Source organism: Trachypithecus francoisi, unplaced genomic scaffold, assembly GCF_009764315.1.
Source record: "Trachypithecus francoisi isolate TF-2019V2 unplaced genomic scaffold, Tfra_2.0 Lachesis_group1, whole genome shotgun sequence".
Lineage (NCBI taxonomy): Eukaryota > Metazoa > Chordata > Mammalia > Primates > Cercopithecidae > Trachypithecus > Trachypithecus francoisi.
Genome location: NW_022681454.1, coordinates 63,752,750 through 63,896,928, shown reverse-complemented (window position 1 = coordinate 63,896,928; position 144,179 = coordinate 63,752,750). Strand labels below are relative to the sequence as shown.

At 36.3% G+C, this 144,179-nt stretch overlaps 2 protein-coding genes and 1 pseudogene across 8 annotated transcripts; all 3 read right to left on the bottom strand.

The window, feature by feature from the left end:
* Positions 1 to 40,082: 40,082 nt before the first annotated feature.
* Positions 40,083 to 42,177, bottom strand: LOC117085535 (14-3-3 protein zeta/delta-like). The gene has a single exon (XM_033214530.1). It carries the CDS (start codon positions 42,073 to 42,075, stop codon positions 41,338 to 41,340), a length of 738 nt encoding a protein of 245 aa, XP_033070421.1. The 5' UTR covers positions 42,076 to 42,177; the 3' UTR covers positions 40,083 to 41,337.
* Positions 42,178 to 55,454: 13,277 nt separating this feature from the next.
* On the bottom strand, positions 55,455 to 117,794 carry LOC117085533 (UDP-glucuronosyltransferase 2A1). Of its 6 annotated transcripts, XM_033214529.1 has the most exons (9): positions 117,190 to 117,794; positions 113,241 to 113,310; positions 105,573 to 106,341; positions 96,807 to 97,436; positions 72,715 to 72,863; positions 68,992 to 69,123; positions 67,914 to 68,001; positions 67,236 to 67,455; positions 55,455 to 56,749 (listed from the first exon to the last, which is right to left on the bottom strand). In XM_033214529.1, the coding sequence occupies exons 3-9, from the start codon at positions 106,285 to 106,287 to the stop codon at positions 56,470 to 56,472; spliced, it is 2,214 nt and encodes a 737-aa protein (XP_033070420.1). In that variant the 5' UTR covers positions 106,288 to 106,341; positions 113,241 to 113,310; positions 117,190 to 117,794; the 3' UTR covers positions 55,455 to 56,469. The 6 variants fall into 6 exon arrangements, with proteins under 6 accessions (XP_033070420.1, XP_033070415.1, XP_033070416.1 ...); XM_033214526.1 differs by lacking the exon at positions 96,807 to 97,436 and having other exon boundaries at positions 56,470 to 56,749; XM_033214527.1 differs by lacking the exon at positions 96,807 to 97,436 and having other exon boundaries at positions 56,470 to 56,749; positions 105,573 to 106,338.
* On the bottom strand, positions 111,298 to 112,711 carry LOC117085534 (annotated as a pseudogene). Its single transcript, XR_004437990.1, has one exon. The product of XR_004437990.1 is annotated as an acetyl-CoA acetyltransferase, cytosolic-like (transcript).
* Positions 117,795 to 144,179: the final 26,385 nt, after the last annotated feature.

Genomic DNA, 144,179 nt, shown 5'->3' with positions numbered 1-144,179 from the left:
CTGCATTGGGGAACGGAGACTGATCAGAACTTTCAGGACCTACTGGACATTGGCTCTGAGCTGACATTGGTTCTAAGGAACACAAAATGTCACTCTGGCTCTCCAGTTAGATTAGGGACTTATGAAGGTCACGTAATTAATGGAGTTTTAGCTCAGGTCCAAATTACGGGGGCTCTAATAAGACCCTAGATTCATCCAATGGTCATTCCCCTAGTGTCAGAATACATAATTGGAATGGACATACTTAGCAGCTGGTAGAATCCCTACATTGGCTCCTTGATCAATAGGGTCAGGGCTCTTATGGTGGGAAAGACCAAATGGAAGCTGTCAGAACTGCCTTTGCCTAGAAAAAGAGTAAATGTAAAACAATATTGCGTCCCTGGTTGGATTGCAAAGATTAGTGCTGCCGTCAAGGATTTGCAAGATGCAGGGGTGGTGATTCCCACCACAGCCCCCTTCAACTCTCCTACTTGGCCTGTTCAGAAAACAGACAGATCTTGAAGAATTACAGTAAATTATTTTGAACTTCACCAAGTGGTGGCTCCAATTGCAGCTGCTGTACCAAATGTGGCTTCATTGCTTGAGCAATGTAACACATCTCCTAGTATCTGGTATTCATCCATTTATTTGGCAAATGCCTTTTTCTTCATTCCTGTGTGTGGGGCCCACCAGAAACAATTTACCTTCAGCTGGCAAAGCCAGCAATATGCCTTCACTGTACTGCCTCATGGGTATATCATCTCTGGCTTTGTGTCATAATCTTGTTCCCAGAGATCTTGATTGCTTTTCTCTTTCACAAGGAATCACATTGGTCCATTACATTGATGACATTATGCTGATTAGACTGATCCAGTGAGTGAGAAGTAGCAGCCACACTGGACTTATTGGTGAGACATTTGCATGCCAAGTTATAGGAAATAAATCTGACTAAAACTCAGGGAGTTTCTACTTCAACAAAATTTCTTAGGGTCTAGTTACATGAGCCCTGTCAAGATATTTTTTCTGAGGTTACAAGAAGTTGTTACATTTGGCCCCTCCTTCAATGAAGAAAGAGACACAACACCTAGTGAGACTATTTGGATTTTGGAAGAAACACGTTCCTCATTTGGGTGTGTTACTCCAGCCTATTTATTGTGTGACGTGAAAGGCTGTCAGTTTTGAGTGGTGTCAAGAACAGGCAAAGGCTGTTACAGGTCCAGGCTGCTGTTCAAGGTGGTATGCTACTTAGGCCATATGACTCAGCAGATCTAATCATGACTGATGTGTCAGTGGCAGATAGTGATGTTATTTGGAGCCTCTGGCAGGCCCCCATAGGGGAATCACATGGAGGCTTCTAGGATTTTGGAGTAAGGTCCTGCCATCTTCTGCAGATAACTACTCTCCTTTTTGAGAGACAACTCATGGCCTGTTACTAGGTCTTGTTAGAAACTGAATGTTCGTATGTAAGTCACCAAGTTACCATGCCATCTGAATTACCTATTATGACCTAAGTGCTTTCTCACCTATCTAGCCATAAAGATGGACATGCACAGCAGTGCTCTATCATCAAACGGAAGTGGTATATATGTGACTGGGCTCAAGCTACTTCTGACGGCACAAGTAAGTTACATAAGAACGTAGCTCAAGTTCCCATAGGCCCCACTCCTGTCATCCTGCTTTCTCTCTCCCAGCCTGCACCCATGGCCTCATGGAGTTCCCTGTGAGCAGTTGACAGATGAAGAGAAGACTATGACCTGGTTTATAGATGGTTCTGCATGGTATGGAGGTGTGATGATTAATACTGAGTGTGAATTTGATTGGATTGAAGGGTGCAAACTATTGTTCCTGGGTGTGTCTGTGAGAGTATTGTCAAAGGAGATTAACGTTTGAGTGAGTGGATTGGCAGAGGCAGACCCACCCTTACTCTGGACCCACCATCTAATCAGCTGCTAGCACAGTCAGGAAAAAAGCAGGCAGAGGAATGTGGAAAGACTAGACTGGCTTGAGTCTTCTGACCTCCATCTTTCTCCTATGCTTGGTGCTTTCTGACCATAAACTTCAGACTCCAAGTTGTTCAGCTTTTGGACTCTTGAACCTACATCAGTGGTTTGCCAGGTGCCCTTGGGCCTTTGGCCACAGACTGAAAGCTGCACTGTTGGCTTCCTCACTTTTGAAATTTGGTTACGCAGACTGGCTTCCTTGCTCCTCAGCTCACAGACAGCCTGTTGTGGCACTTCACCTTGTGATTATGTGAGTCAATACTCTCTAATAAACTCTTTTTCATATATGCATATATCCTGTTAGTCCTGTTCTTCTAGGGAATCCTGATTAATACAGCAGACACCAAAAGTGGACAGCTACCCCACTACAGCCCCTTTCTGGGACATCCATAAATAACATTGAGCAATGCACCTGGTTGTGCACTTTGCTTGGAAGGAGAAATGGCCAGATGTGTGATTATATACTGATTCATGGGCTATAGCCAATGATTTGGCTGCATGGTCAGAGAACTTAGAAGAAGCATGATTGAAAAATTTTTGACAATTAAGTCTGGAAAAGAACTATGCAGATTGACCTCTATGTGTGGTCAAACACTGCGACTGTATTTGTGTTTCATGTGAATACTCAAGAAAAGGTGACCTCAGTAGAATTTTAATAATCAAGTGGTCAGGATGACCTATTCTGTGAACACCATTCAGCCTCCTTCTCCATCCACTCCTGTCATTGCCCAATGAGCTCATGAACACAGTAGCTATTGTGGCAGGAATAGAGGTTATGCATTCAGCAACAAGAATTTCCACTCACCAAGGCTGACTTTGTACAGCTACGGCTGAATGTCCAAGCTGCCAACAGCAGAGAAAAACACTGAGCCCTTGATATGGCACCATTATTCAGGATAATCAGCCAGCTACTTGCTGACAGGTTGATTCCATTGGACTTTTTTTTTTCCTCAAGGAAAGGGCAGTTGTTTGTCCTCACTAAAATAGACACTGCAGATATGAATTTGCCAATCCTGCACTCAATGCTTTTGCCAAGACTGTCATTTGTGGACTCACAGAATACCTTGTCCACTGTCATCATATTCCACAGAGCATTGCTTCTGACCAAGGCACTCACTTCACAGAAAAAGAAGTGCAGCAGTGGGCTCATACTCATAGAATTCACTGGTCTTGCAATGTTCTCTGAGGTATTGCATCAGCCTGAGGCAGTTGGCTTCTTGAATGGTGGAATGACCTTTTGAAGTCACAATTACATCACCAGCAAGGTGACAATACTTTACAGGACTGGAGCAAAATTTTCCAGAAGCCTCTGTATACTCTGAATCACTGTCCAATATATTCTACAGTTTCTCCCATAGCCAAGGTTCATAGGTCCAGGAATCAAGCAGTGGAAGTGGAAGTAGCACCACTCACCATTACCTCTAAAATAAATTTTGCTTCCTGTTCTCACAACGTTAAGTTCTACTGCCTAGAGGCCTTTAATTATCAAGTGGTTAGGATGACCCATTCTGTGGACACCACTCAGCCTCCTTCTCCATCCACTCCTGTCACTCCTCTCAGGGAAGGAGCAATGCCAACCCAAGTAGGCACAACAATGACTTTATTAAACTGGAAGTTAAGATTGCTACCTGGCTATTTTGAACTCCTCCTTTCTTTCAGCCAACAGACTAAGAAGGGAGTTATCTTGTTGACTGGAGAGATTGGCCAGGATTACTAAAATGAAGTTAGACTACAACTCCATAATAGAAGTAAGAAAGAGTATTTCTGGAATACAGGAGATTCCTTAGGGCATCTCTTAGAATTACCATGCCCTGTGATTAAGATCAATGGGAAATTACAACAACTAAATCCAGGAAGGACGACACATGGCTCAGACCCTTCAAAAATAAAGGTTTGGGTTAGTCCAGCAACTAAATATGACCACCAGCTGAGGTGCTTGCTGAAGACAAAGAGAATACGGAATGGATAGTAGAAGGTAGTTATGAACACAAGCTACGACTGCATAAACAGTTGTAGAAACAACAACTGTAATTGTCATGAGTATTTTCTCCTCATTTGATTAAGAATATGTTTGTGCATGTACACACTTGTACGAAGAACATGTCTTCATTTTATTTCCTTTCTTTTTTCTTTATCATGTAACATGATTGATTTATTTCATATTAGCATTTAAGTGTTTTTAACTTTATGTAATAGCATTTAGGTTAAGGATTAATGTACTTCCAGTTGTGGAAATAATAGTTGTATTATGTTAAATGTAAATATAATCTTACTATTTTCTGTATTTAATGATTTATATGATTTCAGGAGATGTGTATTAGTGCCACGTTGACAAGGGATGGACTTGTGATAGTAAATGTTAGGTGTTAATTTGAATAGATCGAAGCATGCATAGACAGCTGATAAAGTACTGTTTCTGGGTGTGTCTGTGAGGGAATTGGCAGAAGAGATTGAAAGTTGAGTCAGCAGACTAGGAGAGGAAGACTCACCCCCAGTGTGGGTGAGCACCATCAAATCAGCTCCCAGGATGGCTAGACTATAGCAGAAGGAAGAAAGTGGAATGCGTTGGCTTGCTGTGTCTTCTGGCTGTTATCTTTCTCTCATGCTAGAGGCTTCCACCTGTTCCTCCTGCCCTTAGACATGAGACTTCAGGTTTTTTGGCCTTTGGACTCTTGAACTTAACACTAGTTGTTTGCCAGGTTATCTCGGAATTTCAGCCACAGGCTGAAAGCTGCATTGTCAGCCTTCCCTGTGTTTAAGGCTTTTGGTCTCAGACTGAGCCACTACTAGCTTCTCTCTTCCCCACCTTGCAGATGCCCTATCATGGGACTTTACCTTGTGATTGCACGAGCCAATTGTTTTTAATAAACACCCTTATATATACATATATCCTATTAGTTCTGTCCTTCTGGAGGACCCTGACTAATACCACCATTATCATGTATAGTACCAAAATAACTCATATGTCTATAAGTTGTCCCTGATACATTTGTATGGTAAAGCCTTCTCATTGATTCAATAATAATGAGGGAGTTTTTCTTATGCTCATATAGGAGAGGTGTCTGTATAGAGTACAAAGTAAAAAATTAGCTGGGTCTTTTTATTATCTCTACTTGGTTGTAGTAAAACAACTGTGATATTGGAATCTTTTTTGGATTTTTTTCTATGTAGTATATACATAAATTTGGTTTAATTAATTGTAGCATATTTATGTAATGGAATATTATAGTATAAAAATGAACAAACTACAGTGATATGCAAAAATGTAAATAAATTAGAAATCATTGAAGAAGTTAGACATAGGATATTTTTAAATTACTTTATTGCCTTATTTACACAGATGCAAAGACATACAGATTTCACTCATTAGCCAGAGATGGGAGAATCAGGAGTCACATATCTGCCATTTGAGTAACATGTCGACATTTATCAGCCAAATGCATACCTCCGAAGTAAATTACAAAGACTTCCACTTTCTAGTTTCTGTTGTAGTAGTATTTGTCATTCCATGGTTGGTGTAAATATTTCATTTACTTTTCCAACAACTAACTGGTAGGAACAACAGTTATAACCAGAAAAACACATAGAAGATAATGTAATTAGAAAGATAAAAAGTTAAGGTGCTAGAGCTTTTAAAACTTAGTGTTAATTTTTAACAAGAAATCTCAAGATTTTCACTGAAGGGGATATGATATTGCATTCATATTTTGAGGATAAGATGAGAGACAACATTATGTGAAAAGTATTTCTTTACTTTCATGAATATTTGGTTCCTATATCTGGAGCTGGAAATCTAAAATAATGCTACTGTTTGTAGAGCCCCTACACATTTACTATTTCCCACCACCATGTGAGAATAGCTGTATATAGAAAAAGAGGAGTGCAGTCCTTTTTGGAGAGGGTGAAATATGGAATGATTTATAAAACTTTGATATACTCAGTAAAACAAGAGAGGAGGTGACTGCAGGGCAAAGAAGAGAAGCAGAGTACACAAGAAGGCTGTGAATTTTTTAGTAGTGCTTTCAGGTGGAATGTAATGGCAGATAAGATGAATAATATATTTCTTAATATAAATAAGAGCATAGGTAGTACATAGCTTGAGTTTAAAACACTAACACCTGCATAGAACGTGAAGAAAACATGAAACACATAAGAATCTTCCTTATCTTTATAAGGAATCAAACTGCTTACTTCTAACCTAAATGCTACAATCTTACTTACAAGTATAATCATCCTTTTCTACTCCTCCTCTTCCATTAAATGAATTTCTGTGCTGAGTTTCACTTCTATTAAGGCCAGTCTTCTGGAGATACTCACCTTACATCATACCCATCCTGCCTTTTTTCTGTATCCATAACTTCCGTTCCATAATAATTCTTTCCCATTTAAAATCAGAAGTAGATAATTTATTTTTAATAGTACTGACTCTGGGCTCCATCAGTTTATGGTAAATTGTTCCCCAATCACTATCAACAAACATAGCATTGTAAAATTATATGATCTACTTGTTTCCGCTCACTTATTGGTAAAATTTGTCTAAAACTAATATGATTGTTAATGATGTTTAAGAATGTATTGAGTTAATACATTGCACTTAGACTAACATCAAGCATTTAACATAAAACAATACTACAACATAGTGGGTCTTGATCTTGCTGCCACATCTTCATGCTATGTCTTCAGGTTGGTATTGATTTTGATGGCTTATCTTTAAGTTTCATGGATCTTAGAACCATTCAAGTTTCATGTTATTTCCTCTTATTTTCCATTCACAACTTACTTTTATGGGAGGTATTTATGCATTTCATCTTCTTTCCTTACTTTCTATTGTGTAATTCATTTTGTGTTGCTGTCATTTCATTGAAGTTGCAAACACGCCAGAATAAGTAAAAAACGTCTTCAAGTCAGATTTCAAAGAATATTTCAGTCATTTTATTGACACAATGTAGAATTCAATACTATTTTACTCTATCTACTAAAATTCTTATTTTGATTTGTGACTCACTATAGCCTCACCATTTTCTCATATTTTTTACTTGTTCTCTCCTCTTTAGCAGGTATGACAGTCTGTTTCTATCTAGTAAATGTACATGTTTTTATTTATTCATGCGTTCAGTCAATATGTATCAAATTTGTTCTTTGTGCCCAGATGATCACTAGGTACAAAGAATGTGGAGACAAATGAGATCGGCCCCTACATTCTCTATCTTTATTTTATTGATTGATTTATATCTAAATAAAAAAGTGATAAGATGAACAGAGTAGTTAAATTTGGAAAGAAAATTATGGGAATTATACAAACAAATCTTGAATGATTATGTTTCTATGGTTTTAAAAGAAGTTGTTGCAAAAATTAGTTTATTTCAGTATTTTCAAGTTGTAGCCTATAATTTCGAGTTCAGCTCAGATGCTTCTCAGGTATAACCAGTGTATGGAATTTTTTTCTTGATTTTTTTCATGCTCAGGATCACATCAATGAATGCAAAAAAATCTATAAATTTGGTGAGTGTAGGTTATTTGCCCAGCTGTGTCATCTAATACAGCATATTATGAAAATATTGCAAAATGACATATACAGATTGATAGAAAATGTTTTTTATCATGTAAATACTGGGACTTCTCATGTTTGAGACTGATTTTATTTAGGCTACCTAGACTCTAGAAGACTAAAAGATCAACATTTAATTATTGGCTGGTTATCAGAGACTGGGAAAGCTCACAAGGTTTCAAATGGCTCAAATCTTGTCTGACTCTGAGGTTATTCTCACCCTTAATTGATACATAGATGTTTTTTATGAAAAATTAGAACACTAGTTATGTGTCTTATGCAACAGTATTCATGACTCTTCAAATTCAAATTAACACTGTTTGCAATATGTTCTAACATGTTTATTGTGGGCAAGTTTTGTGAGATCAAATTTGAAACTTGCTTGTTATAATGCTGATCAAAGATCCACATGGAATGAGTGTTTCTAAGTTGGAAAATACATAGATAGAAAAGGAAAGATTAGTTTAGGGCTTTGAATTTATAACTCATGAAAGAAGAGAAAACAACCTCTATGGAAGGAAGTTGTAAATAATATCCAATATCATGTAACCAAATTGAAATCATGACTATCAGGCCCCAAATCTAATTGCAGTGGTGAATTGATATGATTTTTCAACATACAAGCTCATAGATGTCTCTAATTTGCCTACTGTCATATCAGAAAACTGAGTAGAAATGAGTGAAACTCTGAGATTTAGAGAGCTATATTTCAGCAGACACAGACAACTTAGAAACTTGTACTCCTAAAACTCCTTGAACTTCTTTTATGGGCTCAATGATACCCTCCTTATCTATCTGAAGACACTAATTTTGTGTTGTGTAAGACTTTGTAAGCACTTAGCATGGAATAATGTTCTAGCAAGGGAATCCACAGTTTCCATAAGATCCAACTCTACCACTTCTCAATGCTTCACTTCAAGAAGAGAATTGCAAAGTCCACTCACATATACAGCAACATGAGGCACAATTTTGTCACTTTGATGGACTGAACAAGAGGCTCATTTTTCATCTTAAATAAAAACTATTAAAATAATATTTTATCAGGCCAACTTTTTATAAAGATGCATGTATCCACTACTTTGAGGTTAATGTGTTGGTCCAAATAGTTAATTATGTCATTATCAGGCATTTGGTTGAATAATTAAAGCCTAGATTTAACATAGCTCATAGTAAATAAAGTTGAAATTTGATAACATTATTGATATTCTATATGAAAATCACCTATAGGCTGAGGGAAATGGGAACGTTAGAGGAGATGTATTATGTGCAATATGTTCAGAATCCATTTCACCATCTCAGTGGCATTAAAAAATGCATCCATGCTAAACATATCAATATCCTTGAAAATCTCCATTGTGTTTTTCTTCTGTAGGGTAGAGATAAAGTGAAAGATGCTGCAATAAAATTGGGATCCACAATTTCAGTGGAAATAATAGACACCAATGATGGTAGAGGCTAGTTGGGTTATATTAACTACAAAATACTTGATTTGGAAAAGTACCAAATCCAGCTACAGGACCAAACTTGTAGAGTGTTTCAACTTACAGGTAACTGTGGCATTGCCTAATTGTTCACATTACTTTTCAGAATAAAATGTATGAACAGCCTACGATGATACTGCTTCATCTTTTTTGAATATATGAAGTAGATATCCTATGTGTACACACCCATATATCCTATATATCTTATACATGCATTGAACGTGTGTGTGTGTGTGATTAGATAGATATAGAGAGACAGATAGATGATAGATAGATGGATAGAGAAATAGAGAAATAGACTAGATAGATAGGTAGATAGACAGTTAGATAGACAGATAATAGATAAATGGATAGATAGATAGATAGATAGATAGATACATGAATACACAGATACATAGATAGATGATTATGTTGCCTACAGGCACCTTGTGACATTCATCTTATAACTCTGAAATTCCAAGTTTTCTTCCTTTGTCTGTCGTAGAGGCCAAAGTTAAATAAACCTTTAACAAAATATAGTAAGAGAATCTCGGCATTTTGGAGCAAAGCTGTCACCCATTTTCCTGAAATATCTTCTCCATTAGAAAAACAGTCTCTGATTGACTCTCGAGTTCTGGTGGATACTTACTATTCATATCTGTCCATAGGCACCAAGAACCTATGCTACCTGAGATGACTGTTCTGTTGTGAGAACAAAAAAAAATATAACTGAACATTAACAGCAGTATTCTACTGTTAATGGACATACAAATATAAGAAAAGGACTGAGAAATTTCAGAAAAACAATTAAATCACTTTAGCAAATGGATTAGTCTCTCATGGAACTGAACAATATTTTTAAATCAATCTCAGTAAGTCTGCCTAGAGATTCATGGGGTGATTTCCAATTTCATAGAACAAAATACAGGCTTACAGTCCCACTCAGGAGTGTCTCTTAAAAAATCTTTAAGCAAAATCCCTCTAATGGGCAGAATATCAAGCAGGACATCTAAATAACTGTATTTTTGGGGAGGGGGAGGAGCAGAGAATGGCCTGTGTTACAGCTCTGCAGAATCACAGGTAGTACCTAATGAACTGACTAGTTTTTAAGGATATGGAAACAATCTCAGTGAAAAGTTAACGGAAAGAATATTTTAGTAGACATATGTGGGCTAACCTCTTGTAATTGGCAGAAATCACTTAGAAGACATGCACTCTAGGAACTGCCTCAGCAATAAGGTGAATTGAATAAGTAGTCCTATGGAACTCAGTCTTTTCCTTCAGACCTCCAGAATTTGATCGTAAAGTTTATTTTTAAAAAGGAGCCATGCTGTCTAGGACAGAGACTATATATAAGTTTATGACATGGACTTTATCCCACCAAGGCTGATCTGGCTACTACAGCTGCTACATGCTCAAAATGTTAATAGCAGATGTCAACCTCACCCCTCCTCAGCATGGCATCATTCCCTAAGATTCTAGCCAGACACAGGTACATCATGTACATCACCTTTCATCACACAGCATGCATTCTTTATTTCATAGACATACGCTTAAAAAAAAAAAGAATTTTCCACATCTTCTCTTTGTTATTTCTGGTGGCATCAAAATCTGTGAACATGAAGGACCCATAATCAAATCATGATATTAATCTCAACATTGAGTATGAACAGGAAATATATTCACAGCAAAGGAAATGCAACAAGTTCTAATGTCTATGAAATGTGCTGATTTTCTAAAATTCCCCATTATCTAATGAAGATCCTGAAGTTCTTACCTGAGAGAAAAAACTGATTTTATGGTCTTAAAAATGAAGTATGTGCTTTAAATTAGAATCTGATAGTTGATATTTTCCGTATTTTAGTTTAAGTACATGGGTCTAGAATTCAAGGAATTTAAAAAGGGAATGGATTCTCTCAAAAGTATGCTCTATTATTTTTCATAGACTTTTTTTTATTAATGCAACCTTGTGGCAATTTGAAGGTTGTCAATCACAACAGAGGAATATGGGATCCAAATATGGGAATATGGAATTTATATTAGCTAGGGATTTGGCCACAGTTTACTTAGACTGGAAGCTGAGAGCGCTGCTTGATTATTTTGAGCTACTGTGTTTTTTATTTTGGCCAGAGAAGCCATTACTCTCCTGGCTGTGGTTATTGATCCAAAATACCAAAGATAAACTAGGATGCTAAAATTTGTTGAGTATAGTCTAAATTATATCTAATGTCTGCATTTTACAATAACATATCTTAATACCTTGGTATTCAATAATAAAAATCAGTGAAAAGTAATGGCAAATCATTAAGACAAAACATTGTCTTAATTACATTGATTTTAAAATGATGAAATTTTGGATAATTCTACCAGCTAAAGAACTTTGACCAGAGGAAGTGCTGCCAGAGAATAAGGGACACATGCAATATTTACAAACAAAATAAGTTAAACAACCAACTTCAGCCTCCTGGTTAACTCTAAGGATGATCTTATAAGAGCTGTGCAAAAGCACTCTCGCTGATGTGACCTGGCGTCTGCTTTGTCAGGGATGAGATTTTCCACATGTGACTCATTCTCTCTCTCTCTCTCTCTCTCTCTCTCCTCTCTCTCTCTCTCTCTCTCTGTGTGTGTGTGTGTGTGTGTGCGTGCGTGTGTCTGTGACTGTGTGTGTATCCATGTATATCCTGCAGTTACACTGACTAATCCAGTTTGCATTACCCAGGAACTTTTGCCAGCTTGTCTTCTAATGATATTCAGACAAAGAGAGATAACTGCAGAACATCAAAGAGAAGGAGGAGAGAAAGCAGCTCCTATCTTACCTGCTCTTTCTCTACCTTGGCCTCGCCTTGTTTTCAATGGCTGTATCTCTTTGCAATCCCATCTCTTACCATGTTATCTTGTTTCCACAGTTCCATTTCTTAAGGAACTCTAAAATGTCACTTCTTTTACTTTTCCTTTCCAACCTAGGGTTAATGGAGAGTTTCTTCTCCTGATAAGTCATAGTTCCTAGTTTATTTTCTTACCTCTGCCAACATTACTGGGAATAGTAACATCCTAAAGCTGAATTATTATGGGGATATACCTGTGAATAAAATAAAACCCCTAAGCTTTCAGGCAAAACAAAACAAACTCACCAGAAAAGAGACCCCAGGCAGATTCAGTGGTTTTGGCAAGGCAGGAAATTAGTCACACCTCATTGCTCCCCTTCCCTATAACTGTCACAGGACTTTATGTTCTAATAATTCAGCAGACACCAGTTCCTGAAAAAAAAAAAAAATGACTGAAAGATTTTTCCACCAACGTTGACGGACTGTCTGACGTCATGACTAGACTCCCCTCCTTTACTGTGGCTTCTCTAGGACAGCTGACCGGACTTACAAAGCATTCTTTCCTAAGCAATAAAGACTGACCACAGACTGGTTCTGACCAGCCCACGATGACTGTGCACAAGGCGCTTTTATGCCCTCTGATTGACTTTTTGATGTAAACAGACAAGTTTCAGTTCATGTTAAGGTTAAGTCTCCTTGCCAAAGTGGGCATGGGATGAACATACATATTTGTTCACCATACATGTGTTTGGTCTTCTTCATTAATATTCCTAGGATTATTATATATCCTACTGAATATGGATGCGTAACTGGTTGGGTCCTGTTAGGCATAAAGCCCAGCCTCTATTTTTTATCTCTGAATCATACACTTTTGGTATTAGCTGGAGACTGTTTCCTAGCCTGCAGATTGTAACCCTTGGTAACAAATAATTCTCTCCTTTTTCTTCTCCCACATATCTCATGGTGTTTTGTTAACATACTTCCCTGAAGTTCCTAAGTGCCTATCTAGCTCCTAAGCTGACAATTTCAATACAATCCAGTAAACTATTATTATCCATTCATATATTTTAAAAAGTCAATTGACTGGAACAATTGAGAGGGGAAAAGAGACAACCAAATCTGACTCTTTAGGATTAAATTTAAGCCAAGTGTTGAGAGTATTCCTATTTGGAAATGAACATATTATTCCCTTTGTCCAGAAATCATGATACAAGGGCTTTGAAAAGATAGTTTTATGTAGACTGCTGCCACTAAAAATACACGCTGCACAGAATTCCATTTGAGTTTCCCTTCTCCCCTTCTTCTCAAATGCCAGGCTTCAAAAACAAATGGAGTGTTACACCTATCTTTCAAGTTTGTACACTAAATAAAATAATTGTCTCAGATAGCCTAGAAACAAGCTTAAGGCGCTTATTCAAATTCAGAGCAAATACTGAGAAAGCATGAAAAAAAAAAAAAAAAGGAGCTGATAACCATGTACACAACATTATTTTTTTTTCTAAATGACAGATGAAGAAGATAATCAAGCATAACATACGTTATGGTCTGAATGTGCCCTCCAAAATTCATATATTGAAACTTATTTGCCAATGTCTTACTATTAAGAGATGGGCCTTTAAGAGGTGATGAGGTCATGAGGGCAGAACCTTCATGAATGAAATTAGGAGCCTTATAAAAGGGCTTGCAAGAAGGGGCTTCTTCTCTTCCGCTCTTTGCCATGTAAGAACACAGCATTGGCCCACTATTTATCTTCCATCTTTTCTGCCCTGTGAGAACACCAAGAAGGCACCCTCTATGGCCTTCAGCCGATGCTGAAACTCCTGGTGTCTTGATCTAGGACTTTCCAGCTTCCAGAAATGTGTGAAAATAAATTTCACTTCTTTATAGATTGATGAATCTCTGTCATTTTTTGTTTATAGCAGCAGAAACAGGTTGAGGCATTATGTGAATCCCCAAAAGAGAATATTTGAAATAAAATAAGAATGTGTGGGTAATAAATACTACATCAAAAATCCAACTATGAAACAAAATGATAAAAGTGATAGGTGAGATGTTAAATTAATTTTTGAGAAATAACACCTGAAAGAATTCATAAATAAATTAGAAACAGAAAGCAATGCTTATGACATTAAAGTGAATTTGCTAATTGAAATTATTTAAGGCAATCTCAATGAGCTAAGAATAGTAAAAAATAATTAAAACAATTAGAAAATAATACAAAATGAGGATGATCAAAATATTTTAAAGTAGTGACAATTGAAATCTGATGTCCCAAAAGTAGAGAAAAAATGGAACTGAAAGTTATCCTAATAATCAAACAAAAATTAATTTCTAAAATAAAAAAAAAGAATACTTTAAATCTTGGAATAGCTGTGTTATAAAGACACACTATTAGCTGGGAAAATGTATACAATTTATAAAAATATATTAAAATTAAGCTTCTGAGTTTAAAATATAATGATATTTTTCTAGTCAAAATGGAAACTTTTTAAAAAAGGTAGTAATTTGACAGACCTCAAAAGTTATTTAGTAACATTTAAAGCTAGAAGACTGAAAATTATTTACACAGTTCTGAAGAGGAGAAAGTGAGAGCTAAGTACGTGATACTAAGATTTAGATTTTGTTCATTCTCACATAAAGGCGATGAGTAAATATTACCAAACTTGATCTCAGAGAATTAATATCCATGAGTCTTTATCAAAAGCAAATTCTGTATGACATATTCAAACCAGAAAAATTCAAAACATTCTAGAATAATCTCTGATTCAATGGTGTACATTGAATTCCTTCAAATATAGCAAAAAGACCAAAGAAATGTGAAGCAAATAAATGTCAGAACTATTGACAAGTTATAATTATGATATAAATCATATAAATTGGGGATGAAATTACTTCCATAGCAGAAATTTAGCTAATAGCTGAAATTAAAATGCATGGTTAAAAATAATGACAAAACTATGCATACATATATCATACTATTTCTTAATCTTAGAGACATCTATCAGAGAAAAAATATATAAAGATATATATCTAAAATTCAGTAGAGATTAGAGTTCCATTTCAATAACTTTCAGCTAAATTAAATAAAATTGTGTTTAAAATTTTATTTAAAAATCCATAGATAGTACTAATCCATTAATGTGGATAACCCCCCCCAAAAGGTTGTCACACTGGCCCTTTGCTCTTGCTGGTGGTGGAGGGCAGCGGCCCCATATGATGAGGCAAAGAACTCACTTAGCTGTTAACACCTAAGCTGTCCACAGATGGCTGAGCTGAAAGAGCATTGTAACACATCTTCTGGAGCTTCAGGGGGTCACAGGCATCTCTACCTGGATGCTGCCATGGGGCCCGCATAGAGTGTGCTCATGCTGGCACCCAAAAGCAGCTGGCCAGGTCCCATACTCGCTTGCCTAGGTGCTCCTTCCCACAATGGGTTGAGCCAGGCAAGCTGAGTAAATGGAGTTTGTTCTGGTCAGTGTCCGAAGGTGGTTGTCCAGTTCCTGCACTTGCTCATTCCCGGTTCCTGCACTTGTTTGCTTGCACGCTCCCTCCTGCAAGCGGTATGAGGACAGGTTGAGTAAATGAGACACCCCTGTCATGAGTCCCACAAAGGGGTCAAGAAAATATCCTGCATCAGTAGGTTAGGCTTTATAAACAGTGGTACTTATCTGGAGGTTTATTAGTGACTGCTTTTAAGATATACAAAATTCACTCTTGTCATTGTGTTTACATTCATCTCCACAGCTGTGCCTTTGACCTTTAAGTGAATGATGCCATTAGGCTGGTGAGCAAATATGGGAACTCACATCATACAGACCTATGATAAATAGCTTTATAGATCCCATTACTTACACCATAAGTGATACGTGCTTTCTTTTTGAGATGACCTACTTTGTGGAATGGATGAGAATGAGATAAGGATTTCATTCAAGGTCAGGGTCAAGATGATGAACTACAAGCAGCTCATGTGTGTTGCTCTCAGGAAGGGGAAACAAAAGGTTTAGTGAACCCTAACCCTGCAAGTGAATCATTTGAGAAACCATGTTGGGATCCATCAAAGCAGCAGTGAAACACAGAGAGCAGAGAGGAGCAAAGTTGAGCACTGACCTGTCTAGGCTTAGAGCAGAGCAAGAAACAACTCTCCAACATGAGAAAGGAAGAGTGAGTGACAGCTCCGAGGGGGATTCTTGCTCTCCATAGGGACCTGTACAAGAATAGGAACGTGGAAATCTCTCTTTCCCCCTCCCCAGCACTCCTGCAGTGTGCTTCTTGTTTGAGGCAGTGAGCCACTGAAACATTTTTCCAGGTGAGCTTACAAGGAGATCTTATAAGCTTTGAGCCCAAGAGAAGACCAACAATGATGTCACAGGTAAAATAGAAGACACAGTTGTGGTGCCTGGGAGCAGTGAGATTAGTCCCTTTGCTGGAAGGGGCTTAGCACCATTTTCCAGCCCAGCTGTCCTGCTTTGGCCCAAACTTGTCTGGCTACTCCACCAACCCAACTACTAGTAGCCAAGTGAGCAATGGTTACTCAAGATTCCAACCCACTGGTCACATTTTAGTGTAAACTGAGCTGGAGTGCATAGTCTCCTCATGTCCCAGGAAACACCCAGATGACAGGGCATGTGACCTCACTAAACCACATCAATTATAGCCAGGTGAGCAATGCCTCTAGAACTTCTGACCCAGTATCCCTGCATCTGTGTGTACTCAGAGCATGCAGCATTCCATTGGTCCAGGAAATACCTAGGTGAAAGAGTATATGAGGTTGCTCACCTCCATCACTTGTAGTCAGGTGGGCAATACATGTTAGAGCTTCTGACCCACCGGTCCTGCTTCTGTGGGAATTCAAGCAGTAGGTACAGCCTCTTGTTGTCCCAGGAAACACCCATCCAGGAGGGCAGGTGTCCCCCAGAATTACTGCTGCTGATAGCCAGGTAAGCCAAACCTGCTAGAGCTTTCTGCCCAGTAGTTCTACTGCTGTCTGAATTTGCTGGGCAGCACACTCTGCTATTGCCTTGGAAACACCCAGACTATAAGGCAGACAACTACACCCACCCCTACCTCCAATAGTCAGATGGGCCATAACTGTTTAGAGTTTCCAATCAGTATCCCCCTTTCCATCCAAATTCTACTGACAGGTGTAACCCTGGGCTGTCCCAGAAAGCATAAAGACAACACTCCAGGGCTGACCTGTCAAGGATATGGCTTGTCTGCCAACAGTGGCCCCTGCCTGAGAAAGCCCCATGGACTGGAACAATCAACAATAGAAACAAGGATATGGAGATTGTAATTAGAGACAAAACACAAACAGTCCACTCTTCCAAACCCAGGAGTGGACTAGAATTGAAGCCAGTCAACTAAACCCATGTAATATCATAATCACTCACAGAAGAAAAAAGCAAAATATTTGATACAAAGGACAGCAACTTCAAATAATAAAGGAATATTAGTTCACACAAATGAGAAAGAATGAGTGCAACAAGTCTGGCAACTCACAAAGTGAGAGTGCCTTCTTCTTCCCAAATGACTGCACTAGTTCTCCAGCAAAGTTTATTAACCAGACTGAAATGGCTACAATGACAGAAATAGAATTTAAGATATGGATATATATAAAGATCATTGAGATTCAGGAGAATGTCAAAACCCAATTCAACAAAGCTAAGAATCACAATAAAACAATACAGGAGCTGAAAGATGAAATAGTCATTATAGAAAAGAATGAAACTGATCTGTTAGAGCTGAAAAACACACTACAACAGTTGCATCATGCAATCACAAATACTAAGGACAGAATAGGCTACACCGAGGAAAGGATCTTAGAACTTAATGATAGGCTTTTGAAATAACGCAGTCAGGCAAAAATAAATAAAAATAAGCAATATCTGAGAAATATAGAATTATGTAAAGAGACAAAATATGCGACTCATTGGCATCACTGATAGAGACAGGGAAAAAGCAAGCAACTTGGAAACTATATTTCAGGATATCATCCATAAAACTTTCCCAAACTAACTAGAGAGGCCAACATTCAAATTCAAGAAATGCAGAGAACACCTGCAAGTATGCAAAAAGACACCCATGCCCAAGACACATAATCATCAGATTCTCCAAGGTTGAAATGAAATTTTAAAAATATGAAAGGTGGCTAGAGAGAAGAGACTATTCACCTACAAAGGGAACCTCTTTAGGCTAACAGCAGACTTTTAAACAGAAAATCTACAAGCCAGAAGAGATTGGGGACATATACTCAGCATTCTTCAAGAAGGAAATTTCTAAGCAAGATTTCATATCCAGCCATATTGATGCATAATGAAGGAGAAATAAGAATCTTTTCAGATAAGTAAATTCTGAGAGAATTTACCACCAAACCTGACTTTAAAAAGATCCAGAAAGAAGTGGTGAATATGGAAAGGAAAGATGATTATCAAACACTACAAAAGCATATTTAAGTACTGAGATTATTGACACTATAAAGTAACCACACAAACTGGTCTGCATTATAATGAGCTAAAAATACAATAACAGGATCAAATCTGCACATATCAATACTAACCTTCAATATAAATAGGCTTAGGGTCCCTCAAAAGGCACAGAGTGACAAGCTGGATAAAGAAGCAAGACCCAGTATCATGCTATCTTCAAGAGATGCATGTCTCATGCTATGACATCCATAGGCTCAAAACAAAGGGATGGAGAAAAAGCTACCAAACAAATACAAAACAGAAAAAAGCAGAGCTTGCAATCCTAATTACAGATCAAATGGATTTTAAGAAAGGCAAAGAAGAGCATTATATAATGGTAAAGATTCAATTAAACAAGAGAACATACCTTAAATATGTATGCACCCAACAATAGAGCACGCAGATTTGTAAAGCAAGTTATTTTAAATCTATGAAGAGACTGAGATTCCTATACAATAATAGCAGGAGATCTCAATACCCCACTGACAATATTAGACAGATCATCAAGGCAGAAAATTGACAAAGATATTCATGACCGGAACTCAAAACTTGACCAAATAGACCTAACAGACATCTACAGAAGTCTTCACCCAAACCAACAGAGTACACATTCTTCTCACAGCCATGTAGCTCATACTTCAAACTTAACCACATAAATAGACAAAATACAATAATCAGCAAATTCAAACAAACAAACAAAAAATCATATCAACCATTCTCATAGACCAAGCACAATAGTAATAGAAATTAATAGCAAAAAAAAAACACTCAAAACCATACAATTACATGTAAAATAAAATAAAATAAAAAATTTACTACTGAATGACTTTGGCAGAAATAAAGAAATTCTTTGAAACTAAGGAGAACAAAGATACAAAATACCAGATTCTCCAGAATACAGTTAAACAGTTTTAGAGGGAAGTTGATAGCACTGTATGCCCACATGAAACATTTTAAAGTATTTCAAATTAACAAACTAGCATCACAACTAGAAGAACTAGGGAAGCAAGAGCAAATCAACCCCAAAGATATCAAAAGAAAAAAAAAATCAGTCACAGCTGAACTGAAGAAAATTGAGATACAAAAAAACAAACAAAAAAGTCAATGAATCCAGAAATTAGTTCTCTGTAAGAATTAAAAGAAAAATACACTTCTAGCTAGAGTAAAAAGAAATGAAAAAAGAGAGAATATCCAAATAATCACAATTGCAAATGACAAAGGGGATTTTTCCACCAACTACGTAGAAAAACAAAACAAAGCAAAAATCAGAGCCTAAAATGAAAACAATACTCCAGGCACACAAATTACAAAATCCAGAGGAAATAGATGAATTCATAGACACATTCAGCCTACCAAGACTGAACGTGGAAGAAATTAAATCCCTAAACAGACTAACAGCAAGTTCTGAAATTGAATAAGTAATAAAAAGTCTGCAGACCAAAAATAGCCCAGGACCAGGTAGAGTTACAGTCAAATTCTACCATATGTATAGAGAAAAGATGATTCCACAATTTCTTTAAACTGTTCCAAAAAAATGAGAAAGAGGTATTGCTTCCCAACTCATTATATGAAGACAGCATCATCCTGATACCAAAACCTGGCAGAGACACAAAAAAATGAAAACCTCATCCCAATATCCTTGATGAACATAAATGCAAAAATCCTTAATAAAATACCAGTAAACTAAATGCACAAGCATATCAAAAATCTAATCCACCATAATCAAGTAAGCTTTATTCATGGGGTACAAGGTTGATTCAACTTATGGAAATCAATAAATATGGTTCCTCTCATAAACAGAACTAAACACAAAAAAACACATGACTATTTCAATAGATGCAGAAAAGGTTTTCAATAAAATTCAACATCTCATCATGTTAAAAGCCCTCAATAAAAATAAGCATTGAAGGAACATACATCAAAATAATAAAAGCCGTCTATAACAAAACGACTGTCACCATAATATGGAATTGGCAAAAGTTGGAAGCATTCCCTTTGAAAACTGGCACAAGACAAGGATGCCCTCTCTCACCCCTCTTATTTAACATGGTACTGGAAGTCCCAGCTAGAGCTGTCAGACAAAGGATATAAATATAAGGCATCCAAATAGAAAGAAGAAAGTCAAACTCTCCATGTTTGCAGATGACATGATTCTATATCTAGAAAACCACAGTCTTTGCCTAAAAGTTTCTTGTTCTGAGAAACAACTTCACAAAGTCTCAGGATACAAAACCCAAGTTCAAAACCAGTATAATTTCTATATGCCAACATCCTTCAGGTTGAGAGCCAAATCAGGTACATAATTACATTCAAAATTGACACTAAAAGAATGAAATACTTGGGAATACAGCTCACCAGGTATGTGGAAGATCTTTGCAACGAGAACCACAGAGCACTCCGCAAGGAAATCACAGAAGACACAAACAAGTGGAAAAACATCTCACTCATGGATAAGAAGAATCAGTATCGTTAAAATGGCCATACTCCCCAAAGCAGTTTACCAGATTCAATATTATTTCTATCAAACTACCAATGGCATTCTTCACAGAATTAGAAAAAGAAAAACTGTTTTCAAATTCATATGGAACCAAAAAGAGCCCAAATAGCCAAGGCAATTCCAAGTATAAAGAACAAAGCTGGAGGCATCGCATTGCCTTAGTTTCAGCTGCACTACTGGACTATAGTAACCAAAAGAGCATGCTACTAGTACCAAAACAGGCGCATTAAACGAGTGGATCAGAATAGGGAGTCCACAAGTAATGTTTCACACTGACAACCATCTGATCTTTAACAAAACTGACAAAAACAAGCAATTGGGAAATTATTGTCTATTAAATAATTGATGTTGGAATAATTGGTTAGCTATATGCAGAAGAATGAAATGGGGACACTTCCTTTCACTATATACAAACATCAACTCAAGATGGAAGAAAGATAAATGTAAAACCTAAAACTATAAATAGGCTGGAAGATAACCTAGGCAATACCATTCTGGATATAGGAATCGGCTAAGATTTTGTGGCAAAGGTCCAGCTTAAATTTTCACTTTAAGCTGGTCCCAGCTATGTTTTGTGTACAATGCTTTAACTTACATCTGGAAAGGGCACTGTTAGTCAATCTACTTTTCCAATTAGTAGAGTGGCCACAAGGATTACAGTACTGATTTCTGTGAATTTGAGCAGGGGTTTTGAAAACGTATTAGTCTGTTTTCATGCTACTAATAAAGACATACCTGAGACAAGGTAATTTATAAAGGAAAGAGGTGTAATTGATGCACAGTTTCACATGGCTAGGGAGGCCTCACAATCATGCCTGAAGGCAAAGGAGGAGCAAATGCACGTCTTACCTGGTAGCAGGCAATATAAGGTGTGCAAGGGATCTCCCACTTATAAAACTATCAGATCTCATGAGACTTATTCACTGTCGTGAGAACAGCAGGGGAAGATCCACTCCCATGATCCAATTGCCTCACACCAGGTTTCTTCCATGACATGAGGGAATTATGGAAGCTACAATTTAAGATGAGATTTGGGTGGTGACACAGCCAAACCACATCAGGAAGTAAGATCGATGTTTCTTCTGTGAGATTTTTGACTATTGATCTTAGAGATAATAAAAACCCCATCTCCATCTAAATTTTGTGCAAAATCTTATCTTTCTTGTGAAGGTAAAATTCTCTCTATTACCAAGGTGCAGTGTCATACAGGAAAAGAAAATTTTCACATATACTTCTAACTGGAAGCAGTAAAGAAGTTTCAGACACATCGGTAGGTTGATTCTTTCTTTTGACAAGTAGAGCTGTCTAGTCTCCTGAAAAAATCAGTATGATTCTAATACTTATGGTTTAAATGCATTATCAGTGATCACAAGTAAAAACATGAAACAAAATTGGATCAGAAAATGAGTAGATGATAAAGAGTAATTCTTCTCATGGTGCATGAACTGTTACCTGACCAGCGTAATTTAACCAACCAGAAAAGTTGTTTGCAAATATACTAAAATATTCTTTGGATGGAAGCCCAAGAGAGTCCTGAGCTCTTTGCTTTTGAAATAAGCAATATGCCAATTTACAATCAAAAATTATTAATAAAATGATCTTCATTTCTCTTAGGCAAGCATTGAGTACTATTTTCTTCATGTTGATACATTCCATTATTAATAGAGCTAAGGAGAAATTTCTTAGAAAGAAAATACCGAGTAATATATTTGTTTTATGTTTTTGTTTTGTTTTCTTTAGGTGGAATTTCACTCTTGTTGCTCAGGCTGGAGTGCAATGGCACTATCTCAGGTCACTGCAACCTCCGCCTCCCAGATTCAAGCGACTTTCCAAGTAGCTGGGATTACAGGGACATGCCGTTATGCCCAGCTAATGTTTGTATTTTTAATGGACATGGGTTTCATCATGTTGGCCAGGCTGGTCTTGAACTCCTGACCTCAAGTTATCTGCCTGCCTTAGACTCCCAAAGTGCTGGGATTACAGACATGAGCCAAAAATACATTGTAATATATTTTAATAGACGATAACACAATTAAACTCCTGTGATACTTGCTTTTACATTAATGCAAAAGGGCTCCTCTGCCTTACTGATGTGCAGATTACCATGCGATTGTGACACTAGCTGCAGATCTTTAGTTTGAGGTTTAGCACAATAGTGAACATCAGTGGTGATCTGTCAGAACCCACTGTAAACTGGTGGTGGTGGCCACCATAAGGGGATCCTTTGCCTGTGCGAAGGAGACGAAAGACAGAAAAGGCTTTGTATTGTGCTTTGAGTGCCAGAGCAGAATCAAACATCAAGTCAATTTCTAACGTTCTTGACTCCAGTCTCTGGCTCCCAGACAGCATCTCTGAACATACCTGGCGCCTGGGCCAAACAGACAACCTAAAAGGAATGGGCTTTGACAAGGTCCTGTACTGACTTCAGATCTAGTCTAGCAATGTTACAGTGGTGGTGGCCACAGGGTTGCTGGCATTTCTACATTCACAGTTGCAGGTGGCTCAGCACAGAGGAAGAAATTCCATTTGTTTGGAAGAAAGTAGTGAAAAAGAGCGAGAGTCTCTGCCTGATAATCCAGAGAATGTTTGCAGATCTTATCCAAAATCACTAAGGCAATACTTCTATCTGCAAAAACCACAGCATTATTGCATTTGGGTCCAAAGTCTCTGAATACATGGAAAGCCATTCTAAGAAAGACAGGCAGAAACAAACTCAGACCGTGAAGACCACAATAAATACCTTAGTCTTCAATTTGCAGACATCAACGGACATCTAAAACCATCAACACCAACCTCATTAAATTAGTCACCAGGGACCAATCCTTGAGAAAGAGATACTTAGTCTTTCAAAAAAATATCAAAATAACTGTTTTAAGGAAGCTCAAAGAAATTCAAGATAACACAGAGAATGAATTCAGAATTCTATTACATACATTTAAAGAAGAGATTGAAATTATAAAAAAGGCCTGTAATCCCAGCACTTTGGGAGGCCAAGACGGGCGGATCACGAGGTCAGGAGATAGAGACCATCCTGGCTAACATGGTGAAACCCTATCCCTACTAAAAAATACAAAAAACTAGCCGGGCGACGTGGCGGGCGCCTGTAGTCCCAGCTACTCGGGAGGCTGAGGCAGGAGAATGGCGTGAACCCGGGAGGCAGAGCTTGCAGTGAGCCGAGATCCGGCCACTGCACTCCAGCCTGGGCGGCAGAGCGAGACTCCGTCTCAAAAAAATAAATAAATAAATAAATTATAATAAAGAATCCAGCAGACATTCTAGAGTGGAAAAATGCAATCAACATGCTGAAGATTGCATCAGAGTCTCTGAATAGCAGAATTGATAAAGCAAATGAAAGAATTACAGATGAACATGGTGGCTCATGTCTGTAACCCTAGCCCTTTAGGAAGCCAATGGAGGAGGATCATTTGAGTTCAGGAATTTTAAACAAGCCTAGGCAATATAGGGAGACCTCATCTCTACAAAAAGATAAAATGATTAGCCAAGAAAGGTGATGTGAATCTATAGTCTGAACTACTCAGGAGGCTGAAGTGGGAGCACCACTTGAGCCCAAGAGGTAAAGGTTGTCCTTAATTATTATCAAACTACTGAAAAACAGCCTGAGTGACAAAGTGAGACCAAGATAATAATGATAATGATAATAATAATAACTTTGTTATGCTTGAAGACAGGCTAATTGAAAATATGCAGAGGAGACAAAAGGAAAAAGGAGTAAAAAATCAATAAAGCAGTAATTCATATCTACAAGATTTAGAGAACAGCCTCAAAATGACAAATCAAAAAGTTATTTGCCTTAAAGAGGAGCTAGAGAAAGAGACAGAGGTAGAAGGTTTATTCAAAGGGATATCAGAAAACCTCCCAAACCTAGAGAAAAGTATCAACATTCAAGTTCAAGAAGGTTATAGAAAACCAAACAGATTTAACTCCCCCCAAAAAACTACTTCAAGGCATTTAATATCATCAAATTCCCAAAGATCAGGAGTGAAAAAAAAAATCCTAAAAGCAGCAAAAGGAAAGAAAATATAACATATAATAGAACTGCAATAAGTCTACTGGCATACTTTTCAATAAGCCTTACAAGCCAGGAGAAAGTGACATGATATTTTTAAGGGGTTGAAGAATAAAACTTCTACTTTAGAATGATATGTCTAGTAAAAACACCCTTTAATCAAGAAAGAGAAATAAAGACCTTCTCAAACAAACAAAAGCTTAAAGAGTTAATCAACAGCAGACATGTAGCATAAGAAATGCTAAAGAGAGTTCTAGCTGAAAGAAAAAGATGTTAATAAGCAAGAAAAAATAATCTGAAGTTTAAAACTCATTGGTAATAGTAAGCACACAGAAAACACAGGATTCTGTAACACTGAAATTATGGTGTGTAAACTTTTGATGTAAGAAGAAAGATAAATGATAAAACAATCAAAAAGGATAATGACAACTTTTCAAGACAGACAGTACAATAAGTCATACAGAGAAACAAGAAAAGCTAAAAAATCAGATCAAGTTAATGTGTAGAGTTTCTATTAGTTCCCTTTTGCATGTTTGTTTGTTTATGCAATCAGTGTTAAGTTGTCAATAGTTTAAAATAATGTGTGATAAGATAGTACTTGTTAGCCTCATGATAACCTCACATAGAAAAACATAACACTGAAACCAAAATAAATTAAAAAGCAATAAATTAAAGCATAGTACCAGAGAAAATCACCTTCACTAAAAGGAAGATAGAGAGTAAAGAAAGAAAAAGCTAAGACCACAGAACAATTATAAAACTTATAACAAATTGGAAGGAGTAGGTCTCTACTTATGAATAATAACACTGAATGTAGACTATTAAACTCTCTGATTACAAGACATAGAGTGAATGGATAAATGAGAAAACAATACCCATTGCTCTGTTGCGTGCAAGAAATATACTTCAGCTATGAAGACACTCATAGATTGAGAATAAAGAGATGAAAAATATACTTCATGCCAATGGAAACCAAAAAAAGAGTAGGAGTTACTATACTTATATCAGACAAAATAGGTATCAAGACAATAACTATAGGAAAGACAATGAAGTACACTATATATTAATAAAGTAGTCAATTCAGCAGACAACATAAAAATTTAAAATATATATACACTCAACACTGGGTCACTCAGATATACAAAGTAAATCTTATTAGAGATAAAGAAAGATATAGACCCTAATAAGATAAGAATGGAAGAATTTGATACCCCATTTTCAGCACTGGACATATTTCTCAGAAAAAAAATAAAATAAAATAACAAACAAACATGGGACCAAATCTGCACAATCAGCCAAATGAACCTGACAAATATTTACAGAACATTTCATCCGGTGGCCGAAGAACAGATCATTCTTGAGAAGACACCATATATTAGGTTACAAAACAAATTTTCAAAAATTTAGAAAAAAAAGTGAAATAATACTAAGCATTTTGTCTAAACACCCTGGAATAAAACTATAAAACAATAATGAGAAATTTTGGAAACCATATAAAAACATAGAAATTAAACAATAGGTTTTTGAATGACTATTGGATCAATGCAGTAATTTTTAAAAATTAAAAAATTTCTTGCAAAAAATATAATGAAATCACAAGATGCCAAACCTAAGGGATTCAGTGAAAGCAGTACTAAAAAGATACCTGTAAGTGCTGACAACAAAACAGAAAAACTTCAAATAAGTAACCTAACAATGCCTCTTTAAAAATAAGAAAAGCAAAAGCAAAATGAACAGAAAATTAGTGGAAGAAAAGAAAGGATAAAATTAGAGCAGAAATAGATTAATTTGAATTTAAAAAGTGCAAAATATCCATGAAACAAAAAGTTGGTTTTTTTGAGAAGATAAACAAGATAAATCTTTAGCTAGACTAAAAAGAAGAGAGAAGACATAGATAAATAGAATCAGATATGTAAAAGGAGACATAATTGATACTGCATAAATTCAAAGGATCATTGGTGGCTACTATGAACCACTATATGCTGAAAATTTACAAAAATCTAGGAGAAATGAACAAATTCCTAGACGCATGCAGTCTATCAAGATTGAACCATAAAAAGACCCAAAATCTGTCCATGCTTATGTCCCGAATGAGGATTTTTATGGATTTCGTTCCTACATTTAAGTCCTTAATTTATCTTGAGTTAATTTTTGTATAAGGTATAAGGAATGGGTCCAGTTTCGGTTTTCTGCATATGGCTAGCCAGTTTTCTGAACACCATTTATTAAATAGGGAATCCCTTCCCCATTGCTTGTTTGTGTCAGGTTTGTCAAAGATCAGTTGGATGTAGATATGTGGTGATATTTCTGAGGCCTCTGTTCTGTTCCATTTATCTATATATCTGTTTTGTTAGCAACACCGTGCTGTTTTGGTTACTGTAGCCTTGCAGTATAGTCTGAAGTCAGGTAGCATGATGCCTCCAGCTTTGTTCTTTTTGCTTAGGACTGTCTTTGCTATGTGGACTTTTTTTGGGTTCCATATGAAGTTTAAAGTAGTTTTCTCCAATTATGTGAAGAAAGTCAGTGGTAGCTTGATGGGGATAGCATTGAATCTATAAATTACTTTGGGCAATATGGCCAGTTTCATGACACCGATTCTTCCTACCCATGAACATGGAATGTTTTTCCATTTGTTTGTGTGCTCTCTCATTTCCTTGAGCAGTGATTTGTAGTTCTTCTTGAAGAGGTCCTTCACATTCCTTCCAGGGTATTTTATTCTCTTTGTAACTACTGTGAATGGGAGTTCACTCATGATTTGGCTCTCTGTTTGTCTACTATTAGTGTATAGGAATACTTGTAATTTTTGCACATTTATTTTGTATGCTGAGACATTGTTGAAGTTGCTTATCAGCTTAAGGAGATTTTGGGATGAGATAGTGATGTTTTCTAAATATACAATCATGTCTTCTGAAAACAGATATAATTTGACTTTTTTTCCTATTTAAATACCCTTTATTTCTTTATCTTGTCTGATTGCCCTGGTCAGAAAAATAGCAAGTAACAAAATCAAAGTCATACCCTAGGAGAGAAAATCCCAGGACCCAATCACTTCACTGTTGAATACTTCCAAACACTAAAAAGTTTTTTTTGTTTTTGTTTTTTTTAAAAAACGCAAAACTAATATCAATACCTTTCAAGCTCTGCCATAACAGAATAAGAGGAACACTTCCAAACTCATTCTCTGGGGCTAACAGAAAACCAGAAGAAGACCCATTGGAAAAAAAAAAAAAAAAAAAGATAGAGTACTACAGACTAATATCACTGATAAATATTGGGGTAAAAATCCTGAACAAAATAGTAATAAATCCAATTCAACAGCATATTATATAAAAATCATTCATTATGACCAATTGAGATTTATCTCAGTGATGCTAGGAAAATTAAGTATATGCAAATCAATCGATGCAATACATCTTGTCAATTGAAGGGCAAAATCCATATGAACATTTCAATGTATGCTGAAAATGCATTTGATAATGCTTAACATATCTTCCTGATGAAAGCTTCAACAAAATGAGTGTACAAGAAACATACCTCAACGTAATAGAATCCATCTATGACAGACCCACAGTTAGTATCATACTGAACAGGAAAAAACTAAGTCTTTCTTCTTAAATCTGGAACACAATAAGGATTCCCACTGTCACCACTGTCATTCAACATAGTCCTGGAAGTCTTAGGTAGAGCCAAAAGACCAGTGAAAAAAATAAAGGACATTAAAATTTGAGAGGAAGAAGTAAAATGATCCTTGTTTGCAGATGGTATGTCTTATATTTCAAAAAACCTGAAGGCTTCACCAAAGAAAAAAAATTAAAACTGATAAATAAATTCCATGAAGTTGCAGTTACAAAATGGACACACATAAATGAGTAGCGTTTCTATATACCAACAGTAAGCAATCTAGAAAAGAAATAAAAATATAATCCCATTTGCAAGATCAACAAATAAAATTAAATACCTAAAATTTATCTTAACCAATAAATTGAAAGATATCTACAATAAAAACCATAAAATATTGGTGCAAGAAATGGAAGAGGACACAAAATATAAAAAGATATTTCATTTTCATGAATTAGAAGAAGAAATTTTATTAAAATGCTTATATTTCCTATTCATTCTACAGATTTGACACAATGCCTATCAGAATACCAATTACATTCTTCACAGATATAGAAAAAAAAATCCCTAAGATGTATGTGAAGTCACAAAAGACCCAGAATAATCAAAGATATTTTGAGCAAAAAGAACAAAACTGGAAGAATCATATTATCTGACTTCAAATTATACTACAGCATTATTATATTATACAGCATGGTAATGACATCAAAAGACAAACATAAGTCAATGGAACATTATTGAGAACCCAGAAACAAACCCACACATGTAAACTCATTTTTGAGAAAGTTGCCAAGAACATGCATTACAAAAAAGACAGTCTCTTTAATAAATGGTTCTGGGGAAAACAGATATTTATCTACAGAATAATGGTATAATCCCTACTTCTTACCTTACACAAAAATCAAATTAAAATGGATTAAAGACTTAAATATAAGACCTCAATCTATAAAACTAATACAGGGACACATCGGGAAAACTCTCCGGGACATTGGTCTGGGCAAAAAATTTCTTGAGAAATTCCCTAGAAGCAGAGGCAACCAAAGCAAAAATGGAAAAATGGGATCAAAAGTAGAATTATGGAGCCAAAGAGTATCTTCACATTTAATGTGAAAACGTTATTCCAAGTTGCACTTCATCAAAAAAAATTTTCTTAGATTCATTTAAGTTGTAAATCTTCTCTGGAAAAAGAACTCATTGACGTAAAGTTTATTTCTCTAAGTATCAGTGACTTTTGCTGTCTTCTATGTGAATTGCCTGTTCATTTATGACCTATATTCATATTGGTCTGTTTGTTATTTTGATTGATAATTTTTACTAGTTTCACCGCACAATGAACCAATCTTTTGTTACATGTTTTGTGGGATAGATTTGGAAAAAAATAATTCTGACTTATGCGAAAAATGTTAAAGTATCTACCATGGTAGTATATTAGTTCTATACTACAAGGCTACAGTAACCAAAACAGCATGGTACTGGTACCAAAACAGATATATAGACCAATGGAACAGAACAGAGTCCTCTGAAATAATACCACACATCTACAACCATCTGATCTTTGACAAACCTAAGAGAAACAAGAAATGGGGAAAGGATTCCCTATTTAATAAATGGTGCTGGGAAAATTGGCTAGCCATAAGTAGAAAGCTGAAACTGGATCCTTTCCTTACTCCTTATACGAAAATTAATTCAAGATGGATTAGAGACTTAAATGTTAGACCTAATACCATAAAAACCCTAGAAGAAAACCTAGGTAGTACCATTCAGGACATAGGCATGGGCAAGGAGTTCATGTCTAAAACACCAAAAGCAACCGCAGCAAAAGCCAAAATTGACAAATGGGATCTAATTAAAGAGCTTCTGCACAGCAAAAGAAACTACCATCAGAGTGAACAGGCAACCTACAGAATGGGAGAAAATTTTTGCAATCTACTTATCTGACAAAGGGCTAATATCCAGAACCTACAAAAAACTCAAACAAATTTACAAGAAAAAAACAACCAACCCCATCAAAAAGTGGGCAAAGGATATGAACAGACATTTCTCAAAAGAAGACATTCATACAGCCAACAGACACATGAAAAAATGCTCATCATCACTGGCCATCAGAGAAATGCACATCAAAAGCATGTTAAGATACCATCTCATACCAGTTAGAATGGCAATCATTAAAAAGTCAGGAAACAACAGGTGCTGGAGAGGATGTGGAGAAATAGGAACATTTTTACACTGTTGGTGGGATTGTAAACTAGTTCAACCACTATGGAAAACAGTATGGCGATTCCTCAAGGATCTAGAACTAGATGTACCATATGACCCAGCCATCCCATTACTGGGTATATACCCAAAGGATTATAAATCATGCTGCTATAAAGACACATGCACACGTATGTTTATTGTGGCACTATTCACAATAGCAAAGACTTGGAATCAACTCAAATGTCCATCAGTGACAGACTGGATTAAGAAAATGTGGCACATATACACCATGGAATACTATGCAGCCATAAAAAAGGGTGAGTTTGTGTCCTTTGTAGGGACATGGATGCAGCTGGAAACCATCATTCTTAGCGAACTATCACAAGAACAGAAAACCAAACACCGCATGTTCTCACTCATAGGTGGGAACTGAACAGTGAGATCACTTGGACTCGGGAAGGGGAACATCACACACCGGGGCCTATTACGGGGAGGGTGGAGGGGAGAGGGATTGCATTGGGCGTTATACCTGATGTAAATGACGAGTTGATGGGTGCTGATGAGTTGATGGGTGCAGCATACCAACATGGCACAAGTATACATATGTAACAAACCTGCACGTTATGCACATGTACTCTAGAACTTAAAGTATAATAATAAGAAGAAATAAATTAATAAATATATCAATTATCTACGTGAGTTAAAAATTCTGTTGTAAACTCTTTCTATAATTGTCTTAGTGTCAAAGTTTTAATACGTTTTTATGTTTAGTTTATACCTCAACCTGGAGGATGTTTCTTGTGCAGTTTGAATGACCGTCTTCTTACTAATAAAGGCAACTGTTGTTGTTTAACTCAAAAGTTTTGATTATAAAGTGCTTTGCTAATTTGTAGCTTTCAGAAGGGCCTGGAATATCCCTGTGACTATCTCATAAGATTGTTGTAATTTTTGTATTTTTTGCATTATTACTGATTATGGTTAACCACAGTTTGCAGAGATTTAAAAAATTGTTATTATCCTATTTTTAATCATGCCAAATTATGTAGTGTTTTCATATTATGGTTATGAGAAGAGTGTAGCAACAGTCTTCTGAGGAAAGAGAGAAGGAATAAGACATGCTCATCTAAATTATGGCTACATAAAAATAATAATTATTAGTGTAAACTGTCTTTTACAAACATATGTTCAATGTCACAACATACCTGAAAAGTAGTTACGGAAAGCAAAACCTTCCCTAAATGGCTCAATTTTATAGCAAGAAGCAGATTGATGTTGCTATTTTTTTTCCCATTCCACATAAATTCTACTGGAAAATGCTTTAATGTATGTTTTTGGGGAGAAAAAGTTATCCTGACTCTGGATGCACATTAAAGTTAAGTAGCGCTATTTGTCTCCCAAACCCTGAAGGAGTATATGAGAGTATTAACATGGTTTGGCTCTGTGTCCCCATGTAAATCTCATTGAATTGTAATAATCCCCATGTGTTATGGGAGGGACCTGGTGGGAGATAATTGAATCATGGGGTCGGTTTTCCCCATATTGTTCCTGCGATAGTGGGTGAGTTCCATGAGATCTGATGGTTTCATAAGCGTCTAGCATTTCCCCGCTGGCATTCATTTCTCTCTTGCCTGTCGCCATGTACGATGTCATGTACAACATGTCTTTTGCCTTCCACCATGATTGTGAGGCCTCCCCAGCCACATGGAACTGTGAGTCTATCAAACCTCTTTTTCTTTATAAATTACCCAGTCTGGGGTATGTTTTTATCAGCAGTGTGAAAATTGACTAACACAATTTTATAAATTTCTTTGACCTTGGCTTCAGGCAAGGTCACAGATGAGATCTCAACAAATTCTAAAGTATTTATTTTAGACATATCTGACTACAGTGCAATAAAAAATTTTTAAAAAATAATTGATTTAAAAAGAATGCACCACTATTCAAATTACATGTACAAAAATACATACATTTCAGTGTTTCATACAGTGTAATATACTGAAATGATTATAAGTGATTCAATTTTTTCCCACTTCTTCTGCTCCAGAAATATATACTTCCAGAAGAAAAAATTACATTGATCAACATATGCAGACTAGCATAAAATGAAGACATTATGTCCACCAAGTGTTAACATTAGAGGGAATTCTATGATTAGATCCTTGTAAAAGCTATGAAAAAAAATGACTTTTGGGAGGAAACCAAATGAGACATAGTCCCTGGAAGTACAGAATACAATTTAGAGTGCAATGAATTCTGGCTTAAAAAACTAAAATAAAACAAATATAATGGAACTAGAGATCTTCCTAGACTAAAGCAGAGTCAATTAAAAAAATTGTGAAGACATGGTCTTACATGCAGAGTGTTCATAAATCAATACCTGTTGAAAATTTCCTAAAGCAAATCATATAAGAAAATAATCATATACAATAGAAAGATTTACATCCAAGATTTGCAGATAGAGAAAAATGTCAGAATGAGATGTTTGTGTTTTATTTTTATTTTTATTTTTGAGATAGGGTGTTGCTGTATTGCTCAGAGTGGTATGTTTTCAGTGATATGATTATAACTCATTGCAGCTTCAACCTTCCCAGCTCAAGCAATTGTCTCATCTCAGCCCCCTGAACAGGTCACAGATTCATGCCACCATATCCAGCTAATGTTTTCAATTTTTTGTGGAGACGAGCTCTCGTTATGTTGCTCCTGGGCTCGAGCAATCCTTCCACTTTGGCCTCTCAAAGTTTTGGAATTATAGGTGTGTGGCACTGAAACTGGACAGAATAAAAATTATAAATAAGCACGATTTGAATATGCAGAGAAAAAAGAGTCACTAACATAAGACAAAGACGGGATGGGATAAGAAGCATGAATTCTAAAAACCAAACAAACATAATGCAATACTACCTTACTCCTGCAAGAATGGCCATAATTAAAAAAAACAAAACAGTAGATGTTGGCATGGATGTGGTGATCAGGTAACACTTCCACACTGCTAGTAAGTATGTAAACTAGTACAAACACTATGGAAAACAGTGTGGAGATTCCCTAGAGAACTAAAAGTAGAACTACCATTTGATCCAGCAATCCCACTACTGAGTATCTATCCAGAGGAAAATAAGTCATTATATACAAAAGTTACTTGCACATTCATGTTTATAGCAGCATAATTTGCAATTGCAAAATCGTGGACCAATGCAAATATATATGATGGAATACTACTCAGCCATAATCAGGAATGAATTAACAGCATTCACAGCAACCTGGATGAGATTGGAAACTATTATTCTCAGTGAAGTAATTCAGGAATGGAAAATCACACATCATATATTCTCACTGATATGTGGGAATTAAGCTATCAGGATGCAAAGGTGTAAGAATGACACAATGGACTTTGGGGACTTGTGAGTAAGGGTGGGGGGGTGAGGGGTGAGGAATAAAAGACTACAAATAAGGTGCAGTGTCTACTGTTCAGGTTATGGGTGCACCAAAATCTCACAGATCACCACTAGAGAACTTACTCATGTAACCAAATACCACTTGTACCCCAATAACCTATGGAAAAATAAATAAAATAAATAAAATAGATATTTTTATTTTTGAAATTAGAAATTGGCTCCCTAAGTATATGAAATATTGCCCCCAAGAGAAATCATCTAATGCTCTAGACACTGCCAATAAACTGATGAAAACATATATATTTTTTTGTCAACAACTTACATTAGAGCTGTCCTCATCACTTGCTTTTCTTCTAAAGCTCTCATGTTTCTAGTTGTTTGCTTGATCTTAACAACTGATTCCATGCTTTTTTGAAATGTTTGTGATCTGATTCAATGTGTTTGTTTCCATTTTTATTTCATGCTATCCCAGCTCTTGCAACTTGCATGTCCTCATTATGATTGATCAATTCAACTACAAAGATCACCTTATCTGACCAAGGACTGTTCATTAATTTTTACTAGTTTATCTGACCTTGGCTAACCTTATATCCTTTGCCAGTCACTCTGAACCACAGTCATGATGACTCAGGATTGTAGATCTCTTTCAATTAGCAACTATTTGTTTTTTTGTAAAATATCTATACCACAGAAGAATCTATAGAAAAAAATGCAACATGAAAAATTGAGGACAGCATATGAACAAAATTCTGACTGGATTATAAACCAAGAAAGTGATTAATCAGATTAATAACTAGGGATTTACAGTAAAATCACTGATACATTTTTATATTTTGCACTGATAAAATTAATATTTATTTACGGACCAAGCACCAGATAACTGGAGACTCCAGGGCTGGTTTGTTGGGCATATGACAGGTGATAGGTGAATGGTACACAGGGGCCCAGAAGAGCAGATTGAAACTTACTAGGATCTCAATTCTTATTATACTTTTGGACATTAGGAAACAGACCACCAGTGGGACTGAAAATTCTGTGGGCCAACTCTAAGCTCATCCTTGTTGGAAACTCTATATGCCCCAACTTACAAAAACCTTATTTTCTAAAGAAAGCCATGTCTCTTACTCATCTGAATCTAAGATTCAATGGCCAGTGGTACAAGAACTTTGGGGATACTAACAAATGAGCAGTTTGAAATTTGTTTACCAGTTTTCAATGGATTGTTCACCAGGTGCAGATAAAGTTTTGTGATGTTGAATCAGGACCCTGTAAACATTCCTCATTTGCCAGCTGTCTGAGTGGTAAGCTTCATCAATAGAGAACACTGGAGTGACTGCAAGGGTATGGAGGCAGGAAGACACTTCCCTCCCAAGGCCCAACTCTTCACTGTTATTCAGTAATTTTTATGAAGATTATTGGGTTTTAATAATATGTATTTTAAAGAATATGCTTAAAAATATACTTAAAGAATATAAGAAGGACATTTTCAATTAGTGTATTTGTTTTATCTTTTAGGAAATGTAGCATTCTGCTCAGGAATCAATATAGAAAACTCCTACATATACAATTTGTCCTTGACATAGATAGACTCAGCTTTATATGTTATTTTCAAGACTAACTTCACAATTATTTGATTTTTGCCTTCAACCTCTGTGGTGCTTGCACATTCCTGTCTTTAAGTATCATATTCAAAATAAAAATAAAAGAGATTATCACAGAGATGAAGAATGTTACATAAATTCAGTCATTCTATGTGATTACTTAAAGTTTATGTGTTTACATATTGTTAATGGCTGAGACATTTAAAAGTTTGCTAAATCAATATCAAAAAGACAGATGCACAGTATTATTATAATTTTTTGAATTTAATATACTTTGGGATTTTGATGACTGTCTATCAAGTATACCTTTATATGTACATATTTTCCTAAGTATACATGTATATATCACTTTACATAAAAAGACTTTTCAAAATTAAACCAACCAAAGTGAAAGTATTCTTTGATCTCCTATGGATAGATATAAATTTATGTATCTGACTATGTGGTCTAAGAATTGCAAAGAAGATCTATTTTGACAAAGTTATTAATACATTTCGAGATTTTTTTTAAGAAAATATAAATAAACTAGTATTTAGCTTCCATAGTACATGTTGAGCTTCATTATTGACTTAGGCTAATATTTACATGTAAGGTTTACCCCTTTAAAAAAAACACATTAAAATAATTAAAGAGCATTAATACATTACGTTTTTCCTTCCTGGTATTTCACTATTATTTCTTTTTAATGGAATGACTATATGTTCAGTTTAATAAAATATTCAGGGCATATTTCTTTTCTAGACATTATCATACTTAGTTTTATCACCAATTATTGTTAAAAATATTATTTATAGATGAGCACTGTAAAATTATTTGCCATGTGTCATAAATTATTATTATACTTTTTTTTTTCATTCAACTGTTCAGATATATTCATCAGACAAAAGAACTGCTCTTAAGTTGGTTTCTTTCTTCTCTGTGATTTGCTTTTCAATTCTTGTTCTGAATTTAAAGGCTATAATGACCAAAATTTAAAGGCAAGATTTAAAGAGCTTTTGTCGTTTATCATGCTTTCTCCAGCATAGACTTTAAAAATTATTGTACAGAATATTTGGTTCTTTGTTCAATCTACAATTTTTTTTTTCTGTGTTATGAGAGGATAGTAAGTAAAATGACTATATACATTTCTGGTTTGTATATCCTCAGTATGCCAGGTATTAAAGTAATTGGAAGTATCTAACTTGACATGGTAAGGCTAAGAAGTGTGCCATCTTAGTTCAGAAGAGAAATCTTGTAAACTTATAATCTAGAGGGAGTGGACTAAACTTTTTGGGCTCCATCTATCATTCCTAACTAAAAGGAACCAGCTTTTCCTTTTGTTTTGTGTATTACTATCCAATTACAAAGGGTCACCACTAAGGCAAAAATGGCAACTCAAGCACACTTAAGGCCATGTGAGGAAAACATCTTTAGAGTTTCTAAACAAATAGTTTACCAAGTTGCATAGTTTTAGACAGGAAGCCAGTTATGACCATCTAGCATTTTTGAAACAAAGAATATTTTCAAGAGGAAATACTGTGTATTTCATATAAAATGTGAACTTAAACTTCTGTGTAACACAAAAGACTTGGCTAAACACCATGCTAAGAGACTTGGCCAAGTTTAGCTCAGCTTATATGTGCACTAGGTGATGGATTTGTCCTGAAAAGTGACCCCAGCCTTCATGTTGAGACTTTGCTGAAAATAGCATGAACCTGCCAGACTGCAAAACATACGCTATTTAGCTGATGTTCCTGAGCAATTAGCAATTATTTTCCACTTCCTTTTTATGTAATATTCTATTTTCATATAGTCCTACTAGTCCCTTGTTTTCCTCATTTTTGTTTCCTCATATTTCCTTTTTATTCATATCAGTTTTCTCTTTATAAACCTCAGTACCTTTGTTTCAGTTGGAGTTGAGCTCAGTTTATACAGTAGTCTCTATCCCCTACTTCAGTAGTCAAAATAACATCTGCCTTGCAATCTTTAACAAGGACCTTGCTTTGATTTTCTTTGACAGAAACACATACATTCTGTTTGATTGTATTTTGTTTATACAGAAGATGTTGTTAAAATGCACAGTGAAAACATCTAGTCTTTCTGATTTCAAATCAACAGATTGAAATTCCAGTGAATCTTGTTTTTTTTTTAAACTTTAAAAATATACACTTGTAAGCATAAAAATTCAATTATTTGAGGCTTTCTAAAATTATAATTACACAATACTTAATGTTTAACCAAGAGTAAAATATTTAAATAAATCAGGAATTACAGGTTTTATGAAATGTAGAGGAGAATCTTGCCACAACTTAATGCATAGATGTGGAATTAAATGGAATGATCTCCGGTGTCATGCCTACCAGCCTTAGATCTCAAAGAGTGCTAATATATCTTTTCTTTCTTTATGGACTTAACAAACTTTTGATAACCAAAAAAGCAATATTTTATGACAAATAGAGTAAGAATTTTCATGCACGCCAGCACATGCAGAGAGCAGAACTGGAACCAGGTGAGGTTGTGTGCAGTTGGTACAGGTACTTGGTTGCTTTTTGGTGTGTGACAAACTCAGTCCAGAAGACTTCTTAAGACTTCATAGCCTGAGCATAATGAATGATCCATAACCATGTAACATTCTCTCTACAGCTAAAATAAAATCAAATAGACAACAACGTATAGAATAAACTAGAAAAGATAAATATGTGAAAATTTTTTGCAGAAGTTTAAAATGAGTGCCACATAACATGGATGAAAACTAAAATATTTTATTTCAAAGTGATTATAGATATTTTGGTTTATGGACTAGAATTTGTTGGATGCATAAGTTTTCAAGATGTGAAGAGAGAATTTAAGAGAGAACAAGTATTTCTAGCCTAGAGAGTGGAAGAAGTTAAAGCCAAAAGGAAATATACATACACACACACACACACACATATATATACACAGATATATATACATATATACATATATATACACATATGTATAATTTGAGAATACAAAGTTTAATTATCTGCTATAACAATTATTAATGGATGTTGTATACAAGGTTCAAAGTAGTAATGGATGTGGAATACAAGGTTCAAAATAGTATCAAAGCCTAGAGATAGGAAACAAATCTATGGCAAGGTTCAGGTCCACTTCCAGACAAAGCTGATAAGAAGTTAGTATTGATCAGGAGTTAGTATTGACATTACATCAGTGGATTAATGTTTAAAAGCATGAAACTGGTTGTATTTAGTTTGAATCTTAGAATACCTGGTGGAATTATTCTCACAATAAAGAGGTTCTCAGTAAACATTTGCAATTATTACTCTCTTTTTTGTATTGTGGTTTTTAGAATCTAAGTGGTGCTCAATATTTTAATTTGAGGCATTGTACTTCCATTTGTTTTGCTGTTGAAATAATTATAGACTAATAGACAAAGAATAAGAATGCGTGTCAGTATTTGGCTTACCATGTCAAAACCAAAAACTGCTATATGGAAGCCTCGTATTTCTGGCTGGAGACATTTTGACTACTTATTTCTTTCAAGTCAATTATTTTTTGATTTTATATTTCGTTTCAAAGAAAAGCAGCCACAGCTATAAAACAAAGAATATAGCTACATGTATACTAGTATCTTCTTTTTATAATAATTTTTAAAAGTCAAATTTGAAAGCTCTGTTAGTTTAAAATTTATCAGTGATAGGGACAAAATGTTAGCATGAAAAATTTGGAAGGCATTAAATATAATGGCAATTAGAGTTTCATTATGTCATTCTGATTTAATGAAAATGAATTATTTTTTCCATCATCAATATTTATTGAGCATTTACAGTGTACTAGCACAATAGAATATACAGAAAACATTGTCCCTGCTCTTGAGGAGCTTACATTCTAAAAGAAAAAATACACTTCTTTTAAAATGGCATTTTTGTTTGGTGTTTTCTGCAAAGTACTGAGGAAATATTTTGTTAAAGTGAGCTTTGGGTATAACTTAGCCCCATCATTATTTAGAGAAGAGAGGAAGAAGAAAGAAGAAGGATTTTAAAGGCAGACAATGACAGACCATTCAGGATAGGTAGGGTTTTAAAGGGAGATAAACACAATCTCATCAACTAAGGACAGATTTGTTACAGTAAATAGGATGAGGGATATAGTCTGTAGGGTGCAAACAAAGGAAACAGGGTGCCTTAGACATTGAGTAGAGCCAGAAAGATCATGCGGCCTTTTCCCAAGTACATGGCCACCAAGTAGGAATGGTTGGTGACAAGACAGAGGCTAAAAAAGGAAGGTAATCTTGTGCACCTGACAAATAGAACAAAGGATCAAAATCGAAGGCAGGCTGTAAGAGTATCAAGAAATTCTTAAAAACCAAAAAGTGATTTGGAAGCACAAAACTTATAGTTAATGCTGCCCAGTGTCATGATGGGCCAAGAACATTGTGGCTTCCTAAGTTAGAAAATGCCATATACCAAAATTTTAAATGGAACATATTACATTGTTTTCCAATCAATCTCCCCCCTTCCCAGAAAAAAAAGGAACTCATTTTTTTCAGGGTGGAGAGGAAGAGAGGGGATCATGGGACATGGAAACAGTAGTTATATTAGTAGTTTTGTTGTTACAATAAATTTCTTGTTTAAACTTGGTAAAAGCCCATTAGCTGCCAAGAGGGAATAAGGAATACATTTCAAAAAACATACAATTTCCTTTAGAGCAGTTTCAGAACCAAAAGACTAATTTACATGAAAAGCTGTAGAGAAAGTAGTTGAAAAGTCCATTCATAAAACTTTTATTCCACTTACATGAATTTAATACACATGTTCTTAACAATTATGCTTGGATTGTTCAAGAAAATATCATAAGACATTAAACAAAGCTAGCCATCATCTCAAGTTATTTCCCTGTTAACTATTTTTACAGCACATGCATGTTAGGCAAGTATCAAAAAAAAAAAAAATCACAAAAGCAAAACACCTTAAAAAAAGTTAAATACATGGGTTTTTGTTTTACTGCTGTGCTTGATATACATGAAGTAATCAATACCAAGCAATTTATTTTTACTACATCTTACTTTTACATTTGCTCTTAGGTTGCCTAAAACATTTAAATACAAATAAAATGAGTGTAGCAAAAATAATGAAAGCTAACAGCAGGTAACTTTACAACTAATGGAATGTGAACTGTTTCTGACCTTATCCAGAGTAAAATGGGTCAAAACTTTGTCTAAAGGAACACTTCTGCAGTTGTAGTCAAAGATGTGCACATTGAGATTGAGTGTTCCACAGATACACATGGTTTAACCTGTGGTGTCCATGGGGTATGTTTCTACCACAGCATTCTAAGTGCTCCAGACCTTAAAGTACCCACAATTACTACACCTGTGACTGGAACCAATGATCCCTTTTATTCCCCACCAGGACAAACCAATATGTAGGCAATTTTCTTTGCTTAAACACAGAAGTGGTTTTACATTGGCCCTTGTGAAGCCACAATGTACCAAAAGTACTAGGCCAAACATTTATAGCTTGTATAAAAATTCCACATCCTCATATTGGCCACCTCAAGATGAAAACAGATAACTCCCTAAACGTTAACTGGCTCTACTCCCCTAATAGTAAACATAAAAACCACATGGGAAATACAGAAATTCAAATAGAAGTAACATAAACCTGTCATAAATCGTAAACAAAAAACTATTTGTGGGAGGGCATGGATGACAAATGATCTACTGTGTAAATTTTAGAATGAGGCAGACAAAAGTTGGAAGTCCGGTTAATTTTCCCCTCCTTCTCCTGCTTCAGCTTTGCCTCCTTGGGTATCCGATGTCCACAATGTCAAGTTGTCTCTCAGTAATTGCATTATTACCGTGCTGTCTTTGTATGACCCTTCACTTAATGTATCAAGTTCAGCAATGGCTTCATCAAAAGCTGTCTTTGCAAGAGAGCAGGCTTTCTCTGGGCAGTTCGGAATCTCATAATAGAACACAGAGAAGTCAAGGGCCAGACCCAGTCTGATAGGATATGTTGGTTGCATTTCCTTTTTGCTGATTTCAAAAGCTTCTTGGTATGCTTGTTGTGACCGATCCACAATCCCTTTCTTGTCATCACCAGTGGCAACCTCAGCCAAGTAACGATAGTAATCTCCTTTCATTTTCAAATAGAAGACTTTGCTCTCTGCTTGTGAAGCACTGCGGATCAAGAACTTTTCCAAAAGAGACAGTACATCATTGCAGGTATCTCTTAGCTCCCTCTCAATTTTCTCTCTGTATTCTCGAGCCATCTGCTGTTTTTTCTTAGCACCTTTCGTCTTTTGTTCAATACTTGAGATGACCCTCCAAGATGATCTACGGGCTCCTATAACATTTTTGTAAGCAACTGAGAGAAGATTCCTCTCCTCATTGGATAATTCAGCTCCTTGCTCAGTTATAGACTTCATGCAGGCTGCCATGTCATCATATCGCTCAGCCTGCTCGACTAGTTTGGCTTTCTGAACCAGCTCATTTTTATCCATGACTGGATGTTCTTTTTGTCTCCTAGAAGCAAGGTTTGAGGGATGTCGTAGTCCCCAGGGTTCCAGCTGGTGGTGGGAGTGGACCACAGGCTGGGTAATGAGCGAGGATGGTAGCAGAAAATGAATTATTTTTAAAGAGTTTTAAAGATAAGGGAAAATGTGCAACTAATGTGAGATGCTGGACATGTTTATTTGCTTCCCTGTGGTAAAATTTTTACTCTGTATTTATATCCCATAACATCACTTTGTATACCTTCAAAATACAAAATACAATTTATTTAAAATATAACATTTGATGAGCTCTCTTACTGAAAGACCTGCATAAATTAGTCAGTACTGTCATAACATTCATGGTTCCCTGCTTCAGGTTTGTTCTCAATCTTCCTCATAATCCTTCTGTTACCATCAGCAGCAATTTCTCTTATTTCACTTTTCAACTATTTCAAAACGTATACACTATCCTAAAACCTCTGTCAAATGTTTCCATTAAAACCACACACACACACACACACAAAACAGATTGTGATACAATGGTTTCTTAACGATTGTCTTCAAGCATTAAAAAATACATATATGTACTCAGCATTGTGTTCATGTTCAGAGTCACTGCTGCTCCCCTGGTCTTCATGTAAGAACTCATCAATACATGCTATGTAGTTAAAAAAAAAAAACCCTGTACATTCATGAAGGATCATTAATGACTGCTTTTAATGCATTGAACAAATCTGTAGTTGACATCATTTTTGTGTCCAGTTTAACAGCTTCTCCCCTAGCCTTCATGTGAACAATGTTATCAGGTTGATCTGCAAACAAAGGAAGCCTCCTTCACATAAGGATCCCATGGTAGATCCTCTCATAGGTGCCGTTGGCTCCACCATGAGTTATGAAAGCTGTGGTTTTTGGATGACCTAGGATTCGATGAATTTCTGAATAATTATTCGTTGTAAGTCTTAGAAATAAAATGAGCAATACACAATATGAAGCAATGAAAAGGACAGTGTTCTCTAGATAACAAATTACCATTACAGTAAAACTGCATTAAAATTGCTTTAGATCTCAGAGAAAGAAGCACCTCTGGGGCGAAAAGTGAAGGCTCCACAAGTGGTATGTGACTTGAGGCTTGAAGAATGAATACAAGATTGTTAAGTGGACAAATAGAAAGGGCACACCATGGATAAAGAAAACCTGCATATCCCCCACTCCAGCCCTCAAAACCAGAATGCATGATAGAACATGTTCTTTTAGCGAAATAGTCAAGTCACAGAGTGTGATAGGGCGTGGTGTCCAGGGCAGCAGGGAGTGGGGTGGTGGTGATTCTTGAATAGAGGAAGGACAGGCCACACTCTATCACAAAATGCATTAACACTTCATAATAAAGACTGGGGATTTATTCCCATAGAAAATACAGTCACTGATAATAAAAGAAGGGCTGTTATTTTTTAGTTGTATTTGAAATATCTATATATTAGGAGAAAGTGTAGGTGTAACATTCAAATTAGGAGACAGACAAACCAGAAAATTATTGGGAAGTTATCTGTGCAACGTTAACTACACTAGAAACAAAGGCAGTTTGTTTCTGGCCATAAATGATGTGACTGTGTATGATAAAACGCAAACTGTTATAGTTTATTGTATTTTTCCCCAGGACTGGGATAGTAATGTCATGAAGTTAGATTTTGAGTTTTTAAATAACAAATGGTGAAAGAGTTAGTTTTCTGTTGGATCATTTTCAACCTGTTTGGCTGATACCCACTTATACAGCTGAGTATTGGTACTAATGTGTCTGATTTCCTGTCACCAAATTTCCATAGAACCATACAGATAAGGGACCGTAACGATGATAACACGTGGCCACAACACACACTGGGGTTTTTCAGAGGGTAGAAGTTGTGAGGAGGGAGAGGATCAGGAAAAACAACTAGTGGGTACTAGGCTTAATACCTGGGTGATGAAATAATCTGTACAGCAAATCCCTATGACACAAGTTTACCTATGGAACAAACCGTCACTTGTACCCCTGAACTTAAAGTGCAAGTTAAAAAAAAAAAGTACTTTGTCATATGAGTCAAATTCAAATTATAGCATATTTGTAAGAATTCTAAAATGACAAAGAGATCACCTAGTTAAATGCCTTCCATAAAGCTGGTAAGGATATGAGGACAGGACAGGTTAAGTAACCGAACTATGGAAACCTGAAGTGAAAACAAATAAATAAATAAATAGTTAATTAAATAAATGAAATATTTGGTTGGTGTAAAAGTAATTGCAGTTTTTAAAAAAGTAATGTCAAAAACCTCAATTACATTTGCACCAACCTATTTTTTATTTATTTTTACATTAAATTAGATTAAACGCAATCATGATGTTTCACACATAGTGACTTAGACAAATAAGATAATAAGTGATAAATTCAAACATTTAAGTAATTGTTAAGCAGTCACAATTCTAACGTAAAGAATAATAATAAATTATTAATCATCTACACCTTTTTTATTAATGTATTTACTATACTCACTTCCATCTACAGAATTTAGTATTAAGCTTTTTATTTTTAAATCAATTAAATTGGAGATAATTTACTTTTATTCACTTGTGCCATAAGTTAAGTCTGACAGCTGATGATTTACAAAAAATCAAATATATGCAATCATTTATATATGAGAACTAAGCTAGTTCTGCTTAGAAATTACATATAACTTGTTTCTAATTACAAATTACTAAGCATTTCTTCCATAAAAAAAATCAAGTGACAGCGGGGCACTGTGGCTCACTCCTGTAATTCCAGCACTTTGGGAGGCCGAGGTGGGTGGATCACAAAGTCAGGAGATCGAGACCATCCTGACTAACATGGTGAAACCCTGTCTCTACTAAAAATACAAAAAATTAGCCGGGTGTGGTGGCAGACACCTGTAGTCTCAGCTACTCAGGAGGCTGAGGCAGGAGAATGGCGTGAACCCCAGAGGCAGAGCTTGCAGAGAGCCAAGATCGCACCACTGCCCTCCAGCCTGGGCGACAGAGCGAGACTCCATATCAAAAAAAAAAAAAAAAAAAATTCCAGTGACATTTTCACATATATTCAGAATATTATCATATTTGCTAGCATTGTAAATTCTTTAACTATTGGACTGACTGATAGTTCATAAATAATAAGGCATTTGAAAATTTTCCAAAATTGTGATGATGCTAAATTTTGTTCAACTTACTGTTAACTTTTCAGTGACAAACTACAAAGCATAGACAGCAGTGATCATTATGGTCATCTATAGCTAAGCCATTTGGTATATGCCTAATACCAAAATGAAGTACTGATTTTGTTTTTTTTTTTTTTTTTTTGAGGCGGAGTCTCGCTCTGTCGCCCGGACTGGAGTGCAGTGGCCAATCTCAGCTCACTGCAAGCTCCGCCTCCCGGGTTTACGCCATTCTCCTGCCTCAGCCTCCCGAGTAGCTGGGACTACAGGCGCCCGCCACCTCGCCCAGCTAGTTTTTGTATTTTTAGTAGAGACGGGGTTTCACCGTGTTAGCCAGGATGGTCTCGATCTCCTGACCTCGTGATCCGCCCGTCTCGGCCTCCCAAAGTGCTGGGATTACAGGCTTGAGCCACTGCGCCCGGCCGAAGTACTGATTTTGGAGTTACCAAACAATCTTCATAAACTAGAGTATAATGAACACATTTTTAACATACATTTGCTATATAAGCATTAAATGTAACTTCAGGTTTACAGCAAAAAAAATTAGTAAAGGTGATTATAGGAAAACTACATAGGATATAAAACTAAAGAATATCTCATAAATATTTAACACAATATTTAGATCAAAGTTGTATTGTACATAATTGAAAGTTAGCTATTACTGTATTTTATGGGGTATCTGAACCTCTCTCCATACCTGGCTTCCTTCTGCTTGACCCTGATCTGAAGTGTTTGGCACATATTAGGAAATTAATAGTGTTAGTAACAAGAAATAGCAATAATGTTACTAGTCAACATTAATTCAAATCACTGACTAGGTATCAAATATATTTTAACAGTTTTGTCTCTATTAACTGCTTTTCCCACACAATGCAATTATAAGATTTGTACTACTATTATTAGAGTAGTCATAGTCATCTCGGATAAGAATATTCTTGAATAATTTTATCAACTGTTGCCTGAACTCTTACATCCATCTCCTAAATGCTACTTTGCATACTCTTAGCCCTCTGCAGTCAAAACCAGGCACTGTATCTTAAGGCTTTTTTTTTTTTTTTTTTTTTTTGAGACGGAGTCTCGCTCTGTCGCTTAGGCTGGAGTGCAGTGGCTGGATCTCAGCTCACTGCAAGCTCCGCCTCCCGCGTTTACAACATTCTCCTGCCTCAGCCTCCGGAGTGGCTGGGACTACAGGCGCCCGCCACCTCGCCCGGCTAGTTTTTTTGTATTTTTTTTTTTTGGTAGAGACGGGGTTTCACCGTGTTAGCCAGGATGGTCTCGATCTCTTGACCTCGTGATCCGCCCGTCTCGGCCTCCCAAAGTGCTGGGATTACAGCGTAAGGCTTTTTTTAAGTGAAGTCTGATCATATCTTTCCCCAGCTCATTTTTTTTTTTTTTTTCCCTCTGTCTCCCCAATGCCTTCCTCACATGTTTCAAATGTATTTCTGTTATCTGATTCCAAACTATCTCTCTAAGGAAATCTGCCTCTTTATTCAACCTCTTCCTGCTAAACTAAACTTGGAATCTTTGGAACTGAACTATCATTACTACTCTACCTGCTTTCATTTTGTGTCTTCCTCTCACTTCACCTGTTTCTGCAAATCATTCAGGTCTCACTTTTATGATCAGTGTCGCTGGTGTACTTACTATTCCTACTGAACGTTCTGTAAGCATTGTGGTCCTTCCTTTCTAAAACATTTTATACACATTTTATGACATGCTTTTTATTCTACAATTCCAAATAGAATTTCAAGTCTATGGGAGTGGAAAAGGTGCCTAAATTTGTTTCTCTGCAAATCCAGCACTTACCTCTGGTGTATTTTAATCACTTTATAAATAGTTTTTGAGGAAATGGTTTATACTGTCTTATGTGTTGAGTAATGAATTCCTTAGTTTCAGTGACCCTATTCTTAGTGTCTCACAGGCGTCTCAGTTTATTCTATAATGATAATGATAGTTACCTTAGACAGGAGGTTAGCAGGTTTTCAGTGGGATCCTTTAACAAAATCAAAGCTTGGTGAGTTTGAGAGAGAAAATACTAAATACTATTCGGTTCTAATTAGCCATATTTCTGTTTCCCCATTGTCTTAGACAATGCAGTGGGTCTCCCTGAATGAGTAAAATAACAGACAGCATAATGAGACTATTGTTATGTGAATAGACTGTGTACTTTTCCAAAATACGTTGGAATAATACAGCCAATGCTTTAGAAAGTATCTGTGCATTAATGAAATAATTACACTAACGTGTACATAATATAATTTGTATCAATAATTTGTGTTATATAGTATATATATACACACACATACATACACATATATATGAAAGGTAAAGTGAGAGGAGACTGTCTCTAACATCATCTAGCCATTAAAATAACGCACTATAAGATTGAATATGCATTTATTTTCTCTCTAAAGACATACATGTAAACAACTATTTTATCCCCAGAATCAAGTAATCTTAACATATCCATGGAAAAAGGTTTCCCAGGAGCATCCATTTTAGTTTCTACTATTTAGCAAACTGGTTCCTGAACTCTGGCTTTCCAAGTGAATGTGATGTTTTTGAGAGAATGTCTGAATTTCTGGTACCCACTAATGCTTTTGGTTATGTTAAGAACTGAAGAATATTGTTTATAGAAATATTTGCAAATAGCAGCTGGAATGTTTTCATAAATTGTGGAAATAAAAATTTGTGCTCACCCTTAGTTTTGGCAGAGTTTTTAAATGGAGGAAAATAGATTTTAGAAAGTAAAGACTAATTACATATATCTCCAAGCATTAATCGGGTTTTATGTATTTAAAACGGACTTGTGAGGACTTAATAAAGAAATGCATAATTATTAAAAACCTCAAAATACAGGGTTTTTTTTTTTTTTGCATCTGGAGATAAAGATAATGTATTTCTCACCTGTGACGAGTCCTTTAAGTAATATGAAATAAATATTTTCATTTTTAATAAGGAAACTGATCTGTACAAGGACATGCAATTTCCTCAGTGCTACACAACTGTGCTAGAAATATATGTGTGCCTCATCAATCTATGTCTTTGTTTATCGAGATATTAGGAAGACGTCTGCTGAGTTTTTATAAGATAAAAATGAATATATGGAAAATGTATATCTAATTGCTTAAATAAATCTGAAATTCACTAATTCATGGTCGTATGACTTCCTACAGTGTCCTGTATTAGTGATGGCCACAGGCTTCTATCTGATCCGGTAACAGCAGACTTTCCCCCATATTTGTAAGATTATTGATCATTTTATCTTTGCATTTTATCATTTCACCTATAAAACATACAGTTTTTTGATTTTATATTTATATAACTTACCTTAAAAGGCACAAGGAAAGGTAGGGCTTCAGACTACCAATCAAAAACTTACAGAGTTCTTCACTGTAAAACTAATCCCATTTCCTTTAAAAAAAAAAAAAAAAGAAAAGTATGATCTTATTCTCTTTGTCAAGCTCACAGTTTTTTTTTTTTTTTTTAGTAGTGACAATCCATAGATATAGACATTCCTAAAAGAAATAAAAATAATTCAGTAGACATGTCACTGTTACAGAACCTGAATATGGAATGCAGTCGATGTTTTTGTCTCATTTTGTTGAGACAGGGTCTTGCTCTGTCACCCAGACTGGAGTGCAGTGGCATGACCACACCTCGCTGCAGCCTTGGCCTCTTGGGCTCAAGTGATCCTCCTGCCTCTACCTCCCAAGTAGTTGGGAATACAGGCGTGTACCGCCTGTCCCAGCTAATTTTTTGTAGCTATGGGTTTCCAATATATTGATCAGGCTGAATTTGATGTTATTTCAAGTTGATTTTCATGTGGTTGGGAGCTTGTCTTGTTCCTCAACTACTACGCAGGTTAGATAGGTGTCCCCGGCCAAGAGATCCACTAGATTGCAATATAAAGGCACTTTCTCATTTCCCTATTGTTTCTAATACAGAATTGTAGAGCTGGAGAGTACCTTCAGTTTTCTAAATCTATTCCCAAAAAGGATATCCCTAACCTCTTTAGAATCATTCTTCAGTATACATCAATTTATTGAGAACTGCCTAATACTCAAAGAAATAAAATCTTGAGTTCAATAAGCTGTGTTTCAAGCAGGAATTATTTTCACTTACCAAAATATCTTCTATTACCTCAAGATATCCTTGTTGAGGAATGCTGAAAATTAAATTTTAAGTATCAAGTCTAGACCATTGAGTGCTTTGGTGGGAGTATTTTTATTATATACCTCCTACCAATCAGAAGCAGGCAGCTAATATTGTGAACTGAGCATTTTTCTCAAAAGTCACAGAGAAAAGACTAGAGAAGAATGAGAAAGGTCAAATGGACCTTGTGTGGCTGACTACATGGATCTTGTCTCTTGGAGGTCTGTCGTAGAAGAGAAAACACATCGAGGTGAAGAAACTGAACAGGCTCAGTCAGCATCCTTACCCAGAGATGGCAACATCTCTATTAAGACCAGTGTAATACCTTTTCATCTTCAACAAATGTTGTTTTATCTGTTTTTGATCCTTGGTATTATCAAAAACTTAACTGCAGATCCAGTGTATTTTTTTTTCTTATTTTCCCTTTTAGCTATCTGGGAAAATGAGTAAATATCACAATTGTACTTTTCCAAAGAAACAGAATGATTGACAACTTATAGCCTATTATGCAGGTCACGTTTCAAATTGAGGCTAAAATTTTCAACAACTATGGGAAAAAATAATGTAAAACACAGAAACATTGTACAATACTAGCGTTTTTTTTTTTTTTTTTTTAAAGAAAATGTTAGTGCATGGAGTGTACTAAATATCTATGATAGATTAAATATATTAGTTCTAATCTTACTTTTGATTTTGAGAGCCCAAAATAAAGGCAGTGTTATTTTCATGGTTATGCCTTCTTTGTGGAGTCCAGTGTTGACATACTTGAGGCATGTTGTGCATTTTCTAATTAATATTTTTATCATCTTGAATTTGTGTCTCTTCCAAGCATTAAACTTTTACTATGGATCTTAAATTCCTTATTTAAAAATGAAAGTGTGAATACTTTGTTTAGCTTATGTTATTTATTGTGATTGACCACATTTTATGGCTCCTGAGTGCCTTCACAAGCTACACTTTCCCTTGTGTCTATAAAAGTGTAATTTAGAGTAAATACATTGTCTGTAAAGTCGAGATCAGGTGCTCTTCACCAAAAGCAAGACAAAACTGCTGAAATGTGCCAAGGTTTCTCAGTATAAGCTTAAATGTTTAAACTTTTTACCATTTGGAAAATACTGGACAAAGGGGAAGGACACAACATCATTTGCAATAGTTAAAGGTTGTGCAAGGCAAGGTAACATTATACTTTTTGACTAAGTTATTCTTAAAGGTTAAATGCATTTCTTCTTGTGAAGTGTGGATTATAAAAGCCAATCAAAGACAAAACCAGTTTGAAAAACATTTTGGATTCTACAATACCTTTTATGAGTAAAAGTAAAACATAAATTTTTTACTTGTAATTTTATCTAGGGAGAAATACTCTTTCTCTTTGGTATGACCACAATATTATAAACAGCAAGAACATAATATTCTTTCTGCAATTTTAGATTGCAGAAATTTACACAAATTTCAAATTTACAAAATTACAAATTTACAAAAATTACACAAAATTTATATTAATATGCTTTCTGCAATTTTAGAAAGTCATTCAACCCTGTATGACAAAATGAGGTAAGACTGTCTCTTAAAAAAAAAAAAAAAAAAAAAAACTCACACCTGTAATCCCAGCACTTTGGGCACCAAGGCGAGAAGATCGCTTGAGCCCAGGAGTTCGAGATCAACCTGGCAACAATGTTAAATTCCCCCTCCTCTCGATAAAAAGTGAAAATATCATTTGGTCATGGTGGCACACGTCTGTGGTCCCAGTCACATGAAAGCAGGTGGATCCACCTGAAGCAGGTGGATCTCTTGAGCCTGGGAGGTTGAGGTTACAAGTGAGCCATGCTCATGCCACCATATTCCAGCCTGTGCAACACAGAGCTTGTCTCAGAAAAAGGTCATCTGTGTGTTTCTTTCAAGCACATCTATGGTAATTCTTGTACCATGAATTTAAAACTTCTAACTTGATGGCACATTTTTACTGTATTTTTTGAGACGGAGTCTCACTCGGTCACCCAAGCTGAAGAAATGGGGCGTGATTCTGGCCCACTGCAACCTCTGACCCCGAGTTCAACATGAGGCAGCCTTCCCGAGTAGCTGAAACTACAGGCATATGCTACCATGCTCAGCCAATTTTGCATTTTTAGGTCAGACAGGGTTCCACCGTGCTGGCCAGGCTGGTCTCAAACTTCTGACCTGAAATGATCCACCCACCTCAGCCTCCCAAAGAACTGAGACCACAGGCATGAGCCACCACATCAGGCCCTGATGGCACACTTTAAAAGTGATCCCATTTCTTATTGAATGTTTGAAACCAAGAGTCAAAAGAAAACGCATATATATACATATATATATATATATATGTAGTGTTCTCCATTTATGCTATTTGATTATAAAATTTTGACAGAACAACATGCATGTAGGAAAGAGGTAATTGAAGTCCTCCACTATATTTCTCCAGTATGTATCCAGGAAAGAAGCAGAAACTGTACAAAAGGATGCTTTAGTAGCTCAGTCAGCAGCTCACCACTGAGACCACCGGCATGTGCAAGAATGACATCAAACCTCAAATTTTGTATATTTTTTTAAGTTTCTTGTTCAAAACCAAATTTTTACAAAGATTTTCATGACATTCAGAATATCCTCATAATTGTTTCCTAGTAGTGCCATATCTGTCCAAAATGTATCTTTGCGCACATCTTTTATGCATTGATCTATCCTGTCAAAAAATTCTACAATCCATCGGTAGTGCAACATGTATTAAAAAGTTCAAATTTAATACTAGATAGTCTATTGAGATCAAGGAAAATGGAAACTAAAGGTCTAGAACAGTCACTGCATGACCTCTCTGTACAAGTTTATTCAATACTCACTTCATATGAGTTCTCAATTCACTTCATTACAGTTCTCAATTCACTTCATATTAATCCAATGTCTATATTTTACCAGCACCTTTCCACAACTCCTCTACCTAAAGTAACAACTCAACTGTAGGGGGAGCAAAACTGAAGTACATTTCACAGGCATCCTAGTTAATTGCAATGCTTATTTCTCTATGCTATTGCTGTTGCTTCTAACTAAGGAGAAATCATCAAGAATTTAAAAGAAAACTCCAACACATCTGGCTTACACAGCTTTGCTATTATAACAAGATACATGAGACTGGATAATTTACCAAGAATAGAAATTGTTTTCTCACAGTTCTGGAAGCTGGCAAGTTAAAGAGGAAGATGCTGCTATCTAGGGAAAGCCTTCTTGCTGCATCCTCACATGGTGAAAGTGGAATGGCAAAAGTGACCAATCCTGTATTTTCATGTGGTGGAAAAGCAAGCCTGCTGAATGCTGCTTGAATCCTCTTCTATAAAGACCTTCATCCCATTCACGAAGAAGGAGATATCACTTCTAAGAGGCCCCTCCTCACAATCTGTCACATTGGCAACCCCTGAATTTTGGAAGGGACACATTCAAACCATAGTAATGTCAAAGTAAATACATTATCTGAACAATCAGTTTCTGGATGGCAAATGGATCAAGAAAAGGCAGATGATCTCATGCTTACAAGTGTGTGTTAATGTGTCTTTTAAAATTACAAGTGTTTTACTCCCCAGTAAGACTTGAACTTGTGTTTTCTAGACACCTAAGTCATGTAAGACGTTTGTGAATTGTCAAGTACAGTGACAAATGGAGACTTCTTTGTCTGCAGTCTCCTTGACACAGAACTGAAGATAAAGTAATTATACAGCTGAATTACCATTTCTTGGATGTCACCATTCAAGATACTTTTGTGTGTAAAAAATTTGTAGGCATACAAAACACATATCATATATTTATCAGTTTAAAGTGTACAACTCAATGGCCGGGTGCAATGGCTCACGTCTGTAATCGCAGGACTTTGTGAAACCCAGGAAGGTGGGTTGCTTAAACCCAGGGATTTGATATCAACATGGGCAACACAGTGAATCTTCATCTCTACGAAAACAAAAACAAAAACAAAATGAACAATTAGCTGGCTGTGGTGGTGCACACCTGTAGTCCCAGCAACTTGGGAGGCTGAGGTGGGAGGATGCCATGAGCCCAGGAGGTTGAGGCTGCAGTGAGTGGAGACTGCAATACTGCACTCCAGCCTTGGTGATAAGTGAAGCCTGTCTTCCAAAAAAAAAGTTTTTAATATACAATTCAACGGTTAATCGTATATTCATAGAATTTCTCAACAACTAGAACACGATTTAGAGTATTTTATCACCCACCAAAAGAAACACTGTACCCTTAGCCATTCTTTATCCTCCATTTTAGGCAAACACTAACCTACATTTTTTTTTTTTTTTTTTTTTTTTTTTTTTTGAGACAGAGTCTCGCTCTGTCACCCAGGCTGGAGTGCAGTGGCGCCATCTCGGCTCACTGGAAGCTCCTCCTCCCGGGTTCACGCCATTCTCCTGCCTCAGCTCCCGAGTAGCTGGGGCTACAGGCGCCCGCCACCGCTCCTGGCTAATTTTTTGTATTTTTAATAGTGACGCAGTTTCATCGTGGTCTCCATCTCCTGAGCTTGTGATCCTCCCGCCTCGGCCTCCCAAAGTGCTGGGATTACAGGCGTGAGCCACTGCGCTCGGCTCCCCTACTTTTTATCTCTATCGATTTTCCTATTAAGAGCATTTCATATGAAGGGACTTACACGGTATGTGATCTTTGTTGTTTGACATCTATACTTAGTATAATGTTTTTAAAAGTTTCATTAATGGTATAGCATGCATCAAGACTTCATTATTTTTATTGCCAAATAATATTCTACATCATATTGTTTATTCATTTATCAATGATGACTGTAGTTTTCCTTCCAGTTTTGGTTAAGATGTTGTTTATCAACACGCACGTATTAATTTTGTATAGACTCATTCCCATTTGTCTCTGGTATACTACTAGAGGTAGAATTGCTGGGTCATATTGTAACTCTATGTGTAAACTTTTGATAAACTGGCAGATTGTTTCAAAACGCCTGAATAATTTTTGATTCACACAAGTAAAGTATGAAGATTCCAAATTCTCCACATCCTTGCCAACACTTTTAATTATTTATCTTTTTGATAATAGCCATGTTAGTAAGAGTCAAGTGGTATCTCATTGTGATTTTTAGTAACATTTTCCTGTAATAATGTTGAACGTAATGATGCAGAGCATTTTTCTCATTTGTTCTTATTGGACATTACATTTGTTCATTTGTCCTCATTGGACATTTACATATTCCTTAGAGAAATGACTGTTCAGATCTTATGCACATTTTTGGATTGGGTCATTTGTTTTTTTTATCATTGAGCTGTGAGCTTTCTTTATAAATTTCTTACACAAGTCATTTACCATGTATGTAATTTGCAACTATATCCTCCAAAGTCTGGTTTCTCTTCAGACTTCAGTGATGGTGTTGTCGGATGTACAAAAAATTTAATTTCAATGAAGTCCAATTTATCAATTTTAATTTGGTTGCTTCTGCTTTTGGTGTCATATCTAAAAACCTTGCAAAATTCAGGGTTAGAAAGTTATACCCATATTCTTCCTGCTAAGCATTTTATAGTTCTTGCTTTTACATTTGGATTTTTTTTTAATCATCTATTTTGAGTCCATTTTTATATATGGCTTGAGGTAAGGGGTTCAATTTTATTCTTTTGAATATTGATAAATCTGTTTGCCCACTGGTATTTGTTAAAGAGACTATTTTTTTCTTCATTGTATAGTTTTGCATTCTTGTCAAATATCAGTTGACTCTATGTTTGGCTATATTTCTAGATTTTACAAACTATTAAAATTGAGTGTATGCCTAGCTATAGGCCTGTAGGTAATGCATGCTAGGTTTAATACATAGGTGATGGACTGATAGGTGCTGCAAACCACCATGGCACACGTTTACTGTGTAACAAAACTGCACGTATATCCTGGAACTTAAAATAATGTAAAATTGAAAAAAGAAAGGGTGAAAGAAAGAAGAATTTCAAAAATTTTACTAAGCCAATGAATGTAATTTATTTTCTCAATCTCAAATATTGAAATTAACACTTTAGTTAGAAATGTCATTAAATTTATAAAGGGTAAATAAAGTAAAATCTTTAATATATTTATTAAATTAATGCAAAGCTGAATCAAGTAAAAGCATTTGCCTTCAACTAGTGCTTTCCATTGGTAAAAATTTATTATGCCATATCCTTGGTCAAGCTCTTAGTCTTTTATATACATAGCATAACAATTAATTGATAAATTTAAATTTGTGGAAGATAAAGACAAAAATAATGCAATGACCTCAACTTCCAAGTAAGCATTTTTTATTTTTTGGCATAAAATTAAACTTTTGGTTACAAATAGTGATTATATATTATGAACATTAGTGATTTTTAAACATAATTGATGTTTAATGTAATTATTTGTACACTTAACTAAAAATTTTATAAAATTATTAATCATTTTCTAGATTTCTCTTTGTTATATCCTCTAACTGTGATCTGTTCACCTTCAACATATAACATAGAACTTTCTCCTTGAAATCAAAGAGTCAATTGATTTATTTATTAAAGACAGTACCCAAATCTTGCACTACAGCTTATATAAGAATATATGTTGAAGAAAGGCAGGCAAGTTACACCGTGATTTTCTGGATATGCTCAATGAAAATTTTGTAGACATTAAATAGGGATGCACATCACACTTAAAATTCATTCTCTAACTCCTGCAAAATTGAGCACACAGAAGAGTTTATTTTTATTAAAACAAGGAAATCATAACCTTTCTCATAACACACTACTGTCCTATGGTGGCCCCCTGAATTATTTGGTATATGAAAACTTGTGAATTTGACTCTTCCTTACACCTATCAAATTCCATCTACACTGTATGCATTACCAGGATTCAGCATAATGTTAATCATTAAGGTGAACTATAAAATAATTTGATACTATGAATAGCACATATTTAAAATTAGGTAGTATCCTAGTGTCAGAACAGTGAAAGGAAGAGGGTATAGTCAGCAGGGAGAGACAAAGGAGAAATAGAAGACTACAACTCACAAGTTAATGATAATCATGCCAAAATCGACCTATTCTCTTTTTTTCTTCTTTCCTATCTTACCAAATTTTTGACAGGAAAACAAACAACATTGTATGACCAAAAATATAGCCATTGTCACACAGACCAGCAAGAACCCGATTACATCCAAAGAGTGGTACTGGAACCAGGTGAGGTTATGGGCAGCTGGGCGCAGGTGCTTGGCTCCTTTGTGGCGCATGACAAACTCGATCCAGAAGACTGCTCGATCCAGGGGCTTTACAAGTTGATCATGGTGAATTCTTGATAACCTCATAGCATTCTCTTTATAACTAGAAGACAAATAAATAGGCAGAAATTAGATAATTTTTGTTTTCATTTTCATTGAAGATAAACATGTGATACATATTTGCTATACAAGTTAAAGGCCATAATTATGTTGAGAAAGAATATAATTTTTGCATGAACTTTGCTAGTGCATAGGATTTTAAGAGTTATGAAAGGGAAGATGTGGATGAAATATATTCTTAACACAAGTATGATCAAATGTAGACATAAAAAAGTAGAGTAAGCCAGTTGTAAACATATATATCTAGCATAATTTTTCCAAAAGTAATTTTGATATTGTGTGAATTATACTTGTGCAGGATGATTCCAAGACCAAGATGGTTCATAACCTAATATGGTGGGATAAAAATCATTTAACACATACATAAGCATATCCTCTAATGTCTGACTAGTTCATATGACAGACAAAGGATATTGGCAGTAAGCATTAGTGAGTCATTTGACAGTTCTAAGATGTTGGCACTGTGATAATTACTCTGTGGCACACATTTGTATGTTTGTGATGAAAAGGACAGTGTCTGTATCTATAACATGAAGACTGAACAAAACTACTCTGGTGATTTAAGAAGTGGCATATCCAAGTACCTGAACTTTGATGTTTCAATTGAAACATCTCCCTAGAATTAGAGCTCTTAATCAACTTGCCATCACAATAGCAATAGTCACAGAGATAACAGTTCTAATGGCTTCTCAAACAATATTGGATGGATATCTACATATTTAAAAGACAAATTATGTCTTCACTTGCAGTTTCCCCAGTTGTTAAACCAAAGTTAATAGGTTTCATTTTGGTTTGTGTCTGGAATAAAAGTTCCAGCCTGGATTCATGAAGATGAGAGAAGGTAAAGGGTTTGTGTAGAGATGTCCTGGTGTTGGCAGGACATTGTTAGGACTGGGGAATGGGGAATACGGTGATCATTTACAAGAGAACATGGTACACTAAATTAAGCAGCAGGAGTAGTTTACATGTGTTGAATGTATGTGTGTGTGTGTGTGTGTGTGTCTGTCTGTCTAGTGAAAAAGAATATTCATACTTTCAACTGCATTGAACCTTAGGAAGGGTCAAGACAGTAATTTCACATGGATCATCCTAATATACTTTAGACAATAAATAAATTTGTACATGTGAATCAAAAAATAATAAGAAGAAGAAAACATGTTTTCCTATAAAGACCATACTCAAAAATTCATTATTTCATGTTTTATTATATACTAATGTTTTATGACTGATATGTTAAAATATTCTGAATAATTAGATTATGATTGTCTATTCAAATGTAATTGTTAATGTTTATTAATTTCTTTAATGAATAACAGAATGGAGTACAAACACATCCATATGTATACTCTAAACTGTACCCTGTGTTCCCAGAGGTAGTATTTGGTTTAGGGTTAAAGTGACGGTATTGCAAATTAAATAATTTTTAGGCATTTGTTTAGAAATTTCTAACAGTATTTATAGTTCTTGGTTTTTGTATCAATATTTTTGTCAATGAAATGAGTCAAAATCTAAAATATTTGAAGATATTTACTCACAGCAAAATATGAGTGTTCATGGCCCATGACACAGCCCTCAGGAGGTCCTTAGCATATGTGCCCAAGGTTTTGGGGATGCAGCTTGGTTTTTACATTTTAGGAAGGCATAAACATTAATCAAATACATTTAAGAAATACATTGGTTTGGTTTAGAAAAGTGGGACAACTTGAAGTGGGGGTGCATCTAGGCTACAGGTCAATTCAAACATTTTCCGGTTGACAATTGGTTCAGTTTGTCTAAAGACCTGCGATCAAAGGGAAGGAATGCCTTGGTTAAGATAAAGGATTGTAGAGACCCAAGTCCTTATTTGCAGAGGGAGCCTTCAGGTAGTAGGCTTCAGAGAGAATAGATTGTGAAATGTTTCTTATCAGACTTAAAGTCTGTGTTGATGCTAATGCCAGAGAGGTATACTGAGGCATGTTTGATCCTCACTTCCCATCATGGCCTAAAACAGACTCTAAGATTAAATTTAAAGGAGCCCTGGTTGAGGAGGAAGTCCATTCAGACGGTTAGGTGGGAGGCTTAGAATTTTATTTTTGGTTTACAGTTTTAAGTCAATAATAATATTTAATGATCATTTTAAGCATTAGAGTTAAAGAGAATCATAGACCGTACCTATGCTGAAAATTAACAAAATGAACCAAATTGTCAGCCACTAACAATTTTGTAATCGTCTAATTGACTAGACACTGAAGTCAAAAAAAGTTCATACTGAGTCTTGCAGAAGCTCCTAACCCACCACTTAGCTCCTGAATTATGATTTCTAAAATTATGACTTATACAACATGTATGTATTAATAAAAGTCAATTAATTTGAATGTGGATGGGAAGCAAAAGTGGACAACCAGGGCTGAGTCTTGGTATGAATCTAAACCAAGTGTTGAGTGTCTTTCTTTTCTGAAATGAGTACACTTGCCCCCGTGTCTAAAATGCCTGGCAAAGGGCACTGAATAGATGTTTTAAGCAGGTTAGTTCCATTAAGAAAAAGCACTAAATTCCATCGGAGTTTACCTTCTCCTCTACTTCCTGAATTTCAGCCTTCAGGAAAACTGAATGAAATATTACATCTATTCTTCAAGCTTTGACTCTGCATGAAAACAATTAAGTCCAATACAACATAGAAGCAAGTTTAAGGCATCTGCCCAAATTCAGAGCAAACACCAAGACCAAGAAAAAATAACAGCCTGATAACCACTTACATATATTGAAAAATAAATGAGAAATTAAAAATGCATTTAGGTATGGCATATAGTCCAAAGAAGAGGAGATTCAAAATATAATAACAGTGGGAGGGTAATGAATACACTATCAAAATTGAATTATAAAGCAAGAGGAAGTGATAAGGAGATAGGTGAGCTGATGAAATAAGTTGTTAAAAATGACAGTTTAAAGGATTAATAAAGAAATTAGAAATAGCAAGCAATGCTCATGGTAAAAATAATAAATTTACTAATTTGTGAACTATTTGAGGCAATCTCAATGAATTAAGAATAGTAAAAATTGATTAGAACAATTAGGAATTAATAGAGGAAAACATACCAAAATATTTTATCATAGGGAAGACTAAACTGGTGCTCCAGAAGTAAAGATAAAAAGTGGAAATAGGGAGCAAGATGGCCGAATAGGAACAGCTCCAGTCTCCAACTCCCAACGCGAGCGACACAGAAGACCGGTGATTTCTGCATTTTCAACTGAGGTACTGGGGTCATCTCTCTAGGGAGTGCCGGACAATCAGTGCGGGTCAGCTGCTGCAGCCTGACCAGCGTGAGCTGAAGCAGGGCGAGGCATCGCCTCACCTGGAAGCGCAAGGGGGAAGGAAATCCCTTTTCCTAGCCAGGGGAACTGAGACACACACCACATGGAAAATCGGGTAACTCCCACCCCAATACTGCGCTTTAAGGAAACAGGCACACCAGGAGAATATATCCCACACCTGGCCGGGAGGGTCCCACGCCCACGGAGCCTCCCTCACTGCTAACACAGCCGTCTGCAGCGATCTATCCGCAAGGCAGCAGCGAGGCTGGGGGAGGGGCGCCCGCCATTGCTGAGGCTTAAGTAGGTAAACAAAGCCGCTGGGAAGCTTGAACTGGGTGGAGCTCACAGCAGCTCAAGGAAGCCTGCCTGTCTCTGTAGACTCTACCGCTGCGGACAGCGCACAGCTGCAGTCCATTAGGGGAAAGAGCGGGGCCGCTGCAGACCCGAACGACTCTGTCTGACAGCTTTGGGGAGAGCCGTGGATCTCCTAACGCGGAGGTTGAGATCTGAGAACGGACAGACTGCCTGCTCAGGTGGGTCCCTGACCCCTGAGTAGCCTAGCTGGGAGACATCCCCCACTAGAGGCAGTCTGATACCCCACACCTCACAGGGTGGCGTCACCCCTGAGAGGAAACTTCCAAAGAAAGAATCAGACAGGTACACTCGCTGTTCAGCAATATTCTATCTTCGGCAACCTCTGCTGCTGATACCCAGGCAAACAGGGTCTGGAGTGGACCTCAAGCAATCTCTAACAGACCAACAGACAGTCCTTCTGACTGTCAGACGGAAAACTATCAAACAGGAAGGACACCTATACCAAAACCCCATCAGTACGTCACCATCATCAAAGTCCAGAGACAGATAAAACCACAAAGATGGGGAAGAAGCAGGGCAGAAAAGCTGGAAATTCAAAAAATAAGAGCGCATCTCCCCCTGCAAAGGAGCGCAGCCCATCGCCAGCAACGGATCAAAGCTGGTCAGAGAATGACTTTGACGAGATGAGAGAAGAAGGCTTCAGTCCATCAAACCTCTCAGAGCTAAAGGAGGAATTACGTACCCAGCGCAAAGAAACTAAAAATCTTGAAAAAAAAGTGGAAGAATTGACAGCTAGACTAATTAATGCAGAGAAGATCATAAACGAAATGACAGAGATGAAAACCATGACACGAGAAATACGTGACAAATGCACAAGCTTCGGTAACCGACTCGATCAACTGGAGGAAAGAGTATCAGCGATTGAGGATCAAATGAATGAAATGAAGCGAGAAGAGAAACCAAAAGAAAAAAGAAGAAAAAGAAATGAACAAAGCCTGCAAGAAGTATGGGATTATGTAAAAAGACCAAATCTACGTCTGATTGGGGTGCCTGAAAGTGAGGGGGAAAATGGAACCAAGTTGGAAAACACTCTTCAGGATATCATCCAGGAGAACTTCCCCAACCTAGTAGGGCAGGCCAACATTCAAATTCAGGAAATACAGAGAACGCCACAAAGATACTCCTCCAGAAGAGCAACTCCAAGACACACAATTGCCAGATTCACCAAAGTTGAAATGAAGGAAAAAATCTTAAGGGCAGCCAGAGAGAAAGGTCGGGTTACCCACAAAGGGAAGCCCATCAGAATAACAGCAGACCTCTCGGCAGAAACTCTACAAGCCAGAAGAGAGTGGGGGCCAATATTCAACGTTCTTAAAGAAAAGAATTTTCAACCGAGAATTTCATATCCAGCCAAACTAAGCTTCATCAGTGAAGGAGAAATAAAATCCTTTACAGATAAGCAAATGCTTAGAGATTTTGTCACCACCAGGCCTGCCTTATAAGAGACCCTGAAGGAAGCCCTAAACATGGAAAGGAACAACCGGTACCAGCCATTGCAAAAACATGCCAAAATGTAAAGACCATCGAGGCTAGGAAGAAACTGCATCAACTAACGAGCAAAATAACCAGTTAATATCATAATGACAGGATCAAGTTCACACATAACAATATTAACCTTAAATGTCAATGGACTAAATGCTCCAATTAAAAGACACAGACTGGCAAACTGGATCAAGAGTCAAGACCCATCAGTCTGCTGTATTCAGGAGACCCATCTCACATGCAGAGACATACATAGGCTCAAAATAAAGGGATGGAGGAAGATCTACCAAGCAAATGGAGAACAAAAAAAAGCAGGGGTTGCAATCCTAGTCTCTGATAAAACAGACTTTAAACCATCAAAGATCAAAAGAGACAAAGAAGGCCATTACATAATGGTAAAGGGATCAATTCAACAGGAAGAGCTAACTCTCCTAAATATATATGCACCCAATACAGGAGCACCCAGATTCATAAAGCAAGTCCTTAGAGACCTACAAAGAGACTTAGACTCCCATACAATAATAATGGGAGACTTCAACACTCCACTGTCAACATTAGACAAATCAACGAGACAGAAAGTTAACAAGGATATCCAGGAATTGAACTCATCTCTGCACCAAGCGGACCTAATAGACATCTATAGAACTCTCCACCCCAAATCAACAGAATATACATTCTTCTCAGCACCACATCGCACTTATTCCAAAATTGACCACATAATTGGAAGTAAAGCACTCCTCAGCAAATGTACAAGAACTGAAATTATAACAAACTGTCTCTCAGACCACAGTGCAATCAAACTAGAACTCAGGACTAAGAAACTCAATCAAAACCGCTCAACTACATGGAAACTGAACAACCTGCTCCTGAATGACTACTGGGTACATAACGAAATGAAAGCAGAAATAAAGATGTTCTTTGAAACCAATGAGAACAAAGATACAACATACCAGAATCTCTGGGACACATTTAAAGCAGTGTGTAGAGGGAAATTTATAGCACTAAATGCCCACAAGAGAAAGCAGGAGAGATCTAAAATTGACACTCTAACATCACAATTAAAAGAACTAGAGAGGCAAGAGCAAACACATTCAAAAGCTAGCAGAAGGCAAGAAATAACTAAGATCAGAGCAGAACTGAAGGAGATAGAGACACAAAAAACCCTCCAAAAAATCAATGAATCCAGGAGTTGGTTTTTTGGAAAGATAAACAAAATTGACAGACCGCTAGCTAGACTAATAAAGAAGAAAAGAGAGAAGAATCAAATAGACGCAATAAAAAATGATAAAGGGGATATCACCACCGACCCCACAGAAATACAAACAACCATCAGAGAATACTATAAATGCCTCTACGCAAATCAACTAGAAAATCTAGAAGAAATGGATAATTTCCTGGACACTTACACTCTCCCAAGACTAAACCAGGAAGAAGTTGAATCCCTGAATAGACCAATAGCAGGCTCTGAAATTGAGGCAACAATTAATAGCCTACCCACCAAAAAAAGTCCAGGACCAGATGGATTCACAGCTGAATTCTACCAGAGGTACAAGGAGGAGCTGGTACCATTCCTTCTGAAACTATTTCAATCAATAGAAAAAGAGGGAATCCTCCCTAACTCTTTTTATGAGGCCAACATCATCCTGATACCAAAGCCTGGCAGAGACACAACAAAAAAAGAGAATTTTAGACCAATATCCCTGATGAACATCGATGCAAAAATCCTCAATAAAATACTGGCAAACCGGATTCAGCAGCACATCAAAAAGCTTATCCACCATGATCAAGTGGGCTTCATCCCTGGGATGCAAGGCTGGTTCAACATTCGCAAATCAATAAACGTAATCCAGCATATAAACAGAACCAAAGACAAGAACCACATAATTATCTCAATAGATGCAGAAAAGGCCTTTGACAAAATTCAACAGCCCTTTATGCTAAAAACGCTCAATAAATTTGGTATTAATGGAACGTACCTCAAAATAATAAGAGCTATTTATGACAAACCCACAGCTAATATCATACTGAATGGGCAAAAACTGGAAAAATTCCCTTTGAAAACTGGCACAAGACAGGGATGCCCTCTCTCACCACTCCTATTCAACATAGTGTTGGAAGTTCTGGCTAGGGCAATCAGGCAAGAGAAAGAAATCAAGGGTATCCAGTTAGGAAAAGAAGAAGTCAAATTGTCCCTGTTTGCAGATGACATGATTGTATATTTAGAAAACCCCATCGTCTCAGCCCAAAATCTCCTTAAGCTGATAAGCAACTTCAGCAAAGTCTCAGGATACAAAATTAATGTGCAAAAATCACAAGCATTCTTATACACCAGTAACAGACAAGCAGAGAGCCAAATCAGGAATGAACTTCCATTCACAATTGCTTCAAAGAGAATAAAATACCTAGGAATCCAGCTTACAAGGGACGTAAAGGACCTCTTCAAGGAGAACTACAAACCACTGCTCAGTGAAATCAAAGAGGACACAAACAAATGGAAGAACATACCATGCTCATGGATAGGAAGAATCAATATCGTGAAAATGGCCATACTGCCCAAGGTGATTTATAGATTCAATGCCATCCCCATCAAGCTACCAATGACTTTCTTCACAGAATTGGAAAAAACTGCTTTAAAGTTCATATGGAACCAAAAAAGAGCCCGCATTGCCAAGACAATCCTAAGTCAAAAGGACAAAGCTGGAGGCGTCACGCTACCTGACTTCAAACTATACTACAAGGCTACAGTAACCAAAACAGCATGGTACTGGTACCACAACAGAGATATAGACCAATGGAACAGAACAGAGTCCTCAGAAATAATACCACACATCTACAGCCATCTGATCTTTGACAAACCTGAGAGAAACAAGAAATGGGGAAAGGATTCCCTATTTAATAAATGGTGCTGGGAAAATTGGCTAGCCATAAGTAGAAAGCTGAAACTGGATCCTTCCTTACCCCTTATACGAAAATTAATTCAAGATGGATTAGAGACTTAAATGTTAGACCTAATACCATAAAAACCCTAGAAGAAAATCTAGGTAGTACCATTCAGGACATAGGCATGGGCAAGGACTTCATGTCTAAAACACCAAAAGCAACGGCAGCAAAAGCAAAAATTGACACATGGGATCTAATTAAACTAAAGAGCTTTTGCACAGCTAAAGAAACTACCATCAGAGTGAACAGGCAACCTACAGAATGGGAAAAAATTTTTGCAACCTACTCATCTGACAAAGGGCTAATATCCAGAATCTACAAAGAACTCAAACAAATATACAAGAAAAAAACAAACAACCCCATCAAAAAGTGGGGAAAGGATATGAACAGACATTTCTCAAAAGAAGACATCCATACAGCCAACAGACACATGAAAAAATGCTCATCATCATTCGCCATCAGAGAAATGCAAATCAAAACTACAATGAGATACCATCTCACACCAGTTAGAATGGCAATCATTAAGAAGTCAGGAAACAACAGGTGTTGGAGAGGATGTGGAGAAATAGGAACACTTTTACACTGTTGGTGGGATTGTAAACTAGTTCAACCATTATGGAAAACAGTATGGCGATTCCTCAAGGATCTAGAACTAGATGTACCATATGACCCAGCCATCCCACTACTGGGTATATACCCAAAGGATTATAAATTACTCTACTACAAAGACACATGCACACGTATGTTTATTGCGGCACTATTCACAATAGCAGACTTGGAATCAACCCAAATGTCCATCTGTGACAGACTGGATTCAGAAAATGTGGCACATATACACCATGGAATACTATGCAGCCATCAAAAAGGATGAGTTTGCGTCCTTTGTAGGGACATGGATGCAGCTGGAAACCATCATTCTTAGCAAACTATCACAAGAAGAGAAACCAAACACCGCATGTTCTCACTCATAGGTGGGAACTGAACAATGAGATCACTTGGACTCCGGAAGGGGAACATCACACACTGGGGCCTATCATGGGGAGGGGGGAGGAGGGAGGGATTGCATTGGGGAGGTATACGTGATATAAAAGTCATGCACATGTACCCTAGAACTTAAAGTATAATAAAAAAAAAAAAAAAAAAGTGGAAATAAAAGGTATTCTAAGAAATAATACACAAAAGATTTACTTTCTGAAAAGAAAAACTGGATTTTTTTATGCTAGATTAACAGTGCTGTAAGGACACAGTATAACTGAAGAAAAATATATAAAATAATTTGTAAGAATACACCATAATTGAGTTTCTGATTTCTAAAAAGTAACAATTTCTTTTTCCAAATTGAAATGAAAGCAAAATGATAAAATGGTCAGGCAGGACTCAGAAATCCTATAGCACAATTTAACCTGGAAGGCCATAAGTAATATTTCCACAGGTCTGAAGGAAAGAAAGCAAGAGCTAAATAAATTATATTCAGATAGAAGTCATTCTCATAACAAAGCAGTGAGCGAATATTGCTAAACATTATCTCGGAGAATTCAATATCCAAGTCTTTATTGAAATAAAATTCCATGTGAGATAATCAGTCAAGAAATAAATCCTAAATATTTTAGAATAAAGAATCTGTAATTCAGTGGTGAACACTGAGTCACTTAAAATATAGGAAAAAGACTAAATAAATGTGAGAAAAAATGACAAATATTGGTAAAGTAAAATTACAATATAAGTAATACAAATTTGGAATGAAATAGAGAGAAATTTCAAAGCAGGAGTTGAACTATATGTGGCTAAAATTAAAACATATCATCAAAAATATATAGCTCAATATATTTTATAGATTCATTTCAATCTAAAAGCTAAATCAGATAAAATTATACTTAAATTTTATTTAAAATATCACAGATAGTACCCATCAATATTTAAACAATTATTCACTACCCTATATATTTTCTCTCTATGTGTATACATACACTAATGAAAGGTATAGAATGGTAAATACTCAGTGTTAATACTTATTTCTGAATGATTATTAGTGGGCATATTATCATTTCAATTTTGTATTTACTGATTAGTTTATAATATGTACACACTTACTAATTAGTTTATAAAATTAAGCAGATTACCCAGAAAAAATGATAATTTATATAATCATACCATTCTTTATTTTGAAAAATATTGAAAGAATATTTGAAGTCTTAGGATTTTCTTTTTTTCCTGATTCCAGGAAATCACCTCAGCAGTTTGGCAAATAAAATAGTTTTTATATTGGACAGGTTATGGTTGGTATTGGAAAATAATTACAAAAGTATTAAAGAATGTACATTTTCTGGTATTTAAAAAACGTAATTAATGTTAGACAAATCTTTAGGAGGCTTAGTACTTACGAAGGTTCATTAATGATTGTTCTCAAAGCTCTAAGCAAATCCACACTTGTCATTGTGTTCAGGTTCACTTCCACAGCTGCTCCTTTGGCCTTCATGTGAGCGATGTTATCATGCTGATCAGAAAACATGGGAACTCCCACCATAGGGACTCCATGGTAAATAGCTTCATAGAGCCCATTAGTTCCACCATGAGTGATAAAAGCTTTGGTTTTGGGATGACCTGATTTGAGGATGGAGTGAGAAGTGGGTGTGTAATAATAACACATTAGCAGAATTTGAGAGACAGAAGGGGTCCAAAAGCTGTAATATAACTCTCTAAAGAAGGATACGTTTCCTACAAAAGCAGATCACAGAGGGCATTGCCCTCTCAGAAAACTGTGATCCCAGGAAAAGCAGTAATTAACAGCATTTGCATTTTCTGGGAATATATTACTGAGGAGATGGTATCTGAACTGAAAATGAAACTTGAAATATAATTATCTTAACTGAAAATGCTCTTTTGTGAAACAGAAAGTATGAATCTATAAAATTAACTGCCAATTATGTAATTACATCTGCTTTAAAATTGGGTGTCAAAATTTTAAATTATTAAAAATTTATGTAATTTATTTGCTATGAAACAGTTACTTAACTTGTCTATTGTCCTACTGTACAGCTTTTCTTCCCCCACAATCTTACCAAGAAGATCATTCTGGGGTATCCAATCATAGAGCTGAGTATTGTTTCCTAATGTGGCTGGTTTCTTTCCTATGTATCTCCATAAAACCTGTGGAAAATTTTGCAAGAAAAACACAACAAGGACATTTTAAGTTGGTAGAATTATTTAGAAATCATTTAGCCAGCTACATGGAAGATGGCAATTATGTAAGCAGAAGTTTACAAACGTTGAGATATATAGTAGGACTGTTATATCTACCTTTTTGTAAAGTCTTGTACTAATAATCTATTAAGTATAGTATTATTGTTTTGATATTTATCACTTAAAAGCTTTTGGAAGTTAGATTTTAAGTGAAGAAATAGAACATAAACAGGACCAGTTTAATCAATCACAACATGGAGGAGAAAAATCATGAAGCGTGTTATGTGCTTTAACCAATACATAAATATAGAGAGTCCTAGGATGTTTCATGAATAGAAGTATAAAAAGAATAGTAATGCAAAATTGTAGAGATAAAAATTAAGGTTAATTGAATAACATAAATCAGAAAATGCATGTTGTTGGACTATAATATTTGAATTTTAATTGTTTTTAGCTAGAGATTATTCAACTTAGAAAGACTAGTTGAATCTAGACTTCTACTTCTAAACCAACTACATTTTGATAAGAGTTGTAATAAAACCTAGACATTTGAATTACATTTTTAGCATGATTTCTCCCTGCTTTGTGTATACATACTCTCTTTTCCTGGGCCATGGAGCTAACAAACTTCAGAAATTTTGAAAGTAGTCAGTGGAGAACAAAAAAATTTCAAATAGTAAAAGTTCAGTGGGGGCTTAAAGTTTTCATTTCTATTCCATTAAAAATCAATGACTTCAAAAAAGTATGTGTTCCCAAAATAATGTCAAGGCTCAGTAGGGAAATGATTCGATGTGCTAATGTACATAATTTTAATATATTACACAATTTTACTTAACAACTGTTACTAATGGTACTTGGTATAATGAGTTTCAATTTTCATATGGAAAGAATGTTACTAGACGCACTGTGTCTCCCCTTAGTAAAAGGTTGTGTACCAGGATCCCAGGCTGTACTGACCTTCTGTGGAATCTGGGCAAGGGCTGAGGCAATAAGATTGGCTTTTTCTTCTGTAAGGTTTTTGACCATTGATCCCAGAGAAAACACCACAACACCATCTTTACCTGAGCTCTGGATAAATTCTTCCATTTCCTGCATACATAATATATTTTCTATTACAAAGGTGTAGCATCATAAGAAAAAATAAGTTTACTTACATGTTTAAGTAGGTTAAATTAAGATATATGTCAGAGAAATTATTAACCTGGTCTGTCTTCTGACATGTAGAAAGATCTAGTTTCTTTTTTTTTTTTTTTTTTTTGACAGAGTCTCTCTCTGTCGCCCAGGCTGGAGCGCAGTGGTGTGATCTCCGCTTACTGCAAACTCACCTCCCCAGTTCAAGTGATTCTCACACCTCAGCCTCCTGAGTAACTGGAATTATAGTCACATGCCACCATGCCTGGCTAAATTTTATATTTTTAGTAGAGATGGGGTTTCACCATGTTGGCCAGGCTGGTCTCGAGCTCCTGACCTCCAGTGATCCACCTGTCTCGGCCTCCTACAGTGCTGGAATTATAGGCATGAGGCACTGTACCCAGTCAGATCTAGTCTCCTTAAGAGGAAACATGTCTCTGAAATGTATAACTTAAATATAAAATCGGTGATTACAAATTCAAGCATGGAACCAAAACCATGACAGAAATGAACACTAAATAAGAGACAACCTTTCTCATGGTAACTGAAATTGCTACCCCCAAGGCTTAATTTAACCAACCAACAGGGATGTTTGCAAACTCATAAAAACGGTTTTTGGAAGGAAGCCCAATAAAGGGTACTGAGTTAGGCTTTTAAAATTATTAGCATGCCAGTTGTATCTAATCAATTATTAATAAATGTACTGATTTCTGTTAAGCATTCAAGATATTTTTGTCAAGTTTATGCCTTCCTTGTTTAATAGGTCCAAGAAAAAATTTGTGTAAAATGTCATCTTATAGTAACATATTTTAGAACGAGACAACAAAGTGCATCTCCAACTATAATCACAATGATGCTTATGAGACAGTGCATCTCTTCTTCCTGATGTATAAGCTGCCATGAGTGTGATGTTAGCTATGTGCCCTTAATTTGAGCCTTAAAGCAAAAGTAAAATATAAATTTCTCTGCCAATAAAATTCCCCAGGTCATTACTTATAGTTTTGCAAATTTGATACTGCAAAATCTGAGATTAAGGCCTTTCACATCATAATCTATGTGAATGCTACTTTATAGAGATGTATTCTGCATTCCATGTGCAAATATTTGTCATGATCACACTGGAATCACTGATGGATCAGTTTCTGACTAGCCAAATTATTAGGGGAGGGTAGTATCTTAAGTGAAAATAGATTGCAATTTTTGGCTTAATGTCAGGAGAATATTTCTGAAGTCCCAGGAATTGGTGCTTTTCCATATTGATTTAGTTTCCAAACAGGTATTCATTAATTAAAATAATACACACACACACACACACACACACACACAACATACACACACATTCAAATCTACCATACTGATACGGATTTTTCACTTGACAGTCTCTTCTTACTTTTGTATTCTGTGTATCCAGTGATTGACGTAATTATCATCAACATAATCCATGATTGGTATTGATATTTCCGAAGCCTATATCAATATTTAAATTGATTGAACACGTAATGGCATAATGTCTGCTATTGTAAAACATGACTGATTTGTCTTTGTGAAATTGTGAGAGCATATGTATTTGTGTGTGTTTGTGTAAAAAGTGGGTTTGGGAGGAAAAACATAATAGTGTGGCATGGGTTATTATCCAGTGACCTATGGATATGTCATGTATATTTCTGTGTCTTTATTTAGATATTGGTACATTATCTCCTATAGTAAACATTCACTAGAGCTTGCCTGCAGTCATAACTTGACTGGCAAGAAAATCCTTAAATAAAATTTTTAGAATCCTGAAATAAAATTTTAAACTTAAATATATCTTTTACCCTAAACAGAAATTTAGTATTCTTATGGGAACCAGGAACTTTCTAAAAAGATTGCTTTTGTTTGTGTATGAACCAAATAAATAACAGCCTGTTTCCTCACTCCCTATTGATAGTTAAATACATTGTTCCTACCATGTGGACCTGTACTCTATTTTGCTTCGTTTTCTGTATAACTTTTTTCTGTATAACATTTCTTACATTCCACATTTCTTCTCTGAAGACTTCATATTGTAATATACAATTTCTTTTTGATGCCATAAAACTTGACATTATATTTATAAAGAACCAATACAATATTTGAGTCTCTCAGGTTTTTTTTTTTTTTTTTTTTTTTTTTTTTGAGGCAGAGTCTCGCTCTGTGGCCCGGACTGGAGTGCAGTGGCCGGATCTCAGCTCACTGCAAGCTCCGCCTCCTGGGTTTACGCCATTCTCCTGCCTCAGCCTCCCGAGTAGCTGGGACTACAGGCGCCCGCCACCTCGCCCAGCTAGTTTTTGTATTTTTAGTAGAGACGGGGTTTCACCGTGTTAGCCAGGATGGTCTCGATCTCCTGACCTCGTGATCTGCCCATCTCGGCCTCCCAAAGTGCTGGGATTACAGGCTTGAGCCACCGCGCCCGGCTGAGTCTCTCAGTTTTATAATAGTTACTTTATGCTGATGAATCTGAATCTATTTCTAAATGCTTTCTGCTTGGATTTACACTTCGTACTACTTAAATGATTTCTAGAAATTACCGAAAATCCTTTTGGTTCCTTAAAGTAAATAGGTCAAAAACTAACTCACCATTGTTAATGCAAAAGAGTTTTTGTTTTGTTTTGTTTTACCAATTGTTTCCTGACAGTAGAAGTCACAACTATCTAATAAATTCTCAAGATGAAAACCTAAGAGCCCTGCCTCATTTCATTGTCTTTCTTCAATAATGACTTCTTACTCACCAAGTTATGTGGAATTCACCCAAGAGTTTTCATGAAGACATCTTTATCTCTTAAGAAATTTGGCACATATACACCATGGAATACTATGCAGCCATAAAAAAAGATGAGTTCATGTCTTTGTAGGGACATGGATGAAACTGGAAACCATCATTTTCAGCAAACTATCGCAAGAACAGAAAACCAAATACCACATGTTCTCACTCATAGGTGGGAATTGAACAATGAGAACACTTGGACACAGGAAGGGAACAACACGCACTGGGGCCTGTCGTGAGGTGGAGGGAAGGGGGAGGGATAGCATTAGGAGGTATACCTAATGTAAATGACGAATTAATGGGTGCAGCACACCAACATGGCACATGTGTACATATGTAACAAACCTGCACATTGTGTACATGTACCCTAGAACTTAAAATATAATTTAAAAAAGTGAAAAAAAAAAGAAATTTGGTAAATATTCCTGTTCATAATGCTATGTGTCTTGTTAAGAAGACTAGGGCAGTCTCCTTAGTAATTTCTATGATCTGGTTTTCTATCTCCCCAGGTCCAGCATCAAGGTATAGACACACTGATATTTGTAACACACAACTTGAATCATTTTATTCTTCAGTTTAAATTATCAATGTAAAGTCCAAAACACCTAATATTACTTATAGGAGACCTCTATCATGAGGAAAATAGATGTGGAGTAGCAAACCGAAATGTCCAACAAAATTTATTTGTTATTGAAGCTATAAACTTTAAAAGAAAATTAGGTATTTTATTATGAGGAGCATAAAGTCCTCCACTGTTGTAGACCTACCTTAGGTAAGGGTTTGGCAGGTTTGCAGTGTAATCCTCCAACAAATTCAAAATTAGGTAAGTATGGACGAGGAAATTCAAAATCCCAATATGTTCGGATTAACCAAATTTCAGCTTTCCCCATAGTCTCACACAAGGTGGTGGGTCTTCCTGGAGAAAAAAGTTGAATGGATAAAATTAGCTTGTATGTTTGCTGAGGAGAAAAAAACTACCAGTAATTTCCTGAAAACTATTAAGAAAAAATTCAGTTAGGTCTTCTAGAATACTTACCACGTTTATATATTAAGGAGAAGGAGAAATTAAAGAGGATGGAAGAAAGGAAGGAGGGAGGAAGAAAAGAAGAACGAAAGGGAGGGAGGAAGGAAGGAAGGAAGGAAGGAAGGAAGGAAGGAAGGAAAGAAGGAAGGAAGGAGAAAAGAAGGGAGGAAGGGAGGAAGGAAGGAAGGCAGGCAGGCAGGCAAGCAAGGAGGGAGAGAGAGACGAAATCAAGAAAAAGGGAGAACAAAGGAAGAAAGAGGTAGAAATAAAGAGACAGAGGGAGAGAGAGAGGGAGAAATGGAGACAGGGAAGAAGAGAGGGAGTAGAGTGGGGTCTGAGAAAGGAAGGAAGGAGGGAGGCTTTTTAGTTAGTGAAAAAGAAGTAATGTGTAAGTGTCATTTCACAATAATAAATCAACTAAAATTAAACTATAACTGCAAATACTGATAAATTTAACATTCATATTCTCTCTTCAATTAAATGCCAGATAACATTTTTCCCCAGGACAGCATACTGGAGACATTGTTAGCATGCCTCTCCCACTTGAAAAGACAACATAGTGAGTAGAGATTCACGCTGTGATTTTTTTTACAAGAAGCAACACAGAAACTTAACAAAAAAACCAAAAGTAACCATAAACCCTTTGAAAAAAGTGGTGGGCAGCAGCCTATCCTGTGACCTATGTGAAAAATTATGAGTCCCAAAAGTGTGAGTGGGGAGAAACTGCCTATGGGATATGTATTCCCACTGGGAAACCTGGCCATCCAGGACATGGGGAAATGCCTTAACCATACCCAGTACTGGAGCTGCTTCCGTGAGCAGTGGGAAATAGATGAGAAAGAGCAGCATCTGGACATGGTTTGTGTGCACCCCTAGACTCCAGCAGGAACAGAGAAAAGTCGCTCCTAATCCTACATCACAAGGGATCTTGCGGAAGTCTGCCAACTAACTCAGGTTGTGGTCACAGGTTGAGAGAAACTCCCAAGTGAGAATCACAATACAGTCTTGAGTAGGGACAAACTCCCTTTGGTCAGAATTGAGGAATGAGTAGGAAGTGTGCTATGGCCACAGCCACAGGAGATGGACACCCCTGCTTCAGAGGAGCACGGCCTGAAAGCAACAGTATATCTCAGTGGGTGTGTTAGGCCATTCTCTTATTCCTATAAAGAAATACTTGAAACTGGGTAATTTATTTTTTTAAAAAAGAGGTTTAATTGGCTTATGGTCCCATAGGCTGTATAGGAAGCATAGTGGTTTCTGCTTCTGGAGAGGCCTCAGGAAGATTCTAATCATGGCAGAAGGCAACGGAGCAGCAGGTTGTTTTGCATGATGGGAGCAGGAGCAAGAGAGAGAGTGAGGGCAAAGGTGATATACACTTAAAAAAAAAAAAGCAGACCTCATGATAACTCACTCACTATCACAAGAACAGTACTAAGGGAGGATGGTGCTAAACCATTCATGAATACTCTACCCCCATGATCCAATCCTCTCCAACCAGGCCCCTCTTCCAACATTAGGGATTATAATTTGACATAAGATTTGGGCAGAGACACAGATCCAAACCATATCAGTGGGGAAGGCTTATGACCTGGGGCATTTTTGAGTTTTGAGAGTAGTGTGCCTGGAATCCAGTTACCTCATGCTAGTAGAACACTGCAAATGTGAGACCTGCCTTGCCAAATGTGTAAGAGCCAGGTGAGGTTTACTTCTTACTGCTACACATACTCCCCATGTGGATTCTTCTGTGCAGCAGAAGAAGCTGCACTTCTCCCTCGGACGTTACCCCAGCAGACAGAGACCTTCTCTCTGATCCTCATTGTGACCACTGATCATGCCTACACAGGGGGAGCCAGAGCACAGACTTGACTGACCCAGCCTCCACCTGTCCTTGCCCCTGCACCTGCCCTGGTAGCTTAACAGAAAGGACAGAGAATGTGGGGAGCTCCATGGCCCACTCCCAGCCAAGAGTACTTATCCTGGGTAACACAAGGCAAACACAAAACTCACTTCTACCACTACAGTTGGAGTTCTTTTTCAAGTGCCTCCTCCTGGCTAGAGGCCAACTGATAGTCCATTACAGCATCTGCAGGCAGAAAAACACAACACCAGGAAGGAAAAAACCTTGTGCATGACCTCCGCTATCACTATTGCCTGCATCACTTTGGGTAACCAGGAGGTCCTGAGTTTGTCCACATGCCAGTACATTACTACCACAGTAATTTGAGAAAGTCAGCATTGCTAAGGCCAATAACCAAGGAATCTCACAAAGTCTATGTAATTCCCCTGCCACCCCTGTCAGAGCTGGTGCTGGTATCCACTCATGGGAGACTAGAGGACAGGTCACATCCCTTGTAGACATTCCCTAGCACCAGTCTGTAGGCTGACAGCCCTCTGGGTGGCCAGGTCCAGAGGAGCAGCAGCATTCACAGTAGTCTGGCCCTCAGAGACTCCTACTCTTAGGCAAAGGAGAACTGCACCACACATGCAACTTGAGAATTTAAAGGGTAGAGTAAAACTGAGAAAACTTAAATAATTAATATAATCAATAAAAACTATATTATTGAAATAGAAATCAAATTAAAAGTCAATCATACTCAAAAATAGATGCTGTTACACTTAAAATGATAATCTAACTAAATCTAGTAATATTTTAACAAAAGATATGAAAAAGTTAGACACATTATAGCAATGAAATGATAGCATAAAACTGAAAAATAAATAAGTTCACTTTATTAAAAGGTAAAAAGAGAAAAATCTTATCATCTCAAGCAATAAAAACTCAACAGTTGTTCATAATCTTCAAATTCTATTAGTAAACTACAAATAGAAAATAATTTCTTTACACCAACAACGACACTCCAAACAAAATGTTTCATCAAATGTAACCTTTATGTTAAAATAGTAAGAGCATTCTTAGCAAGATGAGAAAAAAGTCAGTGGTATATACTAATGACAACTTTAATTCAGCAATATTTTACACTACTGCAGTTAAACAAGAAAAACAATTTTTAGAATAAAAAAGATTTAGGAGTTCTATCTATCTATCTGTCTGATATCATGTTATGTAACAAATCCAAAATAATATACAGATAAATCTTCAGAATGAGCAAGAGAAGTTTTAGTTTTACTCAATGCAAAACTGTAACATAGCAACTGAAAGTTCTGTGCACAAGTAGATGAAAATTTAATTTAAAATCTAAATTTCCACTTGAAAAGCTGGAATAATTTTTATAAAAGTTACATACTCTATTCATGCTTAGAATTACAAAATTGTATTAAAACCCGCAATAGAAAAGTAAATAGAGCTAACATGTTCTCACATAAGAAGATCAAAATTCATAAAGATGTCCATTCTTGGCCGGGCGCGGTGGCTCAAGCCTGTAATCCCAGCACTTTGGGAGGCCGAGACGGGCGGATCACGAGGTCAGGAGATCGAGACCATCCTGGCTAACACGGTGAAACCCCATCTCTACTAAAAATACAAAAACTAGCTGGGCGAGGTGGCAGGCGCCTGTAGTCCCAGCTACTCGGGAGGCTGAGGCAGGAGAATGGCATAAACCCGGGAGGCGGAGCTTGCAGTGAGCTGAGATCCGGCCACTGCACTCTAGTCCGAGCGACAGAGCAAGACTCCGCGTCAAAAAAAAAAAAAAAAAAAAAAAAAAAAAAAAAGATGTCCATTCTCTAAAATCAACTTATAGATTAATTATGAATCTTATTAAGAGTCAGGAGTTCAAGACCAGCATGGCCAAGATGGTGAAACCCCGTCTCTACTAAAAATACAAAAAAAATTAGCCAGGCGTGGTGGCGGGTGCCTGTAATCCCAGCTACTCCAGAGGCTAAGGCAGAGAATTGCTTGAACCTGGGAGGCGGAGGTTGCAGTGAGCCCAGATCATACCACTGCACTCCAGCCTGGGTGAAAGAGTGAGACTCTGTCTAAAAAAACTTAAAAATTTAAAATTTAAAAACTTATTAAAATTTCAAAATTACAAATTTCATAAACCTTTACAATTTTTGTAGAACTTTATATGTGATTCTAAAATCCATATGGAAAAGCAAAGGGCCAAAAATAAAGTACTCCAGATGAAGAGATACAAGGGGAAAGAATATTATTTTATCAGATATCAAGAACTAATATAAAGGAAAGTAGGTAAGATAGTGAAAAAAAAAAAAACAAAACCACTTAAGTAATGAAATTCATGAATGACAAAGATGCAGACATGCAGGAAAAAATGTTTTCAATAAATAGTGATGGGACAACTCCTTACACTTGTGCAAAGGTGAAAAAAATAAAATAGATAGGCTGAGAGAGAGTCAGGGAAGAAGGAAAGAGGGAAAAAATGAAAAATATGCAAAGAAATGAATTCAGCTCTACAAAATGCACACGAAAAATAATTTATTTTATTATTATTATTTTTTGAGACAGAATTTCACTCTTGTTGCCCAGGCTGGAGTGCAGTGGCATGATCTAAGCTCACTGCAACCTCCGCCTCCCGGGTTTAAGCCATTCTCCCGCCTCAGCCTCCTGAGTAGCTGGGACCACAGGCACACGCCACCATGTCTGGTAATTTTTGTAAAAAATAAATAATTGCAAATAAATTCAGATATTTAAAGTAAAAGCAAAACCATAGCTTCCATGAAGACAGCATAAAAAATATATTTTTTTAATTTCATAGTAGAAAAGGATTTCCTTAGGAGCATAAAGAAAAATTATAAAGAAAATAATTAGTATATTAAGTTCCATTAAATTTAAAATCTACAATTCATTATCTGATATTAAAAGATAATGAGAAAACAATCATAAACTATAGGAGGATATCTGCAATATATAAAACTGGCCCAGGCTTATATAGAATATACAAGAATTTTTTTGTTTGTTTGTTTGTTTGTTTTTGTTTGTTGACACAGGGTTTTTCTCTGTCTTCCAGGCTGGAATGCAGTGGTGCCAACACAGCTCACTGAAGCCTTGACCTTATGGGCTCAAGCAATCCTCCTACCTCAGCCTCTCAGTAGCTGGGATCAGAGGTGCACGCCACAAACCTAGCTATTCTTTTTTTTTTTTTTCTTTTCTTTTTTTAATATTTATTTATTTATTTATGTAGAGATGATGTCTCTCTCTGTTTCCCAGGCTGATCTCAAACTCTTGGGTTCAAGTGATACACTTTGACCTCCTAAAGAGCTGGGATTACAGGTGCAGCAATCATTGAATTGTAGACTTAAACTGTGAATTTTAAAGAGTGTATATTATATCTCAATACAACTGTTAATAAAGGTCATTAAATGAATTGAATAGTTTGCAGAACAATGGGAAATATAACACCCTATTCATGAAAGTATAAACTAGTATAATCTCTCTGACATGAGATTATTTATAGCTATACATATCCCTATACCTATACCCATACCCACACCCATACTCATACCTATACCTATACCTATACCTATACCTACACTTATACCTTTTCCCATACCTATACCCATACCCACACCCATACCCAAACCAATACCTATACCTATACCTACACTTATACCTTTTCCTATACCTATACCCATACCCACACCCATACCCATACCAATACCTATACCTATACCTACACTTATACCTATACCTATACTTATTGGGTGAAAATAAATGGCTTATATCCTGTAAATACAATTGCTCTTATGGAACAGGAGAAACATACCAAATGTTCACTGCATTCCACACACACAAAAAATCTATAGTCAATTGCCATTTGACAGAATGTCATGATATAGTCACCTGATGGAAAACTGTCTATAGAACTTGGGGAAAAATAAAAAGGAAATACACGACTGTATCTCTACACTAATGTTGAACATAAGTAGAAATTTTGCCCATGTATTTGTATACATTTCAAAAAACTAAATAATAGAATATTGAGGTAATAACACACAAGTAGCAGACCTATAAAATTTTTAGAGAAAACATTAAAACCAGTCAGGCTTCTGGTTTCCATTGGAAGCATCATGTTTCTAATACTGAAGGCAAAACTTTACACTCATATATTATCAAAGTTGATATAGTTTCTAAAAGCTGAAAATACATGCATATTTTAAAATATATATAAAATTTTTTAAATGTGCACAAATTAAAGTTCATGGGTTAATCTTGCATTGTTCCATTTCTGCTATTACCAAAAATAAGTTGCGTTTAATTCATTGTCCTTATGTCTCTAGCATGAAGCACCCTAAAATTGTTTAATCATTTAGTGTTTACCCTCAGACATTTTCTGGGGCAGGGTACAAATCATTTCATTTTCTATTTAGCCACTTATCCTCTTGACTTGTAACTGTTATGGCATTTTAGGTAATTTAAGCCTTTTTCCTGTGTTATCTATTACAAATATTTTTTTCAGTTGACTTATGAACCGATTAACATTATGCACCCTGTAAAACTTTAAACATAAACTTTAAATAATCTATTTTATAAGTCAGTGTTATGAATTGAATTGTATTCCACTAAAATTTGTATATGAAGCCTGACTGTATTTGAAGATAGGGCCTTCAGAGATAATTAAGCTTAAAATGGTTCAAGGGTGGGTCTCCAATTCATCATGACTAATGTCCTTCCAAGAAGAGGAAGTGACACCAGGAACGTCCATATGCAGAGAAAAAGCCATATGAGAACATAAGATAGTGACTATAAAAGCTTCAACAATAAACACACCTGGCAAACCCTGATTTTGGACGTCTAACCATCAGAACGGTAAGAAAATAAACTTTTGTTATTATTAGTTCTTGTATTAGTTTGCTAGCACTGCTATAGCTACACACCAGTGGTTAGGAAGTTAAATTAGCTAATATTTTTCATACCCAGTATAATCTTTGGTTTTTTAGTTCACATTTCTTTATGATTCTCAAAAATAATAGTTGGAGTGGAAGCCTACCTCAGTTGATGGATTTAGATGAGAGCTGTGTATATAAAAATTAGAAAGCAAAACCATTTTTTAGCAGAATTGGCAAATAATTTTAAAATAGGTAGAATAAATGTTATCAGTGAAGTTAAAAAAGAAAACCACTGTTTTTTTTTTTGTTTTTGTGTGGGTGTGTTTTATTTTTTTGAGACAGAATCTTGCTCTGTCACTCAAGCTGGAGTGCAGTGGCACCAACACAGCTCACTGCAGTCTCGACCTCCTGGTTTCAAGCAATCCTCCTACCTCAATCTCCCAGTAGCTACAATCACAGGTGTTTACCGTCGAGTCTGGCTATTCTTAATTGCTATTAATTGTGCCAAATTTTAAAAAAGGTCAGAAACAACAAAATATAGCAGGGTCATAAAAGTACTCTAAGAAAATAGAGGTAACATTATAACCTTAGAGAATGGAAGTCCTTTTCTACAAGATAAACCAGAAATGATAAGAAAAAAACTGATAAACATATACACATGCTATGACAAGGTTCATCATGAAGTACTTTAAATGAAGAGCAATGCTACATAATATAGCTCAGAGTTTTTTTTTTTTTTTCTCCAGATCTTTGTGTTAGCATAGAAATACCTCTAAATTATTTTATCTGAGAAAACTAAGGTCTAGCTCACGTTAAACAGTAGAACTTAATTGCATAAATTTAAAAGTATGGGAATATTTTTCATTAGGCTGGGTGAAATATAAAATTGTTCCCTTTCCAAGTCACTTTTGAGTCAGCAAGAAAATGAAAATCAGCACACTGCCAAAAAAAGGAAAAACAGGAATTCTGAAATATACAATTTAGTAAAACTTGAATGATTCCTTCTGAAAATACACAGTATGTTTTAGGGTGGGAAAGTAGATGAGCCTAATGGGTTGCCGTAGTGTCCCTCACTACACATATGCATTCACATAAGTTCAACTCCCCAAATCTACCCTCACTCTTACAAATAAATTCCATTACATGCAAGTGTACAGTAAGAAAAATTTCCTGTGTTGACTTGTCCCTGTGTGGAAGAAAAATATCTTCTCTGAGAATTAACATAGTCAGCACTCATGTGAGGTTCCAGTTAAAATTCAAGCTAGAAAAGCATTTTGGAAAAAACTGACCCTAGCCGCAAACACTTCCCACAGATTAAATTCCAAGGTTAATAGGCAGCTCCTGTTTACCAAGAAGCAAGACTTCATGTCTGAAAATCAGCAAAAGTAACGGAGAGTAGAAATATTAGCATAATTATTTCAAATATTAGAATTATTTTAAATAAAATATAAAATTATTCTGTATACTATAGTGAGTTGGAAGATAGCTCATGAGTTGGAAGAATCAGTTTCATTAAAAAGACTAAATTGCACAAAGCAATTTACACATTCAATGATATTCATGTCAAACTACCAAAATCATCACATAATTAGATAAAAACTATTCTAAAATGCATATGGAACCAAAATAGCAAGAATAGTCAAATTAAAGAGCTAAGCCAGAAGCACCATACTATCCAACTTCAAACTATAAGACTACACTAATTTAAAAAGCATGGCACTAGTTTGAAAAGAGACACATAGATGAATGGAGTAGAAAACAAAACTCATTAATAAAGCCACATAAAACCATTTGATTTTTCACAATATGGACAAAAACAAGAAATAGGGAAAGCACTCCCTATTCAGTAAATTGTCCTGGGATAAGTGGCTAGCCATATGCAGAAGAAACTGGATTGTCACAATTTACCGTATACAAACATTGTTGCAATGTGGATCGAAGATTTAAATGGAAGACCTCAAAGTATAAAAATCTCTGAAGAAAACTTAGGATATTATTTATTTATTTATTTATTATGTTTTTTTGAGACGGAGTCTCGCGCTGTCGCCCAGGCTGGAGTGCAGTGGCCAGATCTCAGCTCACTTCAAGCTCCGCCTCCCGGGTTTAAGCCATTCTCCTGCCTCAGCCTCCCGAGTAGTTGGGACTACATTAGCTGGGACTACAGGCACCCGCCACCTCGCCCTGCTAGTTTTTTTGTATTTTTTAGTAGAGACGTGGTTTCACCGTGTTAGCCAGGATGGTCTTGATCTCCTGATCTCGTGATCCGCCCTTCTCGGCCTCCCAAAGTGCTGGGATTACAGGCTTGAGCCACCGCGCCCTGCCCACAATGCTATATTATTTCACACCAGTCACAATGACTCTTATTAAAAAGTTAATAAACAACAGAAGCTGACTAGGTTCTGAAGAAAAGGGCTTAGAAACTGTTGTTCGGAATGTAAATTAGTTAAGCCAACATATGTAACAGTTTGCAAGTTTCTCAGAAAAATTAAAACAGATCTACCATTTCACCCAGCCATCCCATTACTGAGTATATACCCAAAGGAAAATAAATCATTCCATAAAATGATACGTGTACTAATACGTTCATCATTGTGCTTTTCACAATACCAAAGACAAGAAATCATCTGCCAAGAATGGTGGATTGGGTAAATAAAATATGGTACATATACACCATGGAATACTATGCAGCCATAAAGAGAACAAAATCATGTATTTTACAGCAACATGGATGCAGCTGGAATCAATTTTCCTAAGTGAATTAAGGCAGGAACAAAAAACAAAATATCCTGAGTTCTCACTTATCAGTGGGAGCTAAACACTGAGCACATATGCACTTAAATATGGGAACAATAGACACTGTGGACTTCTAGAGTGGAGACAGAAGAAGGGAGCTGTGGGCTAAAATACTAACTTTTGGGTACTGTGTTTACTACCAGGGTGACAGAATGCATACCACAAACGTTAGCATTGCACAATATACCCTTATAACAAACCTAAACACCTACCCCTATATCTAAAATAAAAGTTGAAATTTAAAACAAAACAAAAACAAAAACAGGAAATGCAAACTAGAAAAGCAAGAGAAAACCAAATCAAAAGTTAGTAGAAGGAAAAACAATAAAGATTAGAACATAATAAATAAAATTGTGTCTAATAAAATAATACAAAAGATAAACAGTTATCTATTTGAAGATAAACAAAATCAACAAAACTTTAGCTAGACTAATGAAAAGAAGGAAAGGTCCAAATGAGTAAAATCAGAGGCAAAAAAAAGTAGCTATTAGGACTGGTGCCACAGAAATTGAAATACAGGACACTACGAGCAATTATATGCAAATAAATTGGAAAACCTAGAAATAAACAGTTACCTAGACAAATACAACCCATAAGATTGAGCTGTGAAGAAATCCAAAACCTGAACAAACCATTATTAAATAATGGTGTAAAGCAGTGATAAAAATTATCCCATCAAAGTAAAGCCCAGGACCTGAAGACTTTCACTGCTGAATTCTACCTAACATTTGAATAACTAATGTCAACTCTACTTAAACTATTCCAAACATCGTTGAAATATGTTCCAAAACATAGCATTCCAACTATGTTTCGAATATCAAAACCAAAGATACAACAACAACAACAACAGCAGACCAATATCTGTGATGAACATAGACCAAACATCTTACCAAAATGTTAGCAGTCTGAATTCGACAACATATCAAAAAGATCATTCATCATTATTACATGTGATTCATCTCATGGATGCGAGAATGTTTCAACATATGCAAATCAATAAATGTGATACATCATATCAACAGTACCAGGACAAAACCCATATGATTATTTTATTTGATGATGAAAAAAAATTTGAGAACATTAACATCCCTTCATGATTAAAAACTCTCAAAACAACTGATTATAGAAGGAACATAGCTCAACATGATAAAAGCCATAAACTGCAAACCTACAGGAAACATGATATTGAATGAGTATAAATTGAAAAACTTTCTTCTAAGATCTGGAGGAAGAGTAGGATACGCATTTTCACAACTTTTACTTAACGTCATAGTAGTAGTCCTAGCCAGAGCAATTAGACGAGTGAAAGAAGTAAAGGGCATTCAAATTGCAAAGAAAATAAAATCGATTATTCTTATTTACAAAAAATATGATATTATATCTAGAAAAACCTAATAACCCTACCACAAACTGTTTTAAGCTGATAAACTCATTCAGTAGTTCCAGGACACAAAATCAACGTACAAATATCAGTAGCATTTCTATATGCCAACAGTGAACCATACGTTAAAAAAGGAAGTAATCCCATTTGCCACAGCTACAGATAAAATAAAATACCTGTTAAACTGAATCAATAAAAGAAATATATCTACAATGAAAACTATAAAATATGGATGAAAAAATTGAACAGGACACAAAAAATGAAAATATGTTTTCTGTTCATAGAATAGAGGAATAAAAAGTATTCAAACGTCTATAGCACCCAAAACAATCTACAGATTCAATGCAATCCCTATGAAAATATGAATAAAATTATTCACAAATTGAAAAAAAATATGTATCTAAACTTTGTATGGAACCAAAAAAGACAAGAATAGCTAAAGCTATTCTGAGCAAAAAGAACAAAGTTGGAAGAATTATGTTACTTGACTTCAAATTATACTTCAAAGCTAGTAGCCATAACAGCATGGCACTATCATAAAAACAGAAATAAATCTGTATATCTACGGTAAACTGTCTTTCAATGAAGCTGCCAAATACATATATTGGGAAAGGAATGGACTCTTAATGGTGCTGGGAAGCTGGGTATGTATATGTAGAAGAATGAAACTGGACTTCTGAGTAGTCTGTTCTCACATTACTATAAAGAACTACCTGAGACTCTGTAGTTTATAAAGAAAAGAGGTTTAATTGACTCACAGCTCCACAGGCTATACAAGAGGCATGGTTGGGAGGCCTCAGGCAACTTACAATTGTAGTGGAAGGGCAATGGGGAAGCAAGCACATGGTGGCAGGAGAGAGAAAGAGATAAGGGGAAAGTGTTACACACTTTTAAACAACTATATCTCATGAGAACTCACTATTACTAGAAGAGCAAGTGGAAAATCCAAACTCATGATCCACTAACGTTTCAACAGGTCCCTCCCCCAACATTGGTAATTACAATTCAACATGAGATTTGGGTGGGGACAAAGGAGCCAAGCCACATCAGTCTCTATCTCTAACCATATACAAACATCAAATCACACTGAAAAATTAAATCACTCTAATTTAAATCTAATCTTTCTAATCTTTAAGTTAAATCTCACTGATTTAAAACTCAAAACTCTGAGGAAACACTAAGACAGTGTTTTGGGCAGATATGGTTAGTAAGACCTCAGAAGCACAGGGATCCAAAGCCAAAATGGACAGATGGGATCACATCACCCTCAACCTAAAAAGTTCCTGCACATTAAAGAAAACAATCAACAAACTGAAGAAAGAGTCTACAAAATGGGAGAAAATATTTTCCATGTACCAATCTGACAAGGGATTGATAAGTGGAATATATCAGGAGCTCAAACAATTCAATAAGGAAAGAACAAGTAATCCCGAAAAAAAAAAAAAAAAAATGGGTAAAAGATCTGAATAGACATTTCTCAAAAGAACAGACAACAGGCAAATGAAGAAATGGTCACCATCACTAATCATCAAAGAAATACAAGTAAAAACTATAATGAGATATCATCTCAGCCCAACTCAAATGGTTTTTACCTGTCCCCCCTCCACCGCCCCCCCCAAAAAAAGGCAACAACAAATGGTGGTGAGGATGTGGAAAAAGGGAACCCTTGTGCACTGTTGGTGGCGATATAAAATTAGTACAGCCACTGTGGAGAAGAGTGTGGATGTTTCTAAAAAAAAATAAAACTACCATATGATCCTACAATCCCACTGCTGGGTATATATCCAAATAAAGGAACCAGTATATCAAAGAAATATCTGCACACCCTTGTTTATTGCAGTACTGTTCCCAATAGCCAAGATATGGAATCATCCTATATGTTCATCAATGGGTGAATCAATGGACAAGTGAAAATCCTGTCATTTGCAATAACTTGGATGAAATTAGAGTTTCCTCCAGTTAAGTCAGGTGAAATAAGCCAGGCACAGAAAGACAAAAATGCCGTGTTTTTATTCACATGTGGAAGCTAAAAACAATAATTAACGAATGAAGATATAGAGAAGATACAGAGTAGAAGGATGGTTACCAGAGACTGGGAAAGGTCTTACAGGGTGAGGAGAGTATAAAGAAGGCATGATTAATAGCTACAAAAATATAGTTAGAATGAAAAAATCTAGTATTTGGCAGCACAATAGGGTGACTATAGTTAATAATAATTTATTGTGTGTTTAAAAATAACTAAGAGTGGAATTGGAATTTTCCTAACATAGAAAAGATAAATGTTTGAGGTTATGAGTATCCCAATTATCCTGATTTGATCATTACACATTTTATGCTTGCATCAAAATATCAACATTTCCTGTAAATAGGTACAAATGTTATGTATACATGATAATTAAAAATGAAAACTTAAACAATTATAACATGCATCCCACCAACAAAAAGGAACTGAAGCATTCGAAACTTCCAGTTTACCATTTCCTAGAAAGCCACTGGCTTACTCATTCAATTAATTTGAGAGAAACGAAGACAGAAAAAAAAATGATATTTTTGTCTTCTAACTAGGATATGCAATAGTTCATTTAGGGAGATAAGAAATGGAAAAGTATAAGCTATAAATCCTCCATTTAGTTGGAACTGTAGCTTCTCATTATAACAAAAATCAAAAACTAATGACACTTTCTAAATTTCTCTGCCAATTTTTTTTTTTTTTTTTTGAGTAGTGGTTTGTAAGTTTCGTTTTCCCACTTGAAATTGCCTTCTGAGTATGCGACATCTACAATCAATGACAATGGAGTAAAGAAACATCTGCATAAGTTTCTGCCCACGCTTTTTTCACTACTGCTTTGTAGGTGAATAAGAAATATGTAGCTCGTGGAAATGGGATATAATTTCAGTTTCCAATTGCCAAAAAATTCTCAACTTCTCTGATCTTGATTTCTTCATCTGTAAAATAAAGTTAGAATCACAGAACTTTTGCAAGTGTTCAACAATAAACTATGTGTAAAAACACTTTCATAACTATAAAACAAATATGTGCATCCTTTGGCAGTTGTTGAATGTTAGGCCTTAGGTTAAAGCTAAATCTCACTTGAGACTTCCTTTTTCGGCAACAGTTTACCAAGCTTTAGGAAGTGCTGCCCTCCTGTGGATGATGCTTGATAGTGCTGAATAAGTATGATGAGTCCAGATTATTAGAAGTTTAGTAATTTTGTTGATGGCGTAAAAATAAAGTTCATTTAGATCTATTTATGTTTATACAAATATATATGTGTTTATAACATATAAGAAATGTATATTATAAAACAAATTATATGTGCGTATATAAGTAGACGTATAAAACCAAGATGAACACACACAACGTATTTAATATTAAATATTGTAGCCACTCTCTAAGCACTAGTTTCCTTCAGATTCAGGAAGAAAGGCTGTTTCAAATTAGGGCTAGCGCTATTTATAAGTTAAAATAATGATATTACTTTATATTATTATAAAATATTAACATTAACATTAAAAGTTTAAGGAGATTTCATTAGCAACATACAGGATCCATTAATACTTTCTTTAAAATAATTTTAAACACTAAAATAACAAATTATTATTCATTATTGGGAAATAACATTTCTAAAAATATTTCCATTATAATCCACTTACTATCTAGGATTTTCTGATGTAATTTTCAAGGTAATTGAAATAAAATATAACTAGGTTTAAAAATAGAATAGAACAATAACTTTTATCTAAAAATCTTCAATACTTAGTTTCCTGAGGAAAGAACAAACCAACACAGTAACAACAACAACAAACAATGATAAACAAGACTTTATATTCCTAACATTATTATGTTTAAATATGTTTTTCAGAAATCATTCACATTTGGGATTTAATGAGAGAAAATTTTCCAGGTCTTAAGAATCCAGGCCAGGCACGGTGGCAAAAGCCTGTAATCCCAGCACTTTGGGAGGCCGAGACGGGCGGATCACGGGGTCAGGAGATCAAGACCATCCTGGCTAACATGGTGAAACCCCATCTCTACTAAAAAATACGAAAAACTAGCCGGGCGAGGTGGCGGGCACCTGTAGTCCCAGCTACTCGGGAGGCTGAGGCAGGAGAATGGCGTAAACCTGGGAGGCGGAGCTTGCAGTGAGCCAAGATCGCACCACTGCACTCCAGCCTGGGCGACACAGCGAGACTCCGTCTCAAAAAAAAAAAAAAAAAAAAAGAATCTGTTTGACATCATTTAATTAGGACTCTAAATAGATTCAAATTAAAGAAAAATTGGACTACATGTTTTTATACAGAGATTCAGTATCCGTGTATGTGATCATCATAATTCTATGATAAAATATTATTTCACAGAGAAATAGGACAGTAAGCGTGCGTGTGTGTGTATGTTTGTGTGTGTGTGTGTGTGTGTGTTGAAGTGGGAAGAATGTATTAAGTTTGGTAAGACTGGTTATAGTTCTCTTAAAAATATTTTTTGGGGTGTTAAATTAAATAGAACCAGTAACCCCAGGAACTCGTAACTAATCAATCTAATTGGGAGATAGCTATGTTAAAGCTACCTTTGTAATTTCCCCAGCACCACAAGCCATAGTTTTTATCAAGCATTACTATTCCCTCTCCTTTTAACCACCTTCATTTGAATTTTGCAGAATCAATGATATTTACACATTCTACTCTGAGCTACTATAAATCAATGTGAATATTAATATTCCTCCAAGTAGAAAAGGGTTATAAACAGGGAATTATAAAATAGGCCTCTAAGAAAACCCCAAGGAATGCAAATTAAAATGAGACACATATTTTCAACAAACTGGTCACAAAATAAAAACTATTTATTATAGCCAAGTTGACAAGGATGTATGAAAATTATATATGTTTTATTATGTTAGTGAAGTGGTATACAGACCCTAAAGATGAAACTGTGAATGCAATTCTACTGCTGGAGGAAGTCTTAATTTACCAAGTCTCCAGCATACCCACATTCACACAACACGCAATTACACTATATATCAACTATACATATATTATATATATGCATACATGTAAGAATTATTACATTGTGATGTGTGCTAAAGAATACATGACTAAGTGGCAGAGTTAACAATATTATTTACATGTCATTAATAACTTGAATCTGATTTATGTGATAGGATGTCCCAGCTCTCTAGATACGGAACCACTGACATAACCTTTCTATTGTTCTCTTTCTTAAACTATGACACTGCTTTCTCATCTGAAAAAGAGAATCAGTGAGACTTGTCTCAATATCAAATGCTCTATTTTTCACTTCCTATTGGCATCTTTTCTTTGGAAAAGCAGAGAGCTAGGACTTGAGTGAATCCTAGAATCACAAAGATACCTATACAATTTTAGGGAAATTAGTTATGTGGACTTTGGAGGTAAATAGATCTATTTCCCATTATTTTTTCAAAATGACGTTTGTCAATGAGAGACTTACTTAATTTTTCTCTGTTTTTATTTTATCGTAATATTTTATAAATATATTGTGAAAATTAGTAATAATAATCCAAATGTTCAGAAAAATGCTTCAGTGGAGAGTTTAGTCAGCATAAATTTTAATACTAAACTGAAGATTATAGCACCAGCAAGTAGACTGTCCACAGATTTACTGCCTAATCATCAATATTGAGAAATAGTTTAGTTATCTTTCCAAGGTGTATAACAGAATACACCAAAATATAACAGAATGAAGAAAACTGTTTGAGATGAGGGGCCATAACTTCAATATAGTCAGATATTTGTGTATCTAAACCAGCCAAGCAAGGAGAGGAGTGTGTACATGGGCATTGCTGGATGTGTCCACTAATTATCCCAGCTAACAACCTGAAAATGAGAACAACTGTAGCCACTACATCAGGATATTTTGAGAATTTGAAGACTACTGACGTACTACTAGGTTCCACTGATGTTGGGATACCAATTTTAATGAAGTCACAACTGAGCTAAAAACAAAGATTGTTTGAATTCAATTTCTATTTTAACACAAGGCCACCACTTCACACTACCTTTAGTTGGCACTTTTGTCAAGAAAAGACAGAAAATATCTGGAAACATGGATTCCAAAATAATGTCATTAAAAGGATAATAAAAGCACCACAATTTGTATGAATCCAATAAATACCACATTATAGTTATTAGTTTTTATTTATTCCTAAAATTGTTCACTTATATGATGTATATTTTTATCTGTATTTTTGAGATTCACAAAAATGAAAGATCTATTCCTATATGTTTATTTGCAATAACAAAATGGCCTATGAATTCAAAGATAATTACATAAAAATAAATTTTTAAAAGGTTCAAGTTGATTTGCTATAAATATAAAAGAAATTACAAAATAATTTGATTTGCTACCAGGAAGGAAGAGGGAAGGCATAACATGTAATGTTACAAAGCTCAAAAGAACTAGGTTTGGGGGTTAATAAGGGGCCTGTATTAAAGATAAGGTAAATTTTTTTTTCCACAACTAGGGAAATTCTTTTTTAGTTTACCTACAGCACCTTTCAGAGTCGAAGCTGAGTTGCTGATGATGCCAGTACACCGACATTATGATTTCTTTGAAACATCCAGTGGCTTCATCATTTAGGCCAAAAGAGCACACTCTCACTGACAACAATTTCTATTTATGACAAGCTAAAAACAGGCAGGTGGCAAACTTCTTAAGCATGACAACAGTAAATATGGAACTCAGCCTTAGTGAATATATTTTTAAAAAGTATTAACTGGCCGGGTGTGGTGACTCACGCCTATAATTCCAGCACTTTTGGAGGTAGAGGCAGGCAGATCACGAGGTCAGGAGTTGGAGACTAGCCTGGCCAACATAGGGAAACCCCGTCCCTACTAAAAATACAACAATTAGCCAGACATGGTGGCGGGAGCCTGTAATCCCAGCTACTCAGGAGGCTGAGGCAGGAAAATCGCTTGAACCCAGGAGGCAGGGGTTGCAGTGAGCCGAGATCGTGCCATTGCACTCCAGCCCAAGCAACAGTGTAAGACTCAGTCAAAAAAAAAAAAAAAAGTAACTATATTTAAGACAACTTTTTATTTTTAATCAAGGAATACGTTATGCACTAGAGATTCTTGATGGCTTACAAACCGGACATGAGCGACAATTTAATCATGATGTTAAAGTCAAAATGATAAGAGGATGTAGTAAAAAGTTCACCAAAGAAAACTAAAAGAGAGTAAAAATGAAGAATTAGAACTGAGAAGTGGGAGTTATTCAGCCTAAGTATCTGAAAAGGTCTGGGTAGTGGCCTTGTTAGAAAGGAATCCCAGAGAATGATTGATATGTTAGTTATACACATAACATATTTGATGAAACAAATCACACTATACACTTTATGTACTTTTTATCACATAAAAACTATACCTTAATACAAACAATACAGATCAACAAAATGGTTGCAATGAAAATAAATAACAAAAAGAACAATACCAAGTGTTGATGACAATGGAGAACAGCTGGAACCCTAGTATATGGCTAGTAGGTTTACTGGTGTGTACAACCATTTGGGAAACTACATTTTAATGGTATCTCTGACTTGTCAATTCCACTCTCACGAATATATCTAACAGTATAGCATACATGTATTCACCAATATTAGGTACAAGAATGTTCAAAGCACTGTTCATCATAAAGTGGCAAAACCAAAATAGCCTAAATGTCCATCAGCAGTAGAATGGATAAATAAAATGCAATACATTAATTCAATATAGACTCCATATAGCTATAAGAATGAACACAACATATCTACATGCAACAACTTATATGAATTTCAAAAACATAATATTAATCAAAATAAGAAAAAATACAAAGGAGTACATAATGTGTGATTCATCTATATAACGTTTAAAGTCAAGGAAAATTGATATATGGTATTAGAAGCCAAGAAAGTGTTTACCCTTAGATAGGAGTTGTAGGGACTCATAAGCAGAAGAAGGAGGAGTTAAGGATTGCATTCATGTTTTGTTTAATTAATTTGAATGCTGGTTGCAAGAGTGGGGTTATTTCGTGAAACTTCAATGAGCTATAAAGTTTAGGATAAATGTTTTACAGAAAGATTACACAAAAATTTAAAAATCCGGCGGCGTGCAGTGGCTCACGCCTGTAATCTCAGCACTTTGGGAGGCCGAGGCGGACGGATCACGAGTTCAGGAGGTCCAGACCATCCTGTCTAACACGGTGAAACCCCGTCTCTACTAAAAGTACAAAAAATTAGCCGTGCGTGGTGGCGGGCGCCTGTAGTCCCAGCTACTAGGGAGGCTGAGGCAGGAGAATGGCATGAACCCGGGAACCGGCGCTTGCAGTGAGCCGAGATCTCACCACCGCACTACAGCCTGGGCGACAGAGCCAGGCTCCATCTCAAAAAACAAACAAAACAAAACAACGACAACAACCCACAACACTGATCACAGGAAAGCTACATATAAGAAAGAACTGGAAGCCTTATGTGAGGAAAGATTAACAGAAAGCTCCAAGTTTTCCAGAGAAAGAGTGGGAAGCAGGTTAAGAGAATTAGAGTTGGGATAGGAAATGAAGACAACCAATAAATAAAACACTGTGCCCAGGAAAGAAACTATAGTTGAAATACAAATAATACATTACTGTGATTAATCTAGTTCAGTTCCAGACAAGTTGGATAGAGGGAGAAGGTTAAGAGGCTATTTTTTTCTTAAGTTAATTGGGGTTTATTCCAAAAATAAAAAGTTGATTTAACAACTGATAATCACTTTATATATTTTACCATATTGGCAGAACAAAGAGAAGAAAAATATAATAATTTCAACAGACACAGAAAAACATTTGATAAAATTCGTCATCCTTTTACGATGATAATTTATTTGAATTAAAAAGAAAAAGGGAGATTCCTCAATCTAATAAGAAGTATCTAAAATTAGCCTAGAGCAAACATCGCACTTAGTGGTAAACAATGAATGATTTTCCATTGACATCTAGAATGAGACAAAAGGCCCATTACCCTCATTTTTATCTTATATTGTGCGAGAGTGTCTCATTAACTGTTAGATTTGTTTTCTTCATGGGCTGGGATAAGGTAACATTAGATCTAAGAATCTATCTGAAATTTATCAGCAGGAAATGCTTGAGGGGATGGATACTCTAGACTTCAGGATGTGCTTATTTTACATTGCATGCCTATACCAAAACATCGCATGTACCCCCTAAATGTACACTACTATGTACCCACAAAAATGTTTAAAAATAAAAATAAATTTAAAAAGAGGAGTAAAGATTAAAATTCAGATTTAAATTGAATATTAAAAGTCAAAAAATAAAAATGAATAAATAAAATATATCAGCAGGGAAGGAGGGCCCAACATGGTACTGACAGTGAAAACGAAATTATACCAGCCAAGTGTCATATAGCTTATTACTGGGCTTTCTGTTCTCCCGATCTACAGTGCGCTGGGATGGATGGAGACAGACTGGAAACCCAAAAGACCCATGCAAAATGGAGTCATCCAGTTTCCAGTTGCCTTACCTGTCTAACCATTTTCACTACAGTGTTCAAGGGTTTAACCTTTCTATTGCTGCAGCAAAGGCTAGTCTCAAATTCTACAGTGAGAACTATCTATGTGCTGTACAGCAGATCTCTTAGAAGTTGAGGAAGAAATAAGGTTCAGAGGCTGGGCGTGTTGGCTCAAGCATGTAATCCCAGCAATTTGTGAGGCCAAAGCGGGTGGATCACTTGAGGTCAGGAATTTGAGACTAGCCTGGCCAACACAGTGAAACCTTGTCTCTCCTAAAAATACAAAACTTAGCTTGTCCTGGTGGCATGCCTGTAATCCCAACTACATTGGAGGCTGAGGCAGGAGAATCACTTGAACCTGGGAAGCGGAGGTTGCAGTGAGCCAAGATCCGCCACTGGCCTCCAGCCTGGGAAACAGAGTGAGAGTCCATCTCAAAAAAAAATTTTTTTTAATAAAAAGAGAGAAAGAGAGAGATAAGGTTCAGTTAAATTTGTTGGTGCCATGCGGAACACTTGGCCTGCCCAAAATTTATTAATAGATTCGCTTCTGGATATGAGTAGCAATGATTTTCATAATTCCTGATATCCCTGTTCCCTTAGCTATTAAAGGTATTTTTAAAATGTTAATTGTTTTATTCATTTCATCTGTCACAGTTAAGACTTCCTCACTGATACAGAAAACAAGTGTCTTAACTGGTGCAATCAAATATATCCTTGTACTTATTCCGATGTCCTTCAAGACAGTTGGAGTTTTTCTTTGTCACAATTTAACATATCATTTCTCTAGTCTATTTTTCCTACACAGAACTGAAGAACAACTACTGTAATGGAAACTCCACAAAAATTTGACATGTTGATAGCTTTCCTGTGGTCAAACAGAATTATGTAAAATTGTATATCTGCCCTCTTTCAATATCAGTTTACAGTTAGCAGGTGTTCTTAATGCTTTGAGAATGTGATGGCAAACAAAACACAAAATGTGGTTTTACCAGTTCTTCACAGTATACCTTAATTTGAAATAAAATATTCAAGGCAGTTATTTGTTGTTCAGATATGTTTAGTAACATAAGAAGCATGAAGGATTTAAGTAAATAGGTATTTAATTTCTGAAGTGATAGAATTTCTGAACCTAGATTATTATTCTATAAAGGTGAGAAGTTGGGAACTTGCTGTTTTACAAAGTCTTTTTCACATTTATCTAATTTTTTATGGCTTCCTTTGAGAAGGAAGGTTTAGTACATACCAGAAACCATTTATTTTTGGCAGATTTTTTTGGCTACTTTCCATTTACAGAGCCCCATGGTAATGTAACTAGGGTTTTATCATTGCAGGCTTCCTAAGTAGTTTGGTGTAAATAATATTTAATATAAGTATGATTCTTTATAATTGATATGGAATAGTCACACATGATGCCATATGATCCTCCTAACGAGTATACTGAAATTTTTAACCCTATTTTAAAGAAGAGAAAGCGCTGTGACTCAAAAATTCCAGCTACTTGTCTAAGATCACAGTTAGCAAGTGGAATCAGAACCTGAAGCCACATGCATTTTTCAGGACCCTTCACCTTCTTACTTTTTGTATGTCTCTTATTTAAGGTGTATAGATTGTTAACTCATTCAGTAACTATAATAATCACTATCCAATGCGTACCCAGCTAGTGACAATTATCATAGAACACATTTTAAATGTCTTGAAACATACTCATGTGAATCATATACCTACATTAAAAGAAAAATGTGGTTTGAAGGCATATAAAATTTGAAAGCCAGGGAAAAAAAAAAAGGAAATCTGGTTACATTATGCCTTAAAGCAACTTTAAAAACACAGAATTATAAAATTTTAATTACCTCATCTTCAAAAATAAACTGAAATTTTATTTACCTTGCATATGTTTTTTATGTGGTATATTTAATATCTTTCCTCTAGACAAATTCTATGAAAAAGTTGGAAAGTTTTTGATAAAAATTATTGCAAGAGTTTTGCAATATCAAGAGGGGAAAAAAGACACACACAAATACCACTTGTGAAAGATGAGAGTAAGATCAAGTGAGTTGATGAACATTCTTGTGTGTATGGCTTGCCACAGGTCTTTGTACTTGTTCTTACCTACTCCTAAAAGGCTTTCTTCACTTCTCTCAGGTCTTTGGCCTGATGTCATTCTTTTATTTGATACTTTCTCTGCCTGCTCTATTTAAATATGCAACCTCACTCTAAGAACTATCTGTTCTTCTTACTTTATTACATCGCATATATGACAGGCTAACATCCACATATTTCATATATTTATTTTATTTATGGGTTGTCTCTTCTCATTAGAATGTAAGTTCCATGAGATAGAGTAGATAATTTGGTCTGTTTTGCTTATTGTTGTATTCCTACCACTTAGCCAAGTTGTAGAAATTAGGTTGGCATTCAACAAATACTTTTTTTACACAAAGAAAACGAGAGAGAATGAACTAAGAAAAGTAAAAATGGAAGGCAGGCAGGCAGGAAGGCAGGCAGGCAGGAAGGAAGGAACGAAGAAAGGAACGAAGGAAGGAAAGAAGGAAAAAAGGAAGGACCAAGGGGAGTGAGGGAGAAAGAAAGGAAAGTCAAAAGGTATGTAAAAAGTCTTTCATATTACCTCTGTAAGAAAGTACCAGTGGTAGCATCATCTTTTAATTCCTGCTATTAATTAGTGTCCCAAGTACTAAGAGATCTGGAGGCAAAACCATTCAAGAGAGAAGGAAATAAAAATATAAAGGTAGGCTCATAAAAGTCAGGGAAAATAAGTAATATAAACAACCAATCAGGACTGGCCTTGATGGTTAATATTATTGTGCTTGATTCTCATAAGGAATGCTTCATGAAAGGAAATGTGAGGCTGGCCACAGGATAGAGAGAAGTTAATTTGAGAGATGGTGCCCAAGTACCCGGAGAAATGTAAAGACAGATAGTGAGAACTAGAGTAGAGTGTAAACTCTGGTTTTCTATTGCCTGATTCTATGCTTTTCAAAGCTTTCTGTAGACAAAGAAAATAATGAAGGACAAAAGAGGGACAGTAAGTCATGCATCACCTCGAAAATATTTGCCAGGGTATTTTTGAGTAGTGTTATAATGTATCCTAATACAGGCACTTTCATTTATATTTTGAAATTGATTTATGCATTGAAAAGCTATTACCTAAATAGACACAAACTTGTTTGCATTAAGAGATAATAGCATACATATTAAATCCACCACTTCATTTTTAAGGATTTGTTCAAAGAGAATAATCAGGGAGTTGTTTGTACAGAGATATTAGAAGTCCATTATCTTAAGCTCAGCATATGCAGTGGAATGGAAATCTTTTGCCGTACAACAATAAGCACAAACAAGGGATGTGGAGTCATTAAAAAGAGAAAATTTTAGACTTACCTAAAATTTTGCTATAGTATGAATTCCATTCTCCCCAGTAGGACTGAAATATATAGTCTTGCAGTAAATAAGATATGATATTTTTAATCCTTTCACCAAAAGTCATCTGGTCAGTGAGCTCTGACAAGGCTGCCGGTACATAGGAGACCGGTGCTGGGATTTTCCCACAGTGTCTCTCCACTGTTGATGCTGGAGAGAACCTCAATGTGTACACAAATGGAATTCCTAATTTCAGAGCAATGAGATCACCACAGATTGTTACTGGGTCTGCTACTAACACATCAAAACCACCTTTCTGAAGTCTGGCCATTAACTTGGGGTTGTTTAGTATACCATCACAGATTTGTTTATTAATTTGAAAGAAAGTGTCTAGAAGGTTTCCTAGTTCTTTGTAGAAAGCCCATATTGTGAGAGGAGTTGGTCTCTGGTCAATCCACAGCATTATCATATGCTCAATTAAGGAATCTATATTGCTCTTCTTGTAGGAAACAGGTATCACTTCAAAATTCACAGGAGAATCAGGATTGGAATTGATGAATAGAGTTGCTGATGAAGCCAGTACAGTCACATTGTGATTTCTTTGAATCAACTCTTCTAGAATAATCTTAATATTTAACCAATGGCTACCATCTGTAGGCCAAATTAACACATTCCCACTTAGAACAATTTCAGTCAGAGTCAAGTTAAAAACCAGCATCTGGACAAACTTCTTAGTCATGGTGAAATCCATTATGGAAACCATCCTACTGTAGGTCCTTCAAGATGTAAAAAAACAAAACAAACAAAAAAACTTCAAAGTACATTTAGGTCAATTTTTAAATAAAATAATATTTAATGCGATGGTTACATTCAGTCATGGGTCAACTGATCTTTAGATTAAAATATAATATAATTCAAATTCCTATATGCACTAACATAATTATTTCAATAACAGAAATAAAATCTGTTTTTTTTTTAGAAAAAAGGAGGCAGGGGTGTTATAAACCTACAATCTGTATATTCTGGGATAATAACTATGATTTATGAAATACATCTTTAATATAATACATTTTTCACAAAATTGATTAAACAACTTTCTCTCAGAGGAAGTTTGCTCAAACATTTCAAGGTGTTTTAGATTATATGGATTACAGAGTAAAATACTATGCATTTGGTACAGAATAGCTTTCTTCTCCATAAAGCCAATTGATCATTGTCTCCTATGCCTTTGTTACAGGGAATTTATCAGTTTCTTCCATATGACATAAATGAAGAATATATGGCCTGGTACTCCAAAGAAGCACAGACTTTGTTATTTAGAGAAGTTAGGTAGACACTGGAGTTCAACAGACTCAGATTCAAATATTGTCCTTTTATAAGATTTCTGACCTCAGGGAATTATCGAGTCCCTCCCATTCTAAGTTTTCTCAAAGAAAAATGAGAGGTAATGACATTAATTTGTTGTATTACTTTGTAGATTAACAATAGTATCTGTAAAGCTACTTTTCCATCTTCTTGGTACAGAGCAAGGGTTTAGTAATGTTAGAGGTTTAATAAATTTGTCTAAAGATTGATTAGGAAATCCATGGGCCACCTACACAATGACTGGCTAGACTTGGATATAGCAGTATCAGATATGAATATAGTGTTGCAATTCTTAGTGAATTCCAAACTGAACAGTAGCAATTACATAAGAATGCTGTTTTGAAATTGTTAAAGGCCACCATTAAAAAGAGAAATAAGAACAAATAAAGTGATTAAAAGGATAAAAATCCAAAATTAAGATTAGAAAATAAGTGATGTATTTTAAATTTATACTCAGTTGCCCTTAAATTTTGTAATTTCAGGCCCTTGAATAACAAAAGAACCAGGAAGGCAGAGAACAGGAAAGACAAGAGAGAGAAGTGATGGTTTTAGAATTTTTGCATTTATGTCCTTTCAAGAGTAAACCTCAATTTGAATATAGTGGCAGTACCTTAAAAATTAATTAGATTTTGAAACAAGACAGCCAGAGAAGAGTGTAAATAATCTTAATGATCTTCAAAATAAGCCCAGGAAAAGGGGATTAAAAATCTTCATAAAGAAATCTGTTGCTGTCAAACTTTCAATAAAAAGTAAAGAAAACATAACATTATAGAAAACATGAAAGTCTACCTAGAAAATACTTAGATTTGTTCAAATATTGAGTTACATGTGAGGAAAATATAATAATTAATTAGGGATTACTCACAAATGTAGCTACAATGGCACATAAAAGCTTATCAAAATATGCTTCAAAATCTCAATACATATGGATATCCCTAAATTACCGAGAGTAAGGGGAAAATGATTTTAGTCAGCTTCCACTTTTAAGTAATGTCTACAGGGCAATAAAATATTTATCTAATTTAGTGAAGAACAATAAAATGTATATAATGCTTTTAATTTGAATTGATTATCCTTAAAACAACATTTTATTTAGTAAAATGTATATAATGCCATTAGCCTGAATTAATAATCCTCAAAACAACATTCTGGTATGAAAATATTTTTCCACTAAAGACGTGCCCTTGCCTGAAAGTCTTCTCTTCCTAAGGGCTCCCAGAACATTGCACCTGATGGCTAGGACTCAACTCTGCTAGCTCTTTTTTCATTGTCTCCCCAAGGCCAGAAAAGCCTGGAAACCAGCTTTTATACTGTTTTGGGTATGAGTGATTCAGTTTTATTTGAGTTTCTTGATTTTTATTTACCTAATTCTCTAAAAGCTTAAATTTAGATGTACTTTTAGTTTTGCTTTGTTTTGCTAAACAGAAACTGAGTATATTCTAGCACTTTGCTTTTTACCTCAGAGTGGAGTCTAATATCAAATGATTCACCACTTTCTGAATTGTAACTAGGCAAGTTACTTAGCCTCCTCATTTACCAAACGATGAGAACAATGACACCTATTTCCTATAGTTTTGGGTATGGTGTGACACAATGCAGGTAAATTATTCAGAACAGCACCTGGGCTCCATAAGTGATAGCTACCCATGATGTTTTAGGGAGATAATCTTATTTTTTAAATGATCAAATAAATCAGATCTCATTAACTTGACCCTTCTCTACTCTTTCTCTCCTCCTACAGTGACAGACTGGAGAATCTAGGGTTTGGTGCAGAATTTCTCAAACACTGAAAGTTTCCCCACAAGGCAGTCCCACCTGTGGTCTTTCGGCAGACTACAAGTGACAGGTTATTAACAATGCAAAGAGTACCAAAGTTTACAAATTACTTATGTTAAGAAATATAGGCATATAAAACTCAAGATTATATCCACACAAATAATAACTTCCATATTTCCTTTTGTTCTAATATCCTTTCATGAGTGGGAGCAAAAAAGATAGAGTGATCACTATCTCCAAGAATTTCCAATGTCCCAATGTCAATGACATCTCCAATGTAATGCCTGTGACTATCATTCAGCTTATGGGTCATTGCAGAAAAGGGAATGATACTAGAGGGTTTTTCAAAGAGTCTAACCAATCAAGATTAATCAAACAGAAATTATGTAAATTAAAACAGAAGAAGAACAACGGAAAAAAGGAAGGAGAGAAGAAAGCAAAGGAATAATTAGTAAGAAAGAGAAAAAGAAAAAAAAAGAAGACTTAAGTAGAAATGTATTATTCTACAGGAAAAGATTCCAGTGCATTTTTTCTTCTTTAAAATTACTGCTGAAAATCAAGAATCATGGAAGTATATACATTTCATGTTTCATTTCTAGCATGTTATTTTATATTAATTACTCATGCTCAGGGAGTCCAGAGTTCATGCAAAGATCTAGATACTATGATCATTCTTTTTGAAAATCTAGATTTCTTATTTAATAGACTTGCAAAAAAGTCTGTTATTATACATGGCATTCATCTTAGAGATTACTCACCTAATTATTCATACATAATGTTGTGTATTTTTACATGTTATATACCTCTAATATAGAGAGATTTTTCACCAAAAAAAACCTTGCTTTTACAGTGGTCAAAGGGTAAAGTGCTGTTGGTAACAACATGCAATGCTTATGGATTATAAGTATTTTTAGTGACAAAAAATGTTACATTTTTCTCCCCTTAAAGTGTGCCCCAGTTTTGGTGGTTTTTTTTTTTTTTTTTAATAAAAGCGAAAATGAAATTTACCTGGTTCCATTTTTAAAAATGCATAAAAATTCAAAAATTTTTTCAATGTATACATTAGAAACTGTGGGACTCGTTACTTCCTTTCAGTTAGAAGTGGCTTATAAAGCTCTCTTAACGCCAAAAACATATCCCTAGACAACCCTCCCCAGACAACAGAATCACATAATGACCTACCCCTTAATGAATAGTAAGTTACCTAGTGATACAATGGCCGAATTATATTCATTCAACAAATCAAACATAGGCAAGAAATAGAATAGCACATTTCAAAAGCTAAACACATTGAAAAGAAGAAAAGTGTCCAAGAAAAATTTAACCTAAAATATTCTGAACAGTTGATAGATTTGCACCTGAAATTTAAAAAAAAGAAAAAACAATTTCTAGAATTAGGAAATATGACCTCGAAGCTTTGATATGAGATTTTCATTTGAATACTATTTTCTCATCATTTTAACATGTTTGATATTTCCAAGTCTCAATATTCTTTTCTGTGTTACAACTGCAATAGTTCAAGGATTGAGAGAAAATATACATAAATCACTTATCACAGTGGCTAGTGCATAGAAAGATACTAATATATACTGCTCTCATTATTATGATATCCATCAGTTTGAGCTAAATGCCCATGATCTGAAATAAAATGAGTAATTTTACATTATAAATATCCAATTTCTACCAATTATCAGAGATTAAGGACTCACTCTGAGCTTCTTATTGCATTCAACAGCAGAGAAGTAAATTTAGAGACTTGTTCTATTTATTTACTCAGGTGAGACTGTTCGAGGTCTGAGTGGATATAAATTTGTTACAATGATTTGATTAAAAAATTTTAAGTAAATGTGGAACATCAATTCAAATTACGAATTGGAAAGGAGTTATTTTTACAAGTCAGTTCCATTTATCATTCTCCTTTCTCACTCTACATCCACAAAGTCTTGCACAGAAATAAGTTACTCTATCATGTCAATACTTCTTACCTGGTCTTTTAAATACGACTGTTCATGTTCCTGGCATCAGTAAGAATATTGTGTTTTAATAAAGACAAACTTAAGTAGTCATTCTAAGTCAAAAGAGGGTAATTTGATCAGAAACATGATATATCAAAATCAGAGGATAAGAACATCTTTAGAAATCTGCATTATGTTCCTCTGAACAAATTGTTAAGAAAGATTAGCCTCATGTATTAAGACTGAAAGAATAGTGTGCTTCTATTACCAGTATTAACTTACTGGCAAAATAAAATGGAACATGTGATTCTGAGACTGCCAGCCTAGTTAAAGTAAACTGTCAGATAACTTTGCAAATAAAGAGATTAGTAATCATGAGAATTAGAATTCCAAGGTTGATGATGAGCAGTTGACAAAACTGAAGCGGTAGGATTGAAAATACAAACATAAATTATGACCAAGAGACTGTCTATGTACATTCCACTCTTACCTGAACGGAGATGCTGCACTTACTCTGATGTCCCTTTTAGTTTACCACATTCTTGAGGATGTGAAGGAGATTTTGCCATCTTGACAGTTTCATTGCTTCACAAAACTTCAATTTTTTTCTCCTCTCTCTTTTAAGATCTAGTTTCAGCCATAAGATGTTTCCCATTCACTTTTATCTCTATAGGACACTTGAAGGTTCATCTATAATCATCGTAGCAAGGTTTGTATTCTCTGAATAATAGAATAACTAGCTTTTCTTTTACTTTCCAAGAGATAAAGATCTGTTTTTGAATTTTAGACCAATCCTAGGCCACACCCAGAGGAGATGATGACTTTTGCAATCGGTGTTAATTACAACTGGCTTACCAGCTTTTGATAATAATCATTCACATGGCTGTAGTATCTCACATCTTCATTCACATACTAACCTATGCATATTTATTTTGATTGATATAGATCAACTTTACAGTTATTTTAGAACAGAGGTCTGTAGAAAAGAAGCTAACGTGTCAGTAAGTATCACTACACAGAAATCTCACTTTCTTCTTTTGCCAACATTCATGCAACCCACTGTTTTACCTAGTACACTTTGTCATCTTTAAATTATTTTTAATAGCATGTAGGCTGTTCATTCATTAGCTAGTAACCATCTCTAGGCCTTACAAGCTCTGCTTAGCAAACATTACAGTCTCTGCAGTCTGTGGATTATTACTTTGTTATCAATAAATGAATGCACATAAATTAATATGCCAGTGTTACTAATGAGAAGCTACAGCCTCAGAACTTAATAACAGCTAGGAAGAGTAAGGAGAGGGAGGATGAAGAGAGGTTGATTAATGGGTACAAATAGACAGTTGAGCCCAGTCTTTGATAGACCAGTAGGGTGACTACAGTTAGCAATCTGTTGTACATTTCAAAATTGCTAGATGATAATTTGAATGTTCCTATTATCAAGAAAAGATGGATATTTAAGGTTACAGATATTCCAATTATCCTCAATTGATCTTTACATATCATATGTATCAAAATAACACATGTACCCCCAAAATATGTGCATCTATTACTTATCAATAAGATAAAAAATCTTAGAGAAATATAACTTATCAAATTTGGAAAACATTCCTCCTCTATCTGACTATCATTGGGTTTATGTCTGCATTTGTAAGGTTTAGCAAGAAAGCAACGTAAACATTAAATATATAATACTTAACCCTACATACAAAGTATCAGCTGCAACTGTGTATTGTGAAATAATTTTACCCGCCTGTGAAGAAAATCATGTTTAGAATATGTAAATGCATTGCTTGAGTTCAAATCTTTTGATTGTTGACAATTTCAGAAATATGTTATGTATGAAAGCAGAAAAATAGCAGGTAACCTGCATGTAATAAGATAGCAGAAAACATAGAAACTAGATTACCATAAGAGAGATAAAATTACATAAGTGTCATCTTTATTTAGATGACACTTAAATCTCTAACCCATGAAATTACCTCTGAGATCTCACCCCATATATCCAGCTGCTTACTGGATTTTGCTAAATATTCCCCAAAGTATCACATACACAACATGTCCAAAATTCAATACAGAATTAATTTTTATTCTCCCATATTCACTGTCATGGCTGATTGGGCCACACCATTCTAAATCCTTTCAGATGTAAATTTAGTCCTTTTAGTAGCCCTGTCAGAGATGACATAAATGAGGTTCAGGTGCAAGGAGACTGAATTACTTTTCAAAGCCACAGACTGCTATGTGGATGTTGTCTGTAAGCTCCTGCTCTCCTAATTGTGTTGCTATGTAGTCTCATACTGCACTATTTTCCTCCATTTATCAGCCACTTGTGTAGGGCAGGCTCTTAGCATATCTTTCCTAGAGTGATAACTTAGTCTAGTCTCACACCTCTCAACTCTACTGCCACATCTGTCCAAGTGTTTTACATAAAATGAAAATCAGGTCATAATATTTCCCTTTAGATGGTTCTCAATTGCTTATTAGATTAAGATGTTTTCAGAATGATGTACAGGAGACTGACTTTGAAATATTCATTGAATTAATTCACTCATTCTTGTGGTTCCAACGTCATTAGCATCTTCCCCCATGCCTCCCTACCTTACACTTGAACCTTCAGCAATACTAAATTATCAGAAATATCCATCGCCCCTGGGCTGTTTTGTCTTCAACTTCAAGCATGCTTTTTCCTTCCCTGTTCTTACCTTGCAGGAAAACTCACATTCAGTATTTTAAAGTATCCTTATGCACCACCTGAACTCCGAAGTTTTCAGAATAACACACTTTGTCAACATAATACCTAACTCCTCTACATTTTGTATTTGGTACATATTTCCATATTTATGTAATTCACATAATAAATATTCCTTTTAATGTCTCATTTATTTGTTTGTGAAATCCTTGAACAGATGGATTTATTTTAGTCTTCCTATCTAAAAGAGTGCTCAGTAAAGAGTAAGAAATCTATAATTAATGAAGAATAAATGGTAAAATTCAAAAGCAAAAAAATAGACAAAGCCTGTTTGATTTTTAGACAAAGATGTGCATAAATATATCAACATAATCAATATAGGCTTTTTGATGCTAGTACCATGGATTACATTTTTACTTATCAGGTAAACACCGTATCACACTTAAGCAAGTTAAATAAGCTTAGCATGGATAAATCATCTAGATCAATGGTTTTAGTTCACATCTTACAATTAAAGGTGATAAAGCCTTAATGTATTTCCTTTATGAGCCTTAATATTTATTAAATGATGATCAGAGATTATCAACATATATGTATGTTCTTAAACATGCATAATAATGTCAGTATTAATAATAGGCTTCTGGAAAGTTTGACATTTTCTGGCTTTCTCCACACATCCCTGCAGTTTCTAGGCAATTTCTATTTTGAGCATAATATCTACATGAGATAGAGTCTGACTTTTAGACTAAAGTATTTGTCACTATATTTTATCCATAAAAGAACTGAATTGATATCTTTAAGTCCATGCAATTAGAAAACAACACATTGTGCTTCTGAAGTACAATGTCTTTTATCTTCTTTTGTGCTATCAAGTGATAGTAATACATAGTATATCAATACTTGGAATTAAAAAAGAGTAGACATAGAGAAATAAAGAAGGTGCTCCACAAAGTTCTGTTTTTTCAAATTCAAGTAATAGAAACAAAATTTGTTACATACCTAAAGCTTTACTATAGTATGAATCCCATGATTTCCAAAGAGTTTCAAACATGTAGTCCTGTAGGTGGTAGGAGATGAAATTTCTTATTCTGTCAGTGAAAGACATTTGGTCGGTGAGTTCTGATAAAACAGCAGGAACATAGGAAGGTGGGTATGGTACCTTCCCACAGTGCTTTTCCACTGTTGAGGCTGGAGAAAACCTCAAAGAGTAGATAAATGGAATTCCAAGTTTTAGAGCTACTATATCGCCACAAGGAAATAGTGGATCTGACACCAAGACTTCAAACTTGCTTTTCTTTAGCTTTTCCATCAGCTGTTGGTCTTTAAGAACACCATCACAGATCTGCTGAGATACTATGTGGAAGTCCTTGATTACTATGGCCATCTTCTGATAGAATCTCCAAATGGTTGAAGGAGATGGTCTATTTTCCAGCCATGTCAAAACGAAGTCGTTCATTACTCCCTCTATTCTTTCTTTGCCAAAGGGCACCTTATATATTTCAAATGTCAGAGATGAGTTAGAGGTTGGCGTGATGAAAAGTGCACCCGAGGCAACTAGGACAGTCACATTATGCTCTTTTTTAATGAGCTCATCTATAATTACCTTAACATTTAGCCAATGACTACCTTCCATTGGCCAAATCAAAACATTCCCACCAAGAGTGGTTCCTATGAGACTTATCTGAAGGGAGAACAGGAGCAGCTTGTTTAACATGATGTGGCTTGATGCAGAAGATTTGATGAGATGTGAAGCAAATGTTTTTCTCTGCTTTTAAAGGAAAAAGAAAAGGAAAGACAAAAGGATTTCTCAGTTTTGAGGCAAACCATTAATACCCTTAAAACACTTCTCTCTACAAAGTGATACTAGTCATAGTAGCTCCATATTTTAGGGTATTTACAGATGTATGGGTAATGTGTCTTACTTCTCAACCTGTTGCTTTAATTTTAATGTTTTAGTTATGATTCCTGCTGTCTAATCCTCCTTTTGAACTTAATCCTCCAATCTTTTTTTGTGTGTTTCATAATTGTTAAATTTTTACAATTAAATTAGATAAAAGCTTCTGTATATCTCAACTCTACATTCATGTCTAGATATTGAAACCTCAGTTAGTACCAAAACTCATTCAGAAATTTAAAGTTGTTGATGCTGTCAGTTTTAAAATTTTTAATGCATTAATATAATTTCATTTGTCACAATTAGACATTATAATAATAGTTATAATATATAACATTATGTCAAATAATATTTATAAATATATATTACTATATTTATAAATTCATATATTTATAAATTCAAGTAATACTTATAAATAATATGTATAACACATATAGTATATAACCACTTTAGTAACATGTTTACAAAAATAGTTTATGTTAATCACCAAGTAAATATTATAAATAAATGAATAAAATAAAATATGTGCAAGAGATTATAGGTTATGTTACTAGTGAATAGGAGCTATTTAAAGAGAATTACTAAGTCAAGCATACATCTACCAAAAGTGCTGCTCAAAAGCTATCTAACCTGCATGAAAAACAGCTACTTGACATCTAGACTCACCCTTCAATGATTGCTAGCGTTTATTAAGTCTTCGTTGTATGTCAGACGTTATGCAAACTCTTTAACACGTTAATTTCATTTCTTGCTTATTTTAAAAAAGATCCAATTATGGATCTTTTATAATTATTCCCACATCAAAGAAAAAGAAACCACTGCCCAAAGAGATTGAATAACTTGCCATGTTCCTAAAGCAAAATAAGAAAATATTACTTATTGGGTACAATGGAAATACAGTGTACACTACTTGGGTGATGGCTACACTAAAAGCTCAGATTTCACCACTACACAGTGTACCCAGACAGCACAACTGCACTTGAACCCCTAAAATAAGAATAAATAAAAGATGGGAACTAATGGTAGCAGTCTTAAGGATCTCTAACTCCCACAGCCTATTGTATTAACCACTGGGATAGACTGCCCCATCAAAATGTATCATGTCCCCTTACCAACTAAGGAATCCACATGAATAGCAGCCTTCTAAAAGCAAGATAACACAATACAAAATTGTGTAACACACATTGGATAATATCGGATCAAGTAATTTAAGTAAAGCAATCTCTGTGAAAATATTATGTCTGTATGCATGTGCCTGTGAATAAGCAGAGTGATCTTTTTTGTGTTAATAAATCTTCTGAAATTATAAATGCTATATTCTTAGTGATATCATAAAATAGTCTCTTCTAAGCTCTCTCATCACCAAAGATAATCTGTATGAAAACATCAACTGCTTCATTCAAACAATTACTTTTATAAAGTACTGTTCAAAGTTTAACAGAGTGATCATAAAATTCCTTGAATGTATTTCCATTCTAGGCTCTCTGCAGAAGATGTTATGGTGTGCACAAAATTTTTGCCTTCCTGGTGTCGGCCTGGTTCATAGTGACTTGGCAAGAAACTTTAAAATAATTGTCATGATTCACTAGGATGTCATGATTCACTGATGTTATTTTCTTCATTTTATTTATTGGCTGGGAATCAGATTCAGTTTTAGATAAGTAAATATGGCATTTTATTCAAGTACTGTTGAGAAAGGAGAAATCAAGAAACCAGTTAGGCAGATAGTTAGAACAAGGTCCTTTGGTAAAATTCTTTCTAACAAAAGGGCAGCCTGAAGCTGCACAATCTTCAAGCACAGATAAAGAGGCAAGGTAGACCATAAAAGACCCTTGTCTTTTGTAACCAGCAAAAGACATACACATATACACACTGTGGGCTTCAGTGAGCATGTTCCTTTTCTTTTTTGTTCCTATCCTCTTCAGATAAGAGAACTTACACAGGGAAGCTTGCCTAAGACATGCCTGCATGTGCACAGATAAGATTAGTTACACAGAACCAGACATGTCTGCAATGGAAAATTCCATCTCCTGATACATGCACAGTAAGGAAACAGGATAATATGGAATAACTCAGGGCCTGCATGCACACAAGAGGGAGTGGGTGGAGTTGTGAGAAATTCGCACCTTTGCAAATAAAAAACACTCCACCCCATTGGCTTGCTTATAAAAGTCTTTGCATTCAACTGAGAAATGGCAATCCTCTCGGTCCCCCTCTCTGCTGTGGAGAACTTTCCCCTTTCACTTACTAGACTTTCACTCCAACCTCACCCTTGATGTCCATGCACCTTAATTTTCTTGATCCTAAGACAAAGACCTCTGGGTAATACCTCAGACAGGGAGACTGCTCCAGTGACCTTAAGCTGCTTCACTATGTGTTTATTGGGTACCTATTATTCACACACAGCAGTACCTACTAGGTAGAAGAGGAAGCCAAGAGATCTTTCTCATATTACTTTTATAGTCTATCAGTGAAAGATAAGAAAAATGCATACATATCTGTGACAAAAATCATTGTAATACATTATAGTAAGCAAGATATTATAATTTAGATTTTAGAATAAACTAGGCCAAAGAATCCTAGCTTAACATTATGCTGTTTAACATTTATTAGACCAAATTTTCTCATATATAAAATGAAAATTAAAAACAACTTGGGTTTGAGAATATAAATAAAATAAAATAAACATATTTGTTAATATACTAAAAATGAATATACAATAAATACCATAAATTATGTAATAATACAACATATAAGAAAACTATATATTTAAATAGATACAATTGTATTTATTAAGCCTCAAGTATATTACCTGGAGTAAAGGTGATGTTTAAAATGTATTATCTTTTTCTTGTAATCCCTTCTCTTCTCTTCCCTAGAGAAATTAACAAGGGCCTTCATATGAAATGACATAGGTATAGTGTTTTCAGAGATCCATAGAGATTACTTACAGCTTTTTGGGGGGATTAAGGGTAGGGTGGAGGATAGAAAAGTCTTCATGAAAGGTATGATATTTGATACTTGTGTTGAAGTACAAGGTACCTGGATGTGCATGACAAGCAGTGTGCACAAAAGCAATTGGTGTTATGCCACTGATGAACTTTAGTGTTTTCAAATGTTTTCTATTTTAATTTTTGTGGACTACATAATAGATGCATAAATGCATGTGATACATGTGATGTGCTAATACAGCATAAATAGCCAGAAATATGATCACTATTAAAAAATTTCTCACACTAGTCAGGTTAAATTTTAGATTGATTTGTGTTTTCAAATTTAATAGAAGACTAAATGAAGTTATATTGACAACAAAAGGCATAAAGAGGTGGTTAAATAGAAAGATTTTGCCTAAAATGTGTGTCTGAATTTGTGTTTGTAATTATTCTGATCTTAAAATCACTGAAAAGCTAATCTGCCCTTGCCAGAAAAATGTTGAAAGAAATACATTGTATCCCTGTATCAAAACATCACAAATATGTCATAAAATATACATATATATATATATACTATGCACACATAAAAATTAAAAATAAAAATAAACTAAGTGTAATATGATTACAGTATTTGTGAACGCTCATGAGTTCGGAGAAAAAAACTAACATATTTCAGAAGAAGTTAGCATACTCAAATATTTTCATCTTAGATAATGATAATAAAATATATACTTTGCTTAACTGTGTTACAGGTAATTAGATAGGCATTAGGAATGTCAGGTGACAGTTTGATGATTATCACACTGCCTCTCTAAAAATGAGAATTTTGCAGCCAGTGCCTGGGAGAGACAAGCTCGCTATGATCCACAGCTGTTAACATTAAAGCATTAATTGAATGTAGATGCCAGAGAGGAGCGACTTCCTGGGCACGTGCATTAAGAGGCAAAATGTTGAAGTGCGATCATCCAGGGACACTTTACCAAAAAATGGAAGAAAGCCTCAGATGAGCATATATACAGCTTCCTAAACAGACTGTACATGCTCACTTCCCAAGGGTAAGAAGGACACTGTACATGTGGGCAGCCGACCCTAAAGGAAGAATCATGGAAAAGAGGCGAGCCTATAAAGTCCTAGGATCAAGGTTAAACGGGGCACTTCAGGTGCCCACTTGAGTCCCTTCCAAGACTCGTGTCAGTCTCATCTTCTCTTCCTTATGCCCCTCAGTCAAATTCTTTCTTCTGAGGAGGCAAGAATTGAAGGTGCTGCAGACATGTAAAGATTCGCCACTGATAACTCACATGCCTTCTACTGGTTAACAGTTGCACCCAAAAGGAGTAAGCATGTCATTAATATTAACACAATTGGTTATTACTTGGTTATTACTTTTATAGCAGTATTTTCTTTAGAAAAACTTTATGTCTTTTTTTCTTTCTTTCTTTTTTTTTTTTTTTGAGACAAAGTTTCACTCCTGTTGTCCAAGCTGGAGTGCAAGGGCATGATCTCGGCTCACTGCAACCTCCGCCTCCCGGGTTCGAGCTATTCTCCTGCCTCAGCCTCCTGAGTAGCTGGGATTACAGGAGACCACCATCATGCCTAGCTAATTTTTGTATATGTAGTAGAGACAGGTTTCACCTGGTCTTGAACTTCTGACCGCAGGTGATCCACCTCCCAAAGTGCTGGGATTACAGGCGTGAGCCACCGTGCCCGGCCATCGTTTTTCTTTTTTTAATAAATAAAATTAATTTGGCATAAAACTTACTTGATGTATAGCATAAAACTTATATTTAAAGTAGATTTTAAAATAAATATTTAAAAATCTATTAATATTAAGAAAATAAAATTCCCACTGAGGATGACATCTTACATCCGGTTATTCACGTGTTGTCTTTTTTTTTTTATTATTGATCTGATGTCTCTTTTATTTATAACAATGTTAAATGCAATTGTCTTGTACCTTGAGTTAAGTATTACACATTAAAGTAAAACAAGTTGTAAACTTGGGTTTTTGTGATGTAGGAAATGGTTTCCATCTGTGTTTTGGTCCTCTGATTTCACATATAACAACCTAGTACTTTATTAGTTTAAAAAGAAACTGAGGTTGTTCAAAGTTTAAGCAATTCATCCTCTCTGAACACACATTGCTATTCCCATCCCACTCCCAATGCACAGGGCCGCAACACCACAACTTCCTCCCGTTCTCTTCAGTGTGTGTAACAGGGTCACAAGAATTCGACAGCCAGATGCTCCAAGAGGGTGGCCCACGGCTATAGCCCCTCTTTCAATGTTGACCTTCTCTGGGTTTCATCCAAGTTCTTTAACTATGACAACAGAGAGGGCTGCAAAGGCTTCATTGATTCCAAATATATCAACATCCTCCAGTGACCAACCTGCTTTTGTACCAGCTTGCTTTGTGGCTGGAATTGATCCTATTCCCATAATGGAAGGCTCCACATCCACTTGGGACCAGGAAACTATCCGTGCTAAAGGTGTAAGCCCATGTTTATCAGCTTCTGACTTCTTCATAAGAACCACAGCTGCAGCACCATCATTTATTCCTGAAGCATTGGCTGGGGTGATGGTTCCCGTTCCATTGGTAAGAAAGTAAGGCTTTAGCTTGGACATGGCTTCTATGTTGCTCCCATGGTGAGGAAACTCATCTGTTTTAACTTCAATAAGACCTTTTCTAGATGACACCAAAACTGGTACAATCTCTTTGTCAAAATGGTCAGCTTTCTGTGTATTATCTGTCCTATTCTGGGACAGACTGCAACTTCGTCCTGATCTTCTCTAATCACTTGCCATTTTTTGGCTACGTTTTCAGCTGTAATACCCATATGACAGTTGTAAAATGCATCTGTAAGACCATCACAGAGTATACTGTCAGTCAGCAGCATCTCACCTATCTTTATTCCTGTTCTCAAGTGAGCCAAGTGAGGAGCCTTGCTCATATTTTCCATGCCTCCTACAACCACAGTGCTGGAGTCTCCTATCCCTATTGACTGGGGTGCAAGGCACACAGCTTTTAGACCTGACCAACAGATCATCTGGCAGCTCCATGCTGGAACAGAGTAGGGAATTCCTGCACTCACACTGGCTTGTCTAACAGGATTCTGCCCACAGCCTGCTGCCAAAACATGTCCAAAGATGACTTCACACACATCTTCAGGAACCACAGTGGCCCTCTTCAAGACTTCTTTGATGACAGTGGAGCCCAGGTTCTGGACAGGAACAGTAGCTAAGGAACCATTGAAGGAACCTATGAGGGTTCGCGCAGCCGAGACAATGACCACAGGATCTGAGCCTGCATTCATCCTGCTCACGAACGCTTCTCCTGCCGCTGTCTGCCCTGCCCTGCCTGCAAGTTAGGCAAGGCTCCTCCTCGCAGCCCACAGGTCGCCCCCTCATGTGTTGTCTTAAAGACCACAGTGGTCGCTTGTCTACATTATCCTTGTCTTCACCATATGTCAGTATAAAGTTTCTTATTTGTTACTTTATGTGTCATCTAATGAAGGATCAAACAACTCTCCACTGGTAGGAACAAGAGGCATGAGAAGAACCCCTAAAGAGGACTGTGAGTTCACACTTAGACAAAACTCTCAACTTACTGCTCTTTCCATACAGTTCCCTCAATATCTGCAAAAATAGTTTGAAGTATAAAATCTGGGAGAAAAATCCCTCAAATTATAAATTAGAACTAATAACGCTTTCATGGGTAAGCAATGAAACAAACCAAAAGCTAAACCAACCTTTCAATGATTGATATTTCTTTAAGAAGAAAATGGAAAATAAATTTAAATATACATTTTATATTGATTATCATGAAGTTTTCTAGTTTCTTACCTGAAGTTTCCTGAAGGAACTTTAACAGCACTCATTTGACATTAAGGAAGAAGCTGAATGTAAATAAATCCTAGGTGAATAAGAATAATATAATCAGTAATACGATCTTAAATGGAATAAAGATTACGTAAAGTCGTTTATACTTAACGTTTTCCACCCACTACACTGTGAAGCAGATTAACCTTTTGTCAAAGGTGTAACCTTCTGTTGGTTCCCTAGCAACTATGTGCGCTGAATTTTGCATTTACTCTCATGATCTCTGCCCCCACCCCCACTAACCAAGTATGTCAGGATATATCTAAAATAAGATTGACAATAATTAGTAATCTTGAGATTGTTATGAATAAGTATGAGCATTTAATGTCCCTCAAACGCATGAAACAATTATGTTTATTATTATTATGAAAAGAAATTTAAGAAAATTAAAGTCTTTATTTTTATTTATTTATATATTTATTTTCCTGATTCATGATGATGAAAGTGGGTGGTTTAATTGATCTTTGCCATAAAGAAGATAGTAATGTAGATCATGAAATAACTTTTTTAGAATTGCACACCTTCATTATGCACCATCCTTGGGGAAGAAAATTACTGCTCTTTCTTTGTGCAAATATTTTGAAGTAGCAAAAAATAACTTAGTATTTTTTTGGCATAGTGTCCTAAATATGTCATATTTAGTAACAACTAATTACTGAGATAGAACGTCACCATTTGTTGTTTTTGCTGATAAACAAACTTATGGAAATGTGGAAATAAATTTCATACAGTTAATAAGTATGGCACGGTCCCGCAGAGACACACTTTGTATGATAACATTAAAGAGGAAATAAAGGAGAACAGTGGAAGCCCCACACAAGTCTTTAAGTTCAAATTAGCTTGGATTGCATGCATCTGACTACAAATATTCATCAGTTTATGGAGTGCAAGTTCAATCTTGATAAAAGAGAAGTAATGTGTGTACTTCATATAATGATTTCTCCATTTTGAATAGCTAAAATAATTAACTTCTCAGCTAAATAAAATGAGTCTTCATGCAAATATTTCAACATGAGCCCTCAAATGGAAACTTTTCTGAGTCTTTTCACTTATAGTAATATATCTTTTGCCTTCACACTTGTAACACAGCATGTGTGTTAATTTTTTTGATTACCATAGTTTTCACTCCAATCTGTTTGATCATACTCTATTTATTGTCTTTTTATAATCCCAATCACAAACACACACACACACGCATGCACACACAAACACACACACATTCCTTTTAAGCCAAATAATTGATAGCTATTTAAAAAAATTCTGTTTGGTTCTCTGTACTGTAAAATTCATATCAAATATATTAACTGTAATATAAAAGTTTTTTTTTTGTTTGCTTGTCCAAGATTTTTACTTGCTACAAGTGGTTAAATTTCTATCTAAGACAGAATGAGAAAAGCCAGTAACTGAAAATATTGAACAGCATGATTCCCAACTTGACAAAAGAGAGACTCAAAATAAGAAAAATTTGTAATGAACACTGGACACAGTAGGCCTGAAGACTTCCTATGATTCCAATACATTTCTAGGTGTAAAAGATCACTGTTATTCTACTTACCCTCCCATGAAGACTGACAGGTAAAGACCTGACTAACTCTGTAACAAGAAAATAGTTTAAATTGGTGAAGCTTTTCTTGGAAATGACTCATTTTACTCAATTCAATGACAGCAATTTTCACCACTTATAATTAATGAGAAATACTGGATAAACTGTTATCAATTTCAAGGTTAGCCAATAAACTTCTTTGTAAAACAGCAATATTTCATACCATGTATGCCAATAATTTGTATCAATGTTTAAAAAGTATTTCGAAAAATTCATGTCAAATATTTTCTTTTCATTTTAATTTCTGAGTTATTTTTCCTATGTGTATCAGTTGTTTATTGCTGCAAAAAAAGTTCCTTCAAATTTAATAGCTTCAACCAACAATCATTTTATTTGCTACCAATTTTTTGGGTGAGAAGTTTGTGCTGGGCTCAGTTGGACAGTTCTACTGATTTCCCTGTATACACCTCATGCAGCAAAAGTCATCCTGGGGACTCTATGTGATGGCTAATTTTTGTACCAACTTGGCTGGATCATAGTGCCCAGATATTTGGTCAAACATCATTCTAAATATTTCTGTCTAGGTGTTTTGGGAATGAGAGAATATTTTACTGGATTATTTTTCACAATGTGGGTGGGCCTCATCCAGTTGGTAGAAGGCCTTAATAGACAATAATTGGCATCACACCTAAGTAAGAAGTAATTCTGCCAGCAGACTGCTGTTGGATTCAAATTGCAACTCTTCCCTAAGTCTCAAGCCTGCTGGTCTACCTTGCAGATTTTGGACTTATCAAGCTTCCACAATTGTATGAAGCATTTCCTTAAAATAAATGTACGTATCTCTCTCTCTCTCTACATACATACACACACACACACACAGTCACACACACACATCCTGTTGGTTCTCTTTCTCTGGAGAACCCTAATGCACTCCACTTAGATTGTCTAAGGTGGCTTCACTTGAGTTTTGGATGTAGACTCTTGCCCTCACTCTCTTGAAACAATGTTCTTAGACTCTCATGTAAAGAAACTCCATCTAGCTGCACCCTGGCATTGTCCCAAAAAAGTGAGGATAATACTTACAAGGTTTCTTAAGGATTACACCTTGAAGTCATAGTTTACTTCTGTAGAGTTCTATTAGATCAAACAAGTGACCTGGCCAAGCCTAGGGTCATAGTGGGAGAATTTTGAAGGCCATATGGCAAACAGCCTACAACACAATACATTCTTAAATGGCTTCTCAGATTTTACATTCTTGTGAATGATTCTCTTCTTGTGATTAATTTTATACTTGTTACTTCAATATAAATTTTTATTTCATTTCATTTTCAGATTTTTTTGTAATTTCACATTTATGGTGCACTCACAATGTTCCATGTGCTATTCTGAGAATTCTATGTACATGAATTCTTACAACAACTTTTTGAGGTAGGTAATATTATTTTTTCCCATTTTCAGATGAAAATGCTAAGGCATGGAAAGCTTATGTAACTTGCCCAGTATCACTCAGAAACTTAATGTCACAAGCATTACTTAAATGTATACGATCTGACTACAGAGTATGCATGCTTAGTCATAGTGTTATTAAAAGATCATTTGTGATGACTGAGGCATCATGGCAGATGGGAAGCAGGACTAGATTGCAGTTCCAGACATAGCAGGAGACAGAGGCTTGCACTGTGAATTTTAGCTCAAGATCTACTGCAAGAGCAAACCAGTAATCCTGAGAGGACCCACAGATCCTATGATGGAAGCAGACTGTTTCTTCAGGTCCCAGGAGACACCATAAATACTGTGGCTGTCCCAACTGCAGAAATTGTAAAGGGAGACCCTTCTCTTCTGAACACACACCTTCACTAGAGAATCTGAATGTCTGCTTGTCAGGGAAGTTTTTGACTTTACCTGGAGCTGAGTCAAGTTAGAGAGCTGAGTCAAGCGAAATACAGTGGCAGGAGAAATAGCAGAAAGGCCCTGGGAGCTCGCTGGGTCCCCCAAGCAGCCCGTACCTGCCTGGCACCACAGGGATCCACTAGGAGGTTGACCAGAGAAGTAGGGGGTAAATACCACAGGCAGAAGGAATTCTCTACCTGAACTTTGTAACAATTTGAATGGGACGTGAAGCCTCCTGGCAAGTACTTGGAAGAGGGCATGAATCCAGCATGCAGACTTCACAGACGGGCGGCAAAACTAAAGCCCTTTCCTTTGGCAGCTGGGAGGTGGAAAGCCTCAGGCAAGTTTTCAAGTGGATCTCACCCTCCACCTGGAAACAGACTCCAAGTTGTTGAGGGGGACATGGTGGAAGTTAGACTGGCCCTTCAGTTTGCATGAGAGCTGAGTAAGGCCTGTGACTGCTGGCTTTCCCTCACTTACCTGACAACCTGCATGACTCAGCAGAGGCAGCCATATCCTCCCAGTGTGTCTGGAATTGGTAGGTTCTTGGTCTGGCTGACTTCAAGAATGAAGCTGCCGACCCTCACAGTGAGTATTATAGTTCTTAAGGATGGTGTGTCCAGAGTTTGTTCCTTCTGATGTTCAGATGTGTCCGGAGTTTCTTCCTTCTGGTGGGTTCGTGGTCTCACTGACTTAAGGAGTGAAGCTGCAGACGTTCAGGGTGCGTGTTACAGCTCTTAAACGCCCCGCATCTGGAGTTGTTCATTCCTTATGGTGGGTTCATTCATGGCCTCGCTGGCTTCAGGAGTGAAGCTACAGACCTTTGCATTGAGTGTTACAGCTCTTAAAGGTCGTAAGGATCCAAAGAGTGAGCAGCAGCAAGATTTATTGTGAAGTGCAAAAGAACAAAGCTTCCACAGTGTGGAAGGAGACCCAAGCAGGTTGACACTGCTGGCTTGAGTGGCCTGCTTTCATTCCCTTATTTGGCCCCACCCACATCCTGTTGATTGGTCCATTTTACAGAGAGTTGATGGGTCCATTTTACAGAGAGCTGATTGGTTCATTTTGACAGAGCGCTGATTGGTGCATTTCCAAACCTTTAGCTAGGCACAGAGTGCTGATTGGTGTGTTTACAAACCTTTAGCTAGACAGAAAAGTTCTCCAGGTCCCCACCCAACCCAGAAGACCATCCAGCTTCACCTCTCAATGGCATTCACTGTGGGACTTTGCAGCACCTAGCCTGGGCACTCCAGCAGCCCAGAGAAAGCCTGTGCCCCCGATCAAGCCCCACAGGCACGGAACTGCTGTGCTGAGTGTGGGGCCCACCAAGCCCATGCCCATCCAGACCCTGCACCGCCCACGATCACCGGCAGCCCTGCTCCTGCCCATGCCTCTCCCTCCACACCTCCCTGTAAGCAGAGGGAGCTGGCTCCAGCCTTTTCCAGCCCCAGAAAGGGGTGCCCACAGCACAGCAGAGGGCTGAAGGGCTCTTCCAGGGCAGCCAGAGCAGACACCAAGGCCAAGGAGGCACCAAGAGCAAGGGAAGGCTGCTAGCACGTTGTCACCTCTTTACTAGGTACACAACTCCAGTGACCTGGGAGTCTCACTCCCATCTCCAAAAGCAGTCACAGCAAGACCTGCCCAAGGATACTCTGAGCTCACACAGGCCTATATCACCCCATCTGATGGGCCTTCCCTATCCACCCTGGTAGAAGAAAACAAAGGACATTTAACCTTGGGAGTTCTGGGGTCCCATCCACTGTGGGTATCTCTCCACACTACTACAGCTGTGCTTTCTGGAAAGTGCCATCTCCTGGCAGGAGGCCAAGCAGCACAAAAATAGATAATTAAACCACCAAAGCTAGGACCCTCACAGAGTCCATTGCACCTTCTGCCACCTCCAATGGAACAGGCGCTGGTATCCACAGCTGAGAAACTCATAGATGGTTCACATCACAGGATTCTGTGCAGACAACCCCCAGTACCAGCCCAGAGCTGGGTAGACTCACTGGGTGGCTAGACCCAGAAGAGAGACAACAATCATTGCAATTGGGCTCACATGAAGTCACATCTACAGGAAAAGGGGGAGAGTACTACATCATGAGATCACCCCATAGGACAAAAAAAAAAAAAATCTGAACAACAACCTTCAGCCCTAGACCTTCCCTGTGACTTAGTATACACAAATGAGAAGGAACCAGAAAACCAACCCTGGTAATATGACAAAACAAGGCACTTCAGCCACCCCAAAAAATCACACTAGCTCCCCAGCAATGGCTCCAAAACAATAAGAAATTCCTGATTTACCCGAAAAAGAATTCAGGAGGTTAGTTATGAAGCTAATCAAGGAGGCACCAGAGAAAATTGAAGCCCAATGCAAGGAAATCCAAAAATATGGTGCAAGAATTGAAGGAGAAATATTCAAGGAAATAGACAGCTTAAAGAAAGAAACCATCAAAAATTCAGGAAACTTTCAGCAGACTTTTAGAAATGTGAAATCCTCTGTAGCATCTCAGTAATACCACTGAACAAGTAGAAGAAAACTTCAGAGCTCAAAGACAAGGTCTTTGAATTAACCTAATCTAACAAAGACAAAGAAAGAAAGAAAAAAGAATAAGAAAATATGAACAAAGCCTCCAAGAAGTCTGGGATTATGTTAAACAACCAAACTTAAGAATAATCAGTGTTCCTGAGGAGGAAGACAATTCTAAAAGCTTGGAAAACATGTTTGGGGGAATAACTGTGGAAAACTTCCCTGACATTGTTAGAGACCTAGACATGCAAATACAAGAAGTGTAAAGAACACCCAGGAAATTCATTGCAAAAAGATTTTCACCTATGCACATTGTCATCAGGTTAGCCAAAGTGAAAATGAAGGAAAGAATCTTAACAGCTATGAGACAGAAGCACCAGGCAACCTATAAAGGAAAACCTATCAGGTTAACAACAGATTTTTCAACAGAAACCCTACAAGCTAAAATGGATGAGGCCCTATCTTTAGCTTCCTCAAACAAAACGAGTATCAGCCAAGAATTTTGTATCCAGCAACACTAAGCATCATATATGAAGGAAAGATTCAGCCATTTTCACACAAACAAATTCTGAGAATTCAATACCAACCCAGTACAAGAACTGCTAAAAGGAGCTCTAAATCTTGAAACAAATCCTAGAATCACATCAAACAGAACATCTTTAAAGCATAAATCACACAGAATCTATAAAACAAAAATACAAGTTTAAAAGCAAAAACAAACAAACAAAAATAACAAAAATTACCAAAGTACACAGCAACAAAGAGCATGATGAATGCAATTGTACCTCACATTTCAAAACTAACATTGAGTGTAAATGGCCTAAATGCTCCAATTAAAAGATACAAAACTTCAGAATCATTAAGAACTCACCAACCGGCCGGGCGCGGTGGCTCAAGCCTGTAATCCCAGCACTTTGGGAGGCCGAGACGGGAGGATCACGAGGTCAGGAGATCGAGACCATCCTGGCTAATACGGTGAAACCCTGTCTCTACTTAAAAATACAAAAAAACTAGCCGGGCGACGAGGCGGGTGCCTGTAGTCCCAGCTACTCGGGAGGCTGAGACAGGAGAATGGCATAAACCCGGGAGGCGGAGCTTGCAGTGAGCTGAGATCTGGCCACTGCACTCCAGCCTGGGTGGCAGAGCAAGACTCCGTCTCAAAAAAAAAAAAAAAAAAAAAGAACTCACCAACCAACTATCTTCTGCCTTCAGGATACTCACCTGACACATAAGAACTCACATAAACTTCAAGTAAAGGGTTAGAAAAAGACATTTCATGCAAATGGACACCAAATGCAAGCAGGAGTAGCTATTCTTATATCAGACAAAACAAACTTTAAAGTAAGAGAATTTAAAAGGCACAAAGAGAATCATTATATAATGGGAAAAGGCCTTGACCAACAGGAAAATATCACAATTTTAAAAACATATGCACTTAAAACTGGAGCTCCTAAATTTATAAAACAATTACCAATAGACCTAAGAAATGAGATAGACAGCAACACAATCATAGCGGGGGACTTTAGTACTCCACTGACAGCACTAGACAGGTCATCAACACAGATAGTCACCAAGGAAACAATGGATTTAAACTACACCTTGGAACAAATGGACTTGATTGATATGTAGATAGATAGATAGATAGATAGATAGATAGATAGATAGATAGAACATTTCATTTAACAATTGCAGGATGCACATTTTATTCAATAGTGCATGGAACTTTCTTCAAGTTAAACTATGTGATAGGCCACAAAATGAGTCTCAACACATTTAAGAAAACTGAAATTGGAGTTTGCTAGAGGTCCACTCTAGACCTTGTTTGCGCGGGTATCAGCAGTGGAGGCTGCAGAACAGCAAATATTACAGAACAGCAGATGTTGCTGCCTGATCCTTCCTCTGGAAGCTTCATCTCAGAGGGCTGTATGAGGCTGTATAAGTGGTCAGTCAGACCCTACTGGGAGGTGTCTCCCAGTTAGGCTACTCGGGGGTCAGGGAACCACTTGAGGAGGCAGTCTGTCTGTTCTCAGATCTCAAACTCCATGCTGAGAGAACCACTACTCTCTTCAAAGCTGTCAGACAGGGACATTTAAGTCTGCAGAAGTTTCTGCTGTCTTTTGTTCAGCTATGCCCTGCCCCCAGAGGAGAAGTCTACAGAGGCAAGCAGTCCTCCTTGAGCTGCGGTGAGCTTCACCCAGTTCGAGCTTCCTGGCTGCTTTGTTTACCTACTCAAGCCTCAGCAATGGCAGACACACCTCCCCCAGCTTCACTGCTGCCTTGCACTTTGATCTCAGACTGCTGTGCTAGCAGTTAGCAAGGCTCTGTGGGTGTGGGACCCTCCAAGGCAGGTGTGGGATATAATCTCCTAGTGTGCTATTTGCTAAGGCTGTTGGAAAAGCACAGTATTAGGGTGGGAGTGTCCCAGTTTTCCAGGTACTGTCTGTCACAGTTTCCCTTTGCTAGGAAAGGGAATTCCCCTACCCCTTGTGCTTGCTGTGTGAGGCGATATCCTGCCCTTCTCTGTGGGTTGCACCCACTGTTTGACAAGCCCCAGTGAGTTGAACCTGGTACCTCCGTTGGAAATGCAGAAATCACCCATCTTCTGTGTTGCTCATGCTGGGAGCTGCAGACTGGAGCTGAGTGTCCTGACTGTTAGAAGGAAAACTAACAAACAGCACATTCACACAAAAACCCCATCTGCATGTCACCATTGTCAAAGACCAAAGGTAAATAAAACCACAAAGATGGGGAGAAATCAGAGGAGAAAAGCTGAAAATTCTAAAAATCAGAGCACCTCTCAGACCACAGTGCAATCAAACTAGAACTCAGGATTAATAAAAGCACTCAAAACTGCTCAACTACATGGAAACTGAACAACCTGCTCCTCAATGACTACTGGGTACATAATGAAATGAAGACAGAAATAAAGGTGTTCTTTGAAACCAATGAGAACAAAGACACAACATGCCAGAATCTCTGGGACACATTTAAAGCAGTGTGTATCGGGAAATTTATAGTACTAAATGCCCACAAGAGAAAGCAGGAAAGATCTAAAATTGACACTCTAACATCACAATTAAAAGAACTAGACAACCAAGAGCAAACACATTCAAAAGCTATCAGAAGGCAAGAAATAACTAAGATCAGAGCAGAACAGAAGGAGATAGAGACACAAAAAATCCTTCAGAAATCAATGAATTCAGGAGCTGGTTTTATGAAGAGATCAACAAAACAGATAGACCACTAGCCAGATTAATAAAGAAGAAAAAGAGAAGAATCAAATAGAAGTAATAACAAATGATAAAGGGGATATCACCACCAATCCCACAGAAATATAAACTACCATCAGATAATTCTATAAACACCTCTACACAAATAAACTAGAAAATCTAGAAGAAATGGATAAATTCCTGGACACATACACCCTCTCAAGACTAAACAAGGAAGAAGTTGAATCCCTGAATAGACCAACAACAGGTTCTGAAATTGGAGCAATAATTAATAGCCTACCAACCAAAAAAAGTCCAGGACCAGATGGATTCATAGCCGAATTCTACCAGATGTACAAAGAGGAGCTGGTACCATTCCTTCTGAAACTATTCCAATCCAAAGAAAAAGAGGGAATATGCCCTAACTCATTTTATGAGGCCAGCATCATACTGATACTAAATTCAAAGTAAGATACGGAGGCCATTATCTTTACTACAATTAAACGTGTGTTTTGAGGTATAGATGAGAAAAGTTAGACAAAAGAAGACAATCTGTTATGTCAAAAATAGAGAGGGAGAGGTAATTTATCTTTAGTTGCAGTTCATATGGAGGAATATTTGAAAAACTATTATAAAGTTCAAGAGAGTATATAGAGGAAAATAATAAGATATAAAATTTAAATTGAGATATGTGTAGAATTTTATACAATAAGAAAGATAAATTGTTCTTAATCCAATAAAAAAGAAAATGTAACTAAGCATTTTGGGGTCCGTGTGTTTCCTAAACAAAGGAATGAACACACAAGACAACACAAGACAAGACAAACATGGCAGCCACCCCAAACGGCAGGCTCCACTTTATTTTATACAATCGTTTGTGAAATGTTACCAAGTCACAAGACACATTGTTTTTCTGACCTTTCCCTGACTTTCTGGATTTTCAAGATGTTTACACATAAACAAGCCCCCAGGGTCTGCTGTTTGCAAAGGGCTCCTTTGTCCTTCCCTGTTTGCAGGGAAGGAACACCCTGCTTCATTTACAAGAGCAGGACTTATTGGGAACATCTTGTTTGCGAGCAGGTAGTTCTCTACATTTCCCCTTTCCTTATTTACAAGTTTGAGTTTCTTTCAAAACCATCATTACATGTTGGGCTCGCTGGGATTCAGTGTTTGCCCTTTGGCACTGTCTCCAGCAGACTGTGAAAATGACAAAGGCAAGAACAACAATCAATACATTGCTAGAAACAGAGGTCAGCAAAGTTTTTACAGGGCTCATAGGGTCCAAAGTCGTCAAACTTTGTGCGATATCCATCATCAAATCTGCACCAGTCAGCAACAGTAACTGATTGCAAAATGTTTCAGAAATGTTCTGTGTTAATTCTTGTATTTCTAGGGAAAGATTATTATGACCAATTAAAAGTCTCTTTATCTCAGTCCAATTATGTACAGTGCTGTTAAAAGGAACAGGAGTAATACAAAATTGGGTAGTATTCCAATCACATTTCAACAAAGCTCGGGTATTCAACACTGTTAGCTGATCTCCCAACCAAGAAACCACTTGCTCCAGATTATCCACTCATTCAGTCAAATGAGCATCTATGTCTCGTTGCTGCTGCCACAACAAATGTGATTGTTCATGCCATTGTTGCACAAATTCTGCATTTTGTATACTCTGGTGTAGAGCTAATTCAGCAACAGCGGCGGTGGAAGCAATTGCTACAAGTCCTATCACCACGGTCACGACGATTTCAACCATCCTCTGACTGCAGTGGACAAGATCTTGCATAACCTTGTAAATTTGAGTAAACCCAGCAGATTCATTCCAAGTACGTGTTAAGTTTACAGGCAGTCAGGTTTCTTTTCTGGCTCTTAGTATATATAAATCAGAATGAGACTCATTCCAATTATTATTCCACCAAGTAGTATTTATACAACTTAAGAATGTACAATTGTTTGTACAGTTAACTACCTCTGTATTATTATCCCATTTAAGAATTCCTGTCAACAACAAGTAAGGCTTTCTTACACATGCAATAACATATCTAGAACTATTTCGATGCAAAGATAAATGGAAAGGGTTAGCAATATTAATAAGATTTAAGGACATGTTTCCATGAAAGTGAACATTGGTTTACCAGCAGCTAGCAACTTTCAAATATGACTTTGTATTTGTGAAGTATTAGCCAAATGTGGCATAGGGGGTGATAGACCACCACCATGCCAAATAATAGTTTCATTGCCATCCACAGCAATGCTGTGATTAGCTTTATGCCAACGTAGGTTGACATGACTAAATTTAGTTTGAAAATCTCCACGTACACTCCAATCTGTGATAAGGTAATTACGACTTTTTCCTTTTACTTCTAATAATAATCATGGCCCACTACCTCTGCATCTAGTCCACTCTAATTGGGAAACACCTCTGGACACATCAGAGATAGGGCATAAAGATAATGTAGTTGGTAGAGTTTCATTAAGTACTGCAGTATGATTATACTTAAAACTTTGAGTACAATAATCATAGTAAAGGCAGAGATATGGCTATGGTTACAGTGAACAGCCCAAGCCTCATGAGAAAGATGCAGACAATGTGGACTACTCCCAAGACATATAGGTAACCCTTCAACCCCAAATTGATATGAACTATTTACTGTGCCAGTGTCTAATTCAGGATTCTGGTTTAAAAAAGGCGATGGCATCCAAGCAGTATAATTAGTAAATACTGGGACTTCTCTCTCTCCTGAGGCCACACCTTGATATAAGGGTGGAAAAGGAATATAAGCCCAGTATGTAAATTCTCCAGCCATTACCTGACAATTTACTATGGCCAGCATAGCCAGGAATAAAGTCAGTGGGGTTTTGGGCTGCCCAGCTTGTTGAACAACCCCTTCAGCTTCCTGAGTAAGCTTTTTCAGTTGATCCCATGTCGGGGGCTCTGCACGTCGAGTTCCAAAGGTAATGTTCTCTGAGCACTCGGATTCAGCTCCTGAAATTTCTTGAGGAACTCTTTGGATCGGCTCCTCTTCGCCATGGCACTGTTTCAACTGTCGAGATGGAAACCACTCGTTTCCAGCACCTGTACAGACAAGAGCATAGCCTCGGCCTCATTGTAAAACTTTTCCTTTTAAATATTTCCCTTGTAATGAAGGATAATACACCCACAGATTACTGTTTTGCGGCTTTTCTAAAGGCTGTTGAAAATGTTTCACCACTGCAGACTGCTGTAATTGATGCCAATGTTTGAGAAAATTTGAAGTAAAAAGGGCTTTCAGAATTTGATGTTTTGGGGAATCTCGCCCATTTCCCCCTTTTTGTTTTAAAAGTTGTAATTTTAGGGTAGCATTGGCTCTTTTAACAATTGCTTGACCTTGACTGTTAAATGGAATATCAGTGGAATGATGAATATGGTATAAAGAGAGGAAGGCAGCCAATTTGCGAGAGCAATAAGTAGGGGCATTATCAGTTTTTAATTTAGCAGGGACTCCCATAACTGCAAAGCAAGTAAGTAAATGAGTCATAACAGAGTTAGCCTTTTCAGAGGGTAATGGCGTAGTCCACTGGAAATGTGACCACGTATCAATAGTATAATGAACATATTTTAAACGACCAAGGGAAGGAACATAAGTTACATCCATTTGCCAAATGTGATTTTGTTGAATGCCTCGAGGATTAATACCTAGACTTTAAAAAAGGTGCAATAATAGGAGCACAAGATGGGCAGGCTCCGACAATAGCTCGGGCTTGACGGCGTGTTATAGAAAATCGCTGTTGTAATCCTAAACTATTAGTATGATGTAGTTGGTGCTCATCCTGAGCCCGTTGGAAGTAAGAGTTACAAATAATAAAGAAAATAATTTTTGTAAAGGAGTTTGAGGAAATAATGGTAAAGGAGTCTGAGAAATATATTTAGTTACATATACAGCATATTGGGTATCACTAACTATATTACAAGGGGTTTGAGGCCAGTCTTGTAGAACCATAAGAATGGCAAAAAGTTTTCCTTGTTGTACGGATTCAAATGGATAGAGAGAAATTTTTGAATTGTCTGAAGTCCAGTATCCAGCCTTTCCATTGCTGGAAGCATCAGTAAAAAAGGTGGTATCTTTAACTGGAGTGTAAGAGATAGGATTATATGGCAGTAAAAAATATTGTTGCAGAAAAGCAAATAATTTATTACTAGGATAATGCTGAGAAAAAGAACCAGTATACTCAGTGCAAGCCACTTGCCAACCTTCATGAGTTTTCAATAGAGGTGAATTTTTTTTTTAATGCCTTTATTAGCCAAAAACAGCCACTCTAGAATATTATTATCTTGGTGTAAAATGGCCGTTGGGGAATGGGGAGTATGAAAAAGACACAACGAAAGTGGAAGATTGGGTGCAATATAATCAAGGTGAGCTTTACTAATTCTATTTTCTACAAATTTGTATATATATATATATATATATATATATACACACAAATATATATATTTGCTACAGGGGATAATTGACGAGAACTATTTAAATCTGAATCTCTTTCTAAGGTAGCAAATAGATGTCGCAATTTGTAAGTAGGGATGCCTAAGATGGGGCGAAGCCAATTTATGTCTCCTAACAGTTTTTGAAAATCATTAAGGGTTAAAAGTTGATCTCTTTGAATTTAAACTTTTTATGGCCGAATTTTTTTTTGCTAAAAGGTATCCCAAATATTGAATAGGAAATTGAGTCTGTATTTTCTCAGAAGAAATATGTAAATTATATTGAGTTAATTGTTGTTATAAGACCTGAAAAACTTGACCTTGTAGGACTTCGTCAGGAGTTGCTAATAGAATATCATCCATATAATGGTATATTAACACAGTATGGAATTGACATCTAACAGGATTTAAGGCTCTATGAACAAACTCTTGACATAAGGTAGGACAATTAAGCATACCTTGAGGAAGAACTTTCCATTCATATCTTTGAGTAGGCTGTCCATTATTATATTCGGGAACAGTAAAGGCAAATTTTTCACAATCTTGGGGTTGCAACGGGATAGTAAAAAAAAAAAATCTTTAAGATCTATAACCATTAATTTCCAATTTTGTGGGATAAGAGTTGGATTAGGAAGCCCAGGTTGTAAAGTCCCCATAGGTTGAATACAAGCATTTACAGCTCTAAGATCAGTTAATAAGTGCCATTTTCCTTTTTTTTTTTTTTTTTTGACGAGACAAACACAGGGGAATTCCATGCAGAAGTACTTGGTTCAATATGCCCCTCGGCCAATTGTTCCTTAACTAAATTCTTTAAAGCCTTAAGTTTTTCTTTAGATAATGGCCACTGTTCCACCCAAAGAGGAGTTGTAGTTTTCCACTTCAATTGTAAAGTTTGAGGCTTGTGGACAGTGGCTAAGAGTTTAAAGGATTGTAGCCCATTTTGAACATCATATTTTTGGCAGCTGAAGAAATATTAGGAATGCTTAAAAAGGCACCAAATTGTTGTAAAAGATCATGGCCCCAAAAGTTAATATTAATGAGAACAATATAAAAGAACACTTTTCTTTGTTGTCCTTCAGGTCCTACACAGCTCAGGGGCTCGACACTTTGGTAGACTATAGAAGCAGTACCTAGGCTGGATACAGTAACCGATACTTGTTTCTTTTTCCAATGATCAGGCCATTGAGCCAAGCATATAATAGATACATCCGCTCTTGTGTCGACTAATCCCTCAAAAGGTATCCCATTAATTTGCAATGAACATAAAGGTTTTTGATCAGAAACTAAAGTTTCCCAGAAAACAGTTTTCCCAGTACTACCGAAACCTCCTTGACGAGACACACCTCTAGATAAGAAAGGAAAAAAAGGCAATAAAAGCAATTGTGCAATATGTTTCCCTACCTCTGGGTGCATAAATTGTGAAACTTGTACCATAATAAGGATTTCATCAGTAAAATCAGGATCAATAATTCCTGGGACCACCATTAACCCCCACAGAGTGCTGCTGCTTCGACCTAACAAAAGTCCTACATATCCCTTTGGCAAAGGACCACACACTCCAGTAGCCAACTTATATATTCCTCCATTAGGAGATAAAGTATAAGGCTGGACAATAGGTAGGTCAGCAGCGGCACTCTGCTTAGTGACAGCATAAAGCTGAGAAACTGGGGTAGGGTAAGATGTCTTTAAGGAGGGCTTGAGGTCATTCCTTGATGTTGTAAGCCACTGCTCACTGGGTACTGGGGTAGGCCTGCATTGTGGTTGTTGGGGCCCCAAGCCTGCGGGCCCCGGCTCCTGTTTCCCAAGAGGGGTGACAATACATTCCCACTTTTATCAGTTTTTGAACGGCATTCATTGGTCCAATGTCAACCCTTGCCACATCATTTACACATATCAGATGGTAACCTTTTTTTCTTTTAGAGCAGAAGAGCCTAATTTTTTCCAGCATTCCTTTTTAAAATGACCAGGTTTCCCACACTGATAGCATACACCTTGTTTAGAATTGCCTTTTAAAGCCTTAGAAAGTGCCCCAGCAAACAATTGAGCATTATAAATAGCTCCTCCAACACCTGCACAAGCCCGAATGTATTCATCTAAATCAGCTCCACTAGCTTTTAGAGGATGCAGCAATTTTTGGCACTCGGGATTAGCACTCTCAAAAGTCAGAGTGTCCAAAATAATTTTAGCAGCAGAGCCTGAACCTACAGTCTTTAATACAGCATCTTGAAGACGGGCTACAAAATCTGAATACGGCTCAATGGCTCCTTGTAGGATCTTTGCAAAAGATAAAAAAGTTTTACCCACTATTTCAACCTTAGTCCACACTTTTATAAACAAGGCTTTAATCTGAGTGAGAGCAATATCATCTAGGCCTGTCTGAGCATAAAGAGTGGCGTATTGCTCTGAACCCATAAGCTGCTCTTCAGTAGGTCCTGGGGGATTTCGGGTATCATTTTTTCTAGCTTTTCTTTCTTGCTTCCTCCCACCACCAACTTTTTAATTGAAGCCATTGCAAATGATCAAGGACAGCCTGTCCCAACGTTTCCCAGTCAATAGGAATCATCATATGTTCTGAAGAGAAGGAATCAAGAAGGCCAAGAACAAACGGTGACTGAGGTCCATAATTGGAAATTGCAGCTTTCATTTCTTTCAAAAATTTAAATTGTAGGGCTGTAAAAGTCACATTCTGGCCACCGTTTGGGAACTGAGCATTGGGGCCGAAAGCAGCCCGTGTTATTGGGAATAAATTTAATTCCTCGAAATCATCCTTTTCCTTCGATTCCTTCTTTTCTCCTACAGGAGGAAAAGGCACAGAGAAAACCTGACCTGACATAGGCAAAGAGGTTGGAGGTGGAGGCAAAGGGAAATCTTTTTCAAGGTAACAGGGAAGGCTCATGGTGGAGAGATAGGAGAAACAAGAGCAGTGGCACCTTGCAATTTTAACAACTGTTGTAACATCTCTAAAATACGCTGCAAATCAGAATTTCCTTCAGATGAAGGAGGCAGTAGCTCTTCTTCCAATTCCTCTTCCTCAGCAACCAGGGCATAAATATGTTTCTCTCTAGGATCATTCCTCTCTAAAGCTTCAGATGCCTCACCTCCCGTGGCAGTATCACCACTCTCTGAGTCAGTTTCAAGTAACTCTAATGCCTGAGTAATGGAGCTACACAAATTCCACAAAGTCAGAGGCATCGTTTGCCCTCGCTGATGAGCTTGATGCAGGACTTTAACCACTTGTAACCATTCCTTTTGATTTAATTGCACTTTGGTTTGATATTGAAACCAATAACAATGTTGTTCAACATGGGCAAACAATCACTTCAAAGTCTTATGTTCCTTAACTAACTTCTACTCCTACAGACATCAACAGTCCCTGGAGTAACTGCAAATATTCAGAGGCCAGAGAGGTGGAATTCCCCATAATTTTCCCATGGGTCCCCCTTCATTTATTTATTTACCTGCCCGCAGTCTCCCCTCGCCTGCTTGGGGTGTTCCCCCTCCGGTTCCTTGCTCTGGTGGAGCCAGGGACCCTGCTCTCTGTGCCAGATGTTGGGGTCCACGTGTTTCCTAAACAAAGGAATAAACACACAAGACAACATAAGACAAGACAAACATGGCGGCCGCCCCGAACCACACACTCCGCTTTATTTTATACAGTCGTTTGTGGAATGTTACAAAGTCACAAGACACGTTTTTCTGACCTTTCCCTGACTTTCTGGATTTTCAAGATGTTTACACATAAACAAGCCCCCAGGGTCTGCTGTTTGCAACAGGCCCCGTTGTCCTCCCTGTTTGCAGGGAAGGAATGCCCTGCTTCATTTACAGGAGCAGGACTTACCGGGAACGTCTCATTTGCAAGCACGTAGTCCTCTACAAAGCATAAATTTAATAAAACAAATACAAAATCTATATGAGGAACAATTTTAAACACTTTAGAGATACACGAAAATGGTCACTTTTTATTAAATTAAATTAGTGTTTTTCTTCCAATCTTCTTTAAATTCTAATTTTCTTTTCTTTTCCATTTTCATTCTCTGTACTTAGAGCACTCAAAGAGTATTGGTTACAGTATAATCTGTCCATACTACCTGATATCTGGAGATATGTGATAATGCAATATGGTAAAGAAAAAATAAAAATTAAGGGTAACATTTGTATCTGTGCTTATTTTAGCATAGTCAGAAAAAATCCCTGTGCTTATCAGGTGACATTTTTGTATTCTACTCACCCAGTATATGAGATTTTAAAATTTTGTCAATTTCTATAGAATATCAAATAAGAGGAAAGCTAAAGTTCAGAACAATGGTCTTTGACAGCTAATCTGCCTTCTCATTTGGAAAAATAACAAGTAAATGTTTTTCTTTTTTCCTTAGGAAATTCTAGCTGATTTTATAGCTAATAAATTAATCTTTGCTATCCTTATCTCCTCCAGAAACAACCATGCAAATATCAAGCCATGCAATAAGAACAACAACAAAAAACAAAGAACAAAAAACAAACCAAAAAAAACCTTGGTATTGGGTTCTCCATTTTTTTTCAAGACATTAAATTTTGTATTCATTTAAGAATATTTCACAAGAGATGGAGCAAGATGGTGGAATAGAAACCTCCATCAATATTCCTCCACACACCACAAGGACACCAAGTTAACAAATATCTATGCAGAAAAAAAAAAATCTTTATAAGAAAAATCAGGTGATCGCTCATAGCACCAGCTTTTAACTTGATATAACTGAAAGAGGCATTGAAGAGTTAAAAAAAAAAAAAAAAAAGTCAGGAATCGCAGATGCTACCCCTCCTCACTCCACAGCAGCAATGTGGTGTGGAGAGCACTTCCAGGCACTGGACGAGGAGAACACAGCAAGAGTGAGGTATTGAACTCAGAGAAGAAAGTAAACCCAGACAGAACTCAGCTAACATCCAGCCACAGAGGGAGCATTTAAACCAGCCCTAATCAGAGGGGGTTTGACCTGACCAAGTCCAGTGGTCAGAATTTGAGTGCCTGCAAACCTCACCACAGAGGACTACAGTGCTCTGTGTCTCCAAGTAAACCTGAAAGGCAGTCTAGGACATAAGGATTGCAACGTTTATGTGAGTCCTACTGCTGTTGTTATGCCCAGACCCTTTGTTCCCCGAAAAAGACCACCAGAGTCCAGAGTCAAAGCCAAGCGGCAAGGATCTTTAATGCAAGTTCGAACTTGGTCCCTCCGTTCCACAACATACAGGAGGGCCCAGAACAATGCGTGCGCTTGCCTTTTATAGCCTAATGTAAACAGGACTTGTAAAGTTGCAGAGGAACGAGGGAATTCTCTAGGTTACAGCATTACAATTGGTTAACATTTTAAGTTTATACATTTAGCAGTTTTTTTATTGGTTCCCGTGCTCTCACAAACGGCTGTTTTCTTATCGGGGATTTTCCAGGTGGTGTCCTTCTAAAGTTGAGATATATGGTAGTCTTTGAATTGAAAGATATATGGTAGGGAGACATATGGTGGGATGAGCCCAGGAAGTTGAGGGATATATGGAGGGGAGACATATGGTGGGATATGTTTATACTGGGCTCAGGAAGTTGAGAGATATATGGCAAGCACTAGTAATTAGAACAGAAAAAGAACAAGACAGGGACTTTCACATTGCTTGTCTATACAACATCTGAAATCTATAGATAACATTATCGGCTAGGTCCGGCATCAACTTTTAACTAGGCTCAAGGCGCCGCCCGGGCTGTCTGCCTGTAGGGTCAACTTCTAACTAGGCTTAAGGCGCCGCCCGGGCTGCCTGCCTGTAGATTTCATTTGGTCTCTTTCACTGTACCAGGACCAGAGAGAGTGGACTGGGGCTTATGTGATATATTGAGACATAAGATAGGACAGTCAAGGGAGTTCTGACATCACCTCTTTTCTAAACCCAGACTGTACAGCTTATGGCTCCAAAAGAGACCTCTTCCTTACACTTGAGAGGAGAAGAAGAGTGGGGAAATTTTTATCTTGAATCTAGGATACCATCTCAGACATAGCAGGATAGGGCACTAGTGAAAGTCTTAAAGTCCCTAATCCAAACTCTAGCTCCCAGATGACATTTCTAGATACATCCAGGGCCAAAAAGGAACCTGTTGCCTTGAAGGGAAAGACCCAGTCCTGACAACATTCAACACCTGCTAACTGAAGTGCCCTTGGGCCCTGAATAACAAGCAGTGATACTTAGGTTCTACATTCAGAGGCATATGTGAGACATGCTAGCTTCAGGTAAGACATAGCACATTATCAGCTCTGTTGGATATGGTTTAAAACTTCTTCTGTTTGAGAAAAGCAGAGGAACATTTAAAGGGGACTTTGTCTGGCACTTTAGGTACCAGCATGACCATAAGGGTGTAGAGCACCATTTGGGCTCTCAAAGTCCCTAGTTCAAGGACTTGACTTTTGGATGGCATTTTTGGACCTAACCTAGGCCAGAGAGGAACCCACTTCCTTAACAGGTGAGTTGCAGGGAAAGTAACATTCACCACAAGCCAACTTACGAGACCTTGGGCTGGCTGGACATGGTGGCTCATGCCATAATTTTAACACTGTAAGAGGCTGAGGCAGGCAGATTGCTTGAGCCCAGGAGTTCCAGACAAGCCTGGGCAACATGGAAAAAAACCCATCTATACTAAAACTACAAAAAATTAGCCTTGTGTAGTGGCATGTGCTTGTAGGTTCAGCTACTTGGGAGTCTGAGATGGGAGGATTGCTTGATCCTGGGAGGCAGAGGTTGCAGTGAGCCAAGACTGTGCCATTGCACTTCAGCCTGGATGACAGAGCAAGGTTTTGTCACAAAAAAAAAAGAAAGAATGAAAGAAAGAAAAAGAAAAGAGAGAGAGAGAGAGACAGAAAGAGAGAGAACCTGGGCCTTAAGAGAACATCAGTGGTAGTGTGGTAGTACACCGTGTGGGCTGGGGTGGAGGTGGCTATGGGGTGAGGCTCTTCTGCCTTTGAAAGAAGAAGGAAGAGTGACAGGAACTGAGTCCTGTGGTTTGAGTGCCAGCTCAGTCACAATACAATAGAATACCATATAGCCTTATAAGATTTTTTGCTCTAATCTCTGAATCCTGGAAAGCACTTCTGGACCCACCCAGTTCCTGAAGGACCTCACTATCCTAAAGGGAAAAACACAGGCCTGGCTGGCTTTTTCACCTGCTGATTTTGGTACCTAGGTTCTTGAGCAAATATATAGTAGTGAGGGAGTTGTTTCAGCAGGGCTTGGGTGAGACTCAGAGCTGTGTTGGCTTCATGTGTGACCCAGCATATTCATAGTGGTGGTGGCCACACAGTTCTTGTGTCACTCTACTTCCAGATATAGGTGGGTCACACAAGAGAGAGAGAGAGACTCTGAATGTTTGAGAGAAAGAAAGGGAAGGGAATAAGAGTCTCTGCTTGGTAAAACAGATAATTCATCCAAATCTTGTTTGAGACCATTAAAGCAATACCTCTATAAGCCTGCAAGAACTATAGTATTACTGAGCTTATGGTGCTCCCTGAAGAAGGTACAGCTGAGATCACAACACCCAAGTTATTTTAAGTATCTGGAAGACCTTCAAAAAAATACAGCTATTAATAACTACACACAGTGAAGACTACAATAAATAGTTAACTCCTCAATACCAAAGAACCTCTATAAGCATCAACACCATTTAGGGAAACATGGCTTCATGAAGTGAACTAAATAAGGCACCAGGGACTTCTCTAAATAAGGCACTAGGTATCTCTGTTTTTGGAGAAACAGAGATTGGTGACCTTTCAGACAGAATTCAAAATAGCTGTGTTGAAGAAAATCAAATTAATTCAAGATGACAGACGAAGAATTCAGAATTTTACTAGATAAATGTAACGAAGAGATTGAAATAATTTAAAAAATTCTCAAAAAATACTAGAGTTGAAAAAATGCAATTGCCATACTGAAGGCATCAGAGTCCCTTAATAGCATAATTGATCAAACAAAAGAAAGAATTAGTAAGCTTGAAAACAGACTACTTGAAAATATGCAGTCAGAAGACATAAAAAAAAAAAAAAACACACACACAATGAAGCATGCCTACAGAATCTAAACAGTAGTCTAAAATGGGCACATCTAAGAGTTATAGGCCTTAAAGTGGTGGCAGAGAAAGAGAAAGGTGTAGAAAGTTTATTCAAAGGAATAATAATAGAGAACACCCAAAGCTAAACAAAAAATTATATCTAAGTATGAGATGGTTTTGAACATCAAGTAGATTTAACCCAAATAAGACCACCTCAAGGCATTTAATAATAAAACTTCCAAAGGTCAAGGGTTAAAAAAAACAAGGATCCTAAAAGCACCAAGAGAAAAGAAACAAACAACATGCAATATGGTTCCAATATGCCTGACATCGGAGTATTCAGTGTAAACCTTATAGGCCAGGAGACAGTAGCATGCCATATTTAAAGGGCTGAAGGAAAAAAAACAAATAAAATAAAAATAAATAAACAAACAAGTAACCTTTACCCTAGAATAGTATATCCAGTGAAAATACTTTTCAAACATGAAAGAGAAATAAAGACTCTCCAGAAAAATAAAAGCTGAAGGATTTCAGCACCAGACCTGTCCTAAAAGAAATGCTAAAGAGAGTTATTTAATCAGAAAGACAATGACAATAATGAACAATAAATAATCACCAGAAGGTACAAAAATCCCTTGTAATAGTACATTGAAAAATACCGAATATTATAACACTGTAACTGTGGTGTACAAACTACTCTTATATTAAGTAGAAAGACTAAATAATAAACCAACAAAAAAAAATAACCACAACAACATTTCAAGACATACTCAGTACAATAAAATGTAAAGGGAGACAATAAAAAGTAAAAAAGTGAGAGGAAAAGTTTTAAACATAGAGTTTTTATTTGTTTTATTTTTGTTTGTTTGTTAAAGTAGATAGAGTTAAGTGGTTATCAGGTTAAAATAATGGGTTGTAAGAGTATTTGCAAGCCTCATGGTAAAATCAACCTAAAATGTATACAATAAATACACCAAAATTAAAAAGCAAGACATTATATCTTATCAGAGAAAATTACCTTCATGAAAGGAAGACAGGAAGAAAAGAAGGAAGGAAGAGAAGGCCATAAAACAATTAGAAAATGAATAATAAAGTGGCAGGAGCAAGTACGTATTTGTCAAATAAGAATCATATTGAATGTAAATGGATGAAACTCTTCAATCAAAAGACATAGCTGGCAAAATCATAGACTGGTTGAATGGATGAAAAAACAAGATCCATTGAACGTTGCCTATAAGAAACACAATTCCTATAAAGGTACACATAGTCTGAAAATAAAGGGATTGAAAAAGATATTCTATGCTAATGGAAACAAAAGGAGAGCAGGAGTCACTAACCTTATATCAGACAAAATAGATTTCAAGACAAAAACTATAAAAATAGACATACAAGGTCACTATATAATGATTAAAGGGTCAATTTGAGAGGTGAAGCCAGCTGGGCTTCTGGGTTGGGTGGGGACTTGGAGAACTTTTGTCTAGCTAAAGGATTGTAAATACACCAATCAGCACTCTGTGTCTAGCTAAAGTTTTGTAACGCACCAGTCAGCTCTCTATGTCTAGCTAATCGGGTGGGCACTTGGAGAACTTTTCTGTCTAGCTAAAGTTTTGTAAACACACCAATCAGCACTCTGTCAAAACAGACCAAGCAGTACTCTGCAAAATGGACCAATCAGCACTCTGTAAAATGGACCAATCAGCAGGATGTGGGTTGGGCCAAATAAGGGAATAAAAGCAGGCCAACGAGCCAGGAGCAGCAACGCTCTTGGGTCCCATTCCAAGCTGTGGAAGCTTTGTTCTTTCACTCTTCACAATAAATCTTGCTGCTGCTCACTCTTTGGGTCCATGCTGCATTTATGAGCTGTAACACTCACCGCGAAGGTCGGCAGCTTCACTCCTGAAGCCAGTGAGACCACGAACCCACTAGGAGGAATGGAGGAATGAACAACTCCAGAGGCACTGCCTTTATGAACTGTAATACTCACCGTCAAGGTCTGTGGCTTCACTCCTGAAGCCAGCAAGACCTAGCTTCAATCCTGAAGTCAGCAAGACCACAAACCCACCAGAAGGAAGAAACTCCAGACATGTCTGAACATTGGAAGGAAAAAACTCTGGACACACCATCTCTAAGAACTGTAACACTCACTGTGAGGGTCTGCGGCTTCATTCTTGAAGTCAGTGAGACCAAGAACCCACCAATTTGGGACACAAATTCTGCAAGATAATATAACAATTTTAATATATATGCACTCAACACTGGAGCACACAGACATACAAAAGAAATATTATTCGAGCTAAAGAGGGAGATAGACCCCAATACAATAATACCTGGAGACTTCAACACCCCACTTTCAGCATTGGACAGATCTTTCCAGACAGAAAATCAACAAAAATGAAACATTCTATAAAGATCTATTAGACCTGTTTGATCTATAGTACAGATCAAATAATCAGATGATTTGATTTGTACTATAGATCAAACAGGTCTAATAGGTCTTAACAGAATATTTTAACCAAGAGCTAAAAAATACACTTTCTTTTCTTCAGCACATGAATCATTTTCAAAGATAGACCATATGTTAGGTCACAAAACAAGTATTAAAACAGCCAAATGATTGAAATAATATCAAGCATCTTCTCTGACCACAGTGGAATAAAACTAGAAATTAAAAACAAAAAGAGTTTTGGAAACTATACAAACACATCAAAATTAAACAACATGTTCCTGAATGACCAAGAATCAGTGAATAAATGAAGAAGACAATTGAAAAGATTCCTGAGAAAAATGATAATGAGAATACACTACAATACCTATGAAATACAGCAAAAACAATACTGAGAGAAGTTTATTTGTGTAAGTGCCTAACATCAAAAAAGAGAAGAAATGTCAAATTAACAATCTAATGATACATCTTAAAGAACTAGAAAAACAAAGGCAAACCAAACCCAAAATTAGAAGAAAAAAATAATAAAAAAGATTAGAGCAGAAATGCATAAAACTTAAGCGAATAAACAATAAAAAGATCATTGAAGAAAAGTTCATTTTTTGAAGTGTTAAACAAAATTGACAAACCATTAGTCAGACTAAGAAAAAAAAGAGAAGATACAAATAAATAAAATTAGAAATGAAAGGAGAGATATTACAACTGATACTGCAGAAATTCAAAGCATCATTAATGGCTACTGTGAGCAACTATACAGAAATAAACTGAAAAATCTAGAAGAAATGCAACCTACCAGGACTGAACCAATAGGAAATGCAAAACCTAAACAGACCAATAACAAGTAATCACATCAAAGCTGTAAGAAAAATTCTCCCAGTAAAGAAAAGCCCAGGACCTGATGGCTTTGCTGTTGAATTCTGCCAAATATTTAAAAAAGAACTAATGCCAACCCTACTCAAATTATTCTGAAAAATAGAGGAGAGAATACTTTCAAACTTACTGTATGAGGCCAGAATAACCCTGATAACAAAACCAGAAACAAACATATCAAAAAAGAAAACTACAGGCCATTACCTCTGATGAATATTTATGCAAAAATCCTCAAGAAAATGCTGGTAAACTGAATTTGACAATACATTAGAAATATCATTTATTATAACCAAATGGGATTTACCCCTGAGATGCAAGGATGGTTCAACATATGCAAATCAAACAATGTGACACATCGTATTGACAGAATGAAGAATAAAAATCATATGAACATTTCAATTGATGCTGAAAAAGCATTTGCTAAATTCAACATCCTCTCATGATAAACACCCTTTTAGGAAGAGAAAAAAATGGCCACACTAACACCATTTTAAAATATGCCTCCATCTATAAGAGACAGGGGCACCAAAGGTGAAAAGGTAAACACTTTGTGTAAGATTTTTTCTAAAAGCCCAGAAATTACCTCAAGTCCTGGAACATGTCCCAGGACACCGCTCCTGCAATGACTGTTAAGTCCCAGAGCATGTCCTGGAACACTGCTCCCAGAACGATAAAGTCCTAGAGGGCGTCCCAGAACATTGCTCCCATAATGATTGTTTCAATGTTGCTTGCTCAGGAATGGTCTTCCCAAGCAAATAAAAGAGGGTGCCCAAAGTAACGACTGGACTTAATAAAAGGAGCTTACACGAAGGAGGTTTGAAGGCTGTTGTTGTGTGCTGGGGAACAGCACCAATTCCAACTGCAGAATCCCAGGTGTCTGCCTTCCTACTCTGGTGATGACTCTTCTTGCCGTCTGGTGAGCTGTGGTTAAATGTTGTCTTCTTTTGTTACTTCTTTTATACCTCTTAAGGCTGCTTTTGCTGTGACATTTGCTTACAACTTTGACTCCAGGATGCTAGGCATCTGCCTTCTGACTCCAGTGATGACTCTTCCTCTGGTCTAATGAGATTCTGGTTACATTTTGTTGAACTTTGGTTACATTTTTTCTTCTCTTATTACAAGGCTGTTTTTGTTGTGATATTTGCTCACAGTAATAAAGTTTGAATTTTCTCATCCCCCTCATTTAAGTGCTCAAGCTCATCCTTCCAACTCAGTCTTGAAACAACCCTCAACATAATAAAGGCCATATATGACAAATATACTAGTATATCCTTGCATCGCTATACAGAATTACCTGAGACTGGGTAATTTATAAAGAAAGGAGGTTTATTTGGCTCATAGTTCTTCAGGCTGTATAGGAAGCAGCAGTGTGTAAGCCTCAAGAAACTTACAATCATGGCAGAAGGTGAAGAGGAAGGAGGCATGTTTTCACATGGCAAGAGCAAGAGGAAGAGAGAGCAAAAGGGGAGGTACTCCACACTTTTAAACAACTATATCTAGTGTGAATTCACTCACTGTCCTGAGAACAGAAAGGAGAAAATTCACCCCCGTAATCCAATCAGCTCCCAACAGGCCTCTCCTGCAACACTGGGAATCACAAGTAGGCATGAGATTTGGGCTTGGACACGAATCCAAATGATATCAACAGACAAATATCTAGTATCATACTAAATGGGGAATAACCGAAAGCCTTTCCTCTAAGATCTGGAACATGACAAGGATGCCCACTGCCACTACTCTTATTCAACAAAGTACTTGAAGTCCTAACTGGGGAAATCCAATAAGAGAAAGATAAAGGATATGGAAATTGGAAAGGAAGAAGTCAACTTATCCTATTTGCAGATGATATGATCATATATTTGGAAAAACCTAAGGGCACCACTGAAAAACTATTAGAACTGATAAACAAATTTAGTAACGATGCAGCATATAAAATCAACATACAAAAATCAACAGCATTTCTATATTCCAACAGCATATAATATGAAAAAGAAATAAAAAAGTAATGCCATTTACAATAGCCACACATAAAATTAAATAGCTAGGAATTAACCACAGAAGTGAAAGGTCTCTATAATGTAAACTACAAAAAACTGGTGATATAAGTTGAAGAGGACACCAAAATAAATGGAAAGATATTCCATGTTCATTGGTTGGAAGAATCAATATTGTTAAAATGTCCATATTAACCAAAGCAATCTACAGATTCAATGCAATCCCTATCAAAATACCAATGACATTCTTCACAGAAATAGAAAAAAAAAAATCCTAAAATGTGTATGGAACCACAAAAGACCCGAAATATCCATAGCTATCCTAAGGAAAAAGGACACAACTGGAGGAATCACATTACCTGATTTCAAATTATATGACAGAGCTACAGTAACCAAAGCAGCATGATACTCACATAAAAACAGACACATCAACAAACAGAACAGAATAGGAAGCCCAGAAACAAAAATGACACACCTACAGGGAGCCCATTTTTGAGAAAGGTGCCAAGAATATACACCAAAAAAAAAAAGACAAGCTCTTCAATAAATAGCACTGGAAATACTGGATATTCAAATGCAGAAGAATGAAACTAGCTCCTATCTCTCTCCATCTACCAAAATCAAATTAAAATGAATTAAAGACTTATCTAAGACCTCAATCTATGAAACTACTGAAAGAAAACATTTGGGAAAATCTCCAGGACATCCTCCTACAGAAAAATTTATTAAGCAATTCCTTAGAAGCATAGGCAAACAAAGCAAAGATGGACGAATGGGATCACAAGTTAAAAAGCTTCTGCACAGGAAAAAAAAAAAATGCAATTAACAAAGTAAGGAGAAAGCCCAAAATAACTGGAGAAAACATTTGTAAACTATCCAACAAGGGTTTAATAACTAGAGTATATAAGGAGCTTGAACTATTCTATAGCAAAAAAAAAAAAAAAAAAAAACTAATAACCCATTAAAAAAATAGGCAAAGTAAGCATTTCTCAAAAGAAGAAATACAGATGGCAAATAAGCATATGAAAAGGTGTTCAACATCACTGTTCATCAGAAAAATGTAAATCAAAACTACAATGAGCTATCATCTCTCCCCAGTTGAAATGTCTTATATCCAAAAGACAGACAGTAATAATGATGCTGAGGATGTGGAGAAAAGGGAACTGTTGATGAGAATGTAAATTAACACAACCACTATGGAGAACAGTTTGAAGGTTCCTCAGAAAACTAAAAATTGAGGTTCCATATGATCCAGCAATCTCACTGCTAGGTATGTAGTTAAAAGAAAGGAAATTAGTGTATTGAAGATATCTGCATTCCTGTTTGTTGCAGCACTCTTCACAATAGTCAAGATTTGGAAGCAACCTATGTGTCCATCAGCAGATAAATGGATAAAGAAATGTGGTACATAATGCACAACAGAGTACTACTCAATCATAAGAAAGAATGAGATTCTGTCATTTGCAACAACATTGGTGGGACTGCAGATCATTATTTTAAGTGAAATAAGACAGGCACAGAGAGACAAACATCACATGTTCTCACTTGCCTGTGGAATCTAAGAGTCAAAACAATTCAACTCTTAGACATACAGAAGAAGGATGGTTTCCAGAGGTTGAGAATGGTAGTGAGGGGTTGGAGGGAGAAAGGAGGTGGAGATGGTTAATGTGTACAAAATAAATAGAAAGAATAAATAAGACCTACGGTTCATAGCAGAATAGGGTGATTATAGTGAGTAATAATTTTACATTATAAAATAACTTAAAAGATGCAATTGAGTTGTAACTCAAGGGATAAATGCTTGAAGAGACAGATACTCCGTTCTCCATAAGGTGGCTATTTTGGTTATTTCACATTGCATGCCTTTATGAAAGGCATACCATGTATCCCATAAATATACACATCTACCGTGTACTCAAAAGAAATTTTAAAATTGAAAAAACATTTAAGTATATTTTAGAGATCCTGAGAGCCTATCTTCCATATTCTGTTGATTTTGAAAGCATTTCTTTGATTTTGCATATTTTTTGATATCAAGTGAGTAAAAATATGACACAGAGAAACTCAATTACTTTTCTGAAAGCACACATTTATCTTGTAAAAATTTTATATTGTTTCTTCATATATATTACTCATGTCAAAATTCAGTATGTATAACCAAAGATAATATCAACATTACCTTTATATCACGAAGTCTATAGGTCTTCAAAACCTTAACATTTCATTAAGTACCCTAGTTTTTTTATCTTTAGTTACAATGATAGGTAATAATACCTAATAATCTGTTTACAGAAATGAACATTATATGTATATTACTGTTTTTAAAATCTCAACCACAAATAGTAGAAAGGGTTAATGCCTAGCTAACAAAATTCATTTTTTAAAAATTTTAGTTTAGTTTTATGAGCAGCTCCTCTTGCAATTTTATTGTCTTAAGATACTATTCTTTTCATTATTATAATTATACTTTAAGTTCTAGGGTACATGTGCACAATGTGCAGGTTTGGTACATAGGTATACATGTGCCATGGTGGTTTGCTGCACCCATCAACTCGTCATTTACCTTAGGTGTTTCTCCTAATGCTTATCCCTACCCCAGCCCCCACCCCCTGACAAGCCCCAGTGTGTGATGTTCCCCACCCTGTGTCCAAGTGTTCTCATTGTTAAATTCCCACATATGAGTGAGAACATGTGGTGTTTGGTTTTCTGTCCTTGTGATAGTTTGCTCAGAATGATGGTTTCCAGCTGCATTCATGGCCCTGCAAAGGACATAAACTCATCCTTTTTTATGGCTGCATACTATTCCATGGTGTCTATGTGTCACATTTTCTTAAACCAGTCTATGATTGATGGACATTTGGGTTGGTTCCAAGTCTTTACTATTGTAAATAATGCCACAATAAACTATGGCTAGCCAGCTTCCCCAGCACCATTTATTAAATATGGAATCTTTTCCCCATTTCTTGTTTTCATCTATTCTTAAGCCCAAGCTTATATGCTTGTCAGTACAATAACATTTAACTTTTTTTTCTTTTTGTGCCATAAAGATATATCTATTTCCTCAACTACACCTCCCGTAAAATTTTTTAAAGTCTTGTTTTATTGTGTTTAAAGTATATAACTCTGCAAATGACACACTGAAATATGTGGGTAAGGTAATGTGTTGGGATGCATGATACTAAGCAGTCAACGTATGTTTCACCACAGTGAGACACGTGGAGCACTCAAAAGTGCTGAAAAGACAATATTGTAAGATCTCTGTAACTCATACCTGAGTCAGTTTAATATATGGATATTTTGCTAGAATAATTTAACAATTGCTAAAAATATAATAGGGATCATATTTATGTTCAGAATAGTATACAAACACAGAACCACTCTAGTCTCCATGATATAAATTTAAGGTAATTACACAAAGAAAACACACTCAAGAAAAACATCTCTAAAAGTATAAAATAAATATTGGCACAAAAAATATGTAGAATAAGGAGATAAAAATCATGGCACTAAAATACTGAAATAAGATCTTAATTAAAAGACAATAAAATTTGATGTAATACATTTAGAGACATACTTTTCTGCTAAAATTATGCCACATTTATTGTGTAATAAATATTGCCCAAGTCTTCTCTGACTAACAGGTGTGACAATGTATTATTCTCTAGGAAAAGATGCAGAATAAGCAAAGTTATTCCTTCTAGCTTCATGGCTTCTTGTTATGTTAAAGTAACATAGAATATTTTTCATTAAAAAGGGGAGAGATCCAGTTTGCAAAACATTTTAAGAAAGAGACTAATTCTTTTTTTCCTAATTTTAAAAATTTATTTAGTCTCGATACCTGTGACAATTATATTCTATCTAAATATATTTTAAAATGATTTATCTGCTCTCTATAAGAATATTTGATTA

Bases quoted from the DNA above. Each gene is read 5' to 3' on its own strand.
- LOC117085533 (XM_033214529.1), bottom strand. From the start codon at position 106,287: ATGTTAAACAAGCTGCTCCTGTTCTCCCTTCAGATAAGTCTCATAGGA. The intron at 69,124-72,714 runs GTAGGTCTACAA...TTATGTATGCAG, and splicing joins CTGCCAAACCCTTACCTAAG to GAAATGGAAGAATTTATCCA. The intron at 56,750-67,235 runs GTAAGTACTAAG...TTTGTCTTCTAG, and splicing joins ACAATCATTAATGAACCTTC to TTATAAAGAGAATGCTATGA.
- LOC117085535 (XM_033214530.1), bottom strand. From the start codon at position 42,075: ATGGATAAAAATGAGCTGGTTCAGAAAGCCAAACTAGTCGAGCAGGCT.